The 125999-nt window shown below is 41.4% G+C and overlaps 3 protein-coding genes across 3 annotated transcripts; 1 reads left to right on the top strand and 2 right to left on the bottom strand.

The window, feature by feature from the left end:
* Nucleotides 1-9691: 9691 nt before the first annotated feature.
* Trak2 (trafficking kinesin protein 2) lies at nt 9692-65531 on the bottom strand. The gene is made up of 16 exons (XM_052192520.1): nt 65319-65531; nt 40498-40786; nt 35165-35359; nt 32938-33014; nt 31007-31123; nt 28838-29047; nt 28249-28327; nt 26441-26571; nt 25999-26073; nt 24592-24729; nt 20603-20679; nt 20043-20243; nt 18260-18558; nt 16856-17122; nt 14996-15101; nt 9692-13184 (listed from the first exon to the last, which is right to left on the bottom strand). Exons 2-16 carry the CDS (start codon nt 40586-40588, stop codon nt 12506-12508), a joined length of 2742 nt encoding a protein of 913 aa, XP_052048480.1. The 5' UTR covers nt 40589-40786; nt 65319-65531; the 3' UTR covers nt 9692-12505.
* Nucleotides 65532-65634: 103 nt separating this feature from the next.
* Stradb (STE20 related adaptor beta) lies at nt 65635-85840 on the top strand. Its single transcript, XM_052192522.1, has 12 exons — nt 65635-65928; nt 69644-69748; nt 71639-71719; nt 76067-76166; nt 79200-79321; nt 80389-80497; nt 82263-82386; nt 83446-83617; nt 83894-83998; nt 84131-84375; nt 84766-84808; nt 85464-85840. The coding sequence occupies exons 2-12, from the start codon at nt 69737-69739 to the stop codon at nt 85605-85607; spliced, it is 1257 nt and encodes a 418-aa protein (XP_052048482.1). The 5' UTR covers nt 65635-65928; nt 69644-69736; the 3' UTR covers nt 85608-85840.
* A 2840-nt stretch (nt 85841-88680) lies between these two features.
* On the bottom strand, nt 88681-118725 carry LOC127691901 (cation channel sperm-associated targeting subunit tau-like). Its single transcript, XM_052191832.1, has 9 exons — nt 118701-118725; nt 113742-113803; nt 105307-105369; nt 102504-102578; nt 97030-97883; nt 96550-96702; nt 95183-96501; nt 91428-94963; nt 88681-89019 (listed from the first exon to the last, which is right to left on the bottom strand). The coding sequence occupies exons 1-9, from the start codon at nt 118723-118725 to the stop codon at nt 88681-88683; spliced, it is 6426 nt and encodes a 2141-aa protein (XP_052047792.1).
* Nucleotides 118726-125999: the final 7274 nt, after the last annotated feature.

Genomic DNA, 125999 nt, shown 5'->3' with positions numbered 1-125999 from the left:
AAGATGGATATAAGCTATTTCAGACTCTCCTAGGGACAGGAGGAGGTCAGGAGACAGCCCTGTCTCCTCAACTCCTACTGGAGGAATGCTTGGTTCCGGGTCTCTTAGGTAGGATATCTGGGTCCCTTTGGGAACTCTAATTCTCTTCCCTCTCTGTGTATTGTCTGTCCTTGGCATGCTAATCTGTCCATGTCCATCAAAACTGACTGTTTTATGTTAAGTCTGTGTTTTCTGTTTTGTGGTTTGATTGAATGTTCCATGTTTCATGTTGAAAGGAAAAAATGGTAAAAACTTTTTCTGCTGGTTGTTCACCCTTTGATTTAGTTTTAACTCATTTAAAAAAAAGGGAGGAAAAAATAAATAGCAATCTTTTTTATTATATATTTTTATTTTCTATATTCTTTGTTTACATTCCAAATGATTTCCACTTTCCCAGTTCCCCACTCCTCATATGTCCCATAAACCTTCTTCTCTCTACCCATTCTCCAATCACCTCTCTCCTTTTTCTCTGTCCTGATACTCCCCTCCAACGCTAGATCAAGCTTTTCCAGGATCAGGACCCTCTCCTTACTTCTTCATGGGAGTCATTTGTTATGCTAATTGTGCCTTGGGTATTCAGAACTTTTGGGCTAATTGATATCCACTTATCAGAGATTGCATTCCATGTGTATTCTTTTGTGATTGGGTTACCTCACTTAGGATGATATTTTCCAGCTCCAACCATTTGCCTAAAAATTTTGTGAATTCATTGTTTTTAATTGCTGAGTAGTATTCCATTGTGTAAATATACCACATTTTCTGTATCCATTCCTCCATTGAGGGACATCTGGGTTCTTTTCAGTTTCTGGCTATTATAAATAAGGCTGCTATGAACATAATGGAGCATGTGTCTTTATTGCATGCCGGGGAATCCTTGGGTATATGCCCAGGAGAGGTATAGCAGGGTCCTCTGGAATGTCCAGTTTTCTGAGGAATGGCCAGACTGATTTCCAAAGTGGTTGTACCATCTTACAACCCCACCAGCAGTGGAGGAGTGTTCCTCTTTCTCCACATCCTCGCCAACACCTGCTGTCTCCTGAGTTTTTGACCTTAGCCATTCTGACTGGTGTGAGGTGAAATCTCAGGGTTGTTTTGATTTACATTTCTCTAATGACTAATGATGTTGAGCATTTCTTAAGGTGCTTCTAGGCCATCCGAATTTCTTCAGGTGAAAATTCTTTGTTTAGATCTGTACCTCATTTTTTTTAATAGGGTTATTTGGTTCCCTGGGGTCTAACTTCTTGAGTTCTTTGTATATATTGGATATTAGCCCTCTATCAGATGTAGGGTTGGTGAAGATCTTTCCCCAATTTGTTGGTTGCCATTTTGTCCTTTTGACAGTGTCCTTTGCCTTACAGAAACTTTGTAATTTTATGAGGTCCCATTTGTCGATTCTTGATCTTAGAGCATAAGCTATTGGTGTTCTGTTCAGGAACTTTCCCCTGTGTCCATGTCCTCAAGGGTTTTCCCCAGTTTCTTTTCTATTAGTTTCAGTGTGTCTGGTTTTACGTAGAGGTCCTTGATCCACTTGGAGTTGAGTTTAGTACAAGGAGATAAGAATGGATCAATTCGCATTCTTCTGCATGCTGACCTCCAGTTGAACCAGCACCATTTGTTGAAAAGGTTATCTTTTTTTTCCACTCCATGTTTTTGAATCCACACACCTACGGTCACTTGATCTTCAATAAATAGCAGTCTTAATTGGCCTTTGGAGCCTTGCACCTGTAGTTAGCCTAGAGTACCTGGAGAAGCCCTGCCAGGAGCTGGTTGTCTGCACAAGGCACTCTTAAAGGGGCCAGTAGCATCTCAGCTTCTATGGTCAGTGATCTGGTGGCTGTTTTTCCTACAAAAATCTCTATGACTGTGATTATTGGGTTCAGCAGGTAACAAGGAGCTCCTCTCTTGAAATTACAGTTAGAAAAAGTAAAAAGTTTGTTTGGTCTAAATTTATAAGATTTGTGTAGCCGCTTCATTTTGTTTCTGATTAGTCTTAAAGGTATCAATATGTTTTGCAAGTCTTGGCTATAGAGTATTGGCTTATAAGTTATTGGGCATAATTTAAAAGGTGTAATGTTGGTAACAAAAGGCTAACTTAAAACTGGTAACTCAGGGTTGGAGTCATTTTAAACAACAACACATGGCATGAGCCAGTCCAGGAAATCAGGTCTCTAAAGATACAACTAAATTGGCACAATATTTTATGTAATTCTTATCCTAGAATTTAAACTTATAAGGGATAAGATTCAAAACAATGTCACTTTAATGAGGTATAAAAGTTGCACTGTCGTGCATTCATATATAAGAACTGGCAGCAAAATTGGGTAACGTGAAAATAATGCTTTTGGTATTGATTTTTAACAAGAAGGGATTGTTCAAAATTGGGTTTTGTTTTCCAAAGTTGTAGGTATGCTCTAATATTGCAAGAGAAATTTAAGAATTACGGTCAGCAACAGCCAGTGTTCCATTAGCTGCAGTTTGCAGTCTGATGGAAGGCTCACGATCCTTACCTCACCTATAGTTTGTAATGAGGATGATTTCAAGAGTGATGAAAGTTAAAAACAGCTGTAGCCAGGATGGACCCGCTGCCCTGTTTACACAAGCTTTATTGGATACTGTGATAGAAACAAATTTAACTAGTCAAGACTGGAAAACTCTATATAAGCCTATTCTGTCGGGAGATTATTTACTTCGGAGTTCTGCATGGTGTGAAGCAGGTGAAAGAGCTGCTATGATGATGCTCAGGCAGGAAATGCTCAGTGGGGCAGTAACACGCTTTTAGGAGAAGGTCAGTATGAAGGTAACGTGAATCAGGTCGGGCTGGCTGCAGAGTGTGTGCACAGATTGCGTTGGCTGCTCGTCGGGCCTGGACTCAGTTACCAACTAAAGGGGATCTCAGTGGGGATTAATTTGGCATCAGACAGGCTCCTGATGAACTGTGGATAGACTATTAAAAACAGCTAGTAGAGTTTTCAAAGACCCTCAAGCAGGAGAAATTAGAATTATGGCTACCCCTCCCCATGGCGTTATAACTGTACCTGTAAATAAAAGAATTGCTCAACTTGTTTTAGTTCCCTTGTACCCACTTCCTTCTAAATTTGTTAAGAGGGAGAGAGGACAGGATGGCTGTGGTTCATCAGATGTGTACTGGGTTCAATCTATTATTAATGGGAGACCTAACCTTAAATTATTGATTGAAGGAAAAAGTTTTGAAGGATTAATAGATACTGGAGCTGTTGTAACAATTATTAGAGGACAAGATTGGCCTTCAACTTGGCCTTCATCAGATACACTCAACTCACCTTCAAGGGATTAGCTATGCCAATAACCCAAAGCAAAGCTCTAAACTTCTAACCTGGAAAGATGAGGAAGGCAATTCAGGATAAATTCAGCCTTATGCTATACCACATTTGCCTGTTACTCTCTGGGGAAGTGATCTCTCATCACAGATGGGTCGTATGATGTATAGTCCTAATGAAGTAGTAACTAGACAAATGCTAAGACAATTTTTACCTGGTCAGGGCTGGGAAAAGATGGATAAGGCATTTGAAAGGACTAAGTCTCACTCTACTACTAGAGGCTTGGGGAATTTTCTGTAGTGGCCACTGTTTTGCCTGCATCCCATGCTGATAAAATTCAATGGCGTAATAATGTTCCAGTGTGGGTTGATCAGTGGTCTTAAAAAAAAAAAAAGAAAGAAAGAAAAAGAAAAAATAGAAAAATAAAAAAACAGAAGCTGCTTCGGCTTTTGTCTTGGCTTCATTCTTCTCCCCCCCCCCCCAACTTCCTTAATTCCAGCCTCCCTTTTAGATAAACCCAGTTTGCCCATGACTGCCAGACGGTTATATCCAGAGATGACCAATGAAAATGCTTGAATGCTTGAATACCTTTTAGAAACTTCTGCATACCAAAGAAACAGACTTACATAATTTTCTATAAACAGGAACAAACTATATTTATATCCTAGAAATATTTTTAAGGCAATATCATGAGTTAGTATTATGTAAAATGTGTCATCATTTTTAAATGTAAGATTTTTTTTAACAATCAAGAAATTTTAAAATATTCCAAATGCAGAGAAAGAGTAAACTAAGCTCACCTATCCCCTAGTTTCAACAATGTCGATGTGACTGCTCTTACCCATCTATACCTCACCCCCACTGCGTGTCACACCTCCAACAACATATTATCTTAAAGCAAATTTTAAATAAGCCTTTCAAGTAAGTCTGAGATAAGTTTCCATATCATTGAAATTCTAATTTTTTAAAAAAGATTTATATTTGTTTTTGCGTATGTGTTTTTGTCTGTGAGAGTGTGTACCCATAAATCTTCAGGAACCCATGGAAGCCAGAAAACAGTATTAGATACTCTGGAGCTGGAGTTACAGCCTGTTGGGAGCCATTACATGTGGTTTATTGAAACAAAATTGAGGTTCTCTGGAAATGCAGCAAACACCCCTAATCCCTGAGCCATTTCTCTGGGCTCACAGCTATACATTTATATGAATGCATTTACTTATATTTTAACTAGTTTTGTATTGATAAATGTTTGTTTCCTTTTACCTCATTCTAAAAAATGCCTTGATATTTATTACTTTGCTCTTAAAAAGAAAAATTCCCTTTGCATCCACTGGAACCATATTCAAAGCATTTAACATCAGTAATGCAAAACTAATGAGTCATTAGAACAGACTTAGGCTATTAGCAAATCGTGAGGTGGGTCTGAGGGTGTCGGGAGAAACTGAGGCAAGCAAGCTGGTAAGGAGCACTTTGAGAGCCTTTTGGTAGTGATGGTTTACTGGTTGGTGCGTTTGTGTGAGTGCATGTGAGTGTACGTGTATGTGCATGCGTGCATATGTGCGTGTGTATGTGTGTGTGTGTATGTACGTGCGCGTGTGAGTGTGTTTCCTTTTTTTCTTTCCCCGTATTTTCTCCCTGGTGTTTTACTCACAGCCGCGATCCAGCTGTGAGTGAATAGCTTTACAAAGGGTCTGGGTTTTAAACAACCGGCCAGAAACTCTTCCCAAGATCTTACCTTAATTCTTTCAAAGATTCGTTGGCCTTGTGGTTCCTTCCCAAGTTGAGAGTCTTAAAGAAACCCTAATGTTTTAAGGAAACCAGACCCCATCAGCGCTAAGTCAGGGGTCATTTCTCACCGAATCAAGATGTTTCAGACGTCATGGTTGCAGTACTTATGCCCGAGCAGTTGAGATGCCAAGGCAGAAATCCCCAGACTGCCTTGAAGTCCTGCACACCCAGCCAATGGCTTTCTTTTGAAGAATCACTCCGGCTCTCCCTTAGAAGACAGTTCAGATGTCGCCAGGTTTTACAGCCAAAGTCACCCTTGAGGAGAAATTCACCCTTTGAGTGAGCTAGAGTCCTTTGAGCCTGACTTGTGAGGTTTGTTTTAGGGAGATCGCCCTAGAGAGTTTGTTTCTTATCACTATGGAAACAGAATGGTGGCACCTCATTGGCTCAAAGCTCTCTGTCCTTAACAACAGAAGGTTGGGGAAGCAGCCGGTTAAACGGTTAAATCTTCACACTCAGGTCAGTGTCCCTTCTCAAGAGCAGGGAATTCATGTAAGATTTTTACTTCGGTAAAATCGCAGAAGCTTAATTTCCAGAACAACAGACTTACACAGAATCCCTAGGCCTTACCTGCACGCGACCACAGTCCCAGGATTTTGTAGTTGATTTTAACTTTCTCTGTTTTCAAAGAAACCTAGAACTCCTTAGTGGGCATTTTGTTCTCTGAAGCTCAGCTTTTGAGACCTGTGGCAGTGCACAGAAACGAGCCAATTGTTAGCTACCTGTGAGTTTCAGGTTTTTTCCCCCTAAGCAAAGTTGATCTTGCCCCTCCCCCCAAAAAATCAAACCAAAAAAGTGCTTGCTTTTTTTCATTTTACTACAACTCACTAAAAGACATATTTTATACTGAAGTTTCAAAAACAAAACTATTGTTTCTATTCTGTTCTTTTTTTATTAATCAAAACTGATTGCAATCCATTAGACTGACTTCCTGGTTCTGAGATAGTCCACATCTCATAGTTTACAAAAGCTGAAAGTTCACCATCTGCGTGCATCCTCTGAATGACAGGCAGTGTGGCTAGGCACGGGGGGGGGGGGGGGGGGGGGGGGGAAGGGGGGGGGTAATACCTCAGTCCTGTGCTCAGTGGAGCAGAAAGGCTAAAGGACAAACAATAGCTTAATAAATGTTAAGAGACTCAGTTGCCCCCCACCCCTGCTCTCTGGAATCAACAAGAACTTCAACCAGAGAAGGAATCTGACTAGATTAAGATGTAAGATAAACCATGGTGACCAAGGCAGAGAAACAGGTGGAGGGGCTGTGGTAGGAGACAGAGAAACCATGTAGAAATGTCTCAGAGGCCAGCAGTGGGGATGACCAGAAGACAACATAGGCTGGGACGTGGGAGGGAGGGAAGGAGAGGCTGTCAACTCCTGGGTCTCCAGTTCCGGTGACTGAACTGCTATTAGTGCCATGCACTGGTTGGACTGTGTTGGGGAAGAGACTGTGAATTCTGTTTTGGACATGCCAAGGTACCAAGGGGACACCTAAGAGGTGATGTCTACTAGGGAATTTATTAAAAGTCCCATAGGCTCACAGAAGAGTCTAGAAACAGATTTCATGTTTGATTGAGGGAGTGGGTGAACATGTAGTGACAGTGACGTGTAAGAAGATGGCCTGGAGACAGTGTGGTCAGTCAGTGAGAGAACTCAGCCACAGGCCTGCTACCTGGCTTCTGTTATGCCATTATGTTTTGAGTGAGCAGTGGGTCAAAATGTAGACATGAGGACAATAGATGGTGAAGGGAATTCAGACACCTGCCTCAAGCGTTGATCTGTTAGCATTACTTCAGTTATCTTCTTGCGGTGGTCAGATAGAGGCAGGCTCTGTCACCCCCTGAGCCCAGTACTAATGCCACATTTCGATGTGAGTGCTCTCCACCCCACCCCCCAGACCCTCACCCCCATCCAGCCCCAATACAGTTACACTTCTGTCAGCTCCAAAACAGCAGAGGAGAATGAAGTGAAGGCTTTCAAAGGGAAGTAGCAGTTACAGTGTCTTTCCTCAAGGCATGGAGGGAACACATGGATTGCCACTCTAGTCAGCTGTGTTATCAGACTTGGCTTGCGCATGCTTTGTGTGATGTTGCTGCCCTCATGAGGTAGCAAAGGTGATGAGCCGGGAGCAGCCAGGGGCTTTGCATGTAAAGTGTGTGTTTGCTGACTGTGAGATCTGATCCAAGGAGGAAGGCAGCTGTCTCTTTGGGGGCTTGAACAGCCCTCCAGGACACTCAGCTGCTGTGGGCTGCTTCTTGACTTCTGAGTTCTGACTTAGGGATGCTGTGCTCACCCTCTTGGACTCATTCAGCTGTTCCCGAAAGGTTCCAACCAAGGAGTTACACAAGTGTGAAAGCTCTTGCTTCTGTGATCACACCCAGAGGGACCATGCTGTGGCCTCCCTCCTCCTCCCTCTCCTCCACCTCGCCCCCGACACAGCACAGCACAGCACAGCACAGGCTTTGGTCTCCCAAGTGCTGGGCTCACAGGCATCACAACTGGTACTTCCCTTCTTAAGAGGAAAGCTGACAGAGTTTGTATGTGTTGAGGGTTTGTGCTTTGCGTAGGCAGCAGGCAGGTCAAGGACAGAGACCTGGATCACACAGGAGGGGCTCTGTGTGTACAGAGGGAGGGGAGCTCCACAGAAGGCCAGCGCCCCATGGCTTCTCTCTTTTTTGGCTTTTTCTTCTTTTAATGCTCTATTTTCTAATTGTACTTGCAAAAATTTCTGGCCTATTATAAATAATGTGTGAATGTGGTGTGAAAATTTTGTTCTTTAACAATTTAGTGATTTCAATGAAATAACAAGTTTTGTGAAGTAATATTTCTTTTATGTATTTTGCACTAACACCTCCTTTGGCATACTTTGCATGCTGAAAAAAATTTTTTAGCTCTTGCTGGTGACACCACTTGCCAGCCTGTATTGAGACTTCTTTTTAAATTTGAAACTGTTGTGGCATTCGGTCCTTCTTATAAAACAATGAGAAAACAAAATGATGCTAGTGTATGTCAAACTTAATACAGTGAGGACAGAAGCCAAGGCGATGCTAAATGCCTCCAATCTGGTTGGGTTTTTGGATGCATGGAATGTTGACTAAGACTTAATGGTTAAAGAAGACACAAAGATACTGAGACTGTTACCAACATCTTATGCCAAAAAGAGTTTTACCCCAGCATGGTGGTACATGCCTTTATTTCTATTCCTCAGGAGGCAGAAGGCAGCTCTCTGAGAGTTCAAGGCCAGCAGAGTTTATAAAGCAAGTTTCAAGCCAGCCAGGGCAAAAACCCTGTCTCAAAACACCAATATATATTTTTTCATACTTTGTTATTTTTTAAACAAAATCTCAGTTGTCAGATTTTGTCAATGAAGACTCAGGAGCCAGATGCTAGGGTGGCAGACTGCTAGCTCAGAGAGGTGGGGGAAGCACCCAGCTGACCTTCCTCCACAGTCCAGGTCCTAGCAGGAACCCTCACTTCTCAGGCTACCTCCAAAAATCCCCCTTCAGACTGAATGTCCCTCCCTTCTACTTCCTATGTGTTCTCCAGATTCCCTCTTACTCTGATTTTTCTTAATAATCCTTCCTGTCTTACTGGTTGCTTGCTCTGCCCCTTGACCTCTGGTTGACTTTATTTAATCCTATTTACAGTATTCAAGCAGAGAGCTCTTGGATTATAGGTGTGTGCTAGGGATGAGCAGCAGCAGCACAACCAGAGGCAGGTTTTTCCAGTAAATAACACAATCTCAGGGGTCATAGTGTGATCAACTATCCTGCAACAATACTTCATTCCCAAAATGACCACACCACAATTCAGTTCAGTATGGATATGAGTCTTAAAAAATACAGGAGGGGATGTATTGTTTGTTGTTGTTTGTTTCTGAGGGTTTCTTGGGGACCAGGGGTGGGGGCACAATCCTAACTGTTGTAGAAATTGTAGATACGGCTGGCCTTGAACTCAGAGATCCACCAGCTTCTCCGTCCTGAGTGCTGGGATATAGCTCAATGGCGGAGCACTTGCCTACATACAAGTGGGGCCCTAAATTCAACCCCAGGACCACAAACAAAACAAACAATTCAAAAACAAACTTGTAAGGGAGATTCGAGGATAGTGAAAGATTTTTTTTCTATTGATTCCATCACTTAGAAACAATTTCTAAATAGCGATGAGATGAGAAAAGTGTCTGTTGGAAAGAATTGTTTTCTATCTGAATCCTCCCACATTTACTATTTGCTCAGCAATGATTTTACTGCTGACTGGTGTGATGTTGGTATGGCGCTACTGTGGTACATATTCACGGTGTAGTCCAGTCCTAGCAACACTAGGAGGGCTGACAAGGGGCTCAGTCAAGTGGCTGAAGTCAAGAACTGACTCCTGAAAATTGTCTGACCCTCAACTTCATCCCCATACTAATAAAAATCTTAAAAATCTATAATGTATTAGATCTATTTACAACTCAACTGTAAATGATAATTTTTGGTATTCAGCAAAATCTGGGAATTTTTTTATTATAAAAATCAACATAAAGACTGTGTTGGATTGTGCAGGACTGAAACAGAAATCACAGGGAGACCCAGGACAATTTAAGAAGCCTCGTGTTTATTATCTGATTTACAATTTACTATCTGATTTACAATTGATAAAGCAAAGGAAGGTACATAAAGAGCTATTTGACAAAGTCATGTTCCAGATATGACACAATAGTATTTTCCTGGAGCCCCCAGGATCCCATGCCTGGGGCCACACTTGGCAGTGGACTAGTGCGCATGCCTGTGGCCAAGCACAGGTCTCTACACACCTGACAGCAGACAAGGCCCCAGGACAGACAGCCCTAGCTCCAGGTGTCAAGCTGGCATGAGAACCACCCATTACTAATTATGTACTAGGGCTTTGGAATACTGCGTAAAATGTGCCTTCAACAGATACTAGGCTCTTGTGAGCTTCCTCTAACATCCTTCCCTGACAGAGTTTGATCATTTATGTCAGACCAGGGGCAAGTACAAGACTAAAAAACAAAACCCTCTTAATTAACAATGGCTATTTACATAAGATTTGGGATCTTTAAAAATTCAGGGCAATTTTAATTCTGAGCTCAAGGAGACTCTCTGAATAGGTAACAGGCTACTTGTAAGTACCTGAGAAATCACCACAGAAAATCCTAAAGGAGAAAAGTTGTGTTTTCCCAGGTAAGCATTGAAAGTACACACCAGCTGACTCTGAATGAAATAAAAAACAAAAAACAAAAACCCAAACGTGAAGAGCGGAGTCCTGTGGAGGAAGAGCTCACTGGAAGGTTCCAGTTCTTGTTGTAGTTTGCAGATCGTCCCATGTAACAGATTCTCAGGCTGTACCAAAATAATTTTAGGTGAAAACTGAAAATCAGCAAAACCCAGTTTTAAGACAGGATTCACATTTGGAGATAAGCATGCAACAGGTACAATTTGTTCTGACAGAACATCAAGATCAATTTAATTTTCAAAAACCTAAGTCTGTTTTTCTTTAATCAGCTGTGTTCATCTAGCTGCGAAGACATAACTCTGCTTCCAGTGGTCCCTTAGGCACTGACAGAAGGTCAGAATTATTGTCAACACAGAACTCCACGACATCCGGTTCATGACAGTGGTTTCTGTACGATGTGTGGACCTGGTTGGTAACATGCCACGCCCCCTCCGCCCCACCTTCCTGCTCCGTGCTGTCCCTCCATAGCTGTCCACAGAGGCAGCAGGAGGAGGAGGAGCCCTTTCTTTAGGGACCAAGGCACAGCTTTAAGGGAGGTTCCCAGCTACTTATAGCCTAGAAATGCAAATGCTGTTTTTAAAATGTGAATTGGAATATTTAGGAAACCTAACCAGCATTATCGTTCATGCCTGCTTCAGGCAGGGTCACTCGCTAACCCGGAGTGCTTTGTAAACTGTGTGTGTGTGTGTGTGTGTGTGTGTGTGTGATGAACTTGACGGTAGCTAGGCTGAGGGAAGGGGGCAGAAGTGGGGCGAAGGGAGAGCCTCTCTCCACCCTGTTTCTGAGAAATTTAGAAAAGTTATATTAAAAAGAATTTCTCTCAAGCAAACTATTTGCAAATTGAGCACCAAGAAGACCAAGTAAAAGACTTTCTTCCTTGGCAAACAAAACAAGCAGCTCCTGTCCTCTTCTCCTGTGCGCTCCAGCAGCCCTGTGGAGACGAAGCCACGCCAGTCACCTACAGAGGCAGACTGTCACCTGCCCCCTCAGCGCACAGCGCTGCTCCAACCCAGCGTGAGGCCCGTGCTTTTCAGCGTGTTAAAAACGAAATTGGAGGAAAGGAATGTCGGCTCTCCACACGTTCTCTACTCCTGCACACACCGAGATAAGCAGATGCTTTAATGTGCACAAGGAAAACAACAAAATCTAACAAAAACACACTTTCAAAGCAAGCACCTGGGTTTTACCTCAGTTTATAATTTAATGTGCCTGAGAATTTTTGTGCAAATACATGTCATCTTTCATTAAAAATATGCATAGCACACTTTGGAAAAAGTTAGTTACAACTAACTTTTCTTTAAAAATTTAAATATATAAATATACAACATAATCTACTGCCTACTGACTGATTGCACTTCTGGTTTAAACCCTCTGGCCTCCAAGGAAAACTGAGAACTATGCAATTATGTTTGCGTTCCCGAGCCACCGTACTGTCCAGAAGGAATAGCCTAAAAACGGTTTTGATTCCAATTTACTCTTATTTTCCTATTAAATCCCTCCAAGCCCACTCATTATTTTTTAAATTTTTCTTGTTGTTGTACAAAAATACAAGCTTAAAAAACTGAAGTCAGTGCCTCAAAGTCCCCAAATAAGAAAGTCTCCATTTTTGATGTAAATGACAAGATTCCCTATTTTGCTAATGCTGAGAGTGCACCATTGGATGGATGCATTTGACCAGGGACCAGCAGGGAAGGTACCGCCCACCGGCTCAGTAACAGACAACTGCGCATGCGCAACTCTCTGGAACAGCCTCCTCCCCGCAACAGCCTGGCCTTGGCTGTTCAGGTTTCCTTCCTAGGCAGGCGCTTGTGTTCTCTAGAGACAAAGGTGCTATCAGTTTAGCATTACTGTCACGTTTCGATAGAATTTGGTTTATTTTTCTATTCTCTTTTTATTTCTAAGGCAAGGAAACGTAGCTGAAGGAGCAAACTAGCTCTTCCATTTGCCTCCAAACTGCTGTCACTTGTCCCCACTTTTACTTGACTCCATCTTCAAAGACCATCTTCCAAACGCTCTATCCTGTCACTACGCCCTCTCCACTTTCACAGTCCTTCTGCAACATTCCTTTTCTCTCAAGTTAGGCTGTTCCCATTCTCAGTGCATCTCTATCCTTCATGTGCTAATTTATACACGAGGTTAGCTAATGTTGAGCCTCAATCTTCCTTCAGGACACCCATTTTGGGTGAGGTTGTGCAAACTGGGGCTCCAAAGCTACCCATCATGACTGGAAGACTCTGGTTCCTCCTCAGTCCACCCAGTAAACTGCCACCTGAATTTAAATAAACAGCAGAGTCTGGCTTCTGAAGACCCATTTCGGCCTCTCGGCTTTTCCCGTTCTCCTGGGCATCAGGGGTCTTGACCACCCTGGCTATTCCCAGCCTCTTCAGCCTGTCTACCAAGTTCATCTTCAGCTGGCCAACATCAGGAGGGGCCCTTGAAGGTCTCAAGCCATACATTTCTTGCAGGAATGTTTCAGCTGGTCGGGAAGCCAAGAAATTCTCAGACACATGGACTCGGGGTTCAAAGGGCAAGGGGGAGGAGCATGGTGACTGCGACGGGGAATTTGGTGGTGTGGAAGGGGTGGCCAGGGCCTTGGGGCGAGACTGCAGGACGAGGTTTTCTGGAGCCGGGCTGTGGTACACTTTGGCGGAGATGCCTCGCTCCTGCAGGAGTTTGGCTAAGCTTCTCGTACTGCTGAACGTTATGGTGGAGTCCCGCCGGTTTGTGATGGCTTCACCAGTACTTAGTCTGTAGGACGCGGCAGGAGAGTTCCCAGCCGTGTGGCATGAACTGCCTGCACTGCTTCCACAGGACAGGGATGGGAAACCGGAGCTGGAAGAGAGGTGGGCAGGAGCTGAGGGGTCGGGAAGGCCAGCCCGCCTACAGTTAGCTGACAGGGATGGCCAACCGGCTGCGTGTTCTTAAGGGCAGCCTTGCCATCCTTATTTCACTGAAAAATAGTGTCTAATTAAACTGTCATCTTCTCAAGCTGTGTTAACTCTAAACCATGGGAACACCTGGGCATTCATGAGCTGCCTTGCCAGTCTCCCTTTGGAAGGTGTATTATTTTTTTTTAGAAATTAAAAAATAATGAAAAGCTCTGACATCTATTAAATCTTCCTTCTTATTCTATACGTAAGACAAAAAAAAAAACCCTACATAAATCATATATTTAAGGTCATGGTGGAATGGAAGGGCTTTTACCCAGCTTTCCTCTGTGAACAAGGTTACCAGGATTTAATGCATTTTCCCTAGTACAAAATGATCACACACAGAATCAAGATTTTCAAGGAGTATGAACTAAAGACAAGTATAAAATTAACAAATTAACTGATACCCTTCCGGAGCACCAACTTGTACAAGGGGATCTGACTCCTTGGTCAAAGCTCGACTGAGAACCTCGTCTTTTTCCCACTTCAGGGCAGAACTTCTTGCCCTTCCTCAGCTGTATTCCTACAAAAGTCCCTGTAAGAGGCAAACTTCTAAGGCTTCTGTTGGTGTCTAACAAATGTAGAAGACCTGCAAATGCTTTCATGAAGGCTTCTGCTGGGCCCTTGATGGGGTGCCACCCTGTGATCTTGATGACTGGGTACCACCCGTTGGTCGTGACTGCTTCCCTCTTACATGTGCTTGAATTGCCATCTTATTTCTCTCCTTGTTGGCAGCTAGAGATTTCAGACTCAAGGGTGGCCTTAGAATCTTCCCGGTGTGACTCACACGCTGGGATTCACTCTCTTACCCTCCATGCTCTCACCACCAGCTTGCTTCTGCATCATCTTTCTTCTTGAGTTTTGATTATACTTGCCCTACAAAGGCCAAAGTATCTCTGAATACCACCTCAGATTCCGATTTGACCAGCTGGAACCAGCCTCAATATGGCTCAGGAAGTGAAGTCTGTGTCTTGAATAATTTGGCTGCTGACGCCATAACTCAGAAATATCTTTGCATAGAGTTGGGTGAGCTAGATAGTCACGGGGAGGGCTGGCCGTGCTAGAAGGAGCAACACGGTGCTTAGGATGGGGCTTGGGACCATGAGGCATTGTGTGGAGGCTGGAGCTCTCCCACAAGGGTGGCCAACAATGCCTACACCACAAAGCCCCGATGACATCTTTGGAAACTGATGCTTGCAAGTGTTTTGGGGGCGGAATTCCAATGCACTGTCAGAAACCAACTATCAAATAATAAATGGAGGAACAGGACAAGCCACGTGGATGGAAACCCAGGTCAGTAAATAACACGTCCATCCAGACCTTTATAACCCTGTGAATCTTTGAAGCAAAGTACTGAACCTGGAAGGATCTTGAAGCACCTGAACTTGGGAGCATTAGGAATAGAGGGCTTGTAAAGAGTGTGGTAGCTCAAACCTTGCAGCCTAGTTCAGTTTGGATACAAACCACCTCAGGTGGGTCATTTGTGTTAGCTGTCTGCTCCTGGAACAGTCACCTTAATTTGCTAGGCCTCAGTTTCTTCATTTTAGCGAACATATTCTGCCTACTTTAAAGAGATATGATCAAATGAGAAAATACAATGTCAAAATAGTCTAAAGACAAATAGTCACAAATGCTAACTAAAACCCTGGAAATTAAGACTTAGGGTAACTGACAAAGAACACTGTGTGTGCCTCACCCCCCAGGTCCTCTTACCTAGGGGTGACCTGAGTGACGTCAGAGGGGTGTAAGATCCTGCAGGTGGTGAAGGTGAATGTCGAGTTCGTGAATGAGAGACACTTTCCAGGGTTCGAAGTTGCAACTGAAATAAGAGATGTTTAGAAAGCCAAACACAGAATTGAAAGACTGGGTTAATAACATAAAAGGCTTGTTATTTTGTTAGCAATACAGCATATATCAACTGCCTTTGTAGTAGAAAGTTCCTAAATTCGGAAATGAAATATAAAGAGTACACTAGTATTAACTGATTAGTATACAACTGAACTCTCAGTACTTTAAAATTACAAATAAAGGAGCAAAAATAGCTTAGAAATGAGAGAAAAAGTCACCGAAAACACATTAAAAAATTATCTAGGCACGCAGGTCAAACTCTGGTTCTTACAGTATTGTGTGCTGACTTCAGAACACTTCACAGTAATGCAAGGATGAGGCATTATTATTATTATTATTATTATTATTACTGTTATTATTATTATTATATGGGGTTGAGATTTGCATGCGGGCACAAAAGCAGTGGTGGGTAAAAATCCTATCTCCTTAGCACCAAGGCAATGACACCAGATTGTAAGTTGTATTCTTCATTCTTACAAATTCGCAGTATTTTTTTCAAAGCCAAACTAACTAAAGAAGGTGCTTGATAAAAGAGTCAAGTTATCATGAAGCTGTAAATCTTTTTACTGTGTAGCACGTGGGAGTGGAAAGTGCCCTGCTGTCTACAGGGCAGGCCATACAAACAGCGGCTGCCTACAGAAAAGCATTGTGCAGCTAAGTTGAAACTGTATCAGGGAACTCTACTCAAAAGTACAATTAACACACAAGCCATAATTATTCAGACTCCGGAATCTGGCAGGCATTTTCTTGGGAAAAAAAAAAAGCTGTCAAAAAAAAAAAAAAATAAAAAAAAGCTGTCAGTATTTTCTGCCAATGACAAACATAAGTTTTGAGTGAAAATCGGGTTTTAGGGAACTTAAGTCCCTCCCAAGAGCTTGGAAACGTCCTCATATTGCAGCCTTCACACTGATGGAAGCAGTGACACCAATACCACCTCTCATGCAGAGTCAGCACCTGGGTATCATCTGCGTGGTGCCAACCAACCAAGGCAGGGCGCCAAACCATGCAGAGCAGACTCCAAGGAGAAGGACCAGCGTGCTTTCATGAAAACGAACGTGCAAATCCACTGACAGGTTTCCACACTGCTGCGACTATTCAAGAAACTACCACTCACCCACTTCTCATCTGACTGCAAACGGCATCCACAATTCTAAGAAAGGAGATTAAATACTTTCCTTTCCAGCTACACACTCATCTGAGAGTGTATTTTCTTCACGTTTTTCATATAGAACATTGCATCAGACTGAATGTTCATAATGAGAATCTTCAATTAAGTCATAAATTACTTGCAAAATTATAAAACAAAACCATTTTCTCACTATATCCAACGAAGTTGTTTTTCAGAAACCAGTATTTGCATAGCAGAACTTTTATTTTTAAATGGGTTAATTTTTTTTATAAGTTCTCAGTTTTTATTCTAACTTAATTAGTATCAGTAGACATAACCTATATAGACAAACCTGAGATTCTCAGGGGCTTTTAAGAGCATCAAGGACCCTGAGACCATAAGGCTTGCAAGCCACTGACTGACCCGCCCTCTCACTCTGTCTAACTTCTGCAGGCTGGCAGGAGAGAGGGGAGGGACTGGAACCGGCAGCAGTGCTGTGGGTTTATATTATTTTATCTCCACTGATGAGTAAACTCCAGGGAGACTGTGCAGGGTAGCTGGATCAGACAGTGCAGTGTACTGGCTAGGAGGCCATACTCAACTGTGCCTCCTCTCACCTGTGACTGGCCCACCCGCTGAGGTCATGGGTGGCAGGAAGATCCCTGTGACTGGCGTGGGCTGTGCAGGTGTCTGCTCCAGTGGAAGAGGCTGCTGAACCTGAAAAGTGATTCCCTCTTCTTCATCCTCCTCCAAGTCCGAGATGTGATAGACGAGCTCCCTGGGCATCTGTGTGAAGCCTTTAGTAATGACGCCTGGCCGTGGATCAAGAATGCTTCCCAGGTTTGGCTGGGCGAGCTGCTGCCAGTGATGCAGAGTCTGTGACCCTGAGCAGGCAAGCGGACAAGCATGGTTACACTTCCCACACTCCAGCCTTGGAGAAGCTGGTTTGCGAGCGGCAACAGTCACCACAGAGACACTTATTTGGTTTTGACATTTTGTTAAAATTTGTAAATTTAAGTTCTCTAACAGAAAACTGACATGACATGGAAAGTTTGAGCAGTAACTTTTCTATTTCAAAAGACAATCTTCAAAGGGACATCTAAATAAGAGGAGAAAAAAAACCCAATAAGGGCTTTAAATAGGACCCAGGCTGCTCAGGCAGGAAGGAGGCCACCCACTTCAGGGACAGGCTGAATCTTCCCAGGTGGCAAAAAACAATGTCCACCCAGCACAGCTTATGAACTTAGAAGCAAAACCTGGGCACTTAGGTTGGAAAATAACTTGAATTTCCTTGTGCACGTCCCTGCCTGCTCGTGAGTCTCCTTTCCCTGGGCTGCCGGGAAGAACAGGGAAGCGCAGGTGGTAGGTGGAGAACGCGTCCCTTTGGTCCAGCCCGGGTGACGGATGGAAGAGCATCCCATGCCCTTGTACAGGGTGTCACAGCTAACTGTGTCGCTGTGGTAATTTCATCCTGAAATCAGCAACTCTAACCAACTTGGATCAAAGCAGGAGTCTACACAATACCTATGTAAACTTTTGTTTTTTTTATAAGGAACTTTTAAGCCCAGAATTAGAGAATCATTTGTGAACCATTAGTATGTCATAAATCAGATATTTATTTTGGATTTAAGTTGTGCTTTAGGGAAACCTGAGCTGAAGGAGCAGAGGACAGATGTAACTGTGTGCCGCTATAGCAGGGACTCTCCTCCAGTTGTAACCCTTCATTCACCTCGGCCTGTTGGTCCTACCATGCAAATGCTGTCAATGGGATTCTGTAGCAAAAGGCAGGGTAAGCGCCTTCCCTCTTCCCTCTTCCACTGATACTAAAATGCCAGAAAGGAACGAACGGCTGAAGACTTGGTGACTCAGGTCTCATTATTCACTAACTGTTATGTGGCATCACGGCACAGACAGACAGACAGACAGACAGCCTGTACACAGGGTGCCATCATAACAGGTCTCAATTCTAGGAGAGAATCTAACATATACACAGCTTCTAAAAGCTGTTACTGACTTATTACCTTCCAGGGGCTTGACAATCTGTAACTTCTCTGGCATGAAGCCTCGCAGGCAGCCGGCACTGCCAAGGTCCGTGATCTCCGAGTGGTCACTGCAGACTGAGGCGACGTTCTCTGTGGGGGCATCACAGCTACTAACTTCTTCCTCCTGCTCGGCCAGAGTCTGGATCTTCCGTTCCCATTCTTCAGCAAAGAACTGCTTCTCACTTAGGTAGTTCTGTCTTCTCAGGCTAAGGCGATGCAATGCTGTAGCCAGATCACTATCTTCAGGGGATTCTGGGGGGTTCGTGGGCTGAGAGTTTCTGTGGGAAAATCATATTCAACGATGGGACTGTAGATTGCGACCTCTCCTCTCTACAGTGCTGGACATTAAAAAAGACTGACCTTAAGAATGAGGTATTTTCTTAGCTATTTGAAATATAGAAATAACAAACAAAATCATCAATAATACTCTTATCACAGCAACCACTGTAACATATTGTACTGGCTGGTTTTGTTTGTCACCTTGACACAGCTAGAGTTATCAGAGAAAGGAGCCTCCCTTGAGGAAATGCCTCCATGAGATCCAGCAGTAGGGCATTTTCTCAATTAGTAATAAAGAGGGGAGGTAATTCTGGGTGGTGCTATCCCTGGGCTAGCAGTCCTGGGTTTTATAAGAAAGCAAGCTGAGCAAGTCAGGGAAAGTAAGCCAGTAAGCAGCAGCCTTCCCTGGTCTCTGCATCAGTTCCTGACTCCAGGTTCCTGCCCTGACATCCTTTGGTGATGAATGGAAGTGTAGGCTGAATGAACCCTTTCCTCCCCAGCTTGCTTCTTTTTTTGGGGGGTTTGATTTTTTCGAAACAGGGTTTCTCTGTGTAGCCCTGGCTGTCCTGGAACCCACTCGGTAGACCAGGCTGGCCTCGAACTCAGAAATCTGTCTGTCTCTGCCTCCCAAGTGCTGGGATTACAGGCATGTGCCACCACTGCCCGGCCCCAGCTTGCTTCTTATAGAGGACTAGAAACCCTGACTAAGACACATATCATTTCCAATTACCTTTAGAAAGTAAAATATGTTGTTCTTGCTAACTTCTCCATCTTATTTAATTATGAAACTGCAGGTGTGGTCTACTTTTATGTTCAGGTCAGGTACTCCCAAAGTTAGTATTACCACAGTTCACAGAATCTACTACTGAGAGAAAGAGGTACCATTGCTTGACACAACCGTGAAAGCTAGCTATACACGATTACATGCTTTTAATCACAGAAAGTATGAGTAGGGTATGGTGGCACATGCCAGTAATTGCAGCACTCAGGAGACAGGCAGGAGAATCACGATTTTGATGGCAGTCTGGGCTGTATAGGAAACTGCCCTACCTCAAAACAAATGAATAACAATAACAGAAAAAAAAGGAAGACAGACAGAGAGACAGACAAATGTCACTGAGAAAGGCATGAAAGCATTCATTTTGGAGCCACAAATATCCCCAAATAAGCAGTGTATCTGAAAGAAAGCAAAGGTTATAAGTTGCAAAGACTGCTTCTCATAGGTCTCTGGTGCACAAACCCCTACTTTTCAGCACTGACATTAGGAGGCATTCTAGAATTGATTAGAAGGAACATGGCAAGTGAATGTGTACACACACTCTAACACCACCATGGCACAATGTAGGCATCAGAATGCAGTGAGAACTGCCGGCTGCAGAACCTTCTGGACTGCAGTGTTCAGGGATGCTGGGGTCTGAGTTCTCAAATGTGGTATGCCAACATGGTGAGGATGCAGCCGCCCCCTCCCCACTTCCTAACTTACCCTGCAACATCCGTGCTGCCCCCTTGGCTCAGGGGTGTTTTGTCCTCTGCTATCGGGACACCAGACTCAAAAGGCTTCGCTGTCATGATGACACTTGAACGGTTAGAGCCTGGGATGGGTAGCAGGACTGGGAATGTGACAGAGCGGCCCCGAGTGTCATTGGCAACCTTGACAGTATCAAACACCCGTTTCTGCTGGGCCCTGTCAGAAAGGAAGCATCCCCTCCCGTTAGTCTTACTCAGGAGAGCACTTTCTGAGCGCTGTACATAGACACAGAACCAGACATAAACCCGCCCGAGAGCTCTCATTTGGGGAAATTGAGAAAACAACTGATACAGGAGAGCTCCCTCATGGGAAGACAATCTGCACAGCAGCAGATTCACTCCTGACTGCAGTCATGGCTCTGTCCTGTGGCTCCTTCTCTCCATGCTGAGGTATCGAACCCAGGACCTCACATTGTTACGTATGCCTCCACCACATGGGCCTTTAAAAGAAGTATCATTCTTCTTTTACATTTCTACTCTGATGGTGCGACAACAGCCCTTGTAACCTGTACTTACTTTTGTTTAAACACAGATTCCCCATCCAAACTCAGCTTTTTACGCATGGTCCCCTCGATCTCAGCTGCCAACGATTCCTAAGGGAAGAAGTTCAGTAAAGTGACTACTGTGTGTGGACAAACACAGGAGGTCTGACAGGCTGCAGACCAAGACGACTTCTTGCTTTGCTGTAGTTTCTGTGCTAATGTTTCATATACTTCCATGGTTTTGATGATCTGCTCAGAGATGAGGGCTAAGCAGTATGGCTCAGTAGGGCAGGACTGAGGATGGCTGGTTCTAACCTGGTTTTTAACATCCTCAGATACACAGATGGAGGAATAGATATATACATAGGGATGTGTATGAAACACATACATGTCCTGACTTGAGCATCTGAAAGAGTCCAGAAGCCACAATACTTTAGTGGCAATTGGCACATTTGGTACCCAGGTCTTGGACTCAATGTTATTTCTCAAAGTCACCAAAGCTCCTTGGAGAGATGGCTGACTCCTGGGCTGGGACAAAAAGTACAAAATTTGCATGAAGGAGATCCTATTGGCTAGATCTTGGACAACTTGAGAATCAAAATAAATAATAAAAATGGCTTATAACCCACTGAGTAAATAAGAACCTATGCTTCACACTGACTAAACAAATACATGTGTCAGAAAAGCTCTAGTAAAAGGTTGTTAGTAAATACAAAAAAAAAAAAAAAAAAAGGATGGAATTAGAAAACTGCTAAAAGCTGAAGAAGCCCCAGCCCACTGTGTGCCCACACCCATGGCACCATTCCCAAGGCAGAGGGGTCTGAACCGTGTAAAAGTAGGGAAACTGAGCTGAGCACAAGCCAGGGTGCGCATCCTTCACTTTCCTCTGCTCCTGACTGTGGCTATGATTCAGCAGATGAGTTAGGTTCCTGTCTTGACTTCCCTCAACAGACTTGCAGACCTAGAATTATGAGATAAAACAAACTCCTTCTCCCCAACTTTCTTTTTGTCAGAGAATTGTATCACAGCAACTAGAACAGCAGTCATCACAGAAATTACCAAAGAACCCTGGGTAGAGCTGAACTCGATGGCTGAAAATTTGATAAAGACCTTTGATCACCTGGTTAACGTAGCATCTGCTAGCTTTCATTCACGGATAGTAAATTAGTACTGCTAACTTACTTAGTTCATTAATAATATTAACCCTCAAGGGTAAAAAACTGGCAGATAACACTTTGACCAAAAATTCATAGTTAGTAAACACTGACAATAGGATGAATGTACCTTGTGAAATAACATAACATTACTTCACACTGAAGAAGCACACACAAGGTATCCTGTTTTTTAATTTCTCTGTGAATGCAAGCGTGTGTAGAGGTCAGAGAACAACCCTGTGGAGTTAGCTCTCTTCTTCCAGTTTTATGTGGTATAATGGTTTGTATAAGGTTGGCCCAGGGAGTGACACTATTAGGACGTGTGGCTTTGTTGGAGTAGGTGTGGCCTTGTTGTAGGAAGTGCATCATTGTAGGCATGGGCTTTAAGACCCTCATCCTAGCTCCCTGGAAGCCAGTCTTATGTTTGCCTTTGGAACAAGATGTAGATCTATCAGCTACTTCTGCCCCAGACCTGCCTGGATGCTGTGATGCTCTCACCCTGATGATAATGGACTGAACCTCTGAGTCTGTAAGCTATCCCTGATTAAATGTTGTCCTTGGTCATGGTGTCTGTTCACAACAGTAAAACCCTAACTCAGACATGGGTTCTGGGATCTAACTCAAGTCTCCAGGTTTGTGTGGCAAAGGCCTTTTACCCATTAAGTCATCTTGTTGACCCCCATACATATCCTTCAAAGGACATTTTTGGAGCAGGGTGCAGTGGCCAGCACATGTAATCTCAAGTAGTCAGGAGGCTAAGGCAAGAGGATCACTTGAGCCTAGGAGATTGGATTTATAAATGAGGAAATGAACACAAACCATAGTTTACAAGTATAGAGTAAGAGGCATTGTTGGGAGAATTGGGAAAGTCTGAGAGGGCTCCTCGGACAAGATGACACTGTTGTACTGAGTCAACTTCATGGTGACAGATAGCCCATATCCTGGACTGTACTAAACACTGCGCCTGTCTTAAGCAGTGAGGGCTAATAGAAGCATCTGCAGCTTGTTATAAAACAGTTCAGGAAAACAAAAACAATGAACCAACCAACCAAACAAACAAAAGAACACTGAGAGGAAATAGCGAATACATTAATTAACCTGTTAAAAAACAAGGAATCTAAGTGAAGAATACATAAACATTCTTGGTACTACTATCTGGAATTTGACTGTAAGTTTCAAATTATTTCAAAATTAAAAATTAAAGAAAAAAATGCTGAGGCTGTAATCTGTAGAGCACTTGCCCAGCACACATAGGTCCTGAGTTCAATTCCCTATAGTGGTAAATGAATGGTATTTAAAAAAACCCAAACAATGTGGTTTAGGGTGAAGGTAAAGGTGCACACCCTAGACAGCTGTTCTCTGATCCTAGTCAACTATGACAGGGAAGAAAGTGGGAAGACATGGAAAGATCACCGCTGAGGAGAAGCACGAGGAACAGGTCAGCAGAAAGAGAGACCAGGAAATGAAAGAAGGGAAACAGTTGTTAACAGATATCAACACACAGACACACAGACACACAGACACACACACACACACACACACACACACACACACACGAGCTAGAGGCCAGCCTGTAGCAAACACTGACAGTCTCCAAAGCCCAGAGCTGCACAGCCTTTCTCTGGGAACCTGGTTATAACAGCTCTTTGAAGCAATGTGACAAAGTCTGGCATAGGCTTATTCTCCATTCTCTACCATTCTCCAAATACTATTTACTAATGAGTTAAAAAAGTCAAGATTGCCACAGGAGACTTACAGACTCGGTAGAGTTACACCTATCAAGAACCTTAAGTTTTACAGAGCAAGGTTTAGATGTACAAAGTATGCTGTAAGGCTGATGAGATGCCTGAAACGCACGTCGTGGGAAGAGAACCAACTCTGAAAGCTGTCTGAGAGCTTCTGTTCTGCAATAAATCACCAGCATCAAGAGCAACTTGGGGAGGAAAGGGGTAATTTCTCCTTAGATGTTACACATCCATCATCCAGGGATGTCAGGGCAGGAACTGAAGGCAGGTAGGGAAGCAGGGTCTAGTGCAGTGGCCACGGTGGCTTGCTCTACTTGCTCTCTTACAGCACTGAGGACCACCAGCCCAGGGGTGACCCCACCACAGTGGCGAGGCCCTGCCCATCACTAATGGCACTAATAAGGAAAATACCCTCAGGCTCGCCCGCAGGCCAATCTTCTGGAGGCGTTTTCTCAGTCGAGAGTCCCCCTTCCTAAATTACTCTAGTGGGTGACAAGTTAGCCAAATACTGCCTGCAAATGTCTTCTGAACTCCACCAGTGCACATGACACACGAACAGGTACATGTACATGTATATGCAACAAATGGGGAAAAATCTTAAAAAAAAATTTTTTTTTTGGCTAGGAATATGATTCTTTGGGTAAAAACGCTTGCTTCCAAGTCTGACAACCGGAGTTTAATCCAAGTTTAGTCCCACATCATCATGGAAGGAAAGAGCCAATTCCCATAAGTTGTTCTCTGCCCTCTACAACTACACAATGGCTCATGTGTGTTGGACACCCAAAGCAAATAGCCATAAAGATTGAAAAGTATGGCTTCCACAGGTGGTAGACTAAGAGGTCTAAGAAGGGCAACCTCGTTTGCGTGATCTGTGGTACACAGATCAAAACCCAATTTCCTTAGAGTTTATCTCAAACACTGCAGCAACTTTAGAATGTCATCTGGGGAAGTAAGAGTGCTAAGGAATATGCAGATATGCAAATTAAATTGTGGCTCTGTACTGTGTCCCGGAAACAATGGCAAAGTGTTCTCTGCCTGAATCACACATCACACTCTGTGTGAACAGATCTACACTTCCTTTCTTTCCTTCCTTTAGGAACATGGCGTCTTCCATGGTTTCTTACCCCTGTAAAAACTCCGTAAGACTGGGAGAAGCAGAGATGAGCCGAGGGGCCGGATTTGCTACGAAGCTCTTTTATTTCTTCTTGGGACTCATGTAACATTCCCAGGCACTCCATGTTTCTGTCCTGTAACTCATGAAGCTGGAAAGGAAAAAAGCAGAGCATTTTATTACCTCCCCAGTCAGCCCTGGCTACTGTAAAGACCTGGGGAAAGGCACCTTGAAGGGGTATTAATTTTATTCAGGGCTCAGCAGACTGTACGAATATCATTTCAACAACAGACTCTGAAGCAAACTCAGTAAGAGCATCTTTATGTTGAACTGCCAGGGTCTGAGATGTCTGGGCGAGTACTGTAAAGATGTGACTTCTCAAACCTGAATGGAGGCACCGACCACTGAAACTGTCAATTCAGTATCTGATGGCTCAGGCCCCAAACACCCATGGAGGAAATCTAAAGGCACTAACCAGTCAGCCTTATTTTCTTATGAACCTCCTCCCACTGAGGTCTTTAAGAGGCAAGATTAACAGTCTAGAAAGTGACTCATTTAATATGAGAGTGTTCCATCAACCAAAAAAGACCCCCAAACCATGTCTGAAAACGTTTTATAACAGTCTGGCAAAACCATAAAATTCAGAGTGTATTTTCACCACAGATGTTTCTCCACGTGTACCGTGTCCAGGCTCAGCGGGGATGCGGAAACTTATTTAAAATGTGTATTACCCTTCTTCCCATTTTAAGAACTGGCAGAGGTTTCTCAAAACTCCAAACCGGCCCTGCCATATGCCCCTGCTGTCTACCCCGTGCATGGACCCACACTCCAGGCCAGCATACCGGACCCTTGCTCCCCAATGGAATGCAACACTAGGCACAACAGATACATTATGGAGCCCGCCCAAGGGTGTCCAGGGTAAAATCCATTTCAGCCATAAGTTAGATCGAAGGCATGTCATTTGCGGAAAAATGCATACAGCCAGAGGTAATCATGTGTGAATTAAAACCATCTCAAAGGCAAACCGCCATTTGTGCTTGTTGCTCTTAAATATGGCTACATAAGATGCCCACATATGTGACAAAAAAGTAGAGGTGAACCCATGCAGAAGGGCAAAGGGGACGGATGGTAAAGGTGGGGGACAGGAGGTAATATGCTTCACACATGATAGCGTCTCACTTTAAAAACCTTTAATGTTCTATCTTTCTAAAGAAAGTCAACGTTTTCTCTTACTCAGGAGGAAGGCTATCATAATTAGCTTTGGAAACAAAACTTTTCAAATGCTTTCTTAGATCTTAATACCTCTCTGCTGTTTGTTGTTGTGCCGTATTCCAAATCTGGAAGTTTTTTTTACTTTTTCAGAGCTGGGTGAGCTCCTTATTCCCCTCCTGCCCAAGAAGACAAAGGAATTGTTCAGTACCTCCATCGTCAGCTGCCGCTGGGCATCTTTGGAAGCCTGCAGGTGAAGTCTTAGTTCTTCCTTCTCGATCACATGCTGACAACACACAAGAGGCACAAGTGAGGCAGGGAGCGGAAGTACCTCTTCCCTCAAAGACACACTAGGAGTGTCTATGTGGGGTATAGTCTTAGCCTACAGCAGGGAACGAACGCATCACGAGCCAACAGAGTGATAACTAAAAGTACATGTGTCCAAGGGTATGGACCATAAATTCAGCACAGACATCACAACCTTCTCAGGAAAATTGGCTATATTTGCAAAAATAGACACAGCCTTGTTAGCTATTTATGATATCCCAGCAGAGGAGGGGCACCGAGAAGGAACTGTGCTCAGGGTGCAGCACTTAGAATGCACTGCTCCAGGACCATGCTTAAGGAGCCTGGGCTGAGAGTGAGGGACCCACTTCTTTCAGTTTGTGCTGAAGGTCGACAATCTGAGACAGCAGGGAGGAGATCTCTTCTTGGTATCGAAGTAGCTCGTCACTCTTTCCCGACAGCTCTTCGGTCATCCTGGACATCTGTGCATTGGTCTCACCTGGGGAGAGAAGGACCATTTAGAACCAGCATAAAGACAGAATTAGAAGCAGACAATGATTTACAACAAGCACTGGAGGTTATGAGTGAAATCTTTTTAACACAGAAAAATAAGGGTTTTGCCACAACAAACTACTGCTGAATTAGAAAGCACATTGCTAATGAGAGAGATTACTTAAAAAGGCAAATGATAAGGAGCTAATTTAAGCTTTTTCTTCATGAAAAAGATTTCTGTGACATTCTTCATGAAAAGCTGAAGCTAGTTTCATCTTTCCAGGTGTGCCATCAAAAACACTTAGGGACATAAATAAAATCACGCAAGCAATAAAAATCAATTTTAGCAAGTATAACAGAGGAACCTAGAAGGGAACCCACCACCACCTCCACCTCCACCACTCTAGGGCAGAATGTGAGGAAACTACTGAAATGCTTCTGTAGGACAGACGTTCAGGGACAGCCACCAAGCCAAGGGAGGCCCTGGACTAACAACAGTCCAGCGCATGTATGTATCTAAAGCAAAACCCTTAGAACTAGATTTGGGGAATCTTTATTTTGTAGAGCAAATTTCACATCTAGACATAAGCAGATAAACAACTTTTCACTTTTTAAATCGACAAACATCCTCCCCCATCAGAGGGTGGCAGCTAAGAATGGAAGGGACGGCAGAACTCCGGGGACAGTCGATTCTCTGTTAAAATGGAGAAGGTGGGTGATGAGGCGGAAGGGAGTTAGGTGAGGTCCTTCTGGACTGCTAATATGCTGCTGATCGAGGTATCCCATTGAGACCTACACTAATGAACTGATGTGAAATTATTGTCAGCATAAAAGGCCATTTATTTACAGAGCGATTTAACAATCTCTTCCCATGATTTAAAAAAAAAATGTTTTTTTTAGTTCACATTCCTTAAAAATGAAATACATCCCTTAACAACATAGCCAGCACTTAGTCAATGCCCAGGTAGGCTGTGGCCATCTTTATGCTCTGGTTCTACCACTTATAAGTTTTCTGACTTCAGTATAATATATCTTCTCTTTGACTATTCCTGCAAACAAAATGAGAGCTTAGGTTCTCGTTCTCTCTAAAATGCTATAGCATATTTATAGAAATTCAGGTCTTAATGATAAAGATAGACAGCAGATAAGTATCTTAAAAACACATATGTGTCTTAATTAGGACTGTATACACAATGTGATATTCTGATTTTCAGTAACTGAAACTTTGATCCTCAAAGTTTGGTTGGAAGCTTGGTCTCTGGTGAAGCTCGGTGCCCAGTGTGGCAGTGCTGAGGTGACAGGGCCCTTTATGGTACAGCTCAGCAGGGGGATTCCAGTCACTGGGCACTGTCTTCAGAAAGAATCAACACCAGCTCTCCAAGGGGGATAGTTCTCTCCACAGCAAGCTGCGGCGAACAAGACCGCCCCATGGGTTTGGCTCCTGTGTAACGCCAGTGTCCTTTCTGTTTCTCCATCAAGTTTAAACAATTAGAGGACCTCACTAAAGTGCTTGGACCCTCCAGCCAGAGAGCTGCTTTAGTCTGTAAGTAACCAGCAGCAGGCATTCTGTTACAGAGACACAAGAGCAGACCAAGAGAGCAACCATTTAGCACTGGTTCTATTGAAACCATGGGCTGGAGATAGCCCACCAAACTGCCCCAGAGCAGAGTGCGTTACCACTTACGAAGTTCTTTAACACAGTCATTGACGAGCTGTTGTTCCTTCTCTTCATAGGTAAATGTTTCTGTCTTGATGTGACAAGCCTTCAACAGGAGAAAAGATAACCCGTGTGACAACAATTCTTAATGAATCGGAAGTAAATGTTACAAAAAAACTTTGCCATTTGAAGAACAAAGTTCATTACTTATAAAAGAAACCCATCAGGTTTAATCTCTCATGAACTAAAGGAATAGAGAAGGTATGACAGACAAAGACCTCTCCCTTCACTCTGCCAGGGTCTTCACGCAGGCCTGCTCACACATCTCCATCTGTTTGATAGATCTCTAGCCTCAGCTAAGATGCCACCTGCTTGATTCACGTTACTTTACAAACTCAAAGAAATTTGTAATTTTCTGACATAACTTTCCTCAAAGTTGGTTTCTGTTAATTACAAAAGACGCACACGTCTGCTGCTGCTATTTTATCCGGCAGCCTCACCTACACATTGCCAGCAAGCCCTGGGAGAAGACATGGAGGTAATGCTATGCTGGGTCTAGCCTCGGCATTGCGCAGACCTGACCACAGCGTGGTGAAGTCAGGGAATGAGGGCGCACCTTGGACCGCAGGGCCATGTTCTCTTCTTCCAGTTCCCTGAGCTTCTCGTGCAGCATGTCCAGCTGCAGCAGCCCCTGGGACAAGCTGAAGGACTCGTTGAAGCGAAGGGGCGTGGAGCAGCTGGAGTCGGTTTCGCTCTCCTCGGAGGCGATGGAGACGATTCGGAGCAGCTCGTCCTTCTTGGAGAGCTCGTGCTGCAGCTGATTAACCTGCACACAGAGCCATGAGAACATCCCACTCAGTGTTCATGCAGGAGCTCCTAGTTCACGGGACAACTGTTTTTCACCATCAAAGTCTCCCGTCAGTTACTAGACAAGTGTGCAAAGAGAAACAAAACTACATGCCTACTGTTTCCTAAGCTACCCATTTAGGCCAGTAACTCAACAAATACACCTTTTCCAGAGCATGTTGGAAGAAAGCAATATATTACGTTTTCATACTCCATAAGGCAGTAATAAAGCATCTTCAAAGCCTTATGAGAGACCACACTTTAAAACTCATCCCCATGCCTTGGACTCTTTGGTCACCTCGCCAGGGAGAATGGAGAGCCTTCCACACGCTAAATACATCCGCTGAGTTACAGCCACAGGCCTGTATGGTTTTCTTCTCTTTTTAAAATTTACTTTACTTTATATTTTATTTTTTGACACAGTCTCTTTATAACTTGTCTAGTCTGGTCTTGAACTTGCGGTGCTCCCGTCACAGCCTCTAGAGTGGGTATGATGACAAACTTGTGCCACTGAGCTTCGTGATGACATTTTTAAACTGTTTCTGACTATGCAAAGCTTCCCAGTGTGGATGACCATGTTTTTAGGAAATAAATATTTTCAACAGAAAATATGACCAAACACACTCATAAAATATAAACAAAATCAGATAAAAAACAAGTTACTGCTGGGCATAGTTGTATATGTGTTTAATAGCAGTACTGGGGAAGCAGAGGCAGCTGATTCTCTGTGAGTTCAAGGCCAGCCTGATTCACAGTTCCAGGTCAGCTAGAGCTACATGGTTAAAAAAATTAAAATTAAAGTAAAAAAAAATTTTTTAAATTAAGAAAGAAAGAAAAAAGAAAAGAAAAGAAAACTTGAAATGTAATTACTCAGGCTGGAGAGATGACTCAGCAGGTAAGAGCTGCTCTCTCAAGGGTCCTGAGTTTAAATCCCAGCAACCACACGGTGGCTCACAACTATCCACAGTGAGATCTGACGCCCTCTTCTGGTGTGTCTGAAGACAGCTACAGGGTACTTACAAGCAGGGCCTGACTGAGTGGGACTAGCCTGAGCAGGCGGGGTTGACCAGAGAGAGTGAAGGTCCTAAATTCAATCCCCAGCAACCACATGAAGGCTCACAACCATCGGTACAGCGTACAGTGTACTCATAGACATAAAATAAAAAATCTTAAAGAATTCTCAAAATATTTAAAAAAAAAAAAGAAGTGTGATTACTCAACATGACAACAGATTACCTATACATTTACACACAACCCCCTTTTGTTTTGGTTTCTGAGCAAGATGCATAGACTATCACATAAAGAGCCGCTCCCTCTTCTGGAGCTGTTGGTAAATGAGGTTCCACAAGCCCTCAGATACGGGCTGTAGCCACTACTCCTGATCACCCTCCAGAACCTGATAGGAAGACGCCTTGCTGACAGTAACCATGAACATGAAGCCATCAAGCTGGTACTCACCTGGGATTTTCATCCCTATTGTCTAGTTTTCACAGTGCTGGCAGCTGTCACACTGCTCGGGCACACAGCTGAGGACCCTGCCACCACCACCAACCAGCCTATGGAGAATTGCCCACTGCTGCAGTAGTGGCTCAAGTGTCCTGGGAGTAACCAACCGCTCGTTGATTCGATTTAAATTGTTTCACAAGATGGAACTCATATGTGACTGCACTGTCTTAAGGTCGGGAACACAAGCTCAGGTGGGATGGGGAGGGCCTACCAATATGATTCTGCTAAACACAGTAGCAAAAATAACTTCTAATGACCTAGCAGTATGCTTTTCCCAGAAAAGTTTCATTTTGCAGTATATGGAAATACATAAAAGTCAATAGGTAATGGTACCATTAACCTTGCCAACATTTCAGAAATAGCCATGGAAATACATTTCTCCAGTAAATAAGGCCTAATTATTATTATTCCCGTTCTAGATACCAGGGCTTACTTGATCAAAGGCTTGTCCCAGTTGCTCCTCCAGAGCTTCATTCTGCTCAGATAAGACATGGTTTCGCTTTAAAAGAGCTTGCCCAATTCGAGCAGCTAGCTCTAGATCTCGGTCCCTCTGTAAAGTAATAAATACACAATTTCTTTGAGTATATAAAAAAGAGCAAATTAGAAATTCTGCAGTGAATTTTGCTAACAAGAAGAACAAATCTCCTATAAAGCATAGAGATTCATTTTACAACCCTAATAAAGAATGAACAGGGGTCAGACACTCAGGTAGTGTTTAGTAAATCCTAGTCAAATGGGAGACTGTATAGTTATGAACGTAAGAGATCACCTCTTGGTACCACATGAGTTTCATTGACATCCTATTCATTATGGCCTACCAATCCAACTTTGTACTTAAAACCTTAAGAAGTGAGAAAATCAAGGTAGGCTTTAGAGATGAGGGTGGGGCTGTGGGTGTGGCTCAATTGGAAGAGTATGCTTTCAATGCTTGGGGCCCTTGGTCAATCTCCAGTGCATCCCCTATACACAAGGAAAACATTGAAGTGGATAAAGCCTGTCCAGTAAAAGCTGAGCCAACATTTGTTGAGAATATCAATACGGCGATGACATAGATTAGGTATTTAGGAGATAAATCAGTTATGTATACGGGGACAGTTCCACTTAGCATAGACTATGTGCATTTAGAATCAGCAGCATGGCCTAGAGCCTGGTTCACAATGAGTGCAAGAAAGACAGAATTACAGACGGGCAAGTATGACGTCATAGGACTCTACCTCATGCATGGAGAGAGAGCCTAAGAAGCTGGTGCTAATGAGCAGGGCACGAGGGGGTCCCCATCTGGTGATAATGAGGGCCGTATTTGTAGAACGGAAAACTGATAATAAACTTTTAATTGCCTTCTATACAAATGAGTTCTTTTTACATTAATATTAGATGAATAAAAGTAAGCTTCTAACTTTTCTCATCTAATACATGAAAATCAATCCTCCCCATACTTCAAGGCAACTTATAAGTGGCATATATGGAAAGCCTTCTGAGGACAGACATGTATGTCAGGGAGGAAGTCTTCCCTAACATGAACTGAAACTGAGCTATAGGAGACAATATGCCAAGCGGAAAAGAGCTGCTATATATGTTAAAACTTCCACCTGGGGCTGGAGAAACACTCAGTGGTTAAGAGCACTGGCTGTTCTTGCAGAATATCCAGCTTTTGGTTCTCAGCACACACCTGGTGGCAACAAACCAGCTGTAATTCCAGTTCCAGAGGATCTGACACCCTTTTCTGACCACTGCCAGTACTGCACACATACAACCAGACAAAAACCCCATACGTGTTAAAAACCAAAAAAACCTTAAAACTTCCACAGGCAAATGTAAGCTTAATATCGGCCTGAGCTGGAAGCAGAACAAAAGAGACACCCCAAACTGTGGAGCTGATGGAGATACAGCTTTCTCAGTGGGCAGCTGGCTTAGAGTGATTGTCATCAGGACAACTTAAAAGTGACTTTCTGGGGCCAGACATATGGCTCGGTGATCATGGGTGTGTACTGCCCTTACGGAGACTCCAAGTCCAGTTCCAAACACTCATCTAGGCAGCCCACAACCACTTAAATCTCCAGCTCCCATGATCCAGTGCCTTCTGTGTGCACTGCACACAGTTAAAAATAAAGGCATTTAAAACAACTGTTTTTCCTAGGACAGGGAGGTCAGACGGCACTATCTAAGCCCATCCCCCGACTCCACCATCGTGCGCTTCCGGAACCCTTCCACTCAGGATGCCAGCTGCATTGCACGTACAGCAATCAATGCAGAACTGTCTAGAGAGCCGGCTGGCCATCATGGTTTCTCTGTGCAAACCTCACACATTCCAAAGACCCTCAAGCTTTAGGTTTTATACCAGAGAGGGAAAAGATTCATGCCTACCTCTGCCAGGAGATGCGTGACCATGTCAATGTCATTGTAGGTTTTGGTCATCTGCTCCACTCTGTCTGTGCCTAGAACTAAGACAGTTAAAAACAAATCTTTATAAGCTTTAAAAACATCAGAAAATCTAAATTCCTCATAAAAGTCCAAAGTATCCACAAACCCACCGAGTGTTTACAGAAGTCACTGAGGAGAATGAAAATATACATGAAAACAGAAAAAGAACAAGTGTTCGTGCACATACCCCAGGCACAGCAACTTCACAGAAAAGCACACACACACTAAACTGAGAAAGTACCAATGGGCCCCAGGTAGCCGAGGCCCCTGGGGAGGTAAGTCTGGTCCACTCGCCTTTGAAGGTGGGAGCTGGGACGAGGAGGGACTGAGTTCCCTATTCTACACTCTAATCAATCACATTACTGTGGGGTTATGCTGCTATCACAGAGTTCAACTACAAAGTCCTCACACATTTAAAACTTAAGAAAACTTCTAGAAAACATCAATAAGAGCAACACTAAACAGAGTCAGTATGGTGTATACACACACACACACACATTTATATTTATACACATATTTATATGCAATAAATATAACAAAAATTATAGAATAAGAGGTCATGAACTTGAGGGGTCCAGGAGTTGAGGGGTTACAGCGAGGAAATAACATAAATCATTATTCATGTGAAAAGCCAAAAAAAATCCAAAAAATTGAAATAAAAAAGGCAATCTTGAATGCCTTGATTTAACTTACTTCAGCTATTTTAAATATTAAGGACAGAAATATTATTTGTCCTTCTTGATACTTTAATTCAAGTTTAAACAATATACACCCACAACTCACTCTCTGTTTCTCTCTCTGTTTCTCTCTCTCTCTCTCTCTCTCTCTCTGAGATGCACGCGTGCGTGTGTGCGTGCACGTGGGCACATAGACACACAGACACACATACAAGCAAAGAGAGAGAGAGAGAGAGAGAGAGAGAGAGAGAGAGAGAGAGAGAGAGAGAATATGTTAGTTCTAAAAACCTGCTTGGGTTCTAGGAAACTACCATTCAGAGCAGGTTAATAATTACTAAAAATAATCATTAAAAAAAGAGAGAGAGAGAGAGAAGAAACAATCACTCTTGAACAGTCTGTCATTAAAAGATGGCTGAGCTGGCTTAGGCCTTGTTGCCAAGTCTGATGACCTGAGTTTGATCCCTGGAAGCCACCTGGTGAGAGGAGGGAGCCAATCCCATTAAGTTGCCTCTGACCTCCTCCACACATAGATGATGGCACCCCTCCCTACTATAAATAAATAAAATGTAATAAAAAAAAAGGCTAAAGTGCTCACTGGGAAATGTATAAGATTTGATGTAATCTCCTAAGTAAGTAAAATTATAGGAATTTCACAAACATACCAGTGCTAAGCTTGCGGAGACTTGTTACATATTCTAACAGCTACTATGTACATTACATTTTTACACTGAATAAGTAGTGAAACAAATTTTTTAAAAATCCTAAAAGGAAACTAAACTAAAATAAAATGGAAATAGGCCTCTGCATTTGAGATACCTTTGGCTCAGTCATTCATTTTCTGTGGGTCACTGAGGAAAAACGAAGATTACTATGTAGTTCACATGTGTTTCTCCTTGACATGATGAAAAGTATTTAGATGCATGCCTAAAATCCCTAGCACATAGGTAGGTGGTGGAGGAGCCGGATCAGAAGCTCACACACAGTATGTTCAAGGCAGCCCAGGCTACATAATAGTTTGTCTTTAAAAAATAAAATACAATGTACTTTTATATCTAAGAACTGTGCTTTTTAAGGAATGGCATAATTCCTGGGATTGTGTTTAATCAGGAAATATGGAAACCAAAGACGCTAACACTCAAGATACCGAAGTGCTATGATAATACATGTTGGCAGACAACATACACATGCACAATTATAAATAACTGCACCACTTTTTAAACAGTTCTCTTCTCACCCTGAGGAAAATGTCAAGTAAAAGACAAAGGATGTGTAAACGTAGTGTTTGCAATAATTCCTTCTCAGTCATAAGCATGGCAACAGTTCTCTCAGACATAACAGCTGTAGTCTCTCCTGTGAGGTCAGGTTAGTTAAAGCAGGTAAAAACTGAACAGCTCCCAAATGCTAACTGTTGTACAAGGCAAGGCTAAATACCCCAATCTTGAGTTTCACGCACTCTCTGGACAGGCTCAAAGCAACAACCAAAACCAACTCACTCATGTAGCGGAACGTCTCTTCGGCGAGGACTGGAGAGAGGGTCTCGGACGCATCCTGTCGCTGGTGTGAAGACTGTGCCCAGTCTTGGTTTTCGTAGAGAAAGAGGGAATCTACTCTTAGCTTATACTGTGGCAGTTGTTCTTCTAGCAAGTTCACCAGCTCAACTTCAGGGAGATCCTCATTGGAGCAGACATCTAAGAAGGAAGAGTTCCTGTAAGTCAATCTAGTATGTTCCGTTTATCATGCTGCAGTGAAATTAGTTCTTTGAAAGTAGGCAACCAGAGAAATGTTGGACAAGATCATTTCTCCCCTGATATTTTTATTAATATATTCTAGTATCTCAGTTTGCTTTCTAGATTGCTTTGAAAAGAAAACTTATAAAGTAAAAATCATAATAATTTAAATTATATGCTGCCTAAAACATGTTGCTTATGAATCACAGTATGTTTCTTATTTCCTTCTTTTTACTACTACATAAAATTAATCTATTTCAGTTTATACATTTGGGGTTAGGGAAGGGAACAAGAAAAACAGGAAAACAGTCAATTTAAAAGGGATAGAAACTATATTTCCTTCAGAATAAAATTTGGGCTTTGTGAGAGGACTCTTTAAAACCTGCAAACATTACATCTTAGTGTATTTCCACGGCATGTAGACACAGGAGGAACATTAATGTTTACTAAGCACCGGAAGTGGAATACATATTTTATCATTTTTACTCTGAAGATGGATATATGAAAAACACTAAGTATGTGAGAAGAAATATGAAATTGAGCCCTCGCACTTGGTGTGACACATGGGAAAGACCCCAGACTGTCAGTCAGCTCCTGCTGGAGTCTCCTGAATGAGCTCTCTACATCCCAGGTGCCCCCAGGAGGCCGCTGGACTGCAGGCCTCTGCTCTTTTGTCTGTAACACTGAGAGGGTAACTGGAGGTACTTGACCTCCCTGGTGGTGCTGAGAAAATCCATGAAACATACTTTTATCTTGAGCTAATGCCTGGCTCAGGGGGAGACGCCGCCTAAAAGGGAATTTCCTGTTTCCTCCACCTCTCATCTCCTCTTTGAAGTCCCTCCTGCATGATGCGTGACAAGAGCTCTGCCACTGAGCTGCTGTCCTGGCCTAGAGCTCTTTATTATTGTTTTACTGCTGAGTCTTTAGACCTTGTTAATCGTCAACTTGGAGAATCTACAGTCACCTGGGAGACAGGCCTCTGGAAATGCCTGTGCAGTGGCTCACGCAGATTCTCACCCATTGTCTCTGACATACCACACATACTTCTATCCAGAGCCTAAATTCCCCAGGTGCTGCCCACTGTCCTGTTTTTCAGTCTTAATATTAGAAAGTACATGGGCTTTAGTTCAAATTCAGTTTCTAAATCTGACTCCCGCAAGCATTACTGATAGGATCTTAGATACATGACCCATCTCTCCTGAGCTCTATTCCCCACACATCTGCAAACATAAAGAGCATCATCTATTACCCCCCAGCTGTGCTTGCCACAGAGCAGACACGCACTGGATGCGGCTGATGTCACTGGGCTCTCACACGCTGGCTCTGAACATCACTGGGGCTTTCTTATGTGTCTGCTCCTGGCTTCACAGTTACAATGTTTAGTGTTTACAAAGAAGAGGTATCTCTTTTAGCACAGTTAAAATACTAGGGCTTAAAATAGAGGAAGCAGAGGATGGCATATGCACTCTCCTACTGCGGGGACCTGGCAGCACTCTGGGGGTAGTATAAACAGGCTCTAACTGGCAAAGGCAAAGAACCAGTTTAAGAACACAAACCTTGAAAATCACATTTCTATTAGTTGGCCTGAACTTACAAAGGACAATTTTAAAAAGTCCAAGACAGAGGTGGCACTACCACACATCTCCATTCATCCAGAAGATAAGCAGTGGCTTCCTAACCACAGGAGGAGATGTGGTCCATTCAAGCCTTAGTCTAAGGAACCCTCAAACCTGGCAGAACTATGATTACAGAGAACCCTCAGAATGTAGTCACAGTTGTAGTTACGTCCATTCTGCTCGCTGCACACACATTACAGACTGCCATTCTAGTACTCCCGGAAAGACACTGACTGCAAACACATGCAGACAGGGTGCTGTAGGCCCGATGAAGATCCCAAGCAAACCCTCACTGTCGCACTGTTGCAAACCCTCGCACACACTCCCTGCCCGGCACACTGCCTCCGCTTAGGTCCAGGGGTTCTTTTTGGTTTTCTTAAATATGACTTCAGAACCAGGCTATCCTGAACACATCAAACCATCATCTACACTGTCCTCCTGTGACTCTCCAGAATAACACAGATACATACACACACAGCCACATACACACACACACACACACACACACACACACACACACATACACATGAACAGCTCCACTTCACTGAATACCAGAAGCAATTAAACTAATTCTAGAATAAAGAATACTAAAGTATTAACCCATGTAAAAAGGATGAAACATAGTCCTAAAATAAGATCCTTATCCCCAGATGATTTCTCAACACAAAATTAAATGAAGGAAAAACACTTACATAGAATATATCATAATCACATAATTCAACATCTAAAAATTCAGTCATGATTTTTACATAGATAGTATGAATCTGTAAATGGTCAATAAATACACACGAATACATACTCCATGTCATTAGTCATTAAGGAAATTAAAGCCCCCAAAGGAGTTCCAGCACAGATTACAGGAATGGTTCAAAGCAACGGGCTGACCTTACCAAGTGCTCATGGTGTGGGTAGCAGCCAGCAGGGCAGAACCTGCAGCAGTTTGATCAGAACACGATCATACTCTTTCTTTCATGGTTACTCTATGACTGCTTTTCTGCTGTAACAGCGAAGAAGGTTAAAAAAATAATAATTTTAAAAGCACAAATAAAAAAATCTTGTGGGCATGGTGGCACATGCTTTTAATTCCAGCAATTAGGAAGCTGAGACGGGTGGATCTCTGTGAGTTCATAGGGTACACAAAGAAGCACTGTCTGGAAAAACAAGAGAAGGAAGGAAGGAAGGAAGGAAGGAAGGAAGGAAGGAAGGAAGGAAGGAAGGAAGGAAGGAAGGAAGGAGGAAAGAAAGGGAAAGGAAAGGGCAGGAAAGAAAAGAAAAGAAAAAAGAAAAGAAGAAGGAAGGTGAGGGAGGATGAGAAGGAGAAGGAGAAGAAAAAGATGTAGTGACATGTATAGGACAGTCTGTAGTACAGTCTGGCTTTGAGTGAAATGTTTCAACAAAGCCTTTGCTATGTTTGGGTCAACCAGTAGATATGTTTGGGTTAATCAGTAGAGGCTGAGAAATTGTTTTGAGGTTGATTTGACCTTGAAGAAATGTTGACTCTCTAGAGGATCTGTACTCGGTGCTAAGTGAGTGTGCAGCTAGAACCGACCTTGGTCCTAAGGCACTCCTGGCAAACCTGGAGGTCTTACTTTATGAGTAGCCGTGGGTTGAGATGTGTGTGGGTTGTCTGCTCTCAAGGGCAGCAAGGGCAAGAAGACTCTGGTAGCTGGAACCTTTCCCAGCCTAAATTAACCTTGTATAATGTTTGAGTAAAGTAACTGTAGTGAGCTGGCTTGGCGTCAGTCTTTTCCAAGGAGGCTGAGCCCCTCTGCACCTCTGGAAAGGAAGTCTTAGCATCTTAGTGAGCTTCTCTCTCTACTGCGGCATCTACAACTGACATCAATCAACAGAAAAATCTCAAAAAGCACCTTGCCACAAAAGGACCAGCTCAATTCATCTGAGATTCTTGGACATCCAGAGAAGTACTGAGTGGGCTGGGGGCTGTCTGCAGCTGGAAGTGAGGGCTAAAGAGCTGGATGCCAGAGAACTTGATGGGATGCTGTACAGTTATAGACCTTGACTGCACTGGTTACATATTTGTCAAGACTCAAGCGCTATGCTTAACATGGGCACCATTTTCTATAACATAGTAAACGGATGGTAAGAAAGCTGGATTTAAAAAGATAGGCTTGGCTTCATCTGGGTTTCAGAAGGTTCTGGACTTAATATGCACTGACAGTGTTTAATAACACCATGTTTCATAACAACTGGTTCTGGAGGAATATATAAATACATTTACTATATTAATATATTTTTAGCAAATCTAAGTCTAACAACTGAGATATTCTAGAAAAAGCTACACAAGTCAGGCTGTGTGAGCTACTGATCATTAATATGCTGATGACACTGATGTGGATATGGTGTATCTGCAGGCACGTATGTGCCACACACGCATGTGGAGATCAGAGGATAACTCTCAGGAGCTGGTTCCTGCCTTCTGTCCTTGTTGGGACAGGGCTGCCCTTGTTTCTGCTGCGCTGCACAGGTCAGGCTAGTTGGCTGATGCGCCGAGAAGCCCGCCTCCCCACCCCACATGCTGGGATTATAGCAATGTACTGCCGTGTCCAGCTTGTTTTGTTAGGTGGGATATGGGGCTTGGACGTGAGGTGTGAGGTGTGATTGGCTACTTCCTTCCTCACTGAGCCACCTCCCAGTCTCCAGTTAGTGAGTTTTAAAACAAAAACTTAAGTAAAAACACTTCTGAGTATTCTGAGTTTATTTACTTACCTATTTGTCTGTGCCTATGTGAGTGTGTGAACATGTGTGTATGGAGATGTGCACACATGGAGACCTATGTGAGTGTATGAACATGTGCGTATGGAGATGTGCACACAAGGAGACCAGAGGAGGACACTACGTCAGCCGCTGCTATCACTATCCTCCTGCTCCTTTGACACAGGGGCTCTCCCTGAATTTGGAGCTTGTGTTCTTTAGCTGAGCAAGAAACCGAGAAAGTCTCAGAGATTGTCTGTTGCTACCGCCCTACCGCACCCCCCCCCCCCCACACACACACACTACAGGCATGTACAGGATGTCCCCTAGTTTGTTACACAGGTGCTGGGATCCAAACTCTGGTTCTCATGGCAGCACAGCAAGTTCTCTTATGTTCTTTTATTTTTATGTTTTTTTTTTAAATTATTTATTCTTGCAGATATAACATCAAGGGCCTACAATTTTGTCTACAACCCTTCTAAATCCCAAGGGCCTCTAGTGTGCCAGGGTCTGTGGTCAGATATGTGCAAGTACATAAACACAGGTAAGTCACAATTCTTTCTCCCAGGGGCTCAGTGGATACATGGGAGGCAGGCACAAAGAACTGCAGAGAAGGCAGACTTGGCTAACAGATTTAAGTCACTCTGTCTCAGGGCCACCAGGCTGCAAGGGAGGCTGGGGTTTCATCACAGAGGTTATGCAGGTCAGACTGAGGAATCTGCACGCTGTCTTGTAGGAAACAACACTTCAACATTATCAACGTGAACTCACCAGTGATGCTCTCCGAGTCTCTATGATTGCAACTCATGAGGTTTTCTTCACCTGTTCGTGATTTGAAAATGGCATTCTGGGATTGACTCATGCAGAATCCTTTCCTGCTTTGGTTGAAAGGGGCAGCTTTTGTATGAATCGGAGTAAAGGAAATCCATTAAGCCATTTAGGAAAGAAATGGACGTGGTCATATGGATATGTTCTTTAGGACAGGTTTTCTGCGATGAGTCAGGTGACATCTGCAGCTGTAAGTGCTGTCCTGTGGTTACCAAGCCTGGACAGTCATGGCCTAAAACAAAGAACAGAGCAGGTGGTCAGAACTCAGCATGTTCTTTAACAGCAGGATTCTAGTTACCTGGCACACCTGCCATTAAACATGTTTTCTAAGACATACACAACAACATGACTAAGCCTCAATGCAATTAGGTTGGGCCAAAAAAATAAAGAAAGAAGAAAAAAATCAGCTCACAGTTTATGATTGCATTTTTATAAGACTTCTAGGGAAAAAACACCACCAAAAATACATCTACAGTGCCAAAAAGCAGATAAATGGTGGCTGGGTTAGGAAAGGACTTAGGCACAGGAGAAGAGTTTGGGGCATGACACATGCAGCCCCAGTGATGGCTCCAAACATGCATGAATGTGATGCCAAATGTAATTCAAATGCTCAGCTGAAGCATGACGTTGGTACACACTACGTTTCAATATGGCTTTACCTTTTTATAGAAAATCACTCTTTACTACAGTGACCTGTCATAGAGAAGTGAAATGCAGTACCGCCACAGGGACACAGAGGAAATGCTAATGACGCTCTGTCAACATCTGTGACTTTTCTATGTTGTGTTCATGTCAGACATTCCTTTTAATCAATCTTTTTTAAAATTAAAAATACTCCAAACCTGGACTTGGAATAGGGTTAGACTCCAGGGGCACAGGAGGTAACTCTGTCAGTTACCAGCTATGTAAGCCTAGGATGAGGCCCATCAGAGAGCCTGGCATGGTGGCGCGTGCTTATAATCCCAGTGTCAGGGAGGCAGACAAAGCCGGGTCCCTGGAGCTCCACAATCAACAAGCCTAATCTCTAGGGTGAGTTCTAGGCCAGTGAGACACTGTCTCAAAAAAGGAGAACATCTTTGAGGAACAGCCCCCACCCCTCCTCCAGGCACAGGGACCTGCACACCAGTGAACATGTACACAAGAATCTAATGGTGGTGACATCAGACTGCAAAAAAGAATCATGACCTTAGAACAGTGGCTCTCAACCTGGGGTCATGACCCCTTTGGGGTACAATGACTCTTTCACAGGGGTCTCATAACAGATATTTGCATATGTGATATTTACATTATGATTCATAAGAGTAACAATTATAAAGTAGGCACAAAATAATCTGTGGGGAGGGGTGGGTCACACCAACATGAGGAGCTGTATTAAAGGGTCACTGTATTAGGAAGGTTGAGAACTGCTGCCTTGGTGCTTTTAGAATGAAGATTGTTAGGTAATTGCTTAGGCAAGACCAATATCTGGTGATACTTTTGTTATTGCTTGCATTACAGAATTTCCTGCTATTTATATGTTTGGTCATATGGGGTTTTTTTTGTTTTTTGTTTTTGTTTTTTTTTGTTTTTGTTTTTTTTACTTTTTAATACAGTATCTATGCTTAACAGAACAAAGATTGCCAGTGGCAAAATTCTCCAAAATAGGGTTTTAAAGATGAGTTCTAACAGTTTCTGCCTATGAATAAGTACTTTGTAATAAATCTTTAAGATTACATGAGAACCTATTTCCAAACAACTGGATTCCTTTTTCCATTACATATGACTGATACTCCTAGCCAGAGCAACCATATGCCACTGTTTATTTCTTTGTGCAAGACTTACATTTCATAAATGTCTATGGATCCTTTTATCCTCAAATAAACTGCTTTTTAATAACAACAATAATAATAATAATAACAACAATAATAAAGAATCTAATGGCAATGCAGATGTCAGAATGACCTTGATATCAGGCAGCTCGAATGGTATGTGGCCAGCAAACCATTGCCAATGCCACATTCAGTCTGTTACCTGTGTGCAGTGAGTGACCTAAGAATAGCTCTCACTTTTAAATAACTGGAAGGAAAAAACCTACATAATGTAAAAACTGTCCACTGATTGCATTCATACTCCCTGACAGCTTAGAAACCATAGTAATTGTGCCATTGGCTGTACATACACAGCTAGTAAGATATCAGGCTATCACACACACACACACACACACACACACACACACACACACACACACATTTGATACTAACAGAAAAAGCTTCCTAACTCTTGATCAATATTAAAATAATTCAGTCATCAAAATACTATTATGCAAAACTAAGGTTTCCAAGATCAACGTCTGAAAGCTAGGATTCCTTTTACATTTATACACCTGTAATTAGATTAAAGGAACAGACTTCTACTCTCTACACCCATGTGTATTTAAAAGTTATTTTCAATTTCTAAAACAGCCTTTTCGAGAGTATAAGCTACAAGCTTGCCTGTGAAGGGCAGCAGGTGGTGAGGAGGAAAGGAAAACGAGAACTGAGGAATCTCTAACTGGTCCAGGCTCCTTTAACAGAACTGTGTTTTTTTCTTCTTCAAATCATGATTTGGTCAAGAGCACTGTGAAAACTCTGTTACCGAGGCTGGCTGCTGTCGCTCGGAAACATGCCCGTTGCTTTATTCTTATGCTTGCGCTGCCATTATGCCTCCCCCAACCCTATTTAAGATGTTATTTTCTGTATTCCTGGCTTACTCTGAACTCACTACACTGTGGGTGAGGATTTTCTTGAAGTTCACATCATTCTGATTCCACATCCTGGAATTACAGGTGTGAGCTACCAAGATGTTTTCATTTCTTTATTCCTTTTTGAAAAAAAAAAGGCATGTGTATGACTGTTTTGTCTGCACGCACGCATGTCTGTGTACTATATGCATGCCTAGTCTCTGACAAAGTCAAAGGAGGGTGTCAGATCCCTTGAAACTGAAGTTGCTGACAACTGTGAACCACCATGCTGGGGATTGAACCCGGGTCCTCTAAAGAGAGCCAATGCTCTTAACCTCTGAGCCATTTTGCTTTTTCTTATATATATAGCACTTAAGAATACAAAAGTTTATATACAGGTTTTTATCATGGGTCGCAGACCTGTGTTGTAGAGGTTACTGTTTAAACTAGCTCTGGAGTTTTGTGGGTGATTTGTTCTCAACACTTGCATAAAGAGTAGAGAACACTAGTCTGAACACAGGACTAAGTCCAGGTGAGAGTCTGCCAGGAAGAATGCAGACTCCAGGGCGGTCCAGGAGCCTGCCCAGCCTGCACAGGGCGCACCAGGTCAGGGGTGACTGAGCAATGAGGCGTTTTTCCTGGGAATGTCGTAGAGCACGCCCCAGTTTAATTTGATCTTAGCAAGTGCAGTTCAGAGTGGCAGTAGTAACTGCAGTACTATTTATATAACTTGATGTTAGAGCCGGAATTTTACTCTGATTTACTGTGATTCTGCTCTTGTGCTCATTACTTAGTATTCCTGAGTTTTATTTTTAATTTTTTTTCTAAGTTGGGGTATTTACAAATAAGAGGGGTCAAATGTAAAGACTAAACACAAAATAAAAATCCCTAGTTTGGCAACTGAGACACAGCAGACACTCAAATGCTCATTCTCTTTAGCTTTTCTCTATCCCTTAAGCCTGAGAAACAGAGTGTATATCTGAAGCTGATATACACTCACGTGAGAATACAGAACAGGTACATCTGAAGGTCAGCTGAGTGGTCCTCCATGTGAACGAGGCAAGGACCTAGGGGATGGAACCCACGGCCTAAGGCTGGCCACATGGCAAATCTTACAAGTCCATATGACACCGGCCAACCGCACGAGCACTCCCTGAAGCGCTAACTTAGTGCTTAACCACCACTGATGTGGGACCTTCGGTCATGGAGGTCATAGGCAGGAAGCAGCTCCACGCTTGGTACCAGGCTGTCCCTAAGGCCATGCTCCAGTGAAAAGCTAGTCCCTTGCTTTCTAGTTCTCTCACCTCTGGGCCTCTTCTGCTGTCCTGAAAGCCAGCGGCCTGGCATCCTGGAGCCTCTTCCTCTGCTCTGTTGTCATACTACGGGCTTCTTGTTCTTTATAAGGAACCTATAATCAATGTTTAAGCCCAACTGGATAACCCAAGATAAACTTCTTCTCAAGATACCGTCTGCAAAGTCCCTCTGCCTCAGGTAACATTCACAGGTTCCAAGAACTTAGATCTTGCTGGCTGTGATTCAGGTGGCCACAGTGGCTCAGGATGCAAATCCCAGTGCCAACTGGTTGTATGACCTGTCCTCTCTTCCCTCATGTGTCCTCAAGGGGCAGAACTCAGATGGCAGGCTTGGGGGGGGGGCAAGTGTCTTTCCAGCTGAGCTACCTCGTGGCCCTGGACTTCTGCACAAACTACTTTACCGTGTTTCTTCATCTGTTAAATGGGCTTACTAACAGGATCTCCTTCACTGGCTTGGCGATGAGGATTGAGGGTATTATGAGAGCAGCCGCCTCAGAAGGTCACTGGGGCAGTCACACCGCAGCTGCAGTGTGGGATGCGATTACGTTTGCACCACCACCACCATGGAACAACAGAAAGGCCAATGGCAACCCCATGGCATCGTCTCTCGACACAGAGGCCATGCTTCTCAGACACCCTCTGACAGCGACTTGGTCTGGGGACAGTCAATTTTTTCCTTTCATGTCTGAGGATCAGGAAGCACAGTCCAGAGTCCCAACTCTCAGAAACTGAACTATGGCAAGCACCAACAGTGGGTCCTCAGCACCTCCTGTAGCTGCACAGTTCTGTGTTCTACCTGTGTCACCGTCTTTCTCGGGTGGCTCTTTATTTAATCTTTTTAGAAACAACTGCTTTCCTCTACAAGCTACCGAATCAAGCACAGCATGTTTAACAAGACATAAGCCTCTGTAAATTATGCACATTTAGGAGAAAATCAAGAAAAATAACCAACTAAATTGTTTAAAGACGAACAGGATTCAAATGAAGCACCAAAACATGTCACTGTTCCCATCACTGCTGGAGAACACATAATGACTAAGAACTGCATCAGCTCAGTCACGGAACTCAGTGGTGACAGAGAGAGAACCTAAATATAGGCACTGTGCCTAAAAAAGACATTGATACTTCCTTTAAACAGGATACTTTGGACAAAACAGCCCCATGGAAAAGACTCGAGGAAATCCACCTCATGGGAAAGCAGAGCCTGGAGTTACAGCAAATGTAGATTTAATAAAACATACTAAAATATATCTCAAATTTGTATTTACAAACAATACTTTGGGGATTAACTAGAAGCTCATGTTGGCTGCTAAGTTGTATGCAAGAGTGGGAAGCTGCCAATCACCAACCTGTAGCAGCTCCTCAGGCAGAGGCAAACCAAGCTGGATCACAGATAAGCTTTTAAAACTGAAATAAATTTATCTTACATCTATATGAAATAATTAACTTTGACCAAGACTAACTGGTTGTAACATATCTGGCCGTACTTTGGGTAAATTTACCAAACCTTCACAGGAACTACTGGAGCACACCAGGACTGTCGTGTGTGACTTTAGTAAGGCATGGAGAGTGCCATCCCCCAAATCGAAGGGGGCAGTGAGCAGCAGACATCTTGAAGGTGGAGATCTATACTGCGCCCAAGCAGCGAGGTAGCAGCGAGGTAGCAGCGAATGCGCTACGCCCAGCACAGCTGCCAGAGCAGCTATCTGTCCATGTTCCTGTTTCCTACTTTCATTTAGTGGCCAGTAGTGTTTTCATATGGAGTATATGGAAGCAGCGTCTGATTACAGACAGACTGGACCCCAAAGGCTATTGAATCCATGAGTTAAGCATCCCATACCATGAATAAGATTCAGGCTTTGGGAGCCAACATCTCCTCTTACAGCATATACTTTGGGCTGTTTGTCTGCTAACATCAACATCTGCTAAGGTAGGTAACTCCTCCCTGCCACAATCTCCACCACCAGAAGGGAGGTGACCTCTGGCAAGGAAGGAGTCCACACCAGAGTTTCACCTGGAGATAAGAAAGGCTTGAGCCAGGGCGCCATCTGCTATTTTGATAAGTTTCCACAGGCGCCCTGTCATCCACTGTGCACACTTAGCCTTTAAGCTCTTACATCCTAAGCTTGACCTGATTGCCCTCTGAGGAAGCAGGTGCTGCTAGCAGTGGCCTTCTGCCCATACCACATCAGATCATCCTATTTCCTCACCCCTGGCTGCTGACCATTAATGGCAGAGGTCCCTATCTTCACACACCACAGAACTGTCCTTCATAACTATCTTTATGTAGCGACATGTGTGAAGTGATATTTTAATTTTGTATGCTATTCCTACTTTAAGGCAAAGGGAAACTAGTAATATTTATATACTTTTTGAAACATGGTCTTGTGTAGCTCAGGCTGGCTTCAAACTTGCTACATAGCTGAGGATGATCCTGGATTTCTGATCCTCCTGCCTGCAGCTCTTGAAGGACAGGATGACAGATTTGTGCCACTCTGCCTAACTCACTCAGTGCTGGGGTTGCCCCAGGCCTCATACATGCCCATCATGCATGCTACAATGCAACTCCACTTAAAACCCAGTTACAAGTTGTAAGGAGAAGATTTGTAAGTTAATCTACAAGGTCAGGACAAGGCTTCCTGTCCTGCCCTCTGCACATGTAAGGGGTTGGCTGCTTGCCACACACTGAAGAAACTTGGAGAAGTTTGGCCTGGTACCTCCTAAACAAAGACATGTGTATTATCTGTAGTTTTGAAACTGTCCAACTCAGACTCCAAACTAGCAATGGATACTGTTTCTCTGTGTTTTGTTCAATAAATGAAATGGGAAGAAATAAGAGACTGCTGATAAGTATCTGTGATTCAAGACCTTCAAATGACTCCATGATTCCGTCCTAAATACAGTCAGAAGGTCTAAAAAGCAGCAATGAAGCAGGCTTTGAGGGCAGGGCCCAGGAGCTGCTCACTCACGGAAACGCCACTCTCTACGGTCACTTTCACGGCCACTGGGGGAACCACAGCAAAAGGCTACTGTGAACTTCTCAGAAAGGCAAAGTGCAGTCTTCACTGGATATTTAAATATTGTATTTTATCCATCTTGAAAATTCAAATTCCAGGTGTGCTGAGTACTAAATATTGCACTTAACAGAGATTACTACTACTTTTGGATTTTATTTTTTATACTATGAATTCTTAATACCATGAAAGCCAAGCATGCTAATGCATGCACATACTGGTACTCAAAAGTTGAAAGTGAGAAACAATAAATACTCTTTATCTGCACGGGATCATGAGACAAGCTCATTGTCACTGTAGTTAGGGACCTTGAGACAGTGCACACTACACTGTTCACTTTCACTGTAGCAAGGGACCGTGAGACAGTGCACATCACACCACTCACTGTCACTTTAGCAAGGGACCATGAGACAGTGCATATGTAAGGAATTGACACTGAAAAATAGTTATATTTGATTAATTTATTCTCACTGTGTTTCAACTACCTCAATATGGAAATAGGAACAGTATTTACCTCTTATGGGATTGTTATGTGCATTAAATAAGTTAATATTTGTAAAACATATATAACAATATTTAATACATAGTAACTACTATTTAATATGTTAAATTATTATTGTTATTGTGTGTGCGAGTGTGTGTGTGTATGTGTGTGTGTGTATGCAGTGAACATGCAGTTTAAGGCAGCTAGAGTTAGTTTTTTCCTTTCACTGTGAGTTCTGGAGTTCAAGGTCAGATCATGGGCTCAAGAATCAAGTTCTTTCACCAGCTAAGCCATCTCCTGGCCCAATTATGTTGTAAATAAATATAGTGTAAACTTACGTACTCAAGAGGTAGAAACATAAGTTGCAAACAAAGCATTCTTGGCACCTGGTCATCCGGACGTAGAAGACACATAACTCAGAGCTGTGTCTCTCCACCTGCACTGCTAACAGCCCTTCTCAAACGCACACCCCTTTTCCAGCAGCCTGCCATGCAGTCTCTGGAGCTGCCACAAGTCAAAATGTAGGGGCTGGAAGAAGAACCGCATGGTTCTGTAACTAGTGCTCTAAAAGAGCTTCTTATACAAAACTTCCCAATAAAAAGCTCACCGCAGAGTCCAGACTGGTGCAGCCATTCAGAGAATATCAGGAGGGACTTGGCATCCTCACACTAAGGACTTCTGCTCCTAGGTTTATCATCCACTACAAAAAATGTGATGTCGACTGTGAAGAGACATGGCTGAGACTGTTTCCCCTAGCACACTGCTCATGACAGGAAGGTCAGGGCCTACTCTCCAAGGCACAGTGTGGGAGAGACACCAGGGCAACATGCACCAGAATCAAATGCTAAGTAAATAAAGCAACCATCGAGCCACTTATATAAGTGGGATATTTTCCATATTTAATGTGCATACTTAGTATGTATATGTATATTGAAATGTTTACCTTTAATGTGAGAAAAATGAAACATTGATGGTCTAGGGTTAAAAAAAGAAGTATTAAAAAACCTATGAAATGTTTAAAACCCACTGCTCTTTGGCAGTCAACTGTATAACCACTGTTATATCCCTTCCATTCTTAAAGGCTAAGCTTGTTCCTGGACACATCAACATGCACTGGATGCCCCGACTACAGCATCACATGCAAGTTCTGCAATGTGAACTATGTGGCACACTTCCTGGCACATTTCTCAGAACGCCATCACGTTTCCTAACGTAACCTAACTGCTCCTCGGCAGAGTAGGCTCAACTAGCGTAAGAAGAAGTGCAAATGAAAAGCCGCAGGGCGGACATTCTCAGGAGCTATCGGGTTGGCTGCTTGCCTCTAATGCACTGTTTGCATGTTCAGGGTGGAACATGCTAAGTGTTTAAGCACAAGGCATAATAAAGTGTATTCCTCCATTTTATCTGCCAAAATCAGCAGATAACCAACTGCACTGTGCATTTCTAGTCAGTTATTTTACCTTTCCAACACAAAAAGAAAACATGACATGTACATATTCAAGTAGGTAGTGTTGTTTCATATTATAAACATAATATGTGCATCTAAAATTTTAAGACAGTATACAAAGAATCAAAAATTACTCATGATGTTTCACCATCATTCACAAGATACAATGCTAGATTCACAAGCTGCTAGAGAAATATTTATCTTTTTTCCAAGTTAACACATTAGCCACCTAGCCATTGTATTTATGAGTATTCAGCATTTAGAATATTTAATTATATAATCAAGTTATTTCCATTGATAATTTCTAAACAATTAGCAGGTTATTAATTCACTTTAAAATTTGAGAATCCATATGAGACTCGGCAAACATTTCCTGTAGAGTCAGGTACTGAAAGTTTTAGGGCAGCCATATACCATTTGTTGCATGAGACTGCTGTTCTCTTTTGTTAACTCTTTAAAAAAAAAAAAAAATCTTCATTTATAAGATGAGCTAACTCTGATCCAAGCTCTTCCTGGCTGCCTTCAGATTTAGAACCAAAGCCACAGCATGTTTGCACACAGGTTAGAAGGCCACAAGGACACTACACTTACACATCACATGTAAGTACACTGAGGGAGCCAGGCTTTTAAAACTACACGTCTCAACAGGAATTTCATTTGATGCTTGATGTCACAGAGTAACAGTACCCAAGGACAAAGGGGTTATATTAAAATGCTTAACCGGATGTGGTGGCACATGCCTGTGATTCCAGCACTCAGGAGGCAGAGGTGCCAGGACGGGGGAGGGTGGGGGGGGCAGGGCTGGAGGAAGATACTAAAACAGACTTGCCTGCTATTTATATATTAAAGATTCACGCCTTTTCTCCCTCTATCCCCTCAGTCTCATTGTCAGCAACAGTTAGCAACACGACCATCCAGTATTATCTAGTAGTCAAAAGTCATTTAAGGATAGTCAAATGACAGCTTATTCCAAGGATATGGGATGGAAAACAATGTTAAATATAGACTTTAAATGAGCAAAGTTATGTATTCAGCAAACAGTGGTGCATTCTTTTTTTAAGAAAACAATTTTATGCTTAAATTCTATCCTGTTAAATAGGCATCATCTTCTCTGTGCCACTTGCCAAATGAGCTACATAATGGCATATAGCATAAAAATTACATTTTAATCAAAGTTTTTCAAGATAGGTTTCTTACAAATTTAATATGCAAGATTTAAATAGCTGTAAGACCATTTCAACTGAAGATGTTGTTACTAAAAGCAACTTCCATCATTAAATTTTACTAAGTGCACATTGTCCACTGCTAAGCAGCAGTGGTAAAGCTTCTCTGGGTGGAGAAGTGCAGTGGGGACATATTTAGTAAGAGCCTGGGCCAAGACTGCAGCAGCCCAGCCCAACCACCAGGGAACATGTAGGAAGGTCATTCAGGGTCGAAGGTCAAAGGGGACGAAGCTGCTCAGCAAAAGGCCAGGAGAGCAAGTGGCCTTCCTTCTTCCTAAGCAGAGGGAACAGACATCAGCACAGGGCAGCAGCTCAGGGGCCACAGGAGTAGCAAGACTGCAGAGATCTTAGGGAGGGTTTTGGCCATCTGTTCAGTCTTAGAGGGCCTAGAGCAGCAGTTCTAAATGTGACGGTCCTGACCCCTTTGTGGGGGCTGTTGAATTATTCTTTTCAGGGGTTGCATATCAGACATCTTGCAAGTCAGATAGTTACATTATGATTCCTAACAGTAGCAAAATTAGTTATGAAGTTGCAACAAAAATAATCTCATGGTTGTGGGGGGTTACCATAAGATGGGGAGCTGTGTTAAAGGGTCGCAGCATTCAGAAGGTTGAGAACCACTGTTCTAGTCATTCTGCTGACATGTGAGTCACACACACATTAAAATATTAGCTCACAGGCAACTTTTGTAAAAATTTACATCCCAGGATATTCATAAAATCATCCAATACCTCAAAATCATTTTTAAACAAGGGTAATGTACGTCTATTTAACTACAGCAACAGATAAAATGGGTAAAATGGTAAGAAATGGATAGCTGTCTTTAAACACATAGTAAGTAGACTAAAATGTTTATGGATTCCTATGTGACAGGTTCTGTAGATATTGTAATACATCCATACTTCCGGGAGGAAACAAACCCATCCCAGCAAGCCAGAAAGCACTTTCAGTGCTGAGTGGCAAAATTAAGATACTAGATTACATCAAGAGTTCGGCAGCTGAGCTTCTAATACCACAGAATACTATCAACTAACCAAACAGATGCAGCCATGCTGTCAGACTCAAGACTGTCATGTGAAACCCCTTGAAGAAGCACTTTCACTACAGCAGTAAGGAGTACCAAAATTCTAAACACAATAGCAAGAAGAACATTTATGCTCGTATATTCTCTATATCCTTTAAGAATAAAAATAATTTGGTTTTGGTATTAAAATCATCACAAATCCTTCAGTTGCTTAAAGACTTCGGAACTCAGAGGTTCTAGATAAGGGGAAGCGCCCATGTGTCAGGTGCCCAGAGCACAAGGGCAGGCACCAGGGCTCTTCACCAAGCAGGCTGTGTGCATGACCATCCAGAAACGCAGTACAGCTTACAGAGGGCTGGGTGATGCTCAGGATAGAGGGATGTTTACTGTACACATCTTTATAAATGCACGTAGCTCTGCATATCTCAACACATAAGTATTTTAATATAATTCTACTACACAAGAGAACTTTCAATTATATATGTCATATATATATATGCATATATATATCATGCATCTAAGCCTTGTTTTTCAAAGCCAGTTGTCACAGGATCTTCAGGATTTTAAGATAAGATTTTTTTTTTAAATTTATATTATTTTTATGTGTGTAAGTGTTTTGCCTGGTATGTGCATCACATGCATGCCTGGTGCCCATGCAGCATGGAAGAGGACACTAGATGCCCTGGAGCTGGAGACTGTTGTGAGCCATCATTTGGGCGCTCTGCAAGAACAAGAATTCTTAACAGTGGAGTCATCCTTCTAGCCCCTAATGCTACTTTTTGAGTGAAATTTTATATGTAATGGCTTATTTTTGTTTAACAATAAAATTCAGGGAACAATGAATAGCTAACTTTTGAGCTATGGCTACTGTTAACTCAGGAGAACAGCTGGATTCCAGGCTTGAGGGACACAAGTACCTAGGGCGGCTGAGTCTCTCTACCTGCCTTCAACGGTCACTATCCCATATTTCAAGGTTCTCTCATGGCCTCCTCTTCCTCACCCGAAAATCACATCACTCCAAAGACCTCATTCCCACTCCATGGCAGTCACCGCAAGTTTCAATCTTTAGCTCAAACTGGCATTTCATAACTTTAAATTATTACCTGGACAGTGGTGATGCATGCCTGTAATCCCAGCACTCTGGAAGGCAGAGGCAGGTGTATTTCTTAGTTTGAGGCCAGCCTGGTCTACAGAGTGAGTTCCAGGACAGCCAGGGCTACACAGAGAAACTGCCTCAAAAACAAAACAAAACAAAACAAAACAAAAAAAACAAAAAACAAAAAACAAAACAAAACAAAAAAACCCCCTCCACATTCTAAACTTAACTTTTCTCCCAATTTCCCATGATACTTACTTTATTATTATTATCTTTTTAAAAGATTTATTTATTTTCATTATATATATTTTGCCCATATGTATGTGAAGGTGCCACATGCCCTGGAATTGGAGCTACAGGGTGGTGCCATGTGGGTGCTGGGAATTGAACTTGGGTCCTCTGGAAGAACAGCCAGTGCTCTTAACTGCTGAGCCATTTCTCTAGCCACTATTGGAATTTTTTTTTTTTTTTTTCTGAGACAGGGTTTCTCTGTGTAGCCCTGGCTGTCCTGTAACTCACTCTGTAGACCAGGCTGGCCTCAAACTCACAAAGATTCATCTGCCTCTGCCTCCCAAGTGCTCGTCTTAAAGGCATGTGCTACCTTTATTCATTTTTACCTGCTTCACGTTATAAGCATGTGGCTCTAGAATTATCTGCATCTCTCAAGGTCATCCACGCTGCAGAGCCCCTTGGTCACAGGCCCCTTGTCCCTGCTCTCTACCTGGTCTCTAGTTCCTAGAATTTACCCGCTGAGACGCTGCCACCGCCTTCGGTCGCACCTTGCCCTTCGGTAACTGCCCAGTTTCAGTAAACTGGCTTCCTTAGACTGTGTTAGTGTCGGCTGAACACATGCTACACCTGGCACTGACTTCAAAGCTTTGCACCCACAATCCTCTTTAATCCTCACAGCAGCCCCAGGATGTGGATATCATTGTCACCATTTTATAGATAAGGCCACTGAGACTTAGTAGTTAATTATACTGAAGCTAGTAAGAGCCAGGGATGAAACCCAAGCCTGTTCTACAGGTGATACCTCTAACCTTTGAGGTCTGACAAGTGACTGGGAGGGACAATAGTACATGTCATTTGAAAGGGCTTCAGCGATAACTGTAAACAATTTCCTCACTATAAAAAAGCACTGATTCTGGGATAAAGAGAAAAGCAAACAAATCCTCAATTTGTATACACACACACACACACACACACACACACACACACACACACACGTTATCTGGGGCGGCAGAGACGGCCCAGTGGGGAAAGGCGCCTGTTGCCTGACACCTTGAGTTTGATACCTGGGACCGGCAAGGCAGGAGGAAAGCACAAAGCCCTGAGAGTTGTCCCCTGACCTCCACACACGCCCTCCCCCAGCTCACCCATGCTCACACTAATAACAACAATAACAATGAATACAAGCATAGGTGAGAAGCTAATTTTTACTTAAAGTTAAGGCATATTAGTAAGGAAAGGCTAAGACTGACCAAGAGAGAGGAGAATGGCCTGTGCTGACGGGTCACTACTGTAAGCTGCAACCTGCGGATACCTAATGGTGTAATGTGAAGAAGGCCTCTAGGGTCAGCTTCCAAAGACTTCTTTCTCTCTACAGTTGGTGTACAAATTGCTCTTTATTTATTTTAGATGTTTAAATTCACTTTTAATCTCGTTTCTTCGTTCCTTGTGAGGCTATCAACCACCATTCACGCTGGTGCCAGCATGCCTCTCCCTTTTCTAGCTTGATGTTGGGGTGAGAAACCAGATAACCAGGTTATCTGAGAAACAACAAGGTATCTGTTTGAGACTAAACCCCAGGACCTGCTTTCCTGCCTGGCACTTTCTCAAGTGCCTGTTTCTCCTCCTTTGAGCACAGGGACTTAGCTGGCCGCCTTCTCGCCCTTTGGCCCTGCCGCCAAGCGCTTTTCTCACCTAGCATCCTTTTCCCTGGGCTGGTTACGAACACTCTGCTTTCTCTGCCACCTCCAAGGAGAGCGGAGTCCTCCTTTCTTCCTTTGTAAGAGTTTACTTGTTAATCAATAGAGAGACCAGGAGAGGGTTATAAACACAACTCTTCCATTTCCTCATTGTGATTTTGCTAGCGTTTACAGAAGCCTCTTCTGCAGACTAAATTATCCAGAAGACAGTGAGCTCACCTGCTGTCTTTCTTCCTGTGCTCAGAGATCTTTGCCATGTCTTATTTTGCATGACCCAAACCTAACAGCAAATAACACACAGAGATAGCGATGCATGCCTACTAGATCACTGACTAAAAGTAAGCAAGCCAGCCCCGTGTGGTGGCACAGAGCTCCCAGCACTCTGGAGGCAGAGCCAGGCAGCGCTCTGTGAATTTGAGGTCAGGCAAGTCTACACAAAGAGACCCTGTCTCAAAAAACAAAATAACTAAGTAAGCTATTAGAAGCAGTTTAACAAATAAAGTTGATTACAATTTCAGTCCAGTAACAATTCTAAAGAAATGCTGTGTGTGCAGCCTTAGGAAAATTACCAGATGGGCACAGTGGTGCCAGCCTGTGATCTGACCTGGGAAGGTGCGATTAGAAGACTAACCAAATTGGTACAACCACTCTGGAAATCAGTCTGGCGGTTCCTCCGAAAACTGGGCACCTCACTTCCAGAAGATCCTGCTATACCACTCCTGGGCATATACCCAGAAGACTACCCACCATGTAATAAGGATACATGTTCTACTATGTTCATAGCAGCCCTATTTATAATTGCCAGATGCTGGAAAGAACCCAGGTATCCCTCAACAGAAGAGTGGATGCAAAAAATGTGGTATATCTACACAAGGGAGTACTATTCAGCCATTAGAAACAATGAATTCATGAAATTCTTAGGCAAATGGATGGAGCTAGAGAATATCATACTAAGTGAGGTAACCCAGACTCAAAAGGTGAATCATGGTATGCACTCACTAATAAGTGGATATTAACCTAGAAAACTGGAATACCCAAAACATAATCCACACATCAAATGAGGTACAAGAAGAAAGGAGGAGTGGCCCCTGGTTCTGGAAAGACTCAGTGAAACAGTATTCAGCAAAACCAGAACGGGGAAGTGGGAAGGGGTGGGTGGGAGGACAGGGGAAGAGAAGGGGGCTTACGGGACTTTCGGGGAGTGGGGGGGGCTAGAAAAGGGAAATCATTTGAAATGTAAATAAATTATATCGAATAAAAAAAAAAAAAGAAGACTAACCTGGGCTACACAGTGAGACTTATTAATAGCTCCAAGTTCACATAAAAGATTCTGGTACTGAATGACCTATCGTTTTACGGTAATAACACTACCTAAGAACCTACTTGTCGTATAATCGGGAAAAGGACCAGTTTTGGCTCATTGCTTAGACTAACTACACTCTCCACTAAGCATGTACAGCTGACTGACAAAGCATTTCAAACAAGCCCCATGTGAGAAAATAATCAGATAGCTTAAAAAATTCACAGCTGCTAATATAAGCCTCACTTGTAGTCTTTTAATTCTGTGACTAAAAGAGAGAAGAAAATCAAACCCAGTAGGATAAAGCTATGGTTTCTTGGTTTGGGTTTTACCTGTTTTCCAGTTGTTAACTCTATGCTTTGGGAACGGCCGTCCCATCTCAGACACACGCTGGTTTCTAGGCTCCTCCTCTCTGCCCCGAGACAGAGTGCTCTTTCTTGGCCAACAGGCTTCCCTTTGTTGTGATTTATAGCACTGGCCTGAATAACCAATTCTGGGCCCTCTACATGATACCAGAACAGGGCTTTGGTGCTGGGACCCCAAACACCACTCACTCTAAATAAGTTAATCATCTTCAAACAGATGACTGTTTGAAACTGACTACATTTTAAATACAAAACAGTTAAATTCTCCCCAAACCACTCCAGTGGTATGGGCTACTGCAAACATAGTCAGCAAGCACAGTGCCACGCCACAGGCAAGACCTCCATGGCCTGCTTACCTGTCCTTTCTTTTTGGAGACTCTCCTATATCAGCTCCAACTCCCCTCCCCACACCATCCCAACTCTTAGCATCTCTCACCCTTCACAGCAGTGCATGCCTAGGGCCTACAGCTTTCACATGGACACCTGATTGGGGTAAAAACTCATAATCTCTGTAAGGAGGAGCTGGAGCAGGGAGTGGTGACGGAGCCCTAAAATCCAACACGGGAAGCTAATGCAGAAGGACCCCTGGTTTGATGGCAGCCTGGGTTATATGGCAAAACTGACTTAAATAACAAATTTTAAAAAAAGATATTTTTCAGTTCTTCTGCTATGTATGTACATATATTACAACATAATTACATGTAAGTAAGTCACTTAACCGCCCACTCCTACCTTCTCTCAACTGTGGGCCACTGGATGCCCTTGCCCACTGACTTCACCACTTCTGTGGCTTACCAACATGCTCAAAGTGTTCTTCACGATTTTTGTAGTGCGGGTCTCACTTTTACCTGGAACTTCATAGGCAGCTCAGGCTAGCCTCCAATGTGTGATTGTCACACTCAGTCAAAATCTTCTATTAAAACCAGGTCAGAGTATTAAAAACGCCCTTCCTCAGGGCTTAAGGTCTTCTCACAACCACTGCCCTCTCAGGAGAGGCTCATTCAAGAGTCTTAGAAAGCATTTATTCTCATTTTTTAGTCCCGCATCCCTAACGCCACACTGGCACACCTGGCAATCAACCAAATCACACTCAGACACTTCTCATTTCTAGTTCAGCACTGACACGCGACCTTGACCACCTTCTCCCATGCTATTCTCAGACTTCTCACTGAATTACCTTGGTGCTTTGAATGCAAACTGTCCCCAGGCTCATCGGGACCCTCGACCCCCAGATCGTGGGTGGTGCTGTTTGAGAAGTTTTGGAGCCTTTGGGGGTAGGGCCTTACTGGAGGAAATATGTTACTACTAAGAGGTGGACTTTGAAGTTTTATAGCTCCATCCCACTTCCTGTTTCTTTCCCTAGCTTCCTGTCACTTCTTTTTCCTCTCCTCCTCCCCCACCCAACCACAGCCTCCTGTGCTGCTGGCTCCTCCCCTGCCACAATGGCCTGTGGCAAAATCATGTTTGTAAAATCAAACTACTTAAAAAAAAATAACAGGTATTTTCTTCTTGATGACAATCATTCTGACTAGGTTGAGATGGACTCTTAAAGCAGTTTTAGTTTGCATTTCCTGCTGGCTAAGGACATTGAATAACTTTTAAGATACTTTTAGCCACCTTTATTTCTTCTTTTGAGAACTGTCTATTTGGCTGATTAACATATTTATTGATCCTGAATGGGTTTTGGAGTTTAATTTTGGAGTTCTTTATATATTCTAGATATTAATCCCCTGTTAGATCTGTAGGGCAAATATTTTCTTCCATCCTGAAGTCTATCTCTTCTCTTTGCTGATAGTTTTCCCCTGGTATGCAGAAGCTTTTTAATTTCATGTAATCCCATTGATAATTCTTGGGGTTATTTCCTTGTGCTGTTAGAGTTTATGTAGCTCCTGAATAAACACTCAAAAGACTAGCAACACACCACAGAGATACTTGTACATCCATGTTCACTGCTACACTATTCACAATAGCTAAGAAACAGAACCAAATTAAATATCCATCAACAGGTAGGTGGGTAAATAAAAGATGGAAGACATATACAAAGAAATTTACTCAGCCATCAAGAATAAAATTACAACATCTGAAAGAAAATGGAGATCATCATTAAATAAATTGTTATTTACTTAATACATATTAATATATTATATTATTTACTTAATATATAGTTATTAGGATAATTAAGTAAAATAAGCCTGACTCAAAAGCTAAGTATTGTGTGTTATCTCTCATATGCAGAATCTAGATTTAAATGTGTGTTACTAGCTGAGTGCAGGGGAGGTGCGGATACTATGAGAGGGGAGGAGGTAGTGGAGTACATGTGACACGAAGACAGGAGATCACTCACAGGGGAAAGGAACTAGCAAGGTATACTTAAAAATTTTCTAACAAAACCCCCAAACAGGCCCTTGCCTTCACCTCTCCCACTCTCTTCCACGCTGCGCTCATCCACAGAAACGTACCTTTAGCTTCCTATCACCTCCTCCCCACACTCCTCTCAGCCTCAGTCACAGGTTCACTGTATGAACACGCTTCCTCCCTGTTCTCCATAGCTGACACTGCTCAGGCCTCGGCTCATCCGATGGATGCCTTAGTGGCTGGTCTGTTACATTTACACGTACATTATATTTACTTCCAAGTCCTCTTGGAAAGAAAAGCGGGTGCTATCACCTTTGTTTGTCCTGTCCTTTGTTTGATGATCAGAATGGGAATTCAATGGTAGGAGCTTAAACAATTCAATAACTATCTGAGGCTTGATATATACATATATATGTATATATATGTACACACACACACACACATAAATAAATTAGAAGTTTTTTTCCCAGTGTGGAGGACTAATCTGGTACTCCTGCAAGAACCCTACCACTAGCTACATCTTCAGGCCTGAGGTGAAGAAGTAACTAAATTGTTGGGCAGATTCTTTCCCCACTGACTTCCACAATACATCAGCGTTTTGTTGTTGTTGTTGTTTGGTTTTTTGAGACAAGGTTTCACCGTGTAACCCTGTCTGTCCTAGAGCTCTCAGAGATCTACAGGCCTCTCCTCTCCTTCCCAAGTGCTGGGATGAAAGGTGTGCAACACCACCACCCAGCTAATTTGTCAAACTCTTAAATTATATCCTTTTGTTTTAAAATTATTAAACAGTTTCTTCCCTTTTTTATCTGATTAAAAAAAAAAAGCTTTGTAAAGAAACAGAACTGAACATCTGGCAAATACTGGCAGATACACACAGATAAGCTCCAAAGCCCTCAGTGACCTTTACAAGGTGAATTTGTTCCACCTTAACACTGGCAGATCTGTATGCTTGCTTCCTAGCATGCATAACCTACAATTCTGGATGTCGTTCCTCAAGGCTCTGTGTGTAAGCAGTAAGGCTAGGAAGGAAGTAGGCATATTAAGATGTTAATCATAAAGTAATTTCAAAAAATACTTCCATTAAGAACTAGTCAACAGGCGATATACCTAACAACTTCCAATAAATGCTTCTCTAATTAAACTAAAGGTATTAAAAATAGATATAATATAGTATGTAATAGTGTCTATCAAAAAGGACATAGCTAAAAAATCTGAGCTGTACAGAGAAAGGGCTATGATCTTGTGATCTAAATGATTAGATCTAAGATGTAATGATCTCAGAAATCTAAGAAAACAAGCTAATAAGTATTTAATTGGTATCTCAACATCTCTATCCTATAGATAGATAGCGGGGGAGGGGAGGTCATTTCTAGCTGAAATGTCTGTCTTTATACTAGATTTAGGATTTTAGTGACTTTCTTAAGTATGGAAGATTTGGCTGAGAATGAGGGCATCTATAAAACAAAGTAATCAAACAAACAACAAAACCAGAACCCCACAAAAAGGAAAGGTGCTGGTTGGGGAAGAGGTCCCAAAGCATTTAGCTATTAATGTGGTGTGGGGACGTTGCGGGGATTATCAGCAAATAGTGTATTTGGGCATTTAAATCTAACTAGTTCAAGTTAAGAAGTCCGAACTTGATCCCATAGCAAAGTGGCTTTCAAGAGGAATCACTCTGGAGACAGAATACAGGATACATTTCAGGAAGAGAAAGACCAGAGGCAGAAAGATAACTGGGGAATTTTTACCACACTTCACAGAGTATTGTAAGAAAAGCCTAGATGTGAACAGCAAGGGCAGGGCCTGTGTGGCAGTGTGAACAGAATCAGCTAACTACTGGGGAGCTGGGACTAGATGAGTTTTCTTCCTCTCACTAAAAAAAAAAAAAAAAAAAGATGACATCCAGCATATGATTCATTCATTCAGGTGTAAAATGGAACTGGAGATATGGACTCTCAAGAACTTTTTGTTTTTGCTGAGGATCCAGGTTCAATTCTCAGTATCCACAATTGTCTATCACTCTAGTCCCACTCTTCACACTTTCAAGGGAACCAGGCGTGTCTGGAGCAAAATGCAGAGATGGATGGATGGAAGGAAGGAAGGAAGGAAGGAAGGAAGGAAGGAAGGAAGGAAGGAAGGAAGGAAGGAAGAAAAGAACGAACCATCTCTCCCAAGCCGACACCTACTTCCTTCACCAACCAGAACTAACTATTCAGCTGAAACCAAGGGCAGCATTTACCAGCTCTCTAAAAACACCAGGGAATCCTCACTCCTGTAACAGGTTGTCCAATTTCTTCGAAATTCCCAGGTCCCCTCTCAACTCTTCAAATGCAAACTCTAACCAGCTCAAAGGCCCCTTTTCCATCACATCTTCCCAGGAGCCTCACCTCAAAGTTCGCATTCCCTCCTGCCATTCTGTTTGTCTGTTTTGTAAATAAACATGTAAAGGCCCCTTTGACAGTAACTCCGCATCCCCTCAGATAAACTCATTCCGTACAGCAGGCAGGCTTTTTTCTGTCATACTTGGGAGAAGATCTTAATTCTTTGTGTACGGCAGGAGTGGGGTGTAACGTTAAGAATACAGATGATTGTGAATTTTAACTTGGCTCTCCTTAGCAGTGTGCCCTTGGAAAAACGACTTAACCTATATTTCTATATATTTATGAATTCAGAATGGAGGTTAACAGTACATATTCCATAAGCCACCAGAGTTAACAAATTACAAGACCGTAAATACTATAAAAGTGTCCTAAAAATAAAAGATACCTTTAAAAAAAAAATCACTTCATAGGGTAGCAAACTACTGAGTATGTTGTGATAGCTGTGTAAAGCTTTACAATCTATGCAGGCAAAGGTTAAAAAAAAAAAAAAAGACTAGTCATAAAGCCAAAGTTTAAATCAAAATAGGTACATGCAAATTGTAAGTCAGCTGGCCTTTTTAAAACATTTTTTTGCTCTAATTATTTATTTTCTGTGTATATGTGCTTGTCCATGCCATGGCGCACACCTGAGGCCAGAGGACAGACAATCCTGGGAAGTGAGTTCTCTCCAGGGATCAAACTCAGGAGACAGGTGCCTTTACCCAGGGAGCCATATTGCGCACGGAGCTTTTGAGAGTTTACGTTCCTTATAATAAGCAGCTGCCTGAACTGGTGTTTCCCTCCTCAGCATTGCTCCCATTGCCACAGCCTTTCTAAAATGTAACGTTTCCCTACTGCTACAAACCCATTTTATCCCTCCATTTTAAACCTCCTTGGACCTCACACAGTCGTCCTTATCTCGGCAGCCCAGTCTCAAGCTTCAGCCCTCAAAGCTCACGGTGAAACCTAAATCACCGAGTCACATCTCAAAGGCCTTTTGTACACCGTGCCCTTCGCCTGTGACACCTGTTTATTATTTACTGGGGCTACAAGGACAAACTACCGTAGCCCGGGACGGTCAAATAACATTCTCTCTCTGGGACGGTCAAATAACATTCTCTCTTAGTTCAGGGAGTTGGAAGTCCAAAATGTACTGGAAGGTTTGTTTTCTCCTGAGGCCTGTCTTCTTGGCCTTGTTGATAATTTTAACTGGAATCTCCCTATGCAGGTGTAGTGTGTGTCCAATTTTTTTTTCTTGTAAGCACCCTTGTCATGTTGCACTGGAACCCTTAAGGGTTTTAACCCAATCACCTCAGAAGCCCTATACAAATATAGATACATTTTCAGGCAATGGGGGTTAGGTTGGGCTACAATCTAAGAATTCTGAAGACATAATTTAGCCCTTTACAGTTCTTAGCCCTACGCCTTGCCCAAGCTAACTCTCCTCTGTTTTCTTTCAAGATTGGCCCAAGTCTTCCCCTCCAGCCCTTTCTGTCCCCAGCCTCTGAACACTGCTGTCGTAGTGCTCATTAACTAATGTAACTCTGGCTTCTCTTCTCCAGGACACATTTCTTAACAGTGAAGATTATCCTCATCATCCAGGACAGCAACCTACAGGAAGTATTTAACAAATATTTGATGAGAAGCAGAGGAAAGAACATGGACCTTAAAGTAAAAGATGTACAGGTTCAAATCCCAGTTCTACTGTTTCCCCACAGAGGCAGGGAAGTCACTTAATGTTGAGTTTCCATCTAAGTAAAGAGTTGTAATAATGCACAACTGAATTAGAGTAAAACTACTCAGGTTTTGTTATGCAGTTAAGTGCTTAAATGTTGAAGTGAGGGTTGGATCCTGGCTGGTCTAACAGCCACTTCTATCACTCAGTAATTAAATCATTTTGAGTACATTTAATATTCTGCTTTAGTTGCCTATCTGTTAAAAACAACAACAACAACAACAACCTCAGATGGTGCTATTATGGCCATGATAACTAGGTAAACCATTCAGTTTGGTATGCAGCACACATTATTTCTATGCTTCCTATTACTGGTATTATAAGAACACTGCAGGTCTGAACAGATGTGAGTAGATGTTCGATGTGACTGTCACATAATGACTCAGGTTTCTTTCCTGAGTTTCCATTAAGTTAAGTACGATAACTTAATGAGGTTCAAAAGCTGGTCCAGGGCCAGCAAGGTGGCTGAGAGATAAATGTTCGTGCCTTCCTGAGTCTGATCCCCAGGACACACACAGGAGGAAGAGAAAACCAAATCTTACAAGCTGTCCTCTGGTTCCCACGTGCACTCATGCAGGCATGCTCCCAGGCACACATGCACAGCAACAAACAAACAAACAAACAAATGCAATTTTAAAAACCGAGATCGGCATGGTGGCACACAACTTTAATCTTAGCACTCAAGAGGCAGGGGCAGGCAGATTTCTGTGAGTTCTAAGGTCACTACATAGTGAACCTGTCTCAAAAAAGTAAAACAAGATAAAAAACAAAACAAAACAAATCAAGGAACCAGACAGATGATATAAAGGAGCTGTAGATGAGAAGGAAATGAGCAAGAACTCCGGTGCTACCATCCCGCGTCCCTCGTGTTGGCTCTAAGACAGTCTGGGCAGTGAAGCAGAGCACATTACAAGGCAAATTTCCATAGTCTTTATGGCTACGGACGTTAAACCTTCAGAGGGAGGAATAACAATGCCTTGTGACTATGGACGTTAAGCATCTGCAGTGAAGAATACTAACCACAGAACACGAAACCTGTGAACTGCAAAGGACCTTTGTGATACAAGTTCAATCCTATCTTTTTTTTTTTTAGACATAAATGCATCCAGGTAGATTTGGAATGAGCTCTTAGTGTCTTAATGAGCAGTTCTACAAGGGATGAGACCAGCAGACAGAGTGTACAATTTGTTCAGAGTGCTAAAGTAGGGGTTATGGACCTATTCATAGCCAAGGAACTAGTACTAGGAACCTGAAAATTCCTTTTTAACCATTCTTTTTTAACCTGATTCATAACTTTGAAGCAAAGCAGATCTGGATGTAAATCTCAACTTGTTGCAAAAAGTCTTCTGAGCCTCACATTATGAGCAGCTAGTGAGGGATTTAAGGGATTAAGTGAACCTTGCACATCACAGTAGTAAAAATGGGTACGATTAAAAACACTGTCTTTCACATAGATGCGTGTGTGTGTGTGTGTGTGTGTGTGTGTGTGTGTGTATGTATAAATGCTGGTTAAATGTCTGTGGCCTGTCAGATACTACCTAATTTTAAAAATAGAAAGCTGGATAGTTGCTGAGATGATAAAGTACCTTTAATTTTGCCCTTCCCCACCACCAAATGTCCTTCACAATTTGTTTTCAAGTATCATGTCACCACCATTAATATGTTATTTGGAGCTCACTGTAGCTCAGACTTTTAATAGGACAGCAAGGATTTGAAAGGTCACAAACATTTTTACTAAGGAAGAGCAAGAACTTTGAGTCTAGCTCATTTTGTTCCGTGGTCCATATAAGCTGGGTGAATTTCCAGTGGAAAACCACCATTTTTCCTGATGCAGAAAAAGATGCATGAGCAGGTAATTGCCTTCACTGCCATAACTGTGATTAAAAAAAAAAAAAAAAAAGATGTTTGGGACTCAAAAGTGCTGGCACTGGCAAACAACCTGCCAATGTTCATTCTTATCGCTTCCACCTAGAGTCTGTCGGTCTGTCTGTCTTTCTTCCTTTTTTTCTTTTAAAAGTCATGTGGCATCTGGTTCCAAATCAATTGCAAAGAAAAGCCCAATAAAAAAAAGAGCTCTTTCTAGTGTCCTCTCCTCCCATTTGCATCACAGATGGCCACCGAGAGCTTAAGGTTTAACTAAAGCCACTCATCCTAAAACGACGGAGCTCCAGATGGATGCTGTCTGGCAAAGGATGGGAAGCTGCCAATCTTGAGTGGTGCAGATAGGGTGAATCCTGGAGGCTAGCGCCCAGCTCCCATCACTTTGCACCCACACTTGAGAAACATCCCTTTCCCATCTCGGGGCGGGATCCTTCTGTGAGTGACCTCCGGAAAACCAAAGGGACACGGGACAGGAGGGCTTCTCTGCCTTTGGGAGAAGTTGACAAGGGCAAGTTCGAATAGCACGCGGGAGCTTACTCACAAGAATGGCCCGGGTCCTCGCTCCTCCGCCCGCACTCGTTCAGGAAGAAGCCCCTAACGCGCGGCAGCCTGAGAGCAGCAGCTGAAGCTGCCGCCGCCGCCGCAGCTAACCCCCCCGGGCGTGGCAGGAACTGGCAGGCGCCCTCACATCATCACTGAGCGACCTTGGAGCTGCAGTGACGCCGGTTCAATGGCAGCTCCCACCCAGCTAGGAAAACTAAAAGGAGACCCAGTCTCCCAACAGCCTTTGCGGGCCTAACGCAAGGCACTCTGGGAACTGTAGTTTCATTTCCGTCCCGCCTACAGCTCGAGGGCCCCGCCTCCTCACTGCAGAGCTAGAAACTGGAGGCTCCCTGGGGCGGAGCGGCGGGCCCCGACCCCGCTGGGGTGGGGCGAATCCCGTCCCGGCCGGTTGCCCCGGGGTAGGGCAGAGGTCCAGGCCGACTGGCCTTTTTGCCGCTGTGCTGCACTTCTGTGCCTTGAGGCTCGCCCTGGAAGCGGGCCTAGAGTTTTCGCCTCGCCTCTCCGCGAGGCAGGTCCCGGGACTCGCGCGTGTCGCCTCCGCTCAGCGCCCGCTGCCTGAAGAGTCGCTGGCCTTGGTCGCCGCCTAGGTAATGAGGGGAGGCAGGCGGGCAGGGGATGGTGCGGGGACCTGGGGAGGGACAGGGATCATAGCTCGGTAGGTACACAGCGGAAGGCTGCAAGGCCAGTCCTCGCCGCCACTCGTCTCACCGGAGTGGACGCGGCCGGAGTCTGCGGGAAGCCGGCTCCCGCTGTGCGTGCCAGCGCACTGGGGCCGGGGCTCCCGGGTGCCCAGCGGCGGTGCCAGGTGCAGGAGCCGGGCCACCGCCGCCCCGCTCCCCCAGCTCTCACCTTTGGTGGTGCACACAGGCCTGGCGACTTCCCAAGCTGAAGACACTCTGGCCCCAGCCCTGTCTCCTCAGTGACTTCGAAGGGACCTTTTCCCAAATTAAATGTCCAGGCGTCGTTTTGTCTTCAGTGTTTACATTTGCTGCCTTGTTTTTCCCTCGTGGGTTTGTTATGTCAAATACCTTTCCTCCAAATTGACCATGATTTGTGACAGCACCTACATATTGCACAGTGCTTGGCACTCCATAAATATTTGTTGAAACCATGAGTCATGATGCTAAGTTTGGAAAATTGTATTGAACTGTGTGCATCGCTATGATTTTTGTTAAGGTTTTATGAGATTTCAAGATCACCTTGAGAATTACTGTAATTTTAGGGTATTGGTAGATTTCTTTGTTTTTGTTGTTGTTGTTGTTAGCATTTCCTGTAACAGAGTACCATTGAATGCCTAGATTAACTCAAAACCCAAGACCTATAAATACATAGCCTCTTTGGTGTCCATTTAAAGTGTTAACCTTTCAAATGAAAGGCTTTGGGTATGACTTCTATATTATGCCACAAATTAGATTATTTATAAAGCCTTATTGTGGTTAGCGTTTTAGGTGCAGTTGTAAGGGACTACTACTACACTGAGGTACTGCTCAATACACTGAGGTACTGCTCATTACACCGAGGTACTCATCAATATGTTTAGGAATACAGGCTTCTTAAACATATGTATATGTATATACATATATATACACACATATATACATATACACACACATTTATGCATACATACACACAGATTTTAAAGATGGGGGTCTCACTATGTTAGTATCTCTAGATGGCTTAGAACTCACGAAGATCAGTCTGCTTCTATTTCTGCCTCCTAAATGCTGGAATGAAAGGCATGTTCCACCAAGCCTCAGCAAGCTTCTTTATTTTTTTTAAATTTATTTTTAAGGATTTATAATCTTAGCATAATAGCAAAAACTAACAGGAGATCTTTCATCCAACTCCTTTGCCAGGTGTAACTGCTGCCTTGACCTCAAAATGTCTTGAAAAATTATCTGTTAATAGTGTGGTATGCCAAAGCTAAAACTTCTGAGATTAAACCACCACACTGGTAGCCACAGTTCTGGAAGACTGTGACCTGTTTTGTTTTTGTTTTCAAATTGGTTTGTTGTTTAAAACAACAAACTCAATAACAACTTGCTGAAACTAAGTGTGAAGCAGATACAGAATCATGTTAACCATGAAAATTAATTAATCACTAGACCCAGGTAAAGTCAGCAGCAGGAGGTCAGGGCCTCGTGTTAATTACGTGTGTGTGTGTGTGTGTGTGTGTGTGTGTGTGTGTGTGTGTGTGGTGGAGGTCTTCTAGGCTCACCAGTGCCTATCCCATAGTGGCTATTCATTAAGTGTGTCAATATAAATTTTCTCTGTGTGGTTTCTTTCCTTATTTGGGTATTACCTTAGAATAAATTAATAAAAGTGAGCTTTTACTGGGTCACAAGCTGTGAATAATTTCACTGTTACTTAGAAGTCCCCAGCTTCCTTTTCCTATGAGCCTCAATATTTTGTCTTAAAAGTGTTACACTTTTCTTTGTTGTTTGTTTGTTTTTTGAGACATTTCCCTTGTGTTTCCCTAGTTGTCCTGGAATTAGTTCTGTAGACCAGGCTAGCCTTGAACTCTGCCTCCTGAGTTCTTGGATTAAAGGCATGTGCAACCACCGCCCTGCTGCGCCTGACTTTTGTATATTACATGTATACACTTGTTTGCCCTCGGTCATCTTGGAGGATAGGCAGCACAGGCAGGCAGCACAGGCAGGCAGCGCAGGCAGGCAGCACAGGCAGCGCAGGCAGGCAGCACAGGCAGGCAGACAGACAGGCAGGCAAGCAACACAGGCAGGCAGCACAGGCAGGCGGGCAGGCAGCACAGGCAGGCGGGCAGGCAGCACAGGCAGCAGCACAGGCAGGCAGACAGACAGACAGGCAGGCAGCGCAGGCAGGCAGGCAGCACAGGCGGGCAGCACAGGTAGGCAGACAGGCACACAGGCAGCACAGGCAGGCAAGCAGAACAGGCAGGCAGGTAAGCAGTACAGGCAGGAAGACAGGTAGCACAGGCAGGAAGGCAACACAGGCAGGCAGTGAGGGCAGGTAGGCAGGCAGGCAACACAGGCAGACAGGCAGGCAGGCAGCACAGACAGGCAGACAGGCAGGCAGGCAGGAAGCACACAGGCAGGCACACAGAAAGGCAGGCAGCACAGGCAGGCAGGCAGCACAGGCAGGCACACAGGCAGGCAGGCAGCACAGACAGGCACACAGGCAGGCAGGCAGCACAGACAGGCACACAGGCAGACAGGCAGGCAGCACAGGTAGGCTGGAAGCACAGGCAACATCGCTTTCCTCATCTCATACCTGGCCCCCACCCCCATGCCTTAAGTTGGCATTAATTCAAGGCAGGTGACAAGAGTAAGTTTTCCAGGCCTTCTTTTCCTACCTTTGTCTTATAGAGGTTGTCCTGAGAAAATCCACTTCTTCCCTAAGCAATAAAACTGGATAATACTTTATAACATCTATGGTCTATAAACTCTTCCTTTCCTCATTTTGTTTAGCTATTTGTGGGTGCCTTGATCATATATGGGCTTTGACTAAGATGAAGTAATGAAACCAGTTTCAAGAGATGATGTTTAGAAAGGACCAACCACCGCTAGCAAATACTGCCCTCTCTATTGGAAAGGCCTAGAAGATTTGGGTGGTCACTGTGTAGCTCCATGAAGCTGAAGAATTTACTGTGCTAAAATTCTGAGCCTGTCAATGAAAATGGACAAGAGTTGCTTACATAATAAAATGCATAATTTTGTGTCAACAGTTGAGAACATCTTTTTTTAACATGAAAACTACAAAGTGTTTTTCTTAGCCCATTACAAATTCTGTTTCAGATTTGTGAGTCCTGGACCTCAAATGAATTAGTAGGTGATTCGTCAAAAATCTTTGGAGATTCTCAAAGTTTACTTGTAAATGGAATTATTAGAGAGTCTTAGGATTTATTTTTGAGTGGCACTACTTATATAAAGAGGGTCCAAAATTGTTTCTCTGTATGGCCTTCATATTTGTTCAGGGCAGACAAAAGATAGGAGCAATGCAGGATCTTGAGACTTTGGAAATGGAAACTCTCTTTAGCGTTGTGCCTTTCAGGGACTATGTCAGAACAATGATTTTTTTTGTCTTCTTTTTATTTTTTGTCCTTTTTTTATTTTATTTATTTACAATCCAGCCATTGCCCCCTCCCAGAGTTCCTCATTTGATTCATCTTCCCCGACCCCCCATCTCCGAGAGGATGCTCCCCCTATACTCAGAGATGGCACTAGTCTTTGTGCCAATGAGCAGCTGTCTAAATATCTGATAAATTATGATATCTAGTTATTAAAGTTGATATAAATATAAATAATTTTGCTTTTGTTTTTATAGTGGGCTATATCTGCAACTTGAAGGGAAGATACAGGAAAAATCTTCTTTGGAATAGATGGGATTTTGTCACTTTCTGTGAACTAAAGCGATTCAATGTCTCTTTTGGTAAGTTTTGTTATAATTTTATATCAGAGTAGTTTGATCTGGAACAAAAGACATTCAGATTTAAGCTCTGAGATGCTTTGACCTGAATGACCTGTGGTCTATAGAATAATGTAAACTCTCAATGAGTTTTATCTTTTTCAAAATAAGTTTCTCCTACACTTTCTTTAAATATACCCACTATTCCAATTCTTTGCCCCAAACCTATTTTTTCTCATATATTTTTCTTAGATGTCAGTCATATCTAGTAAGCTATGCATTTTCTTTTAAAACTTCAAAAATCCTTTCTATAAATTTTTGTGTGCCCCAAGGCAGGTAAAATAGCATTTAAAATAAACCTTTGACTTAATCAGACAAAAAAAAATATGAATCATTACATTATGTGAGCTACAGAATATATTTGTTTGTATGTTAGATTCACAGCATCTGCTTTAGATTAAGTAGCTGGGGGACTTTCTGTTGTATACAATATAGTGTTTGATAAGTAGGGGGTTAATATTAAGATAGTCATCTTGCTCTTTGTGGGACCTTGGCAGAGCAGATAGCATCCTCATTTAAGTTTGCTCATGGTTGCCAAAAATTAGAGCCAGTGTTCAGACTCATGCCTGACAGTGTGCTCTACTAGACACCCAAGCTGGGAGACAGGACTGTGACATCAGGAGACTATAGTGGCTCCTTATGGGAAATATATAATGCATTTGCCTTAAATGTGTGTATCTGGAAAATATGTTAAAATGCTTCATTCTTTAAAGCATACTTTCTGTAATGGCCAGAGGATGAGAAAACATGCTACTGTTCTTCTGCCCCAGTAGCTCAAAAGTAGCCATCGGCAGTGTAGAAATGAAAAATAAAACAACTAAAACCTGAATGTGAACTAGAGCAGAGGTTGTTGATCCCTGTCCTAAAGGAATGTGAGGATTTACAGTTTTACATCATGTTGCAAGTGAGAAAAGATGTGTAGTGCCCTTCATTAGTCTCCGCGTTGGAGTGACGATTCCGAGACTCCCATTGCTGAATTCACTTTAAAATAATTCGTAGATCGGCCTAGCTGGAAAACACTAGTTGTTGAGAAATTGTGGTGCAAATGTGAAAGAAAGGATGTGATTACTTCTGAGTAACTGACAGTAGTGTTAATAGACATGAGTGGACTTTGAGAATCACCTGAGGCTGTGTTTGGTGCTGGCACTGGTGATGAGATACTAGAGAATCACTCACTATATATGTCTCTCATGGACTCTTAACTTTTTTCTTCCTAAATAGATGAATATCATTCCACTAATCGCTGATGGGATAGAACATAGAAACTACATTCATTATGGGAAATACCTGATAGAACCATGAAATGTGATATTCAGGAAAATGTAAATTTTGGTAATACAATCAAGTCTCTTAATTTGCTTTGGGTTGAACATGTTTGTCACCTTAAGAAACAAAATTGGTTACAAATATATTCAGTGTGTCCATAATTCAATAAATGGTTTAATGTAGAAAATCACGCTTTATATATTCAAAACTATCTGAGAAAAAGATAAAAAACTATTGGTCCAGCAAAATAATTTTTAGCTTAATAGTCAGAAAATGATAATTTTTAGCCAAATATTTAGAAATTTGTCAGATGTATGAGGTGATAAAAGACTTATAAATTCAGTTAAAATAGATTTGTAACCTTGAGAAAGTGAAGGCAAGGAGCAGAGATGGCACTGAGCACAACCGTAACGGAGTGACGTGCGTCTGCGGGCCTGGCTGCTTCCCTGCCCTGCTGTCCCCGTTGGTGCCTCCATCCGGGTTGGTTTTTGATTCTGCTTCCAGCCCTGATCCTGGGTCTTTTGTACACACAAGCCAGGCCTGTGTGTGTCGTGCTTTGTACTCATGTCAAATATTTTTGACTTCCAGGATTGTTTCTGTGCTTCACGAACACGAGTCGAATCGCTCAGACCAGAAAAACAGTCTGAAACCAGTATCCATCAATACTTGGTAAGAATGTGGTTGAACACAGGCAGTGCTCCTCCTCCGCCTCCTGTGATACTCTTTACTAACTCTCCTTTTGCCTGCTGGTCTCCCTAAGTCTAACTGACCCGCTCTTTCTGAGCAGTGTCATGGACTCCTGTGGTTTCACATTGTCCAGGAGTTTCTCAGGTGCTCTAAGGGGAACATGGCGATTACCCGACTTACTCTTCCCTGGGCCCTGGGATTATCTACAGAATACATCTGATTAGATTGTTTTTCCAGGGTATTTCTGCTGATTGGAGTGAGACTTTAATCTGCTTCCGAATCTTCCCTTCCCCGGTACATTTTGCCTTGGCTAATGAAATCATGACTGTTTCCCCTACATGCTAGAAATGCTGCTGTTCCCCTTACGCTACCTGTCCCCTCTGTTCAGGAGCAGGGCACTACTACTCAGCCATATCTCCACCTGGTCTGTAGTCTGGGCACACTTGCGACCTTCAAAGCTGCTCCAAAATGCCCACTCATGCCACTACGGAGCCAATGGGTAAAGTCCACATCTCTCAGTATGAGGGAGACTCTTAATGGTATAGCGTATGGCCAGTGTTTGAGTTTCCTCTCTTACTGGGAATATCTTCTTCTCTCTGCTTGAAATACCCTTGTTTCTGCCCTCCCCTGAAATTTCTCCTCATCTGTAAAGAATTGATTCCATTTTGTATCTGTAAACTCTTCCCCCAGATCCTTTTACTTCATTGTGCTGTCACCTGTCAGGACATTCTCATGGAACACTTGTCACTGCATTGTCTTATAGTGAGTGAGGTCTGTGTCTCTTCAAGTAGAGTATGATCCCCATGTAGGGGCATCCTTATCTTATTCATCTTTGTCTGACATACTAAGCAATATAAATGGTTATACTTGGTAATATGGCTCTGAAATCTTTACTCCTTAATTTATACTACAAATTTTATTATACATTAAAACCTGCTTTGAAGATTTTGTTACAGCATAAGGTAACTCCAGTTATTTTTACTTATAGTTTATCTCAGGCCTGTAGTATGAATAGTTTAATAAATCCTAGTGGTGTTCCTTTGTGCCACTGACCATTTAAGTTCTCAAAACACACACACAGCTCCTTTATGGGAGACAGCATGTTAACATTACAATTAACAGCAAAATACACAACCTCACACAGGCCTGCCTTTAGCCAGTGCCATTTTTGTTCACCAAAATTCCATCTTCAAGGCACATGCCTTTGCGTATAGTAGGAGGTGGTTTCTAACCCTTTCTACCCTTCAGACTGAGGTAACTCAGGCACATGACTTGTTTCTGTGCTGTTATTGAGCCCTGAAACTTTAGAAATTTCCTTGCTAGTATTCTTCTTAACCTCTGGGTTTGGAGCCTTTTGTATTTTAAGTTGAACAACAACAACAACAAAAATCTTTAGTGAGGGAAGCAGAGGCCTGGCTTGCAGTTTCATGAGGAAAAGCAAACTATAGAAGTTCTAGGATGGAAACTGGGCCTAGAGGTTAGCAAAGCCTCCCGGACTCCCGGGCTGCTGCTGAAAGAGCAGTGTCAGGTGTCGCCTGCTGGTGACTTGTAGCTTTCTGTCAGGCTGGATACTTACTTTACAATGGGTTAAATGTTAGGTTAAAATGATGCAAATTTAAGCTCTTTGACTTCTGACATTAGTTTCCCATTATAAACCATAAAACTTCTGATTATGATTTCTATGAAGTCACAACGACAATGACCATTAAGATTAAGGAATGTCAAGGTATGCCAATGCCATCCAGCATCGTCTGCCATCTTTTGGGTCCTTCTTGACATCCTGTGTCCTTTCACGTATTTTCTTTAGCTAAACATCCTTTCACCTGTGTCTGCTTCAGGAAAACACTCCTTCACAGGCCTACCCCAGCAGAACACCTTCAGACACAATTGACTTTCCAAAAACCCCCTAAGTTTCCACTTCAGCCTGGCCTTCCTTCCTGCTCCTCCGCTCAGGACAGGTCTGTGTGGACAAGGAAGCTCACCTCTGCTGCTCACCTCTGAGGCAGTGTGAGGAGCTGGCTGCTGTCTTCTGCAATCCTGCTTTTGTTGCCATGGTAGACTGTATGCCTTTGGAACTGTAAACCACAGAAAACTCTTTCTTCCTGTTAGCTTTTGTCAGGATATTTTATCACAGCAGCAGACATGAAACTAGGACAGGGAGACTGTCACAACTTAGCTTTCTAGTTCTGTAGTTGTTAAATCACCAGAAGTAAGGTTAGTTTGGGATGAGTTTCTTCGAAACCATGCTGTCTCCTTGTGATTACTGTGACATTTTCTCCATGGCTCTGTCAATTTGATCTCAGTCTTTTCTGGAAAGAAACATCAACCTTGCTGCTTTATTGTATTCTATTTTTTGAAAATTGGGTCTGTTACCAGGTATGATGGCTCATGTCTCTACTATTAACACTTGAGAGATTGCGGCAGGAGGATTGCCACAAGTTCAAGGCCAGTATCTGGGCTAGGTAGTGAAACCTTTCCTTAAAAAAAGAAAGGAAGGAGCCAGGCAGTGGTGGTGCACACCGCACACCTTTAATCGCAGCACTTTGGAGGAAGAGTTCTGAGTTTGATGCCAGCCTGGTCTACAGAGTAAGTTCCAGGACAGCCAGGGCTACACAGAGAAAAAAAAAAAAAAAAACTTGGGGGAGAGGAAGAAAGGGAGGGAGAGAGGGAGGAATAGCAGAACTAGAGAAAGAAGACTGGGAGTGTGGACACACAGTTGCTCTTGAATGAGTTAGGAGTTCACTGTGTGTTCATAACAAGACAGACGGGGGCAAGAGAGAGACTTCGGGTTGCTGACCTAGACCCTGTCTCAAAAACAACAAACAAAACAAACCCAGCAAACAAAAAAGACCCTTAACCTTTGAATATTTACTTGTAGCATCTATATCTTGTTTTGAGAAGACCATTTCCCTCATGCAATAGATGGAAAGAGTTAGAGGCAGGCTGGCTAGCTGATTTCAGCCCATCATGCAGTAATATTGTCATTTGCCTTTTTATTTTATGTGTGTTTAGCCTGCATGTATGTCTGTGTGCCACATGCATGAAGTGCCTGCAGAGGCTAGAAGAGACCATTTGATCCCCTGGATCCCACCTGTAACTCTAGTTATAATTAGCTGCCATGTAGGTGTTGGGAACTGAACCTGTGTCCTGTAGAAGAGTAGCAAATGCTCTTAACCACTGAGCATATCTGCCCCCTGCCATTTTATAGGTTACAAAAATAAACCTTGGTGCCTTGTCTCTAGCATTTCTAATAAGTCTTACAGATTGATATCACTTTAAAAATTTAAGACATTGTTATACACTTCTTTTTATTGTATGTTTTCTTTACATCTGTTTATTTGAATGCTCCTCATTCTGAAAAAAACAAAATCAAAAACAAAAAAACAACTCAGCTTATGGTCTCATCCCACCCCCAAATTGGATTCTCTTCCATCCCCTCTTTATTTGTGCTTCATCATAAATGAAGTGTTGTCAGTCTGTTCTCAAGTATAGGAAACATACTCGCCTCTATCTGTATAACTCTATTGGCTTTAAACACTACCTATTTCTCCTGATTAAAGAGTTAGGTGTGAGTGGAGTTAGCACAATTCCTGCACACTGTACTGTTGGTTCCCCGCTTCCGTCTCGCTTCCTTGGAGGCAGTGACAAGATTCTTGCCACCTGCTAGTTCCTGTCAAGGCTTCTTAGCGCCCTTTGGGGTCCTGCTGTCCTTCAGGACACCCTCTTGGATATCATATTATGCCAGTAGGCTAGGCCTCATCTTTCTGCTTCCTGTGTGATATTTCACTGCTGCTATATTTAGATACAAACTTGACTCTGATTCCAGTGCACCCCATGAGACCTCATATTGCTACGGGCACTGTCAGCTGGGAGGCCTGTAACACTGAGCTCCCGTCTCCTTAGCTTTATTTTTTTTTTTTTTTGACCTTCTCTTAATTCATTTTATCATATGAAAGACTTCTTTACTGTATACCCCAGACTCAAAGCGAGAACACAAGCCTAGAACATCTTCCCAGGTCCTCCCTTGGGAGGAAATTGCAATTCCTCCCTTGAACACTTAACAGTTATTGTCTATTCTTAGAACCTTCTAGAAGTTTTACTGAAAATGAGATGGAAAGTATGTCTTGCTCTTGCCCATCTGTTTTTTCTGCCTTTCTCTCTTTAGGCTGAAACCTGACATCAGTCACCAAGTGCCAAATTCTGTCTAGATCTTAAAATTCTTTTTAGTCACCTTCCGGTATTGTCAATATTTTCTGTTGGGATAAGGAGATCAAATTGGGGGACTAATGATATTTATTCTGTTTTATTTTTATCATGTAAAAAATGCAGGTAGATGAGCCCGCCGTTTCCCGGCCCCCTCCGTCTGCTAGAGCCGCTGCAGAGGCGTGCTGCACTGACGCCTCTCACTATGAACTGCAGGTGGAGATAGGTAATGTGCTGGCTTCACAGCCTCACCTCTTAGTGCGAGAGTGGAAACTGCAGCACACAGACTATTGTATAGGCTTGCCTTTCTGCCTTGTCACCTTCGGCATAAAATTGGATTTTAGCTGGGTCGGTTAACTGAGTCTAAAACATTTTATCTCTGTCTAAAAATCACTCATATTTTAAGATTTCCATCTAGTATTTCTTTCCCACTGAAATACGTTTAATAAAAAAGTGAAAGTGAAAGAGAGAGAGAGAGAGAGAGAGAGAGAGAGAGAGAGAACTTAGATAACCCAGTACATACTTGAATCATTTTGTAGGAGGTTTTTAGTTTTACGGGTTTAATTTTCACAGGGTAGGAATTTAAATCTTCACATAATTTTTTCAGTCATAACACTTAACCCAAATTGCTTTTTAATTTATATTTTTATCCAAATTTTATTGTAAAAACATTCTCATTTAAATATCAAACAAAATCAGTTCCTGTTTATAGCTTTATGTTTGTGAAACATTTGCTCTGAACATTCAGGAGCATTTATTAATCACTGAACACCAGCGACACCTTTGGGTGGAAGCTCTAGGAAGCTCTGAAGTTTACTCTCTGTGAGGTGAACGCGGAGAACAGCACTGTGGGACACTAGAGGGCGTTGGAGGAGAGGTGTGGGAAGGGAACCTCTTAAAGGTGTCTGTCCCTAGCTTTGAAGACTGATTTATAATGTATGTATGCCTTTTAGTATAAAGATTATTTACCTAATATAGTGGATGAAAACCAGTTAACTAACATTAGTTCATCACTCGGTAGCAGCACAGAGAAGACGGAGCTGCAGACTAGCAGTGTGTGTGGAGAATGACGCAGCAGGGCTGGCCTCTGGGGGGTTGGAGCTGAACAGTACTGCTAACTCACACAATTGCTGGCCAGAAGAAAAGGCTTACAAGAAACCAAGAAGCTGGATAACGGAACCAGCCTTGGCCTGCATTGCTGTGAGCTTGGGGACTCTGCCACAGACACTGACAGAGGTGGAGCTCTTGAACATGATGCCTTATACCTTGTGAAAGGATGGATCAATTTATAGGATGATATCTTATAGGCTTTGGGGAGTGAGTGGGCTGAGCATGTTCATCTCTCATATTGTTTGTAAGAACGCAAAAGCAGTTCAGCCACACTGGAAAACAGTTTGGCAACTCTTAAATTCAATCCTGTATTTGTCACATGTCCTAGCAATCTCATGTGCAGGTACTTGTCAAAAAGAAAGGAAAATGTGTCTTCTTAAGGCACACAGACTATTGTATAGGCTTGCCTTTCTGCCTAGGACTAGTTAGGGAAACTTTATTTATAGTCACCAGAAACTGAAAGTAACTGAAATGCCCACCACTTAGGAATGCATAAAATACTTATGATAGAGCTAAATAAAGCATTTTTTCAGCAACAGGGGGAATCAGATACATGGAGCACGGGTAAATCAGATACATGGAGCACGGGTAAATCTCAAAAGCATTTCACTAAGTGAAAGAAGCCAAGCACAAAAGGCCGCAGTGTCTTTTCTTTTGGTGGACACCTCTGATGGACACCAAGCAGGTCGGCGGTTGCTAGGCTTTGCAGGTAGAGGCCTGAGATGGCTCAATAGCATTCCATTGTTGCCTATATGACAGTTTGTTCATCGAGTCATAATTTTAGCAGTTACTATATACAGTGGTGTTGCGTGGTTTTAATATACCTTTCTCCAGATTAAGCATCTTTTCACATGTCTATTATTTTTATTGAATTGCTTTCTGTCTTATAACATTCCAAGAGCTCTTTGTAAGTTCTGAATGTTTTCAGTCAACGGCTTACCCTTTATTTTTTGTATATTGGTAAATCTACACTCCTGCTAACATTTCAGTGCCCAGGTAAAACAGTGACAGAAGAAAGTGCCCTGATAAGTAAAAGTGAACACAGGGCAGGTAGATAGATCGATAGAGTCTAAACACGGTCGTCAGTCTGACAGACACCTTCATGCAGGTGTGCCAGCATCACACGGTATGCTCTGTACTCTGTGTGTCTGTGTTGGGGTGGAGGTGTCTTCACAAAAGCTCAGAGACTGCCTTCCCTTTCCACTGCCTGGTGTGTGGCCTTTGAAACAGTGAGTCTGGAAAGCTCCAGGCCACTAGAAGGAAATCGTGAGGCCTGAGATGCGACCCTTCAGGCAAAGCCTGTCTGTCCAGGAACTTATATAGAAGCCTTTCAGTTCCTCCAAAGATGTCTCCTTAGGATGGATGGCTAGAAAGTCATGAAGAGAACTTATGAGTGGACAAGAAAGTAAGGTTAATATGAGGAAAAGAACATGTAATGTCTTATTGAGGGTAGAGGAGGAAGAGTTGGGAGGCTAAATATGACTAAGATACACTTAAGAACTTTTCAAGGAAGTTATCATACAAAAAAGTCAAGGGCTGGAGAGGCAGCTCAGCAACTGTGAGCTGGCTGCTCCTCTAGAGGCTCTGGGTTGAATCCCCAGCGTCCACGTGGCAGTTCACAACTGTCTGAGCTCCAAAGCCAGGGATGTGGCACCAGGCATACACGAGATATACATATATGTGCATGCATGCAAAAAACCTATACATGTAAAATAAAAAAATGAGATGTATCTTTTAATAAAAGGAAGTCCAGGAGGGACACACTGTTGAAGTGAATGTCATGTCTGAATCACATACCAGCGGGCGGTTTAGTGTCATGTGAGAGGACACCTGAGCTTGGTACCGTTGAAACCTCTGGTAGGCAGGCTCCATCTTCTCAGTGTGCAAGCTCCCACCTTCCTGAACAACAGTGTGGACCAGCCCTAACTGGGTAGCAATGGCTTCTCTCAAGTAGCTGGGAATGGCCTGGGTTGAAGTGTTGGGAGTGAGGTGTCTGAGTTCTGGGATGTCACTGTGGTACCGAGGATGCCTGAGCCTTTTCCTTTTCTTAGTGGTTTAGAGGGCAGGGAGTTTTAAATTTTGCTGAAGCAGATAGGGTCCACTTTTTTCCTGCTTTGACTGTTATCATGGGTTTTATGTGTGACTGCAGGAAGAGGGTTTGACAACTTGACCTCTGTTCATCTTGCACGGCACACTCCTACAGGAACACTGGTAACTATAAAAATTACAAACCTGGAAACCTGTACTGAAGAACGTCTGAAAGCTTTACAGGTAATGATACAGAGGGAGGAGGTGCTGGCTGGGATGTCTGTTTGAGAGGATAGTGAATTTTTCTGTCCACAACCTATAGTTCTGTTAAAGAAAGTAAATTAAACTAAGTCATGCAGTTATCAGATTGGGAAAAACTCATGAAAGCAAGATGCATTAGCTGATAAATCAAATATATTCAAACTTTGGTAAATAGTACGAATTCTTCAAGTGACACTGAAATATGAGAGGCATATTTCAGTGTTACAGTGGAGACTGACAACACCCTCAGTAGGTCTAATGACAAACAGGAAAGAAAAGGAGTTTCTTTTCTATCATTTAAGCAAAATTAACCTCAGAATTGGTAAATTTTAATGGGATTATATTTCAGGTATATATAACTACTTTGTTGTTTCTAATCACTTTTTTTTGTACAAAGAGGAAAGTTATTTTAGTGTTGTCTCAAATCCTAAAATATTTATATGAGGGTGAGGAGATGTCTCTGCAAAGTGAAGGTGTTTATTCCAAACCTCATGACCTGAGTTTGACCTCTGGAGCCCACGAGATGGAGAAAGAGCAATTCCTGCCAGATGGCTCTGGCAGCCACTTGTGCACTGTGTCATGTGCATGTCCCTCCAGCAAATAAGTAAATAAATGTAAAAGCATTTTAAAAACAGGTCGGCAGGTAAGTAGGTAGGTAGGTAGGTCGGCGGGTAGGTAGGTAGCATGGGGGGAAAGATGGGGAGAAATTCTACAGTGGTTCTCTCCATGATGTGTTAGTGATTTCCCTTGTCTTCATTTTTAGGTGTTTTTAAACATTTCTACAGCAAAAACTTATACAGTATTTAAATGTGTTCCCTTTGGAGGTAGACTGAGTCACATTTCTTTTTCACTGTGTGCTTCTGGACAAGTGTTCTGACATTTTAAAAGTGCCTTATAAAACACTAAGTTAGTGACTTGTATTTTCTGGAGCAGTTACGAAATTTAGAAGTAAAAGCCAATATGCCCCTTGAGTATCAGGCACAGTAGTCACTGCTGTTGAGAAAGAAAAGGTGACTTTACACGTCTTTTCTCTTTTTTATTTATCCTAGAGAGCAGTGATTCTATCTCACTTTTTCCAACATCCCAATATTACAACTTACTGGACAGTTTTCACTGTGGGCAGCTGGCTTTGGGTTATTTATCCATTTATGGCCTACGGTAAGGAAATGGTTTTGAGTAAAAAAGCTAATTGTTTAACATGGATGGTATCATTGTAAAAACAGAGTGGGGTCTTGTATCTATCATTCACTACTTTTAATTTGCAGATCTAGTGGCCAATTCTAGATTTCGTACTATATCTCTGCTGCTGCTTTTCCAGGGTAGAATGGGGGTGGTGACCACCAACCACCACTGATTCTCCAAAAGTGCTGTGCCCTGGCCAACTGCCACCCTCAGCTTCCCTCCCCCTCCTTAGAGAGAAGTGGTTGTTGTGAGGCAGGAATAGCATAAGCACATGGTTGTCGCGCGCCTATCGTCTCTCATGAACGACGCACGGCAACAGGATTCTTCTGCAGGATTCTTCTGCGGACACTCTTTACTGTACAGGTTTTCAGTACCACTCCTGAGGCTGAGAGTTCTGAACCGTCCCCGGACGGGCCACCAACTGTCGGTGCCTAACCTTGTCCCGCAAGAAAAGACGCGACACGACCAGGTTCTTCTCTGCAGCACCTTATTTAGGACCTTCCTTTTCTTCTTCTACACGGGGCCCCGAACCTGTCTTTTGCCGCCCTTACATAGCCCAGCAGCCCTCGCTTAGGGGCATGTCGCATTGTGATAGGAGAACTAAGGTTCACCTCATTAGCATGCCAATGTTGAGTCATAGCAAAGCCATACTGCACGTGTGTTAAAGTTGTTTACCAACTGCACGTGTGTTAAAGTTGTTTGCATGGACTAAATATTTCCTACCAGCGCCGTCTTGCAACAGCGCTGGATAAAGTGGCTTCCCACACATGGTCGTCACCTCTGCTTCACTGTCCTATGAACTGATGTCAGTGAGCTCTAGACACCAGGTGTGTGCCTGGCTTCCTTACCTGTGCTTACTACAGGAGGAAAGCACTCAGGCTTTCTATTCTGGTAAGCCCTGGTGCCTAGTACAGCTCATTTTTCAGTAAATATACTGAACAAATAATAGTGGATTCTAGAGCTTCTGTCTTTAGAGCAGCCTTTGTGAATTACTTCTAGATCTAAAGTATCACATATACACATTTTTATTCAATACTGAAAAATACTATTTTTAAAGTCACTAAAAGAGGTGTATGTGTGTGTGTGTGTGTGTGTGTGTGTGTGTGTCTGTGTGTGTCTGTGTGTCTCTGTGTGTGCTGTTACTGTGGTTGAAATACAGGGCCCTGAGCAGGGTAGGCAAATGCTTTACCTCTGAGTTATATTCCCAGCCCCTCCTTCAAAAAATAGCAAGGAGGGAGGAAGAAGGGACGAGGGATTAGGATTAAATATTTCTAGCCAGGTCTGGTGGCACAGTTGGCACAAAACTATAAGATACTTAGGAGTCTGCGACAGGAGGATCACAAGTCAAGGCCTGCCTGAGCTGCAGAATAAGTTCAAGGCCAACCTCAGCAACTTAAATGGTATTCTACCTTAAAATTAAAAAAGTGGATAGAGATCTGGGGATAAAGTACAGTAATAGCATGTATGAAGTTTTAGATTCAAGCCTTAGTTCTATTTTGTGATAGTGATGATAGTCATGATGATGATGATGGTGATGATGGGATTATGATTGTGATTATGGTGATTGTAACCATGGTGATGGTGGTGGTGGTGGTGGTGAAGGGAAGTTGTATTCACATGGGAAATTGGCTATACTAAAGGTAAAAGATATATGTTTGTTTCCTTATGATTGAAAAGAATATTTAAAGCATAGTTGAAAGTAAAATCACTTTCATCTGAATATATCTGGGTTTTCTTTCAGGTTCAGCAAGTCAGCTCCTAAGGACCTACTTTCCTGACGGAATGAGTGAAACTTTAATAAGAAACATTCTCTTTGGAGCAGTACGAGGGTTGAACTATCTGCACCAAAATGGCTGTATCCATAGGTATTTGCTTATTTATAGTCTACACAAGTGAAAGAACTTTAAAAGAAAGCATCCAGGGAAACTTGTGTAAAAAGAAGTGTTAGAAAAGGAGGGGAAAGAAATAATGAAAATTGAAGATGACCAGTAGATATCTGAGCAGTAGATAACCGAGGTGCCTGCCGTTCGTGTCCTGTCACCAGAAACGTGCTGCCACAGTGTATGTGCACGCTGGGGTGGCGGGACTGTTGGGAGCATGTCTTCATGGGAGTGGCCGAGGGAGGACTCAGGCCAGGGTAGCAGCTGGGATTTTGGTTTGTTTTTTTGTTTTTGTGTTTTGTTTTGTTTTCGGAAAATAAAGAGTGTCTTTAACTACATTCCAGCTTATGTCATGTTTCTATCTTGTGTGAGTTATAACAGTCCTTTCCTCTGAGTGGTCTTCAGCCCTGCAGAGTGCCATTCTAAGTACCAGTTCTCCCTGTGCTCCTCTGGAATCTTGCGTGTCATTGAATCTTGTAGATTCATTTTGAGTAGACTTGCTTGTCGTCTTTGTATCCCTAACCCTCACTGCTGGGTTGCTTGCTTGTCAGCAGCATTCTGACTGAAGACTCCAAGTTGAATGTATTCAAACAGAGGTCCTCTTCGCCTTATCAAGTCCTTGGCTGTCCCACTTTGAGAGTGTCCAAATGTAGTGTTTTAGATGGAAAACAAAGCTCTTGGATCATCTGTAGGACAGTTCAAAGAACTTTAATATGGCATATCTTTATAAATGATGGTATCCCACAGAGACTTCTATTTATTTCATTTAACTTCAAATAATAACTGTAAGCTTCAGTGCATCCTCAAATAGGGAAACTCATTTCATTCCCTTGTGATACTCGCCCTGCTCTGGTACTATATTAAGTACCTAAGCGGTTCCTTGACTCCTTGAAAATGTCATGTATTTGAAGTTCATATAGTACACTGCTGTTTATTAAGGGTATTTACTTTCCAAGGGAATATGAGGGAATGTTCTCACCAGACTTTTATTCATTCTTCATTGGCCAGATTCCTAGTACTTAGGACTGTTTCTTTTTGTTCTAGGAGTTTTAAAGCCAGCCATATCCTCATTTCTGGTGATGGCCTGGTGACCCTCTCTGGCCTGTCCCATCTGCATAGTTTGGTTAAGCACGGACAGAGGCGTAGGGCTGTGTTTGATTTCCCCCAGTTCAGCACGTCAGTGCAGCCGTGGCTGAGTCCAGAGCTACTGAGACAGGTCAGCTGTGGCTATCGCTGTTGTGTCTGTGCGTCTCAATGTCTTTTTTTGTTTGACTAAAGGACAGTTGTGTCCTTGGTTTTTTTGGTGAATGGCTGCCACAAGACCTTTTCTCTTCCCACGTTTGTGTTAGGAATTTTAATTTGTGAAGGCATTGATCAGGTGGACCTTGATTCTGTTCTTTGGGGGCTCTTTTCCATTGCTCACCATCCTTTATCAAGAGGACAGCTGTATACCACTCTGCTATTCCTACTAAGGTTCCCATTGTGCTTGCAGGATTTACATGGATATAATGTGAAATCGGACATTTACAGTGTTGGGATCACAGCATGTGAATTGGCCAGTGGGCAGGTACCTTTCCAGGACATGCACAGGACTCAGGTAATGCCCCTGAACTTAACTGTCACAGCTTCTTAGGTCTAGATAACTTCCACTGAACATATTGTGGACTCTCGAGCTTTATTAGCATTTTTGTGTACATGTTTTACCTATAGATGTTTTTCTCTCTCCTAGATGCTGTTGCAGAAACTAAAAGGTCCTCCGTATAGCCCACTGGATGTCAGTATTTTTCCTCAGTCAGACTCTAGAATGAGAAATTCCCAGTCAGGAGTAGACTCCGGGATTGGAGAGAGTGTGCTTGTTTCCACTGGAACTCACACAGTCAATAGTGACCGGCTCCATACACCATCCACAAAAACGTTCTCTCCTGCCTTTTTTAGCTTGGTGCAGCTGTGTTTACAGCAAGATCCTGAGAAAAGGTAATATTGGTTCACCTCTAAATAGCACAAAACATATGTGCTTTACATCTTATAGTAGTTTCATGATATTGCCCTTCCCATATAAGTAATATATGTTCATCAAAAACTTAATCTGGAGAATGTCAGTGCTGAGAACAAGGCAAAGTGGTGAGCGAGAGTGAAGAGCACCTGGGCTCTTGTCCTGCTCAGGCCACGCAAGCTGAGCGGCCGCAGGCACATCAGTGCTAGGTGTGTCTGCTAAGGCACCTTTGGAAACTACTAAGTAGTATAAAACAGGTTGGAGTGTGTACACACACACACATACATGTACATATGAACACAAACACGCACACATACACACATTTTCTGATATTAGGTTTTATTTTCTAATAACTTTTTCAAAAATTTCAGGCCATCAGCAAGCAATTTGTTGTCCCATGTGTTCTTCAAGCAGGTAAGCTGGTCCATTATTCATTGTTTTAAATATTTTAAAATATTATTTTTAAAAGCCTTTATTAGTTGACTTCATAGGACACTTGGGTTACAAAGAATTTTACTAATAACTTCCCTATAAAATAGAATTAAAATAAGAACACATTTTTAGTAGTTAATTTTAAGCTCATTTTAGTGTGTGTGTACATGGTGTATGTTCATGCATGTGTCATAAGGACACTTCTGGAAGTAACTCTCACTCCATTGTGTGTGGACCCCAGATAGAGCTCAGGTTTTCAAGTATAGACCTGAATCACCCTTGGCACCTTTGCCTGCTGAGCCATCTGGTAGCCCTAATTATATCTAAAAGATTTTTATTCTTCAAAAACAAAGCAGTAAAAATAGCATATCATGTTACATACACTATATTTTTATTAACTTAAAACTGGTGTCTGTCTTACCTAGAAATAATGATGGGGCAGAATAATTGTGCTTAAAAATTAGTTTATTTATCTTTTAAGTCTTTGTTTTTCTCCGATTGTCAGAATTAGAAGCGTTTATAAGGAAAAGACCTAAAAATAATTTTAATTTTTAAATTTCTTTAAAAGTTATTTATTGCTTATAAAACATTTGTTGAGTGTCTGTGCCCATATCACTATGTTAAGTTTCTTTAACAGATGAAGGAAGAAAGCCAGGACTCTATACTCTCTCTGCTGCCCCCGGCTTATAACAGGCCAGCAGCATCACTGCAGCCAGTGTCACCGTGGAGCGAGCTGGAAGTCCAGTTTCCTGATGACAAAGACCCAGTCTGGGAATTCTAGGGTTGCCAAATCATTTCATGTCCTCTATACTTGACAGCCTCTCCTTGCTGCTTGTCTTCTGTCTTGCTAGGTACAAATGACAAAATCTATACTTGAAAATACAGTTGGTGCACTGGAGAATCAGTTAAACCATTCTGTTCATGGGGAGTGGATTTACCCTCTGCCCAGATCAGAGTGCCTCCATGACTGCAAGGGCAGGTACTGCCCAGCTCAGCTGTGTCGGCTCGCCCGCCTTCCTCCCTCCCTCCCTTTCTCCCTCCCTCTATCCCTCCACCCCTCCTCCCCCCTCTTTTTTTTTTCTTTTCTCTTCTTTTCCACTTTCTAAGCTGTGACTGGCACATTCTGGATCTCAGTGTAACTTTTTGAGCTGGTTAATTTTCTTCTACATTTTATTGATCTCTGGGGATGAACCCTTCCTCAGAGGACAGTGCTTCCAGGCATATTTTCTTCCAGATTCACTAGCCTTTTTGATCAGCTATTGTTAGATGAAAAGGCTGGTTTATTCTGGTACAAAGCCCCTTTTTTTGGAGAAGGGAAAATGTTTGTACTATCCCTTTTACATATGGCAAAATCAAACTGAGCCTTGCTCACATTAAATAATTCACTTGAACTATAAAGAGAAGATGCAATTTGCATTTTAAAAGAGAGGGGGCTAACATAACACTTTTCTACCTGTGTAAATTATAGATCATTAATTCATGCACCCTGTGGGAGCTCAATAAAGATGTATTAAATTGAACATATCTTTTATATATTTTATGTAGCTTAACAAAGCTAGAACACAGATTCTAATTTGGTTTGCTGAGAGAATCTCTTCTTTAAACATAATTTACATAACATAGTAAACTGCAAGCAATCTCTTAGAGACAGGTGGCATTCTGGCCCTTTATATGTTTGCTCCTATAGTGGGGTAACCCTTTAAGACCATGCTGCTGTTGATGGTCCTGCCTCCCTAGCAGGAGATGTTGTGTGTTTTAGTTACACTTTTGTTGCTATGATAAAATACCACAATCAAAAGAGTTGGAGAGAGCTAGTTGTCCATAATGACAGAGAAGGCAAGGCAGCAGGAGCAGGGAGCTAAGAGAGCCTATCTCAGCTACATCTCAGGAAGCAGAGAGGGTGAACTGGACCTGAGGCAAGACTGCAGGCTCTCAGAGCACCCTCCAGTAGGGCAAAGAACATCACCAAATAGGTGGTCACCAACACCAACTCAGTGTTCAGATACATGAGCCATAGGGTACATTTTTCATCCAAACTAGCACAGTGTCTCAAAAATGGTTTGTGATTGAACTTGTAATAAATTGGGGTCTATGTCAGTTGATTTTCTTAATCTATGACTATATAGATTGGAAGTTAATCTCTAACTATATTACATTGGAAGTTACTGTAAAATGAGTGTCTTAAGACCTAATAGGCAGTTTGAAGCAATTCTGTTCATGTTTGTTGGCTATACCCCTGCCTCAAGTATGAATGTTAGGGCTTCTCTATCAACATAGCTGCCAAGACCTGCTGAGGTGGGAAGTGGAGGTGAGAGAAATTAGAGTGGGCCGCAGAGGGAGAGGACAGGAGCACTGGAGCACTGAGCAGCAGCCATGGAGGGAGTTCTTCTTCATCCCACCCGGCGCCTCAGCATCTCCCAGTCTGAGAAGGTCCTGCATGTGTAAAATGCCAAAGGTAGGTGGGGTGTCGTGAAACGTTGCTTGTCAGAGGTCCTGCTGTTGGTATGTTAGGACTTGGCTCAAGAAATTGAGGCCAGCTAGGCGGTGGTGGCGCATGCCTGTAATCCCAGCACTCTGGGAGGCAGAGGCAGGCGGATTTCTGAGTTCGAGGCCAGCCTGGTCTACAGAGTGAGTTCCAGGACAGACAGGGCTACACAGAGAAATCCTGTCTCAGAAAAAAAAAAAAAGAAAGAAAGAAAAAGAAAGAACTAAAGAAATTGAGGCTCACAAGCCTCAAAGTCTGCCAGTAGAGCTAATGAACAAGTGCTGATGGTGAAGTTCGAGCCCAAAAGCGGTCAGACTTTATCAAGGCCAAGACAGTATTAAGTTTGAGTCTCTTGGCTATGAAAAGCTAAATCCATGTTCAAAGCAGAAGGGTATTATTTGGGGAATGTTATTAGGGATAATAACAACATTTGATTAGGGAAAACTTCAGAGAGATCAATGGCGAAATGTTTTACAGATACTGTTTGCAAGTGACAGTGTTGTAAAAAATTTTAGTGGGTACAGGAATTTGGGATTTCCATCTAGGAAGTGTCTTTGCTAAAGCCAGACCAGTGGTTTTCCTCCTGACCATTGACCAGTGGCCTGCTACCTCTCAGTGCTTTTCTTGACTCTCTCTGCTTCACTGCAACTATATTTCTAATGCTTGCCTTGGTCCTCTGGCATCTAGGGCAGAAACTGATAGGATCTCTTTGTTGTTTTATTTTGAGTGGAGCTGGGGAGCTGGGTCTCAGAGTGCCCTCATCTCTGGTCCTCCGGGCGGCAGCTGCCTCTGCCTTTTCTGAAGTCTTTTGGAGCAAGGGGAGCACTTCTGGTTTACTAGCTTTGGGCCTTTCTCACTGTTCCTTTTGGCTTCTTAGCCTAGACCCATCATTCAATAAAATAAATCCCTGCATTCTTTCTACCTGGAAGAGCAGTACATTATATTAAAATGAACAAAAGTTCTACCAGCTCAGAGAACTATAGACTGTTGAATCTAGAAATGTAAGTAGCACTAAGTAAAGTTTTGTTGCTAAGCACAGACAGATGAAAATGGAGAATTGATAAACTAGGTGGGCAGCAATAACCAAGTGCCACAAATGCTGAGGAACTTAAAGACTACTTCACCCCAAAAGAGGAGTGCTAGGATGCAAAACTTTGCTAATGAACACCAACTGAATATACATTTTTTAGTTTGTTCTAGAAGGCTTATAAACAAAAACACATTTACATAGAATGTTTATTTTTCACTTTAATTATAACAAAATGGCCTAACAAGATGAAAGTTAGTTGCTGACTTCTATCACACAAGGATAGATCTCCAAACCATTTTGTTAACGGAGAAGTTATATTCTGACTGGTGGCCTCACATATCATTCTGCAGTGTCTAGCATCTGGATAATCTCACTAATGAGCGGACGCTTTTCAATATCCTCTTTTAATTTTCTTTTGGACCGCATTTTACGGATTTCATACTCTGGGGTGGCATATAAGTGAGCTAAGCCCGCTGACACCATCCGAGGACTTGCAAATTTCCAGGCGGCACTTTCTCGTCGTTTGTTAGGCTCTGGAGCAGTGTATGGTCGTGCACAGTGTTTTGCCTGATTATGGGAATCATCTGGACTCTTGCCTAAAAATCTTGCTCTTGATTTTGATTTTTTAGGACATTTAACTGAGGGTGCGTGTAAATCGTCGAATCTATCCAAACAATCCTAAATATTGAAACAAAACATCAAATTGGTAAGTTAGGCTTCTTAAAAACACATTGTTTCATTATAAGGACTCTTTCTAAGAGCAACAGTTAAGAAATGCCCTGATGTCTCACAGGCAGTCCCAGTGCACGCTATGTACCTAGCCAGGGCTTGCCACTAGATACTCCCTTACAAGTCATGTTTAAAAAACAAACAAACAAAACAAACAAAAAAACAAAAACCCCTCACCTTTTTAGAGGACTTGCTGCTTAAAAGGGTGAAAGATATGAAACTGACACCAAGACGTACTTAAAGAGCTGTCCTCTGGGGTCAGACTCAGGCAACGCTGGTCAGCCCAGTCTATAGTTCTTCCAGTCCAAAATATCTTTCCCATGACCTCAGATATAAACTATCAGTTTTGATATTTTACTTTTATAGCATCTAAACTTGTATTGATCAGTCTATACAAGTTAATTTAATAATCATCTTTGTTAGCATGTATATATGTATATATATGTATATATACATACACACACACATGCACACACGCACACACGCATAGGTACAGCGTAACATTCAAGTTGTAATTTTTGTTTCTATGGGGCTTGATCTCAGTACATAGTCCGAGCTGGCCTCTTACTTAGTCTTCCTGTCTCGGTCTCCTGATTGCTAGGACTCTAAGTATATAGCATCAGACCCAGCTTTATTATCATGTTTACATTAAAAATAATTTGCAGCCTGGGCAGTGGTGGCGCACACCTTTAATCCCGGCACTCAGGAAGCTGAGGCAGGCAGGTCTCTGAGCTTCAAGCCACCCTGGTCTACAGAGTGAGTTCCAGGATAGCCAGGGCTACACAGAGAAAGCCTGTCTCAAAAAACCAAAATAATACCAAAATACATAAAACCATATACATATATATTTATTGTATTATATATGTATTATATATGGTTTTATGTATATATATATAAAATACCATGTAACATATTAAATGTAAATATATAAGTACAATATAATAGTTTTATTATATATTATTTTGGTATTATTATTATTATTTGTAAAGTGTAGTCCCATCACTCAGAAGGTAGAGGAAGAAGGATTACCATGAGTTCAAGAACACCAAAATAACAAGAGGGGAGAAGTAACAGTTCTCCTCTTTACATATTTTATGGTTTTATTTTAAAATAGAAAGTTTTAATATGTGACCCCTAAAAGTCTATGGTACTGTTAGCTATACAGTGGTGTGAGCTAGTTTATTCACACAGTGGTCCACCCTCTTTGGGGGTAGGAGTATGACAGCCACCCACAAGAATGGTTACTTTGATAGGAGATAAGGTAGGAGTGTACTAGTTCAATTGTAGGTCAGAAAGCTTGGGTAGGACTAATAAGGATGTGGACAACCAGAGAGATGGTCACTGGTGCTCTTCTGTCTTTAGCCCGCTGGCTTGGAGCTCCCTGTGTAGTGCAGGTTGGCCTAAAACTTGCAGTTATCTGGCCATTGGAGTGCATGGTGTATGTACCATACCTAGTGAGTCTTTTTCTTCTTGTAGGTGGAGCGAGCCCCAATCTCATTTTTAAAGAGAGTTTCTGCTGCATTAATAATTATTAAAAGCTTTAGCTCCAAAGCTGATAGCTAGGGTATCAATGGAAGGACATGAGATCCACACCACAGGTTCAAAAGAAGTACCTTCTATTCCTAGATTTTAAAAAAGGATCTGCTCCTTCAAAAGGAGTGGGAAATACGAAATTGAAAACCAAACAAACATAAGAGGCTGTCTCTGGGATCAGGTCCCAACAACACAGCGTTTTTGTCTTCTGACTGATTCATTTTAGAAATTCTTTCATTTAGAAAGAGTTCAGAAAATAAAAGGCCATCTTTGTGATCATCTGGCAAACACTCCAGTGCCATGCAATCCCATTGTCCATTGGCTATAAAGGTTTAAACCACGTAGTCCTCTTTATGGAGAGAACGAAGCTGCCCTGCCCTGCTTTCACGGACAGGGTTGTGAATGCTGGGGAGTAAGGGCCTGAACTGAGTCTCCAGAATCCACATTAAAAGACAAAAACAACCAAACAAAAACCCTGGGCACACTAATAAGCATTTGGAATCTCAGGTCTGGGATGTGGACTTAAGATTCCTGGAGCTTGCTAACCAACTGGCCTGCAACTCTAATTGGCAAGTCCCAGATCAATGAGAGACCCTGTTGAAAAGCAAAGCAAGACAAAACAAAACAGATAAAATGTGTGGCAGTGAGGAGCAGCAGCCAGGGTTGACCTCTAGCCTCCACAATATGTACATGTGCACCTACACACACACACACACACACACACACACACAGACACCTGCATTCAGAAGACATAGATATTCTAAGGCACATTATTTCTAGAATGTCAGCAACTACAGAAGAGAATATTAGAAAACCATTATTACATGTATAGTTCTCCTTGCAGTCCAGTGAAGTAAACTCCTTGGCACAGACTTCCGGAGATGAGGTCTTGTAGTGGGCAGTGTGGCTGGTAGTAACCTAACTATCTTGTGAAATGACTTTTTTGGTTTGGTGATGTGGTCTCTTTCTTTTCTTTTGGATTTCATGTTTTCTCTCTTCAGTACTTCTGGGAAGAAGAATGGCCTTGAGTTTTTCTCATTTTCTTTGTATTTAAATGACTGGGATTCAGAGATCTTGGCCCGTTTTTCATTGCAAACTTCATATGGGTTTCTATAAAGAGTTTCCATTTCATTTTTGAATTGTGCAAATGTAACCAAGTGTTTTTTATTGTTATTATTATTTCCTTTCAGTCTCTGATAATAGTGGTCTAATTTTGATTGCTCCCCAATCTCTGGTTTGACATGAAGGAAGGTGTTAGTCTGCCATGTAGGGAAGGACAGCCTGCTTACAGATTCATTTTCTTTTGGTATTTTGCAATTAGGGAGCTTTAGATAAGGTGAAAATTCTGTATCAAGTTTTTCCTGAGCAGTCAGCTTATAAATGTTATTGTTCTCCCTTTTGTCGAGTTGCTTCATTTTCACTATCTTTTCAAAGCAAGGTTTTGGTTGAATTGTTTTTGATCTGCTATCCCAACTGTATGGATCTTGACTCTCTGTTTTGTAGACAGAACTTTCTACTTGAGTAAACTGCATGAAACCAAGATCTTTCTTCTGTTTCTTAAGTGATATGTCTGAAGGTCTTTCTGGTGACCTAGTTAGTGAATTTGCCTGGTTATTTTTGTTGAGGGAAGAATGCATTTGTATTAAATTTAGCGTTTCTTCTTCCCTGGTATAAATAGTTTTCTGTTCCCATATTGTTGGTAGGTTTTCTTTTAAATTTTGTGAGAAAGAATTTTCCCTTTCTTCCTTTCTGGCCAGTTCTATTTCTCCACATTTATCTTTAAGCAATGTTTGTAAAGCTGTATTTTGACCATTTTTTGAATATTTCATTTGCTCTTCTGAATCCTCCCTCATAAAGTAACTTTCATTTCTAAAAGGCAAATTTGTTTTTATGTGTTTTAGTGGTATGGGAGGTGATTGGAGTGAGATAATTTCCTGGCTGATCCCCTTTAGCTGCCTTTCTGACACCAGCCCTGACTTATAAAGTTTTTCTATAAAGAGGACCTGGAGGTATTTGCTCAAATCAGTTTTTAGACTTAATAATTCATTTTCTGATAAATCTTGAAGATAATTTTGTAGAGATTTGCTTACAGGGTATTTCATGTTTACTTTAAGGCTTGAACCAAAGTTCCCACCTGCAATGTCTTGGCCTAGCTCACTCTGGCTTCTCACAGGGGACATGCTGGCATGGAGAGCCACCGTGTCAGAAGACACGCCGGCATGGAGAGCCACCGTGTCAGGAGACACGCCGGCATGGAGAGCCGCAGTGTCTGTCTCATTGAATAAGTTACTCACTGAAAGATTCTTCAGGAAATAATTTTGGAGAATTTCACTTAGAAAAGCTCTAAGTTTTGTTTCTAGATGTTTATCTATGAAATGATGGTTAAAATTATTTACAAAAGACATGATTTCTTTTACAGTTTCTGAGTATTTCTCCTGAAAGGGACTTTGCTCTTTTAACTCTGATTTCTCATTCATTAGATAGAGCTTGTGATAGATTGTTGGTAAGTCCTCCTTGGTGATATGGCCTGATTCTGTAAGTCTTTCAACAAGGTAATGCTGAATGTGTTTACTTAACTCAGACTTCAAATTTTTTACTTCTGTCTCCGAGAGTTTCTCTAGAAACACACGCAGCTTTGGATTTAAAATGGGTTTCCTGTCTACTTTTTTCTCTGCTTTATTAACATTCTCTTGGATTTTTTCTAAGTGTTCTGTACCACTTGATGAAGAATGTTTAATTAGACTTTCTGACTCTTTTTCTGGCTGTTGTCTTCTTTCAGACAGATTGTATTTGAAGAAAATACTGAAGATATTTTTTAGGAAGGATTTTAACATTGCTGTGTCTGTGTCTTTAACTTTATCCAGTGAGCTACTTGAACTCTCTAAATTGGAGCTTAGCTCTGTCTCCTCTGTATCAAGACTCTGGTGTTCAGTTGTCGAGTCTGACTTTCCATCTGTCACTGGGTATTTTGACTCTTGTGTAGATATACTTTGGCAGTCCTCTGTATATTCAGCTCCGCTCACAGAGGAGGTTAGGGGGTTGATGCTAGATGTATTCTGCCTGGAAAGAAGTTTTATTTGGCTCCTGATATCTGAATACTGCTCTGTGGAAGAAGTTGTCTGTGAGTCCAACAAAGAGTTCTGATGTTCTTTATCTAGTTCTATCACTTTGATTATCCCAGATTCTAACAAAGTATTTACAGGAAAGGACTGTATTATTTGACTTATGACAGATTTGGACTGTGACAAGTGAACTTCATTGCCTTTTTCTTCATAGTTGAGAATCTGTGAAGATACACTTCTCTCCCAAGGTGTCAGCAACTGATCCTCTGAGTCCCTCTGGACCTCACTTGAGGTCTTTCTTCCTATCCCCAGTTGTGAGAATATGGGTGCAGTGAATATTTGCTTGATAACGTACTCATATATGCTACCATTTAAAACATGTTCAGAGCTAGATTCTTCACTTACTAAATGTTTTTTCTTGAAACTACTCTTTCTGTTCATTGGAAAATTTCTTTGAGCAGCCTCTAAGAGTTTTTCAGAGACATGATCTTCTATGTTTGAAGATTTTCCTGGCTCACCTTCTGGAAGTAAATCTTGAGGACTATTTTTAACTACAGGACTTAAAAGAACCTGAGAATTTAGAAGGTCTTTTGATAAAAGCCAGCTGTTTAGATCTTGGACTTTTTCAAACACTTTGTCATCTGTGCTATCAGATGGCTTGCTGTGCACACTTGGAGGTGGAGAACTGCCTTCATTGTTTTTGTAGACATCTGGTTTAGAAAACAACTCGTCTGAAAGGTCTTGTAGATTTTTACTTAAAATTGATTTGAGTACTATTGACTGTTTTAAAATTTCAATATCAGATGTAATATTTATTGAGTTTGAGGGGTGATGTATATTTACATTTTCTGTCACTGATGATGCTTCTTGGACATTTGATAAAGATACATTTGGGAGCCATTCTAACTTACTCTGTATATCTGAAGAGTCTACTGTGGAGTTATCAGGATCCAGCACATTCTTAGTAACTGGTGGTTTTGCTGTGTTGGTAGTAGTATCTGAATTGACAGCAGGATGGCCACTTGGCAATCTATTGTTGCTATCTAAAGACTTTGTTGAAATGATACTGGGATCATGTGATAACTTATTAGCATCTGAAGACTTTCTTGCATTGATACTAGACTCACGGCTTAACTTACTTGGATCTGAAAGCTTTGTTGAAATGACACTAGGATCATGGGACAATTTGTTAGGATCCGAAGACTTTGCTGAAATAATACTAGGATCATGGGACAACTTATTAGGATCAGAAGACTTTGCTGAGATAATACTAGGATCATGGGACAACTTATTAAGATCTGAAGACTTTGCTGAAATCATGCTAGGATCAGAGGATAACTTGTTAGGATCTGAAGACTTTGTTGAAATGACACTAGGATCATAGGAAATGATGCTAGGATCACAGGAAAATTTACTAGGATCTGAAGACTTTATTGAATTGAAGCTAAGATCATAGGATAACTTGCTAGGATCTGAAGACCTTGTTGACATGATACTAATGTCACGGCTCAACTTACTGGGATCTGAAGACTTTGCTGAAATGATACTAGGATCACGGGACAGCTTGTTAGGATCTGAAGACTTTGCTAAAATGATACTAGGATCACGGGACAGCTTGTTAAGATCTGAAGACTTTGCTGAAATGATACTAGGATCATGGGACAACCTATTAGGATCTGAAGACTTCATTGAATTGATACTAGGATCATGGGACAACCTATTAGGATCTGAAGACTTTGCTGAGATGATGCTAGGATCACGGGACAGCTTGTTAGGATCTGAAGACTTTGCTGAAATGATACTAGGATCATGAGATAATTTATTAGGATCTGAAGACATGGTTGAAATGATACTAGGATCATGGGACAACCTATTAGGATCTGAAGACTTCGTTGAATTGATACTAGGATCATGGGACAACCTATTAGGATCTGAAGACTTTGCTGAGATGATGCTAGGATCACGGGATAACTTGTTAGCATCTGAAGACCTTGCTGAGATAATACTAGGATCATGGGAAATGATGCTAGGATCACGGGATAACTTATTAGGATCTGAAGACTTTGTTGAAATGAAGCTAGGATCATGGGATAACTTGTTAGGATCTGAAGACCTTGCTGAGATGATACTAGGATCACGGCTCAACTTGTTAGTATCAGAAAGCCTCGTTGAATTGATACTAGGATCACGGGACAACTGATTAGGATCTGAAACCCTTGTTGAGATACTAGGATCACGGGATAACTTATTAGGATCTGAAAACTTTGTTGAAATGACACTAGGATCACGGGAAATGATGCTAGGATCACGGGACAACTTATTAGGATCTGAAGACTTTGCTGAAGTGATGCTAGGATCACGGGATAACTTGTTAGGATCTGAAGATCTTGCTGAGTTGATACTAGGATCACGGCTCAATTTACTAGGATCTGAAAGCCTTGTAGAATTGATACTAGGATCACGGGACAACTTATTAGGATCTGAAGACTTTGTTGAAATGACACTAGGATCATGGGAAATGATGCTAGGATCACGGGCTAACTTATTAGGATCTGAAGACCTTGCTGAGATGATACTAGGATCAGGGCTCAACTTACTAGAATCTGAAAGCCTTGTTGAATTGATACTAGGATCACGGGACAACTTATTTGCATCTGACGACTTTGTTGAAATGACACTGGGATCATGGGGAATGATGCTAGGATCACGGGATAACTTGTTAGGATCTGAAGACTTTGCTGAAATGATACTAGGATCATGGCTCAACTTACTAGAATCTGAAAGCCTTGTTGAATTGATACTAGGATCACGGGACAACTTATTAGGATCTGAAAACCTCATTGAGATACTAGGATCACGGGATAACTTATTAGAATCTGAAGACTTAGTTGAAATGAAGCTAGGATCGTGGGATAACTTGTTAGGATCTGAAGACTTTGCTGAGATGATACTAGGATCACGGGACAACTTATTAGGATCTGAAAGCCTTGTTGAAGTGATACTAGGATCACGGGACAGCTTGTTAGGATCTGAAGACCTTGCTGAGATGATACTAGGATCACGGGATAACTTATTAGGATCTGAAGACTTTGCTGAAATGATGCTAGGATCACGGGATAACTTATTGGGATCTGAAGACTTTGCTGAGATGATACTAGGATCACGGCTCAACTTACTAGGATCTGAAAGCCTCGTAGAATTGATACTAAGATCATGGGACAACTTATTAGGATCTGAAGACTTTGCTGAGATGATGCTAGGATCACGGGATAACTTGTTAGCATCTGAAGACCTTGCTGAGATAATACTAGGATCATGGGAAATGATGCTAGGATCACGGGATAACTTATTAGGATCTGAAGACTTTGTTGAAATGAAGCTAGGATCATGGGATAACTTGTTAGGATCTGAAGACCTTGCTGAGATGATACTAGGATCACGGCTCAACTTGTTAGTATCAGAAAGCCTCATTGAATTGATACTAGGATCACGACATACTTTATTAAGATCTGAAGTATATGAAGATTTATTTCCATTGATACTAGGATTATGGGACAATCTATTAGAACCTGAAAGCTGTGTTGCATTGCTACTAGGATCTCGGGACAACTTATTGTTACTAGGATCACTGAACAGCTTAGTATCTGAAGGTTGTGTTGTACCAGGACTCCTATCTAAAGGCTGTGTTATACTGGAACTACGGTCACTGCATAATTTAGTATCTGAAGGCTGGGTTGTATTGGAATTTGAGTCCTTGGACAGCCTTCTATTTGAAGGCTGTGTGGTATTAAAACTAGAATCAGTTAACAGTTTATTATCTGAATCTGAAAGCTTTGTTAGGCTGACAACAGGATTATCACTTGCAAAGATACTCTTTGTATTTGAATTGTTTGCCGAGTTGAAAGCACTATCAAGTGACAGCTTATTCTTCCTGTCTGAAATCATTATTGTGGCTGTAATAGGGTCAGGAGGCAAGCTATGCTTGTTTGCCATCTGGACTGTGAAAGGGCTAGGATTTTCAGCCCATATTGTATCAGATCCTGCAGATCCTGAATGTTCTGGGTAAGGAGGATCTTGATCTTCATGCTCTAAAATCTCTGTACTTAACGTGCTTAGATGTCTGTATCCATCATCGTGATCTTTCTTCTTTCTGAATGACATTTTGCTGTTTATGTTTCTTAGAAAAGGATCAAGACCACTCTTGCTGAGTTTCTGAAACTGCAATATAAAAGAAGAAAAAAAATTCCTTAGCATTTATTTAAAATTATACAGACTTTTCTGGTTAGTTTTCATAAAGCAAGTTGTCAATTGACTCATCTTCCCACCTTGTTTATAAAGGGGGAAAACAAACTTTATTTTAAAATACTTGACATTTGAATGAAAATGGATTTTTAGTGAAAAAATAAATTCTTAATTTTTACACTATTGTGTTTATGTTTCTCTACTTGGAGCTTTTCTGGTGAGACACTGCCATTGCTAGCTTTTAAAATTACTTTTCTTTTGCTTGTTTATTTGTCTGCTTACTTTTGAGATGGGACCTAAGTGAGCCTATTATTTTAGTCACCCTGTCTACAGTGACATCTTTAAATACTTAAAAGCTATTTATAAGTACTTTTTTTTTAATGGCTAAATTTAGTTGTGTCTGTGTAGGCAGTAAGTGGCCTTGGTAAACACCAAGCTCAAAATCTCATTTACCATAAATATTCACTATTTAGTAGTAATTTCAGAATTAAAAAAAAATGCATGTAAGTAGTAAATGTCCATGACATTATTCTGTAAGGAGCATCTTAGGGACATACATAATTTGCCTTTAAGTCTAAGTGTCAACAATGAAGGATTCCACTCAGTCTTTAATACGTCACAGTAGAATCTTGCTTTTTGAATATATAGTATTATGACTCAGATATGGTTAAGAAAATCATTTACAAATTCTGGATTACAGTAAAATTTTAGTAAAATAGCCATACTAAACTGAGACTTCTGTATTTGATCACTGAAGCAGTCTTTAAAATGAATTATGTCTATGTTTTAAAAAAATATTTGGTATTCTTTTATGAATTGTATGTGGTTGCCTGCAGAGGGCAGAAGAGGGCTTAGATCAGCCCAGGTAGTTGGGAAGCACCAGATGTGGGTACCCAGAACCAAGCTCAGGTCCTCAGAGAGAACAGCAAGGACTCTTCACTGAGCTGGAGTGATAGCTTAGCTGTTAAAACTCATAGCCCGGAGTGCCTCCAAAAAGAAAATGGAGAGAGCATACACTAGCAGCTTAACAACACACCTGAAAGCCCTGGGACAAAGAAGCTAATTCACCCAGGAGGAGTAGAAGACAGGAAATCATCAAACTCAGGGCTGAAATCAATCAAGTGGAAACAAAGAGAACCATACAAAGAATCAACGAATCCAGGAGCTGGTAAAATCAACAAGATAGATAAACCCTTAGCCAGACTGACCAAAGGGCACAGAGAAAGGATCCAAATTAACAAAATTAGAAATGAAAAGGGGGATATAACAACAGAAACTGAGGAAATCCAAAAAATCATCAGATCCTACTACAAAAGCCTATACTCAACACAACTGGAGGATCTGGAGGAAATGGACAATTTCCTTGACAGATACCAAATACCAAAATTAAATCAGGACTAAATAGATTATCTAAACAGTCCCATAACCCCTAAAGAAATAGAATGGGTCATAGAAAGCCTTCCAACCAAAAAAAGCACAGGACCAGATGGTTTCAGTGCAGAATTCTATCAGACCTTGAAAGAAGACCTAGCACCAATACTCTTCAAACTATTCCACAAAATAGAAACAGAAGGAACATTACCCAACTCCTTCTACGAAGCCACAATTACACTGATACCAAAACCACACAAAGATCCAACTAAGAAAGAGAATTTCAGGCCAATTTCCCTTATGAATATTAATGCAAAAATAATAAAATTCTGCCCACCGGATCCAAGAACATATCAAAATGATCATCCACCATGATCAAGTAGGCTTTATCCCAGGGATGCAGTGTTGGTTCAATATACGGAAATCCATCAATGCAATCCACTACAAACAAACTCAAAAGAAAAAAACCACATGGTCATTTCATTGGATGCTGAAAAAGCATTTGACAAAATTCAGCATCCTTTCATGCTTAAAGTCTTGGAAAGAACAGGAATTCAAGGCCCATACCTAAACAAAGTAAAAGCAATATACAGCAAACTGGTAGCCAGCATCAAACTAAATGGAGAGAAACTTGAAGCAATCCCGCTAAAATCAGGGACTAGACAGGGCTGCCCCCTTTCTCCTTATCTTTTCAATACTGTATTTGAGGTACTAGCTCGGGCAATTAGACAACATAAGGAGGTCAAAGGGATACAAATTGGAAAGGAAGAAGTCAAACTATCACTATTTGCAGATGATATGAGATGATATGATAGTCTACCTAAGTGACCCAAAAAACTCCACTAGAGAACTACAGCTGATAAACAACTTCAGCAAAGTGGCAGGTTATAAAATCAACTCAAGCAAATCAGTAGCCTTCCTATACTCAAAGGATAAGCAGGCTGAGAAAGAAATTAGGGAAATGACACCCTTCACAATAGCCACAAACAGTATAAAGTACCCTGGGGTGACTCTTACCAAACATGTGAAAGATCTGTATGACAAGAACTTCAAGACTATGAAGAAGGAAATGGAAGAAGACCTCAAAAAATGGAAAAACCTCCCATGCTCATGGATTGGCAGGATTAATATAGTTAAAATGGCCATTTTGCCAAAAGCAATATACAGATTCAACGCAATACCCATCAAAATCCCAACTCAATTCTTCACAGAGTTAGAAAGAGCAATTCTCAAATTCATCTGGAATAACAAAAATCCCAGGATAGCTAAAACTATTCTCAACAACAAAAGAAATTCTGGGGGAATCAGTATCCCTGACCTCAAGCAATACTACAGAGCAATAGTGTTAAAAACTGCATGGTATTGGTACAGTGACAGGTAGGCGGATCAATGGAACAGGATTGAAGATCCAGAAATGAACCCACACACCTATGGCCACTTGATCCTCAACAAAGGGGCTGAAAACATCCAATGGAAAAAAGATAGCCTTTTCAACAAAAGGTGCTGGTTCAACTGGAGGTCAGCATGCAGAAGAATGTGAATTGATCCATCCTTGTCTCCTTGTACTAAGCTCAACTCCAAATGGATCAAGGACCTCCACATAAAGCCAGACACTCTGAAGCTAATAGAAAAGAAACTGGGGAAGACCCTAGAGGACATCAGTACAGGGGGAAAGTTTCTGAACAGATCACCAATAGCGTATGCTCTAAGATCAAGAATTGACAAATGGGACCTCGTAAAATTACAGTTTCTGTAAGGCAAAGGACACCATCGAAAGGACAAATCGGCAACCAACAAATTGGGAAAAGATCTTCACCAACCCTACATCAGATAGAGGACTAATATCCAATATATACAAAGAACTCAAGAGGTGAGACCCCAGAAAACCTAATAACCCTATTAAAAAATGGGGTACAGAGCTAAACAAAGAATTTTCACCTGAAGAACTTCAGATGGCAGAGAAGCATCTTAAAAAATGCTCAACTTCATTAGTCATTAGGGAAATGCAAATCAAAACAACCCTGAGATTTCACCTTACACCAGTCAGAATGGCTAAGATTAAAAACTCAGGAGACAGTAGGTGTTGGCGAGGATGTGGAGAAAGAGGAACACTCCTCCACTGCTGGTGGGGTTGCAAATTGGTACAACCACTCTGGAAATCAGTCTGGCGGTTCCTCAGAAAACTAGGCACCTCACTTCCAGAAGATCCTGCTATACCCCTCTTGGGCATATACCCAGAGGATTCCCCAGCATGTAATAAGGATACATGCTCCACTATGTTCATAGCAGCCCTATTTATAATTGCCAGAAGCCGGAAAGAACCCAGGTATCCCTCAACAGAAGAGTGGATGCAAAAAATGTGGTATATATACACAATGGAGTACTATTCAGCCATTAGAAACAATGAATTCATGAAATTCTTAGGCAAATGGATGGAGCTGGAGAACATCATACTAAGTGAGGTAACCCAGTCTCAAAAGATCAATCATGGTATGTATGCACTCACTAATAAGTGGATATTAACCTAGAAAGCTGGAATACCCAAAACATAATCCACACATCAAATGAGGTACAAGAAGAACGGAGGGGTGGCCCCTTGTTCTGGAAAGACTCAGTGAAGCAGTATAGAACAAAATCAGAACAGGGAAGTGGGAAGGGGTGGATGGGAGAACAGGGGGAGGGAAGGGGGCTTATGGGGCTTTCAGGGAGTGGGGGGCTAGAAAAGGGGAAATCATTTGAAATGTAAATAAAAATATATCGAATAAAAGAAAATAAAGGAAAAAAAAGAAAAAAGTTTTATTCTTGATGCCTCGTTTCATATCTTTGTGTAACTTCTACATTGCCAGATTGGAAAAACTGGCAAAATTTGAAAGAATCAGCCTAATATTTCACTTCAACTCACTTCAAAATGCAAGTTAGTGGTTATAATTTGTTATAATTGCTTTTCAAATGCAAATAGATACTCAGGTGAAATATTAAGAATTGCCTGGGGTTTTTGTTTGTTTTTGTTTTATTTTTTAGAAACACATATTCCAAGATTTCATTTTCACATTGAAATTTATTAGGTCAAATGAGCTTAGAAATACATATATTTAAAGGTAGCCAGATATTTCTAATAAACAGTTCTGGTCTGGAAAATTCATTATATATATATATATATATATATATGAAGAATCCTAGTTATTGATTATAATTTTGGTACCAGACTAGGATAGCAGGACTCACCTGATGTTTGGGTTTGAATTCTGTAGTTTCTGCTTTGCAAACTGGTATGGTGTACTCTTTTTGTGCAAAAGCCACCTTGTAAAAGAGGAAGTTTTAATTTTAGACAACTTGTAATACAAAAATGTTTTCCAAGATCATTTTACTCTCAGTAGTCTCTAAAGGTATAAAAGTTGTTTAAAGGTAAGTAAGAAAGAATTCTGTCTCACACTTAATTTGCTTTCAAGATTATCAAATATACAGTGACCTTCTTTCTTTGGCTTAAGTTTAGCTTGTCAGACATAGTCACTCCTATTAGCTTTCACATTCCCTTTGCTTGTAATAATATCACTTTCCCTCTCAGCCTTCAGTCTTTCAATCTGCGCATGACTTTGCAGCTGCCGTGAGTTTTCTGGCAGAAAGCAAAAGCATGCAGATCTTGTTTTCTCATTCAGTCAGCCAGTCTGCATCTTTTAATTAGTTAAGACAATTTATCTTTAGATTTGTTATTAAAATGTATGTGCTAACTCTCGAGCTGGGGTGGTAGGCATTTGCAGAGTGTCTGACTTGTTAAATAGGTCAGACTAGTGCTCAGGACTGCACTGTGCTCTGATCGCTGAGCTATTTCTCTAGCTCCCTCAGAATAGTTCTTACTGAATTTTTGTGAACCTATTATTTTGTCATTCATTAGCTTAATTATTTCCAAACATTAATCAACTACTGTAAACAAGGCACACTCTCCTAAGTTCTAATAATGGGATAATATTTAAGCAGTAACCAACTTTAACATGCAGTATGTACATTTGGCTTTGAAGACATCAGTGAATTTTATGGTGCTAGCTTTCAAACGATATACTTCATTAAAAATTAGAAATTTTCCATTTACTATGAATTCTAAAGTTTAGGCATGTAGTAGTGACTCCATGCAATCTTGACTCTATGTCCCCATGTTGGCTCTCATGTAAGGTGTTCTCTCTTCACTGGGTAGGAAACCAACTACCACTTGCTACTGATATGATAGGAGAAGGCTTTTAAACATTCTTTTTTGGTTGGGAGCCAAGCCTTTAATGGCTGAGCCATCTCTCCAGCCCTTTAAACATGCTTATCTAAATTATATGCTACCAGTTTGTCCTGGTGACAATATAAAGAATGGCTCACAGGTTGCTTAACCCACTAGAAGGCACAACCCACTGGGGGTTGTGGTGGTGTTTTAACTACATGGAAGATTTTATTAAATAGCATTGGGACAATGATATTCTTTTGTTATATAGAAAAATACAGATTGTTTGAAAGATAAACATGAACTGGTGATACAGCTAAGTTGGTAGAGCACTTTCTTAGCATGTGTGAAGCTCTAGGTTCAAACATAAGCACCACACACACAAAAAAAGAGGTACAGATAAAAAGTAATATAATAGAAAAATCTAGAATACTGATGTCATCTTGGGGAGAAGAAACACCTTCTAAACAAGATATTAAAATTAGATATAATTTAACAACCTACTATGAAGCTACTAAATTTGACTATGCTGTCATTTAAATTAAAAATCAAACAGCAACCGGGCGGTGGTGGCACACGCCTTTAATCACAGCACTTGGGAGGCAGAGGCAGGCAGATTTCTGAGTTTGAGGCCAGCCTGGTCTACAGAGTGAGTTCCAGGACAGCCAGGACTACACAGAGAAACCCTGTCTCGAAAAAAAAAAAAAAAAAAAAAAACAACAACAACAAAAAAATTCAAACAGCATAGATAACAAAGTATTATATTTTAGAATATAAAAATATTTTCCCATATAAGTGAGTAAGCATTTAACCTTATTTATAAACATGCACAGTTGTAAGCAGTCCAATAAATAGCAACATAAGGACAGCACACATGTGAAAACTGTTGACTCTCATTAATAACCAAAAATTAAATATAATTATTGGTGGGATATTTATTCATCAAATGAAGAAAAACTCAAACGTGGAGGATGATAGTGGGTAGTTGACTATACATGCATGTTAGTACATCTGGCTTAAATGATAACCTGGAAGTGTTCATTGACATTAAATATACTCATATTCTCTGATACACTGTTCCTACTACTTATCTTGTGATATATGCTCATATAGGGGATAAAAGGGTGCTTATCATTCAACAAATGCCTATAATGTTTCAAGTCTGTTGAAGTTTCTTGAAATAAGTGATGACACACAGCATAAATTACTCCAAGTTTTATGACCATGAAAATGGAAGAATATGGATTTGAGTCTGGTATTTCTGCCAATCTCCTGGTGGTTACTTGCACCAAAATCTGCACAAGATTCATCCTATTGACATCCCTGGCTAGAGCTAAGATGGAGGAATATGTAAGAGAAACTTGCCCTGATAACATGTCAGTAACTGTAGTATGGCCTTTACCATGGGTACCATCAGCAATTGTATCTTACAAACTATCAGAGGTTTTCAAAATTCTTTTTTTTTCCTTTTTTTTTTTTGGTCCGGTTTTCAAAATTCTTAAATGTAAACAATATACTAAAAGGAGCTAAACAGCTATAAAATTCAGATATCCACAGTTAATGGAGTAGTTTTGGAATCTGAAAAGAATAGTTTTCCATAGAGGAAAGAGAATCACTGAGATTCCAACTCTAGTGGTACCTTAGCAGGAGACATAATACAGCAAGAAATGGGCTGGGGCCATGGTTGGGTCGGCTGTAATGCATTCTCTAGCTTTACTTGAAGGAGCTGTTATCTTTTAGACAAGACTTGTGCCTGCGTGGTTTCTCATGGCCTTCGGTTTCCTAGAGACCCTTCCCAGTCGCCTTCCAGCCAGGCACCATCCTTACCTTTCGGAGACTACAGACAATGTCAGTAGGACGCCTTTCCCAAGATTTCCTTAACTCGAAGGACTGTAATTCAAGAAAGGTTTCAGAAGATCAAGTTACAATCTGTTTAAAACCATAGGAGGGACAAGTGTGGCTCTGCAGGCCATGAAGAAACATTCAGCACTTTTTTCTACTTAAAAGGGAAGTGAAGAGGATATGTGCATATTTATTCATACTTAGATTGCATTTGTGATCAAAACGTATGTCCACTGCCATTTAAAGAACATTCAAGCTAGAAGATGAAAGTCCAAGGAGCTAAAAACAAGAATGACATGTGACCATTTTCTTGGTGACTTTTCTGCCTGCTTTATTGTTACTTGTTTGTTTTTAAGTGTGTTGTAGATATTCAGAGATGAGAAGCTCCTGGGACTTCACTTTGAAAATTGTAGAGTTCTTTTCATACTAAACATACTTCATGTAATGCTTGTTTATGCCAGCCCCTCATATTACTTTATATGAATTATATGAGAATTACACAATCAGCATTAATCATTTGACAGTATAAGACTTTATGGATTGAAACATATGCCTAAATATTCATTCTTTGCTTTGAAAGTAAAATGCACTATGCCTTTATTTTTAAGATGCTGAATATAAAACTTACTTAAAAAATATTGGACCTATCAACATCTGTTATGGAGGCAGGGAGACACTTCTGAGGCCCCACTCCAGAGGAGACAACTGTCACTGGGAATGAGACATTTTCTTCACAGTGTAGTGACAAGTAAAGTGCCTATACCCCTGTAATAGCCTCTCACAGGTTCCTGTAAGGAACGACAATGAAACTCCTGGGCCACCAAAAGGTCTTTGCAGACATGAACATAGAAGGGGGACTAGTAGGACAGAGCAAGGGGTCAGCAGGAGGAGAACAAGAGGTGACAGTAGATATGATCAGAACACCTTACAGATGCGAATAGGAATAGAATGGATCCCATCTCTGTGTATGCTTAATATATGCTAATAAATATTTTTATTCTAAGTTGTTTTGTTTAGAATATACTATACTACAGCACACCATACCAATTTATCTTGTCATTACCAAATACTCTTTGTTGATCAAAATTAAAGTCCCATCCCTCCCAACCTTTCATGCATCCTGACTATTGGAGAAGGCTTTAGGACCAGTCAATGCCAGTGCTTAAATGGAAGTTAGTTGAGCCATATTGTCAACGTTTTAATTTATGAAGGGCTCAAAAATCATGAAGGTGTTATTGAAAGACGGCCACCTGGATGAGCTGGGCGTGGAAAGGGGTGCGATCAGTCCTTCCCAGTTCAGATTTGTACTCCAGGCGTTGGTCTCAAAATAGAACATTTCTTTTAACACACCGTCCACCTTGGTTCATAAAAAACTCCTTTTTCAACTTCAAATTACTCCAAAGCTTATTTTTCCATAGAATTCTGAGGATTTTGTAACTTGCTTATGAAGGTTAGCTGTTTAGGAATTTGTTCTAGAACTCTGAAATGTCTTCAATTTATAAATCTGTTGCCCTGGTGATAGATTCTTTCAAACTTCTAAATCTTACATAGGTGGTCAGCCTTAAAAGCGAGTCTTTTCATTTCTCTTAGTTTTATTTTAGTTTTATGTATGTGTATAGATTTATCATCCTTAAGAAAGACATTTAAGGTAAGTTTTCTTTTACTTAAAAGAAAAGACTGGAGTGTTATGAAAATGGAATCAGAGACCTTATAATGTTTGATAGTAGTCTATCATAGACCTTATAATATTTGATAGTAGTCTATTTTATTTACCATAATTCTAAAAAAATTTAAAAAGTTATTTTATGTGTCAATAATTTGCTCCTTTTTCTGATTATTATTTCATGGTTTGTTTATGAATTGGTGACATCTGGTTGTTTTCAACTTCCATTGATAAATAAGGCTGCCATGAACAGGAATTTTCAGACTTTTCTTCATAACATATAAATCTTAATTTCTCTAAGATAAGTACCCAAGAATTCAATTACTGGCAGGTACAGATCTAGTTTTTGTCTTTTTTTTTTTTTTTAAGAAACTATTAATCTGTTTTAGGAGTGGTTTCATTCTGTTTTAAATTTTAGATGACACTTAGTCCATGATTCATTTTAATTTCTGTGAATGTCCAGTTGCAGCAAAAACAGTTGTTGGAAAGGCATCATTATTAGCCATTTCATTCTACATGTGGGGCTATTGTTGGCATGCTTTTTTCTTTTTCTTTTCTTTTTCTTTCTTTCGAGACAGCATTTCTCTGTGTACTGTCCTGGAACTCACTCTGTAAACCAGGCTGGCCTCAAACTCAGAAATCTGCCTGCCTCTGCCTCCCAAGTGCTGGGATTACAGGTGTGCGCCACCACGCCTAGCTGGCATGCTTTTTTTCTAAACAATTTATTTATTATATATGTGTATATTCATTTTACTTTTTGAGAGTTTTCTCTCAGGTGTTTCTGTGTACCGTGTGTATGATTGGTGCTTACAGAGGTCAGAAGAAGGTATGGGATTCCTTCTGATGCCTTTTTCTGGAGTAGACTACCATGTAGGTGCTGGGAAATGAACCCAGAACCTCTGCAAGATCAACAAGTGCTCTTAACCTCTAAGGCATCTCACCAGCCCCACTAGTATGGCTATTACTTCCCACTGCTCAGTGTACCTGTTGTTCCTCTAAAATCTCACTCAATTCGCTATTTAAAGTAGTTACTCTTTGTTATTTATTTTGTTATTTATTTGTTGTTTAAAGATTATTTAAAATAATCTTTATAAGAAAAAACATACTCATGTTGTTTCTTATAAAGATTATTTTAAATAATCTGTGTTTCTACCTACATATATTTTTGGAGTGACATTTTCTTTACAAATCTACAGTTTAGACAGAATCTACATTAAATCTTTGGAGCAGCTTAGAGAGAAGTGATATAGAAATATTACTGATTTTTTTCACAACTAAAAAAATACTATATAGACAGTGTGTCATCTGAAAATGCAATTTTTTCTCCTTTTCTGAATGACTTTTGTGTCCTTTTTCTGATCTTTAAGGGTAAACAGTCTTTCAGTATTGAGTATAATATAGTATGTGAGCTTTTTTAGAAAGTTACCTTTTATTACAACTTTGTTGAGAATATTATATGCTGGGTGTTGAAATTTCTGAAAAGCTTTTAGCCCTGTTCATCATTCTGTATTAGTTCACTCCTGTAATCTGTTGACACGTATTTCTTTAATACTCGTAAGACCATTCAGGTGGTCTACTTTATTGTGACTGAACAGGGAGTCTGTGCCCATTCTGTGCTATGACATTGACTTTGACAGTTATTAACCAGACCTTTTTGGTCAGTAACTAACCACATACATGGCAGTGCTCTCAAGATTATATTTCCTAATAATGCCATAGTTTTTATAAGTATACTCTGTGGTTCTTAAAGAAAGAGAACTTTAGACCAATTTCCCTTATGAGTATCAATGAAAAAACATTCAATAAAATTCTTGCCAACCGAATCCAAGAAGACATGAAAATGATCATTCAACATGATCAAGTAGGCTTCATCCCAGGGATGCAGGGATGGTTCAATATATGGAAATCCATCAATGCAATCCACTACATAAATAAACTCAAAGAAAAAAAAAAACCCCACATGATCATTTCATTAGATGCCGAGAAAGCATTTGACAAAATCCAACACCTCTTCATGATAAAAGTCTTGGAAAGATCAGGAATTCAACGTCCATACCTAAATATAGTAAAAGCAATATACAGCAAACCAGTAACCAACATCTCCAACTAAATGGAGAGAAACTTGAAGCAATCACACTGAAATGGACTAGACAAGGCTGTCCACACTCTCCCTACCTGTTCAATATAGTACTTGAAGTCCTAGCTAGAACAATTAGACAACAAAAGGAGGTAAAAGATATAAAAATTGGGAAGGAAGAAGTCAAAATATCACTATTTGCAGGTGATATGATCATATACTTAAGTGACCAGAGAATACTACAGCTGATAAACAACCTCAGCAAAGTGGCTGGATAGAAAATTAAAAAAAAAAAATTAATAGCCTTCCTCTACTCAAAGGATAAAGAGGCTGAGAAAGAAATTAGGGACATAACACCCTTCACAATAGTCACAAATAATATAAAATACCTTGGTGTGACTCTACTGTATGACAAGAACTTCAAGTTTCTGAAGAAAGAATTGAAGATCTCAGAAGATGGAAAGATCTCCCATGCTCATGGATTGGCATGGTTAATATAGTAAAAATGGCCATCTTGCCAAAAGCAATCTGCATATTCCATGCAATCCCCATCAAAATTTCAACTCAATTCTTCATAGAGTTAGAAAGAGCAATTTCCAAATTTATCTGGAATAACAACAACAACAAAAACAAAAACAAAAAAAACAAAAACAAAAACAAAACAAAACAAAAAACCAGGATAGCTAAAAACTATCCTCAACAATAAAAGAACTTCTGGGGGAATAAGTATCCCGGACCTCAAGTAGTACTACAGAGCAATAGTGATAAAAACTGCATGGTATTGGTACAGTGACAGACAGGTAGATCAATGGAATAGAACTGAAGACCCAGAAATGAATCCTCACAGTGTGGTCACTTGATCTTTGACAAAGGAGCTAAAACCGTCCAAAGTGGAAAAGACAGCATTTTCAACAAATGGTGCTGTGCTGTGTCAACTGGCAGACAACATGTAGAAGGATGCAAATTGATCCATTCTTATCTCCCTGTACAAAGCTCAAGTCCAAGTGGATCAAGGACCTCCACATAAAACCAGATACACAGAATCTAATAGAAGAGAAAGTAGGGAAGAACCTGGAGCACATGGGCACAGGGGAAATTTTCCTGAAAAGAACACCAATAGCTTATTCTCTAAGACTAAGAACTGATAAAAGGGACATCATAAAATTGCAAAGCTTCTGTAAGGCAAAGGATAGGACAAAATGACAACCAACAGATTAGGGAAAGATCTTTATCAATCCTACATCCTATAGAAGGCTACTATCTAATATATACAAAGAACTCAAGAAGTTAGACTCCAAAGAACCAAATAACCCTATTTAAAAATAGGGGACAGAGCTAAACAATGAATTCTCAACTGAGGAATACTGGATGGCTGAGAAACACCTAAAGAAATGTTCAACATCCTTAATCATCAGGGAAATGCAAATCAAAACAACCCTGAGATTTCACCTCACAGCAGTCAGAATGGCAAAGATCAAAAACTCAGGGGACAGCAAATGCTGGAGAGGATGTGGAGAAAGAGAAACACTCCTCCATTGCTGATGGGATTGCAAGCTGGTAAAACCACTTTGGAAATCAGTTTGGTGGTTCCTCAGAAAATTGGACATAACATTACCTGAGGACCCAGCTGTACCACTCCTGGGCATATACCCAGAAGATGCTCCAACAGGTAATAAGGACACATGCCCCACTATGTTCATAGCAACCTTATTTATACTAGCCAGAAGCTGGAAAGAACCCAGATGTCCCTCAACAGAGGAATGGATACAGAAAATATGGTACATTTATACAATGGAGTGCTACTTAGCTATTAAAAACAACGAATTCATGAAATTCTTAGGCAAATGGATGGAGCTAGAAAATATCATCCTGAGTGAGGTAACCCTATCAAAAGAACACACATGGTATGCACTCACTGATAAGTGAATATTAGTCCAAAAGTTTGGAATACCCAAGATACAACTCACAGACCACATGAAACTCAAGAAGGAAGACCAATGTGTGGATACTTTGATCCTTATTGGAAGGTGGATTAAAATACTCATGGCTCACAGCCAACCAATAGACTGAGCTCCATAGGGTCCCCAATGGAGCAGCTAGAGAAAGGACCCAAGGAGCTGAAGAGATTTGTAGTCCTGCAAGAGGAACAATAATATGTACCAACCAGTACCCCAAGAGCTCCCAAGGACTAAACCATCAACCAAAGAGTACACATGGAGGTACTTAAGGCTCCAACTACATATGTAGCAAAAGATAGCCATTTCAGACATTAATGAGAAGAGAGGCCATTGATCCTATGAAGGCTTCCCAGAATATGAAGGATTCCCCAGAATAGGGGAATGCAAGTCAGGAAATTGGGGTGGGGATGAGCAGGGGGAGGAGGGATGAGATGGGGTTTTGGAGGGGTAATGAGGAAAGGGAATGCCATTTGAAATGTAAATAAAGCAAATATCTAATAAAAAATCCAAAAAAATTGACGATAAATTAAACTCAGTTTAAATCTCAAAAAAGAACCCAACCAATAAAATTGCATTCTCCATAATGCATATCCATCACTAAATGGGATATAACTGAATATCTAACTTCTCAAGGTGAGCGGGCGGTTAACCATATACACTCTAGGATCATATCCCCAAATCCCTATACAGTTTATCTAAAGTCAGCTTCAGTATCCTCACCTGCAATTAAAAACAGTAGAAATTCTTATTTTGCAAGCATCAAAATAAAATAGTGCGCATTAACAGCTTAAAATGGTGCCCATCATAGTATAATCTCATTAAGTGTTAGTTTCTGGGGCCTGCTGCACAGTAGGTTTTCCCATATGTGTATCATGAACAGTATCAACTTAGTCACAGCTAACAGTGAAAAGACTGATGCCTGAATCCACATCTTCAAATTGAAATCTCGGGCTCCTGTAACAACATGATGCTATGTAGAAACATGCCCTTCCATGCAGATTATAGAGTCAGGTGGAATTTTTGTGCTATTTTAGATGCGTGAGTTAGTATGAAGATGTGAACATCAAACATTAAAATTTCTAGGGCATCTTTTAATGGTTTATTGGAACAACTGGTCAAAATATTAGGGTCAGCAATGTCCTAGAGAACTGAGGACTGCAGACTTTACAGTGATTACTATATTCTGTTGCATGGGATCCAATAAATTTTCACATCAAGCCTACTCTCTAGGAAAGAGAATTAGTGAGAAGCACCTGTGCCTTGGATTCAGTATTTGTTAATCATTAAACACTATAAGAAAAAGAGCTGATGTTTCCTTAGGGCTTGGACACTTTCCCCTGTTCTTCCCTTATGAATGTAAAAGCTGAGGTAGGCAAAACCTTTCTTCCCCATTGCCTTTCATCTAGATAGTTATTTCTTGCTTGATCCTTATTCCAGGCCACACAATTCTTCTTCTATTTCTGAAATACTTGTTGCTGTTATCTTGACATATACATAAACATGAGCAATTCAAATAGTGAACTTTAAGTATATGGGCAATTAGGATAAGAAAATTATTGCAGGCTATTTGATCACACCATGAACCCCAAGATTGTTATTTACTTTTAAAAAAATGTTTCTAGTTGGGTGTAGTTCGGCTGTTAGAACACACTTTTGATCCAAAAAAATGAAGGTTACGTTAGTTTTTAGAAGGAAGCAGCATATTTGAAAGTGATGACTAATTGAGAGGCAAGCAAAGAGACAAATCAGAGAAAGCTTTGACAGAATAGGATATGCCCAATTCTCACAAGAGGAGAGAGGAAGGGGAAGCTACTTAAGGGGCAGGGCAGAGTCTTACCAGGACAGTTAGATAAAGGGAACAAGTCAGACACAGGTAAAAACAGAAGGAGCCAGAGGATTAGAACAGATCATCAGAGTTAGTTTGAGGCCAAGCAGAGCAAAAATTCAGAGTCTGGACGAGAAGTCAGCTTGAATCAGTCAACTTGAAGAGGAGCTGGAGTGAGAACAGCTGAGTTGACCATCCAGCCAGAGTTCAGGAAAAACAATTAAGGGTGAGCTCATTCAGCAGTAAGTCTCAGAGGCTGAAAACATTCTGTGCCTAGGTTAGATTGTTGGGAAGGCCAGATTCTTCCACAATTAGGCCTAGGTTAGTAGCCAGAGGCAGTAAGACATTGAAGATGACAATCATTCAGGAGAATAAAATACTACTACAGAAAATTGCCTCTTAATTTTTTTAGATTTACTTATTTTGCTTATGCCTACATGTATGCACATGCCCACATTCCTACCTGGTGTTCAGAGAGATCAGATGCTAAATCCCCTGGAAGTGGAGTTATAAGAGACAGCTGTAGGCCACCATGTGGATGCTGGGAACCTAACTCTGATCCTCTGAAAGAGCAGGTAGTGTTCTTAACTTCTGAGCCATTTCTGAAGCTCTGAAAATGGCCTTTTAAAATGATGTTCATATCACAAGAGATTGGCCTATCCTGTGCTTCCTAGTCTTTGCTTTATGTGGCTTACTTTTCAAAATAGCAAGGCAGAAACAATCAACTGAACTGTAGGGCTTGCTAAAGTTAATGAGCCATTTATATGCTCTATAAATGTATAAATATAACCTTAAAATTTACAATAAATGCATGCATGCATATTGTAGAATGGCAATAAATAATAACTAAATAATAAAATGACAAATAGTTTTAAAAGGATATATCCATTTACTTACAGGTCTCCCTTTTTTATTTGTGTTTAATTCTTCGAAGGGTTTATCAGGCATTATTAACACATCTGAAAAAGAATGAAAAAAAAAACCCAAAAGTCATGTAAATTGTTTGGCCCCTGTAACATTTGAGAAGAGAAGTGGGCTTTATAAGTACATCTCTTGGCCAGGGGCAAAAGCCAAGTGACTAAAAGTTCAGGACTTGGACTCCACAAGTTTGTCCAACTGACCATTTGATTGGGCAAGTAAGCTTGCCTCTTCTGGACTTGTTTTTCTGATCTGGCAAGGGATTGAGACCTTATCTGATATGTGAATTGTTTCATGGGTATTCCAAGTTTCTGGGCTCATATCCGCTTATCAGTGAGTACATACCATGTGTGTTCTTTTGTGATTGGGTCGCCTCACTCAGGATGACATTCTCCAGTTCCACCCACTTGCCTAAGAATTTTATGAATTCATTGTTTTTAATAGCTGAGTAGTACTCCATAGTGTCCACTCCTCTGTTGAGGGACATCTGGGTTCTTTCCAGCTTCTGGCTATTATAAATAGGGCTGCTATGAACATAGTGGAGCATATGTCCTTATTACATGCTGGGGAATCCTCTGGGTATATGCCCAGGAGGGGTATAGTAGGGTCCTCAGGTATTATCATGCCCAGTTTTCTGAGGAACTGCCAGACTGATTTCCAGAGTGGTTGTACCAGCTTGGGACCCCACCAGCAGTGGAGGAGTGTTCCTCTTTCTCCACATTCTCTCCAGCATCTGCTGTCCCCTGAGTTTTTGATCTTAGCCATTCTGACTGGTGTGAGGTGAAATCTCAGGGTTGTTTTGATTTGCATTTCCCTGATGACTAAGGATGTTGAACAGTCAGAATACCCATGAAACAATTCACATATCGAATGATGCCCAAGAAGGAAGGAAGGAGAGGCCCCGGTCCTGGAAACGCTCAGTGCAGCAGTGTAGGGGAATACCAGGACAGGGAAATGGGAAGGGGGTGGATTGGGGAACAAGGGGGAGGGAAGAGGGCTTATGGGACTTTTGGGGAGGGGGGATCCAAGAAAGGGGATATCATTTGAAATGTAAATAAAGATTATATCAAATAAATAAAAAAAAATAAAAAATAAATTAAAAGTTAAAAAAAAAATAAAAGACCTTATCTGGTGGAAGGTTTTGTGATGTAATGTCTAAAACATCTAACACTGTGCCTGCTGCATAAGAAGCATGAGAGTAATGTGACTGTTATTGACATCCTTAACCATCGCTAGTGTCCTCCTTATATATAGGAAATCCCTGGATGCCCATACCCTTGGGTCAGTACTGCTTTTGGAATGTGTATGGAAAGAAATAGCAGTTACATGTCACTGTTCTCTGCACATTCCATGCACATAAAAGATTAATTTAGGTTATAGTAGATGTTTTGTTAAGTACTTCTGCTTTTAACTCTGGCTCTTGATGGCAGTTCAGAAATATTAATTAAAACATAATTAAACATCGTTATGCTCCTACCTTCTCTTGGGAAGGGGCTACTAAATACTAGCTGTGTAATTCAAAGCTGTGCTTCGTGGCTTGCTCAAAAGGTGGCTTGTACACACCTTTGGAGCTGTGTCACTTTCTCTGACAGACATTTCTGTAATTTTCCATTGTTACTTTGCAATCTATACCCAATTCTAGGCAGACAATCTATATTCTACATACCTATCATGGATAATACAGATTTTCTTAATAATTCAATCTGTGATACTAAAGAAGCATCTTCTGAAGAAACCAAGAAAATTATAAAGTGGAGAGCACAATGACCATGAATTTCAATGAGTTATTCTGCTGCCTGACTGTTTATGCACAAATACCAGGACTCAGGAGGTCCCAGTGCAAGATACTCAAAAGTAATTGGACTAGCCTGGCATAATGGAGCATGCCTTTAATCCCAGCACTGGAGAGGTAGAGGCAGGTAGAACTCTGTAAGTTCAAGGTCAGCTTATTTACATAATGATTACCAGGATAGTCAGGGCTATGTTGAGAGACCCTGTCTCAAATAAATATTGGGCTAGCTCTATGCTAATTTATCTACTGATGATAATATTGAAGGAAATTGACAGGGTTACTCTGAGAACATTACTAAATAAACTCTTTAATACACTATATTTTATTCAATGAAAATATGCTATGTATATTTGCACATAATTTATTATGCTAAATTACAGAAGACTGGTATGCATAAAAGTTGAAACATAATGCAAGGAATAGCAAAGCCCCTTTTTTGTTGTTTTTGAGACAGGGTTTTCTAACTATGTGGTTTTGACTGTCCTGGAACTTGCTATGTAGACCATGCTGGCTTGGAACTTACTTACTACATAGACCAGAGAGGCCTAGAAATTAAAAAGATCTTCATGCCTCTGCCACCTGAGTACTGGGATTAAAGCTGTGTACCACTCTGCCTGGAATAGCCACTTTATTTTTATTTTTATTTTTTGAGACAAGCTCTTATGTAGGCCAAGACTGGCCTCCAATTGGTTTCATAACTGATGACAGTCTTAAGCTGATCTTCCTGCCTAACCACACCCATCTATTAAAACCACTTTTAGTACATAATTAGAAATCCTATTTAAGTAGGGTGTTGTTGTTGTTGTTGTCTGGAGATGAGTTTTTTTGTAGTCCAGGTGGGCCTCAAACTTGCCATGTAACAAAACTGACCTTGAACTTGTGATCCTCTCCCTCCCAAATGCGGAGAGTACAGACTACGCCATGCTGCCTGCTCTATGCTGTGCAGAGGTCTGAACTTGGGGTTCCCTACATGCACTGCAAGCCTTCTACCAACTGACTACATCCCCAGCCTCAGTGACCTCACATGTTATAGCTTCATAGGGTTTATTGGATAAGACAGATATGGGAGGTGTTCAGAGTTCTGGAGAAGGACTAAGTCAGTTTAAAGAAACAGAAAAACAGTAGTTGTAGCATACTGTTCCATGCTTTGTGTGAGGCAGAATTTCAGTAGCTATCCTGAAACTCACCATGTAACTAAACTTGGACTCATAATTCTCTTAACTGCCACCAGACCAGGATTCTAGGCTTATGTCTCCACCTCTAACCCACTCTTTCATTTTAAAAATGGGAATATTGTGGGGATGGGGATGTAGCTTGGGGAGAGAGCACGGCTCAGCCCTGGGCCTGCTCCCAGATCCGGGGAGATTGGAAGATTTTACAAAACAGTGACTTAAGATCACAGGCACAGCGGCAAAGCTGAGATGAAATCTCATTTATAACCTCACTTTATACAAAGGAATAACTTCACATTCTGACAGTTAAAAAATAATGGAATATGAAGTCTGCTTTCTCCAGTTTACCTCAAAAGTTCTATGATTAGGAGAATCCAAAATAGAGGGTTTACAGGGAACAGAAATGTATTTCTTAGTTTAAGAAGCTGAGAATTCCAAGATCAGAGGGCCAGGGTCTGGTGAGGGTCTTCTTGTATCACTGCACAGCAGGAAGCAGAAGGGCAAGACAAGGACTGCAGAGACAAAAGATGCCAAGCTCCCTCTGTTACAACAAAGCCACGCCTGCAATAACAACCTACTCCCGGAGCAACAGTATGAAATCATTCCCCCTATTCTCAAGGCAGAGTCCTCTCATTAGGGCCCATCTCCTGGCACTTCTGTCTTATTAATAATGTTTCCAACACCTGCTCTCTGGAAAACACATTAAAGCCATAACGGTCTGCCTCTGGCCCTCAAATGTGAGGCACTTCACATGGAAAAATACATTCATTCTATCCAGTGGCCCCAAAGTCTTAACTTCTTTTGGCTAGCAACCCAAAAGTCCAAGGTCTTGTCTAAATCAGACTTGAGTGAGACTTTAGATGTAACTGACTCTGTGGCAGATTTCCCTCCAGCTGTAGGCCTAGGAAACAAGTCACCTGCTTCTAAAATAAGATGTCTTATTAATTCTGAGTGATTTTCCAGTCATTCAGTTTCTAGAATAAACAACACTTTAATTGTACTGTGACTAGGCTGGTGGTCCCAGGTGCTATAAGAAGGCAGAGTGAGCAGGCCAGGTGGAGCATGCCAGTGGTCGCACTCCTCTGTGGTAGCTGCTGCAGCTCCTACCCTGGCTTCCATGGACGATGAAGTACAAACTATAAAATGTATTAAACTCTTTCCTTCCCGTGTTTCTTATGGTTCGTGGTGTTTTATCACAACAACAGAAACCCTAACTTTGACAATTTGTTGATCACATTTTTTATTTGATTCTGTTCTCCATAATCCCTTAAATGAAGGCTCTTCTCTGCACCCCACAAACGTATAAAGAAATACAATTACTTGCTCATCTTCTGTCCGTAGCATACACTACAGTTATATTGTTAATTTAGCTTCATTTTTATTAATTACTGTTGTCTCTTCTAGAGGAATATGTAGCCACTGCACAACTCTGACTGTCCAGGTTATTAGAGGATGCCCAGGTACAACTTTGACGTACACTGTGGTGGCTGCCTTGATTCCATGGGTATCTCCTGTTTCCTTCGACACGGCATAATTCCTCAGAGGGCCTCTGTAACTCTGACTCACCATTATCAAATGATCTTAGTTTTCTATATTTATGCTAGATTACTTGTTTAAAAAATATGCTATTATTTTGATACCACTGAGAAAAGCTTCTTGAAGTAGGGAAATATGTTCATGCGAAGATCTATCCAGTAGACAAACACTTTGGAAACAGATAAATGTAATATGTTATTTCCTAGTTACAGTACAACATATGTTGAATGAAAACTGTCTGGGCTCCCACTTTTAAGCGCATTAATATTTTGTTTTGATTTCCCACTGTTATTGGGAGGCTGTGTTTTTATAATAAGGAGAAAATAGCATAATTTATATCTTGAAGGAAATTGTGATCATTATTTTATGAGAATTCGAGTTCCAAACTTCAATGGCCCAATATTTGAAAATTGTAATAATTTATAAATAATAGCTTACCTGAAAAATGTGGAGATTTTTCCATTTTACGTCTATTCTAAAATAAAAATGAACAGAGAAAGTGGATAGAAAAACAATTAAATATCAGTATAATTTTAAAAACAGTATTATTGATGGTAATAAATGAAATTGTTAATATTTGGCTCTATATTAGCATCATTTAGCCAGTGCAATTAGGGGTTATAACATACGTGTGGGGCTGAAGCATTGTGTAAATAGGCTGCTAAGAAGCAAATGCCTAGTATTAAAAGAAAATAAATGATATTACATTTATTATTACATATTTTTATTTTTCCAAGTCTCAGGAAACAAAAAATAATTTAAAGAATAAATAGAGACAAACTAAATAGAAAATAAAATGTATATCAGAAAGATGCTTAAAGAATTGGTTCCTCCACTAAAATGACACAGTCAAACCCTGAGGCAGCAACTATTTTAGAATTCTAGCATATAACCCAAAACTTCCAGCAAACAAAGGACTGCTGAGAGAGGGAAGAATGTTTTTAAATGTTTTAAAGACAAGTTTTGTATTTCAGGATGTATTGACTACAAAACTAATTCAAAATGGGAACAGCCTTTGCAATCAATCAGTCAGTAACCATCCTTCAACAGTTAACAACAGCAACCCTTGAAGGAGAAATGATTCCTACACTTAACATTTAAATGATCCAATTTTTTTTTAAAAAAAAAATTACAAGATATATGTGAAATATGGCCCACTCAAGAAAAAAAAACTGTGTAAACAGATAAAATAATAAATTACAAAAAATGTAAAATATAACCTACAAGAAAAAATAGAAACCCCCTCCAAGGAAGGCCAAGTTTTGAACTTAGCAGGCATGCATTTTAGAGAAACTATTCTAAATACGCCCAGAAATCTAAAAAGAACTAGGGACTCCGAGAAGGCAGAGTAGAGATACCCACCACTTCCCAGTAAAATCTGATGGCTAAAGAACCCTTAGTCATCTCAGAAGAACTAAAGATTGACCAGTATTATGCTGCCTTCATTCTTATTTTCCTGTCTTTAGTCTGTGTGCCTGCTTGGCTCTGGTTTTACTGAGTTTTCTCTTGCTACTTCCTGTGCCTTCACTGCATAGGCCTTTCCTCTCATGCACAGTTGGCTTTGCCCTTTTCCTTTACCCCACCTCATTCTCTTTAAAATAAAAAAATACATTTTTAAGTGTATGCATGTTTTGCCTACATGTTTATCTGTGCACTGTGTTCAGGCATCTCCCACAGAGACCAGAAGAAGACATTAGATTCCCTGGAACTTGAGTTACAGAAGGTTCTGAGCTGCTCGTGTAGGTGCTGGGAACCTCCTGAGCCATCTCTCCTGCTCTTCATTCTCTCTTACTTCTTAGTTATAAAAACCATTAACTTTAATAGTCTTTAGAGTCCTGGTTTATCTATTAGCATTCACTCACATCCACACCTCTGGGAGAGTGTGGCTACCCAGTTGCTTTTGTTTTACTGCAGTTCATTGTCTCACTATTGATAACGGCCTTCTCTCTTCTACGTGGAACAGGAAGCACCAGTCCAACAGAAGACCACCACTAAGAAAATATAATGCAAAGCAACAACAACAAAAGCGTAGGGAGAAATAGACAGACATATCCATTGCAGCAGAAGTACAATTTATAGTGTAGAAAAACACACAAAAAGAAAGCATGAACAGCAAGCACATGACATCCAAGTAGCTATAACATGATAGTTGCTGAAATGCTGAACAAGCAATTTTTTTAAAAATCAGTTTTAAAATGACCAATTACTTCAAGAAAGTTAAACAGAAGAATGAAGTATTATCATCCGAGGATAAGGACAGCCTTGGTTTTGACAGCTTGGAGCCCAAGACCAGTGGGAGAATAGCCCCTGAAACGACTTACCTGTTATTCACTGCTGAAGAGCTCAAGATCTGAAGTTCCAGCATGTACTTGATACCCACAGCTGCATCGTAAGTCACGGTTATTGGTACTTAGAGTCTTGAATATAAGAAGACAGCCTCTGTCTTTACTAATCGCCTTGCTGTGGTGACTTCCCATATTCCCAATACATTTGAGGGACACTTGCCACTTAGAACATTAAGTCATCCCAGGAATTGTTATCTGAAGAACCCTGGGATCAGAGAGCCTGCCTAGCCCACAGACAGCAAAACTAAATGTGTGAGCAGATGCCGCTGTATACCAAGGAATTCTATCAAAGTGAAGACAGTTCTGGTGAACCTCAGATACTTGTCCAATATATATTCAACAATAGCATAAACTATAGGAAAGAGTGTCCAGAAGTTCAGCTGAGACTCAGCCAACCAGCATCTGTATAATTGGCAATCTCCAAGTTTTGACAACACAGAAAACTCTTCTAATAACACATCTTTTTCTCTCTGACTTTTTTTTGTTGTTGTTTTTTGAAACTTGTCTAACTAGCTTTGGCTGGTCTGGTGGTCACTATGTCGCCCCACCATTCCTGGCCCCTCCGACCCCTCCGGCCCCTCCCACTTTTCTTCCTTTACTGCATTTTTAGCAGTTTTTCACTTGGAGCTTTTTAGCTTCAGTTCTTGTTTCTTGCCTAGTGTTTTCCTCCGGCACTCTATATTTAATAGTGTTTTTAGTTTATCTTACTGATTCTTTAACACCTGATATTTTATTCCTGTCTTATAGTTACCTAATTATGCTTTGAACTTATTGGAAAGCATTTTTCTTTGTAAACACTTTTTGAGTCCTTTGCTGTCCCCTCCACATTATTCTTCTCCATCTTTCTCCTTTTCTTTCATCGTCATCCTCTTCTTCCCTCCTCCCCCATCTTCTTCTTTTATCTCATTTATTTGCTATTTCCACTTACTGTAAATCATTTTGAACCTGATAGTGACATCTATAGTAGTTTGCCATTTTCAGTCCTGTGGTCACCAGTACTGTATGTGCAGCTTTGTCTTACATTGAGTGCATTTCTATATCTCAAATGGTTACATGCATGTCTGTGTCTCGAATGACTTCACGCTTGTGCTGTTACATCCATCCATTTTCTCCTCAGTGAGCCACAGCAGTACAGATGGCCAGGTACACAGGGCTGGCTGCCTGGGGCACAGTGAACTTCAGAGCTCTATTCATGAGGGGGCTGCTCAATAAAAAGATGCCTAAGTAAATCCAGAAGTATCTAAGCCAACACATACACAAATTGTAATGCAGAAACATTAACAAATAAAAAAGACTATATGCTTCCAAAAGGTCAGAACTCAACAACTAATGAACAAAAAGGAATACTTAAACATGCAAATTTCAAGTGAAGATTTCAAAATTTGCTGGAAAAGTTCAATCAATAATCTTTCTGAAAGCAGACACATACAAGCAGATGACTGAACTCAGTACTTGGAGAACAAAGTTAGCAAAGCAGAGAAAGTGGGTGAGAAAATCAGCCTATGTATGAAAAGAATCAACAATATGAAAAAAATTGGCAAGGAAACTGAGAATGGGGGGTTACAAAATGATGGAGATGGAAAAACTCATTGACTTAAATTTAAAAAGCATCCCTGGTATACCCAACAGAAGAATGTTGGGGACAGAGGGCAAGACTGGTAAGATACTACATTCAAATATCAAAAGGGGAAAAGCTGTGAGCGCAACCAAAATGTCCAACAACCCTGGGATCCAGCTATGAGAGCAAACTCAAGAATCTACAGAATAAATAAGGATGAAGCAAAACAGAACAAAAAACCACTACAAGCACAGATAAGCTGTTCAACGACATCATAAGAGAAAATTTCAAAAATCTAGGAGAAATATGCATCCAGACACAAGAGCCATTTAGAGTCACTAGATATGACTAAGAAGAACCTTCCTATAACACAGTGAAAATGTAAACTACACAAAGCACGAAATAATATTATAAGCCGAAAGAGGAACCACCAATGCCTCTATAGAGGCAAACGTGACAGCAGTACTGAACGCTGGGGCTCATGGTGTGGCATGGTTCACTGTGAGTAAATACCTGCCAACCAAGAGTGCTAGGCCTAGCATAGCTACCTTTTAAAACTGATGGAGAGAAACATGGGCATTTCAAAACCAGCACAAACAAAGGCAGTACCTGACCATGAAGATGACACTGCAGAAGATACGTAGAGGAATACTCTGCATACAGGAGAAAGAATGATAGCACAGGAAATAATAAACTCATCAGAGAAATAAAGTAGATAGAGCAAAGAATTGTGTTCAACATAGTAACCTGGGAAATCATGGAGAAAGCAAAGAACAAATGATCCAAACAAGAAGACAAAACAAAACACTCAACAACAAAAGGAGTCATTAAGAAATATCTTTCAAATTTGACCATACGTATAAACAACTGAAGTCACCAATAAAGAATCTCAGGCTAGGAGGTGATAGAGATTAAAAAAAAAAAAAGTTAGATTCAACTATCTGCTGTTTCCAAGTAAACACACACACTCCATCAGGTAAAGACCCAGTTTGGGAACCAGGTAATAGAAGTGGCTCCCGCCTGTCCTCCAGTGCCACTCCCCTGGCCCAGCCCCAGCCCTGCAGCAGAACACTTTCAAGCGGCCTGTCTTCCCACTCTCCCTCCATTCCCTGGGAACTCAGTCAAACCTGGCTGTGGACCCAGTTTCCCATCTCCCATCCCTTTGTGTCAGCTGCATCACTACCCACCTGGGAACCCAGCTGCCACACCAGCCTGGGAAGTGGGTAGGGTGTCTTCACTCTCCTTCCTGCCCAACATTGCAATTCCTGCATTCTTCTCCCCAGCCCTGTAGCCACTCTTGCACAGGCCTGTTCTCCCTCTCTGCCTCCGTTCCCTCCGCCTAACCTTGTGGTAGTCTCACCTTTCCTCCTTCCTGTGGACTCTCTCAGCACCCACTTGTCCATCGCCTTTGCTTTGCCACCCCATACCTCAAGACACTTCTTACCAGAGACTTCCACTGGCCACAATGCAGTAAGGATTCAAGTAAGAGAATCACAGTTTTTCCTGTCCTCCATTTCAGTCTCTCCATTCTCACTCTGAGCCCAGTATGTTTATTTGTTTACATTGCTCTGTTTCCATGTGCCCTCCTTCCCACCTCAGCGTCATTCACTGACTACTCCAAATGCTGTGTCAGACCCAGGGTGTCCATAGCCCTTTCATTCTGTCTCTCCAGATAACTGTTTGCCTTACTGTAACTTACTTCCAGAATTCCCTCTTCCACCACACCTCCAACTTCCTGTGGCTCCTACCTCTAGATATGTACAAGTCTTTCTCTCAGCCTTTCCCTAGCCAGCTTTACTCTTCCCTATCACCACTGACGTGCAGAAGCACTCCCCAGCAGGCCACTCACAGCCTCTACACTTCCCTAAAATCTAGAGAGGGCAGCAGAAACCAAGGAATGGAACATCCAACAAAGGCAAGATCAGCTATTAAAAAATCTAGAATCATAATGATCCCAATCCCAGATGCCTGGACCCCAGAACAAAAGTACAACCATTAACAGTCAGAACAATGTCTCTGTAACAGAACACAGCAACCCCACTACAGTAGGCCCTTAGAAATGTAACACTGCTGACACACAAGACACAGACTTTAAGATAACTATTATGAATATGGTCAAGGACTTTAAAAGTATATAAATAAATCCCTTGATTAAGTCTGTAAAAACACAGTCCATGGAATGAAATGATGAAAAGAGTTCCAGAAATGAAAACAGAAATAGAATCACTAAAAACCAAAACCAGATTAAAAGGTGGGGAAGTCAAAACCTCAGACGTAAATCTTACCAACAGTACAGACGTGAAGAGAGAACCTCAGGCATTGAAGACAAAGTAGACACTGCAGTCAAAATGCTAAAACAAAATTCAGGCACAAAACATTTCAGAAATATGGGACACTACGAAAAGACCAAATTTATGAATAATAAGAATAGAGCGAGGTGGAGAAACCCAGGTCAGAGGCACTGAAAATATTTTCAACAAGACCAGAAGAAAATGTTCCCAACCTAAAGGAGGAGGTGCTTATCAAAGTTCAGGAAGCATGCAGCACACCAAATAGACTGGACCAGGAAAGAAGCTCCCCAGGACATATAATAATCAAAACACTTAATGCACAGAACAAAGGAAGAATATAAAAAACTGCAAAGGAAAAAGACCAAGTAACATTTAAAGACAGATCTACTCGAATAACAATTGACTTCTCAGTGGAGGAGACTCTAAACTCCAGAGGGGCCAGTATGGATATATTCTATAAACTCTAAGAGATCACAGATGCCATCTCAGACCACTATGCTCACCAAAACTATCACAATAGATTGAAAAAATATGACAAAACAATTTAAGCAGTATCTATCTATAAAACCAGCTCTATAAAAGGCACTAGAAGGAAAACTTCAATCTGCAGAGGTCAACCACACCCATGAAAACACAGGAATCAATAATTTCATTTGAGAGAGGGGAAATACATACCACAATAATGAAATAAAAGAAATCAATATAAATGATTTGATAACTCAATATTAATGGCCTCAATTCCCTAATAAAAACACACAGACTAACAGATTGGAATAAAAAACAGAATCCCTCTTTCTGCTACATCCAAGAGCCACATGTTAACATTAAGAATAGCTATCAGCTCTGAGTAAAAGGATGGAAGAATTTATTCCAAGCAGTTGGACCAAAGAAGCAAGAAGGTGTAACCATTTTACAGTCTGAAAAAATAGACTTCAAACCAAAATTATCAGAAGGGATAGGAATGGGCACTACATTTTCATTAAGGGAAAAAAAACACCAAGAAGATACTGCACATCTAAACATTCATGCAGCAAACACAAAGGCATCTATGTTTATAAAAGAAACATTACTACATCTAAAATCACATGTTGACCTTCACACAATGATAGTGAATACTCTGTTCTTACCATTAGACAGGTAGGGCATCCAGACAAAAGCTAAACAGAAATTCTGAAGTTAAATAATGTCACAAATCAAATGGACCTACCTTCTCAGGAGCTTGTGGGGCCTCCTTCAAAAGTGACCACATATTTGGACACAAAGCAAGCCTCAGCAGATATAAGAATCCTGAATAACATTTGCACCCACCATATATTAGGCCTAATTCCTTCTGGGACAAGGTAAATAGCTGGTCAGTTATCAAATTTTGACTATGGATTCCTGGAATCAAAGTATATCTCCTCTATGTCTCACATTTCTTCCAAGCCAAACTGCCCTTGGTTTCATGGCGCTGACATCTAAAATGGCCATTTCCCATGCCTGCTGGTGCTTTGTCAGAATAGACTCGCCTAAGCAGTAGTCCTAATTTATAGTTTAATGGGTC

Source organism: Apodemus sylvaticus, chromosome 9, assembly GCF_947179515.1.
Source record: "Apodemus sylvaticus chromosome 9, mApoSyl1.1, whole genome shotgun sequence".
Lineage (NCBI taxonomy): Eukaryota > Metazoa > Chordata > Mammalia > Rodentia > Muridae > Apodemus > Apodemus sylvaticus.
The sequence above is the reverse complement of the archived record's forward strand: the minus strand, read 5'-3'. Positions and strand labels throughout refer to the sequence as shown.

What these genes read in the sequence shown, in the direction of transcription:
- Stradb (XM_052192522.1), top strand. An exon ending in AGGACATGCACAGGACTCAG is followed by an intron (nt 83,999 to 84,130) that starts GTAATGCCCCTG and finishes TCTCTCTCCTAG; the next exon opens with ATGCTGTTGCAGAAACTAAA. An exon ending in CAGCAAGATCCTGAGAAAAG is followed by an intron (nt 84,376 to 84,765) that starts GTAATATTGGTT and finishes CAAAAATTTCAG; the next exon opens with GCCATCAGCAAGCAATTTGT.
- LOC127691901 (XM_052191832.1), bottom strand. Translation starts at nt 118,725, where the DNA reads ATGGAAAAATCTCCACATTTTTCAG. An exon ending in TTGTCTGTAGTCTCCGAAAG is followed by an intron (nt 102,579 to 105,306) that starts GTAAGGATGGTG and finishes CTCTTTTACAAG; the next exon opens with GTGGCTTTTGCACAAAAAGA. An exon ending in AGCAAAGTCTTCAGATCCCA is followed by an intron (nt 94,964 to 95,182) that starts GTAAGTTGAGCC and finishes CAAAGTCTTCAG; the next exon opens with ATCTTAATAAGTTGTCCCAT.
- Trak2 (XM_052192520.1), bottom strand. Translation starts at nt 40,588, where the DNA reads ATGAGTCAATCCCAGAATGCCATTTTCAAATCACGAACAGGTGAAGAA. An exon ending in CTTACGGAGTTTTTACAGGG is followed by an intron (nt 20,680 to 24,591) that starts GTAAGAAACCAT and finishes TTCTTCCCTTAG; the next exon opens with GAATCGTTGGCAGCTGAGAT. An exon ending in GATTGTCAAGCCCCTGGAAG is followed by an intron (nt 17,123 to 18,259) that starts GTAATAAGTCAG and finishes TTGCCTGCTCAG; the next exon opens with GGTCACAGACTCTGCATCAC.